The 144,179-nt window shown below is 42.3% G+C and overlaps 1 protein-coding gene and 1 long non-coding RNA gene across 3 annotated transcripts; one reads left to right on the top strand and one right to left on the bottom strand.

Moving 5' to 3' along the window:
- LOC106502601 lies at positions 13,059–14,223 on the top strand. The gene is made up of 3 exons (XR_001296252.2): positions 13,059–13,140; positions 13,244–13,405; positions 13,894–14,223. It is a non-coding gene; the product is annotated as an uncharacterized LOC106502601 (long non-coding RNA).
- Positions 90,890–142,561, bottom strand: NAB1 (NGFI-A binding protein 1). Of its 2 annotated transcripts, none has more exons than XM_013967703.2 (8): positions 142,252–142,561; positions 128,889–129,726; positions 113,914–114,047; positions 111,299–111,350; positions 101,528–101,617; positions 99,707–99,869; positions 97,182–97,298; positions 90,890–95,625 (listed from the first exon to the last, which is right to left on the bottom strand). In XM_013967703.2, exons 2-8 carry the CDS (start codon positions 129,705–129,707, stop codon positions 95,537–95,539), a joined length of 1,464 nt encoding a protein of 487 aa, XP_013823157.2. In that variant the 5' UTR covers positions 129,708–129,726; positions 142,252–142,561; the 3' UTR covers positions 90,890–95,536. The 2 variants fall into 2 exon arrangements, with proteins under 2 accessions (XP_013823157.2, XP_013823161.2); XM_013967707.2 differs by having other exon boundaries at positions 99,707–99,866; positions 142,252–142,530.

Raw genomic sequence — 144,179 nt, 5'->3', positions numbered from 1 at the left:
GCCCTTGACCAGTCAATTGCCAATAACAGTGATGGCGGCAAGCACAGCCAGGCACCACTTACTGCACGCCTCAAAGATCAGACCCAATTAGGATAAGTTCTGAGCAGCAACATGGTGAAGGAATCACTTGACTGTAACTTGGAGGATGACATGCGTATATATACATGTATTTAAAATGTGGTAGCAGGTATTACCTAAAATGTTACAGGTGATGCAGTACAATGTTTATTTTATTGCTTTTTCTATTTCTTTTCTGAATTCAATCAACTCTCATTTTATTTCTTCCTAGGTTTTTTTTTTTTTTTTTTCCGGTCCATTTTTCTACTTTTAAATTTGTTATTCAAAGTGTTGAAGATATAGAACTCAGTTTAGACAGTAGTGTTACTTAGTGGTGTTAGGGAGTTTTTTTCTACTTTGCCATTGTTGCGGGGAGAAATTTTATTAGTTGAATGGTTCTGGATTCTTTTCTGTTTTAGTAATTTTGCTCAGATGGAGACGGGGCTGGAGGGATAGGGGTTGCAGAATTCCTAGATCAAGAGCGCCCTCTTCCGTCAGTGTAGCCAAGTATGGCTTTGGAGGAAGAGAAGGTCTGGCAGATTTCAAAGTTCCCCCTAAGTTCCCCCTACCCCAGTCCCCGCCCCCGACTGATTTTCAGAAGAACCCTCTGGACCCCTTTCCTGTGGACATTTTTCACTCAGGAGCTTTATCTTTCCAAGACTGCCTCCTCACACCCTGCACACACAGGGCTCCACTTAGATGCAGACTTTCTCTTTCTGGTAGTTTTAAATCAACCCTAAGTTCGCCATCATGGTTTTCCCCAAACTTTGTTTACCTGAAAGGCTTCATCAACAATGTGGGAAGCAGCTTTCTGGGATTTAATATTTATTTTTCTATTTACAGTTAATTTGAAATTTGGAATTCTGTTTTCTAGTTCTGGTGAAGACATGGGTTTAATGTAGTTTTACTTGATTTCTTGCTCTGTGTGCGTTTTGCAGGGGAGGGCAGTATGTTGGGAGATTTAGATTGATGCTGCCACCATTATCTTGACTACCTAGAATTCCTCCGTAATGTTTACTGTAAGTCTCTCTAATTTGGCAATGAGATACATAGGAGTCCACTGACTCAAAGTATCTCATTCAGCTTTTTAAGCTCCTATATGAGTAAAGAATTAAATTGGGCTGCTAGTTAAGAGACCCAGAAAACAGTGGTTTAAACTGATCAGGGGTTTTTCTTGTGAAACAAGATGTAGGTGGTAGTGGGCTGTGGTTGGGCAGCATGGTGATCTCAGTGTGGATATCTCTGTGACATCTTAACCTTTCCCTCATGGTTGCCATAGTTACGAGGGCTGCTACACCTTCATCATTACATCTAGAATCCTGCTGGGGAAAGGCAGAATGAGAAGGGCAAAAGGAGTTTGTCAGCTATCAATTCCATTTTAAAGATCTTTCCTGAAAGCCCCATGCAAAAGCGTTTGCTTATGCCTGGTTGTCCAGAGCTGGGCTAATGACAACCTTTAGTTGCAAAGGAGAGTGAGAAATGCAGGGTGGTGGGGTATTCTTTTTCCTTCCTATTTTTTTTTTTGTTTTGTTTTCCCTAAGTACACTTGTGCCCACAACCAAATTGGGGGAGTTAGGAGAGTGAGGGGATACTGAGTAGGCAGTTAGCAAGTCTCTTATTCAGCCCGCCAAATTCCCGAGTCAGAGAGTTGCTGATCTCTCACCGTTGACTCAGAGATGATTCCTAGACTGATGGTTCCTGGCCATCTTTGGGAGGCCCTGGGAGAAGCCTAGATCAGGGGAAAGGAGAGAATGGCCCGGGGACTGACCAGCTGTGGGATGGAGCCCGCATGAGGCAGCACTGGGCCTCTGTCCCGGCCGGCCGACCCTACTGCAGGAGAGAGCAAAACATAAAAGCAGCGAGTGATTGTTCTTAAAGCACACTAAGGAATGTCTCAGCTTGTAAGCGAGGATACAATTCTTTTTTTCTCCACCCCTTCTCTTAATGGAAGTAATTCCATAATGAAACAAGTTCTTTAGGCAGTAAAGTCTAGTGAAGGGTCATCTGCTGTGAGTGAGGAAAGATCTGAAGGGCTAAATTTATTTCCATATTGACACTCAGCCATTTCATCTAACACAGACACACACACGCATCCCTAGAAACTTCTATTTATGATGCCCTCATAGATACATATCTCCAGATAATCCATTCTAATAACCTTATTTGCTGAAGTATAGACACTTTTGGGTTCATATTGGATACTTTTGTAAGTATACTAAACCTTTGTATAATCCTATGATTCATTCGAATCCTAAATGAACCCTAAGATTCATTTAACAGTATAAGAAATAAGATTCTGAAAAAATTCCCATACCCAAAGAAAAGCATCCAAGTTTATAGACACACTCACTTATTCCGGCAGGCAGAATCTTGGCATATAATGACTCCATTTTGATCCACAGAAAACTCTTAGGTGGTGTGAACTTCTGGTTCTGCTACTGGCTAAGAGCAGTTTGGAACAATCCACTTACCCAGGCTGAACATTCTCTTTGTTGTGGCTTAGTCACTAAGGCGACGCTCTTGCAACACCATGGACCTATCTGTCCACGGGACTTCCCAGGCAAGAATACTGGCTGCGATTTCCTTCTCCAGGGGATCTTCCTGACTCAGGGATCAAACCCGCGTCTCCTGTACTGGCAAGTGGATGCCTTGCCACTGAGCCACTAGGGAAGTCCTTGAACATCCTTACTCCATCCTTACAAGATAAGAACTGGTAGGAGCGTTTCCTCAAAGGTCTAAGATCTTATGATTTTAGAGATTCTCTTATTCAGTTAGCGTTTGTTCAATGTCTGCTACGTGCTAAGCACTGTTCTATACACCATGGACACATTATAGTCCAGTAATTACAATGGAGGGATTTCAAATCAATTAAAAGGAGAGGGTAAAAAAAAAAATACCTAGGAATAAATTTAACCGAAAAGATGAAAGACTTGTACACTGAAAGCTACAAAACATTGTTGAAAGAACTTAAAACCTGAATAAGTGAAAAGACATCCCATGTTCGTGAGGCGTAAAACTTACCAAAGTGAGGATGGTAATCATACCCAAAGCAATCTACAGATTCAACACAATCTCTAGCAAAACTCCAACATCCCTTGCTGGAGAACTGGAAAAGCCAATCTTAAATTTCATATAGAATTGCAAGAAGCCCTGAGTAGACAAAGCAATCTTAAAAAGAAAAACAGAGAACCCACATTTCCTGATTTCCAAACTTACTACAAGCCCATAGTAATCAAAACAGTGTGGTTCATGCAAATCAACAAAATAAGATTGATAGTTCACCAATGAACACTCTGATCAGTATTTGACAGGGTGTTACGCTGTGCTTTGTCGCTCAGTTGTGTCTGACTCTTTGGTATCCTGTGGACTGTAGCCTGCCAGGCTTCTCTGTCCATGGGATTCTCCAGGTAAGAATACTGGAGTGGTTTGCCTCCTCCAGGGGATCTTCCAAACCTAGGAATTGAACCTGCGTCTCTTTCGTCTCCAGCATTGGCAGGTGGGTACTTTACCACTAACCCAACCTGGGAAGCATTTGACAAGGGTCCCAAGTCCATTTAATGGGAAAAGAGAAGTCTCTTCTACAAATAGTTCTGGTAGAGGTGGGCCACTACCTCACACAATATACAACAATTAACTCAAAATGAGTCAGTAACCTAAATATAAGAGCTGAAATGACAAACATCTTGGGAGAAAACATAGTAGAAATCTTCATGACCTTAGATTTGGCAATAAATTCTTAGATATGACACCAAAAGCATGAGCAGCAGAAGGAAAAATAGATAAATTGGATTTCATCAAAAGTAGAAACTTTTGTGCCTCAGGATATTATCAGGAAAGTAAGAATATATTTGCAAATCATATATCTGATAAAGAATTGATGTCGGGCGTGTATAAAGAATTCCTCCAACGCAACAACGAGCAAACAACCCACTTAAAGACAGGGCGAGGACCTGAACAGACACTTCTCTAAAGATAGGTGGCGCTAGTGGTAAAGAACCCGCCTGACAGTGCAGGAGCCATGAGACGCAGGTTCGATCCCTGGGGTCGGGAAGATCCCCTGGAGGAGGGCATGGGGACCCACTCCAGTATTCTAGCCTGGAGAATCCCATGGACAAAGGAGCCTGGTGGGCTACGGTCCGCAAGGTCCCAAAGAGTTGGACATGACTGAAGTGACTTAGCAGTAGAAGCAACAGGCACATTAGAAGATGCTTAACATCACTAATCATTAGAGAAATGCAAGTCAAAATCACAGTTAGTTACCACTTCAAGCCCATTAGCAGGCTTATTATTTTTTTAAAAAGAAGAATACAACATGCCGGGAGCCAGTGTGAGGAATCCCACCGGTGACAAGGTCATGCGGCAGAGGTCTGATGGGCAACGTCGAGTCAGATCTCAGGTTTTCCCCCTGGTATTTCCTGAGCATGTACCCCCCAAAATACGAATATGCCTGCCTGGAAAAAGTCATCTCCAGGCTTTAGTCTTCTGCATTTGAAAGAGTGTTTCAATCTAAAAACCCCTCTGATGGCTTTCTAGCCTGCCTGCAGGACTCATACAGCTGCGCGTGTGATTGTTTGAGGCCTCCTGACCGCAGGAGGCACAGGAAACTTAAAACATCCTAGGAATTTAGGGGCTTCCGAGGAGTCAAAATCATTAGAATAGGACTGATTAAAGGTTTCATTTGTTGAGCCAATACTTGCTGCCAAATTTTCATATCTTTTACTTGTTGATATAGTTGGTATATAGAAAAAACAATTAGCAACATTAGCTCTCTGAGTTAAGTACCTTCTTTGTTATAACCTACTGCGCCTTTGTTCTATAGAGATGTAACTTTAGTGCTTTAAGGAGATGCAGATTAAAGAAAAACACTTCAGGGGAAACGAAATTAACATTCACTAAGGAAGAGAGCCAAAAAGTGTTAGTAAGCCTCTTGGCCAGAAGATAATATAAATCACCTGAGACCTTTTGTATACAAAAAGATATACAGAAAGAGTCTGGGCTGCTAACACTACATAATTTTGAGTTACCCATTGATCTCTATGTACAATCAAAAATGTATAACAGGCCTTTCTAGACAATAGAGGCGGGGCCAGTCATTGGAAGGACTGGTTTCCCCTGTGTCTCCTCTTTACTCCTTTTCAGGCTGATCCCTTGGAACGTGGAGGCTCACTATGTTTACTTACTTGTCCCGGCTTTTAAGATCCGTAAGAGAGAGAGCCCAAGGTGGGGCACTCTCCGATATTCAAACGGGCGCCGGCGGCCTAACGTAGATGGTGCAAATTCCTTGTCTGGAATTTTATTGGTTTTCCCCGTAAGCCAAGTTATTCAGCTTTTTTTTCTCCACTAAATTTTCCTACTACACTATTTCTTCCTAATCTAATCTTATATTAATAAATAAATAAGTCTTTCCTCGCCAACGCAGTCCCTGCTTCGAATTCCCTGGATCCACCGGGGCTGGACCCCGGCAACAGCAAATGCTGGCAAGGATGTAGAGAAATTGGAACCCTCATCCATTGCTGATGGTACTGTGAAGCCACTGTGGGAACAATCTGGAGGTTCCTCAAAGAGCTAGACATAAAATCACCATATGACTCAACAATTCATCTTGTAGGTATATACCCAAAAGGATTAAAAACAGGAACTTGAACAGGTACTCATATGCATATGCTAATTTCAGCATTATTCACAATTATTAAAAGGCAGAAACAATCCAAGTGTGTCCACAATGAATAACCAGAAATAAAATGTGGTGTATCCATGTAACAGAAGTTCTGATACATGCTCCAACAAGGATGAGCCTTGAAAACATTAGGCAAAATCACAGAGGTAGAAAGTAGATTAGAAGGTCCCAGGGGTTGAGAGCAGGGGAACTGGGAGTTACTGGTTACAGTTTCCTTTTGAGTGATGAAAAATCTGGGGACTAGACAGCGGTGACTGTGTGCCCAACACTGTGAATGTAGTTGATGCCACCGGATCTTATGCTCAGAATTGGTTAAAACGGTAAATTACTGGTTGCCTATGTTTGACCACAGTAAAAATAAAGTTAAGAAAAATCCAAGAGGATAGACTGCTAGATACGGAAATGTGGAAGCAAATGATCATACTTTCCAGGAAGCTACCGACTGGGCCTTAAGACACACATCCAGCTGTATACAGATGTGGGCTTACTCACACATAAACACGATACAGGCGCCTAAGCACAAATACCCAGAGAAACACAGGGGTTTATGCCTCTTGGAACGCACAAATCCAGACATACAACTTGCACTTGACATGCACTGATGGTTGATTGAAACCATCAGGATTTAACCATCGGCTGATGGCTGAGATGCACACACCTATGCATTATGTTATGCGACGGCACAGTCACAGAGGTTAACAGAGAACCTGTTCAACTAAGGAAAGTCATGTTCTAGAGGTAAAAGGAAGCAAAAGCCGACACATACAGAAAGACATTCCGCAGAGTTCCCTGGTGCATGTGTGCCAGTGAAAGGGTTCAAGGGCATGTAAATGGGCTCACTGCTCTGTAGGTGGGAGAAGCAGAGTAGTCAAGTGTCGGAGGCTAAGTGTTATATGGAAGGGAGGATGGCTGATACGTGTGAGTGGGAATTAGGAAAACATCACACAGCTTCTTTGTCAAACAGATTTAACACAATACGCTTGAGTTGCCAAATTTTACTTTTTATTTCTTACTATCTGATGCCCGGGTATCAGAGAACAAGCCATATACCTAGTTAGCTTTATAATTGCATGGGTTCCTCCCACTGGTCCCAACACTATTTCAGGATAGTTCTCAGGTGAAGCGAGTGAGCTGCTTTATATTCTTCCTGCCCAATACAGTGAACCCTCCTCACACATTGTCTGAGTTCAGCAGTGGAAAAGCGCCGTGACCACTTGGAGAGGGAGGAGGTCTGACTGAGCTCTTTTTAACGAGGCCCCGGCTGAGGAGGCCAGAGGCTGGGAATAATGCTCTCAGTCTCTCAGCCATGGCTGACTCCTTGCGACCCCGTGCACTGCAGCCCGCCAGGCTCCTCTGTCCATGGGATTCCCCAGCAAGAACACTGGAGTGGGTTGCCATTTCCTCCTCCAGGAGGGAATGGTGAGTCGGGAGCAAAGGATCGGCATTTACAGCTGGTGCTCAATGGGAGCAGCCAATAAGGGAAGACAGACCAGTTCTCCGGAGGAGCAGTAACACTGAGGTATGAGTGTAAGTCCTCCTTCCAGAACACACCTTTTATGCTGGTTCATGTCCTTTGTGGTAGCAAAAGCTGTACCTTAGCAAGAGAGTTATTTACGGCAATTCTTGCTGGATTCTTTCAGGAAATCATGGAAGAGGCACAGGGCCCTGCCAAAGTCTGTTTCCCTTGCTTTTCACCTCAGCACTGGCGCTTTATTTCCTTACCCCTCAAGCACTAATTCCCTTCTTGCTATTGTGCAGTTGCTAAGTCATGTTCAGCTTTTGTGACCTCATAGACTGTCCTCCATCATCTCCCGGAATTTGCTCAAACTCATGTCCATTGAGTCAATGATGCTATCCAACCTTCTCATCCTCTGTCATCCCCTTCTCCTCCTGCCCTCAATCTTTCCCAGCATCAAGGTCTTTTCTAATGAGTCGGCTCTTTGCATCAGGTGGCCCAAGTATTGGAGTTTCAGCTTCAGCATCAGTCTTTCCAATGAATATTCAGGGTTGATTTTTTTTTAGGATTGACTGGATTGATCTCCTTGCTGTTCAAGGGACTCTCGAGTCTTCTCCAGCCTATTAAAATCCTGAATGATTATGAAAATTAGCATCTTATCCTTCTCTGTTAGGAAAGAGAATCTTTAATTTATTGCTAATCAAAAAAGGATAGAAATGGTATAGACCTAACAGAAACAGAAGATATTAAGAAGAGGTGGCAAGAATATGCAGAAGAACTATACAAAAAAGAGCTTCATGACCCAGATAATCACGATGGTGTGATCACTCACCTAGAGCCAGACATCCTGGAATGTGAAGTCAAGCAGGCCTTAGGAAGCATCACTACCAACAAAGCTAGTGGGGGTGATGGAATTCCAGTTGAGCTCTTTCAAATCCTAAAAGATGATGCTGTGAAAGTGCTGCACTCAATATGCCAGCAAATTTGGAAAACTCAGCAGTGGCTACAGGACTAGAAAAGGTCAGTTTTCATTCCAATCCCAAAGAAAGGCAATGCCAAAGAATGCTCAAACTACCGCACAATTGCACTCATCTCACACGCTAGTAAAGTAATGCTCAAAATTCTCTAAGCCTGGCTTCAGAAGTGTGTAAACTGAGAACTTCTGTATGGTCAAGCTGGATTTAGAAAAGACAGAGGAAGCAGAGAACAAATTGCCAACATATGTCGGATCATGGAAAACGCAAGAGAGTTCCAGAAAAACACATCTATTTCTGCTTTATTGATTACACCAAAGTCATTGACTGTGTGAATCACAACAAACTGTGGAAAATTCTTCAAGAGATGGAAATATCAGACCACTTTACCTGCCTCCTGAGAAACCTGTATGCAGGTCAGGAAGCAACAGTTAGAACTGGACATGGAACAACAGACTGGTTCCAAGGAAAGGAGTACGTCAAGGCTGTATATTGTCACCCTGCTTATTTAACCTACATGCAGAATACATCATGAGAAATGCCAGGCTGGATGAAGCACAAGCTGGAATCAAGATTGCCGGGAGAAATATCAATAACCTCAGATATGCAGATGCCACCACCCTTATGGCAGAAATTGAAGAAGAACTAAAGAGCCTCTTGATGAAAGGGAAAGAGGAGAGTGAAAAAGCTGGCTTAAAACTCAACATTCAGAAAACTAAGATCATGGCATCCAGGCCCATCACTTCATGGCAAATAAATGGGGAAACAATGGAAACAGTGAGAGACTTTATTTTTGGGGGCTCCAAAAATCACTGCAGATGGTGTCTATAGCCATGAAATTAAAAGATGCTTGCTTCTTGGAAGAAAAGCTATGACTGACCTAGACAGCATGCTGAAAAGCAAAGACATTACTTTGCCAACAAAGTCCGTCTAATCAAAGCTATGCTTTTTCCAGTAGTCGTGTATGGATGTGGGAGCTGGACTATAAAGAAAGCTGAGCGCTGAAGAATTAATGCTTTAGAACTGTGGTGTTGGAGAAGACTCTTGAGAGTCCCTTGGACTGCAAGGAGATTTAACCAATCAGTCCTAAAGGAAATTAGCCCTGAATATTCATTGGAAGGACTGTTGAAGCTGAAACTCCAATATTTTTGCCATCTGATGTGAAGAACTGACTCATTGGAAAAGACCCTGATGCTGGGAAAGATTGAAGGCAGGAGGAGAAGGGGACGACAGAGGATGAGATGGTTGGATGGCATCACCGACTCAATGGACATGAGTTTGAGCAAGCTCCAGGAATTGAGAATGGACAGGGAAGCCTGGCATGCTGCAGTCCATGGGGTAGAAAAGATTTGTGCACGACTGAGCAACTGAACTGGACTGAATCAATAAAATTAGAATGCTGCTGCTGCTGCTAAGTCACTTCAGTCATGTCCAACTCTGTGTGACCCCATAGACAGAAGCCCACCAGGCTCCCCCATCCCTGGGATTCTCCAGGCAAGAACACTAGAGTGGGTTGCCATTTCCTTCTCCAATGCATGAAAGTGAAAAGTGAAAGTGAAGTCGCCAGTCTTGTCCGACTCATAGCGACCCCATGGACTGCAGCCCACCAGGCTCCTCCATCCACGGGATTTTCCAGGCAAGTGTACTGGAGTGGGGTGCCATTGCGTTCTCCAAAATCAGAATGAGTTACATATAATTATCAGTAGATCTTTTTTTTTTCAACCTGCTTCCAAATACCAAAACAATGGCCTAGGCTAATATAGGCTAATTATAAATCAGCAAACGAAGTGTTTGGTATTGTCTTTTATTTTTCATCAGTTTCATAATTTTCAGAAGAGAGTATACTGATTGAATAAAAGTGAGTCTTTAATAGAAAAGCAAGATTGGCTTTGACTTTTAAGTGCAGGTGTTATCTTTTTAAAAAGTACACCTCTTTGAATTAATTTTGAAATGAATATAGCTGCTATAATTTTAACAGATAGTAATAAAATTTGGGATGTGTGTTTACATGTATAAATAAGTGATTTATATGTATAAATAAGAGATGTATGATTTTGCTCAGTGAAGTCTACGGTTCATAAAGTCACTATCCTCAATACTGAAAGTAGTTAAAAATGTTTTCCTCTTTGGGCTGTTATAAATTCATATTATATTATTTGAACTGTAGAGGATGTTGATTCTTGGATAAAACCATTACGTTCTGGCTCTTCACTTTGAATTCAACTGTGGTAGAATTTCTTTGAAAATGATTTAATGTTTATAAGCATGCATGCATGGATAACTTCAAAATGGATAGTGAACTGGAAAAGCCAAACCTCTCCTGACAGTGGCTTGATTTATTCTGGAAGAAATTAAGAGAAATATCAGAAGTGTGTGCTCTCTTTTAGGTGTAACACAAACTCGAGGCAAATATTCTTGACTTGCGCCATCTGAGAAACGATTCTTAGTGTCTGTGCATGTGATTTACATATAACTCACATGCCTACACAAAATATCCCGAGCCAGCTGCCTCTGCAGGTTTCCTACTCAGAGGAAAGAAAGCAGACCATTGTCAGAGTGAGGGAGGCGAGGAATGAAGAGCAGCAGCTATGTATGGGCTCTGCAGTTAGCTCAAGCTGGGCACCAAGACAAGGGCCTACCAAGAACTTGGCTCCCCCCACCCACCCATCCGCACCGCGATGACTGGGGCTCCATCAAGGTGCGCAGGCAGGGGCTGTGTGGGAGACAGAGCCAGTGTGGGTGACCAGGTGGTATTTTGTTTATTCTTTGAGATGTCTATGGGTTAAAACTCTTGAGTTTTTGTTTTAAACATCAGGGGTTTTCTTTTTTTGCTTTAAAATAGGAAAATAAATTTCTTTTTTTAAGAAAAATATCACTTTAAGCAAAAATTATATATACACAAACTTTCTATGTCTAGAATATCCCCATTTTATTTGATATATATATATAGTGTGTATGTGTGTGTATATATATATATATATATGTGTGTGTGTGTGTGTGTGTTGTTGCTATAGTTTTAAGTAGCTAAGTTGTATCCAACTCTTTTCAACCCCATGAACTCTGGCCCATCAGACTCCTCTGTCCATGGGATTTCCCAGTAAGAATACTGTAGTGGGTTGCCATTTCCTTCTCTGGGGATCTTCCTGACCTGGGGACTGAACCTGCATCTTCTGCGTTGGCAGGCGGGTTCTTTACCACTGAGCCACCAGGGAAGCCAAAAATAAAAGTGAGAATGTTCTGCTGCTGCTGCTGCTGCTGCTGCTGCTGAGTCGCTTCCGTCGTGTCCGACTCTGTGCGACCCCATAGACGGCAGCCCACCAGGCTCCCCCGTCCCTGGGATTCTCCAGGCAAGAACACTGGAGTGGGTTGCCATTGCCTTCTCCAATGCAGGAAAGTGAAAAGTGAAAGTGAAGTCGCTCAGTCGTGTCCGACTCTTCGAGACCCCATGGACTGCAGCCCACCAGGCTCCTCCGCCCATGGGATTTTCCAGGCAAGAGTACTGGAGTGGGGTGCCACTGCCTTCTAGACGTAGAGATTTATAAACAGGTATTTTTACCTAAGGGCTTTCCTGGTGGCTCAGATGGTAAAGAATCTAGATTCAGTCCCTGGGTTGGGAAGATCCCTTGGAGGGGGAATGGCAATCTACTCCAGTATTCTTGCCTCGAGAATTCCATGGACAGAGGAGCCTGATGGGCTACGCTGCAGGGGTCACAAAGAGTTGGACGCAACAGATTAATTTTGCTTTCACTTTTCATTTTAACTTAATGTATAAGAGCATTGTTCATCATTACTGAAGACATCTATGGCATCATTCATGATATTTTATTAGAATTACCGTTATTAATTTACCATCAATTGCTGGAGGTATGAAGTGTCATGAAAGTGTTTCCCCTTATTAACAATGTGTGTGTTAGTCGAGTCGTGTCCAGCTCATTGTGATCCCATGGACTATAGAGCCCACCAGGCTCCTCTGTCCATGGATTTCTCCAGGCAAGAATACTGGAGTGGGTTGTCAATCCCTTCTCCAGAGAATCTTCCTGACCCAGGGATTGAACCCGGGTCTCCTGCATTGCAGGTGGATTCTTTACTGTCTGAGCTACCCGGAAAGCCCCATACTACAATAAATATACTTGTACATGCATTTGTTTATATTAGCTGTTTATTTTTCCAGGATAAAATTCTAGAAATAGAATCACTGTAAGGCCACTCATCAAACACCTACACAGAACTGTTACATATGCAATAATAAATTCCGTTGTCTTAACCAGGGAAATTATAGGAAAATTATAAAATTCAGATACACAAAAGAAAAAGTTTTCCGGAATTCCAAAGATCAGAGATAACTAATTATTGCAGAAATTAGTCCACCCTTACAAATCCAAGCTTGCTGCTGCTTTCGGTCAACCCAAATTGGAATTAGTGGCTAAAAATGAGGGTTTGGTGATGGTTTGCTCTTTCACAATCATCTTCTTCTTTCTTGAATACCTGTTATGGAAAATAAAATGCTATTATGTATTCAGTAATTATCTTATATATATAAACAGCTGTTTATGTGTACAATATATTCTTCTTTACCTTCTTCTCACTCTCAAATATTCATGTCAAAAAGAGTAGAAAATTGACAGAAGTAGATATCACTTACTTGATTTTGGATAATGTTAGCCTGTGTCAAAAATGCACACTCAGGTTTAAGTGTGAGACAGTTTAGGTGAGAGACAGTTTTAGCTAATCATTGCATCCGTTCTCCAAATTCCTCAGCTCCTTTGAAGTGTGGAAGACCATGTGATTAGCTATGGCCAATGAAATGTGAGCAGAAGCCAAAAGCAGTCCTTCTGGGCAGGCGCAGTGAAAAGCCCACTGAGAATCTATTCTCTCTCTTTCCCTGCTACAGGGACCAAGGAGCTGTTGCAGCCACAAGATGACAGAAACTCCATCATCCTGGTCTTTGAATAAGATGGCCTTCCCATCTGCAATGGGTATGTAACAAGAGCAAGAATTAAACCTTTCTTGGGTTAAGGCACTGGGATTTCAGATTAATTGCGTAACTGCAACATTAGCTTATCTTGTCCTGACTTACAGGAGGCTCACACATTCTGCGTATCTGTTTACTCTCTGCATTACAAGTTCCAAACCTCATGGAGACTCAAAGCCACCACTCATCATTCTCAGACTGCTTACATGGAATTTGACTTCCTAGCTCAGCTCTAAGAGTAAAGAATCAGGACTTTAGAGCAGAGACAGGTGAGTGCTCCCTTCTTGTGAATGCAGGAGTGATATTAATGTGAATAGGAGCCAGATATAGTTTTGGATGTTTCCAGGTCTGAAGTACCGAATGAAATAAATGTATATTATGCTTCCTGTATGTGAGAAACAATAATAGTATATAGACAGATTGCCCTGCTAGGCAAGTACGTTGTATCACTTGTACTCCATCAATTAATCATGAAAAGTGATGTGTGGCAAGGAGTGGAGAAGTAAGTTTACAAAGGAAGAGTATGAGATGAAGCGCAGACCCTTTATACTCCTTTGGTATCTAATGGCTTTAAATGAATTCTCCAAAACTCATTGAATGCTGCTTTTCTCTTCTATCTGAATTTTTTAATAATGATCATGCATTATTTTTGTAATTAGGAAAAGATTTTTGTTTTGAAGGAAAGTCACTGTTGATGAATGAATAATTAGTCATTGTTTCCTCCACTGACCTGGCACAAACATTGCCTATGAGCTAGTGCCTTGAAGGCAGATGCAGGTTGTCATTCTACAAGCAAGCACCGCAGGGAGGCGCGTCACAGAGGCTCTGATGTGGGAGCTGTGCGCTGAGTGGTCACCTATCCTGCGCCTGTTGAGCCGTCATCTCCGTCATTCTGGGACTATTTTCTTTAGTCTCCAGTGATATTCTTTGTAGCTTTTGTGAGTTCTGGACTTGCCCCATAGATTCACACTTGCCAGGGTCTAGAAATGTCATCACAGAATTGCCCAAAACAGTGAACATCTGAAATTTTTTTGTTAAATAAAGTCTCTGTGCATAGACGTCACTTCACCATTATCATTATTCTCCAGTAAAAGCAGGCAAGAAATTACATTGCCTATTCCCTGTCTTTCTACATCTTTGTATCGCCTATTTATTCCATGCAGATAAGTATATCAGAAACCATCTTGTTACAGCTGTAAATAAATAAAATCCTCCTTCTTGAGCTCCTATTTCTGTGGAAGTCATTTGCTATCATTTCTTGGTCTGTGAACAGCTGAAGGTCACTTTCTAGATGCAGCCCAATTATCTCAATTTTCCCATTTTTAAATGGTTGACTACTAGCAATGTAAGTTAGGGTTTCATTTGTGATAATTACCAAATTTCAAGTAAGCAGTAAATGAAAATTGTCTGGTATTGTGTAAGGAGGGAGTAATTTAAAGTCTTTGTGGGAAGCGACTGGTATTTTAAATAAGCCTGTCTGTAGACATCATGTGTCTAAAACTATTTTAAAGGGCTCTGTGCTTTTAAATTTATCTTACTATTATAGTCATTTTACTAGCTAGGGAACTGCAGCCATCTATCCCTGGCTGTCTCTTTCTGACACCCACAGATGTATCCACCCACATGCTCACCCACTCAAACCTACATTCTGACTCACATTCAAAACGATTGTCAAAAAATCCCCACTCCTTGTCTAACTAAAGTGTTCCTTTCAAACACATGCTGCTTGTTTGATCTATTTCCACGTATCTGTGAGTCAGCTGAGTCCTGTCTGATCTACCCAGTAGACGACTAGAACCTACATGTATGTTTGTTCATATGGATTTGGCAGACCTGATACGCATTCTGGCTCACTGAAGCCATAAAAGCACAGTGAACTGTTCTTTGCTAACAATACTTCTGACACCAAATCTGTGGGATGTTTTCCTCATGCTAACCAATTTTCCAACTCCCCAGATATCAACGAGGTGCCCCACAGTTTAGTTCTGACAGTAGCAACCGGTCAGTGCAGACCCCACAGGTTAGGGACTCATTCCTACAAGACTACCCCCTCTTCAGACAATGGTCTCAAGTCCCAGGGCACCTGTGCTTCTGACTGACAGGCTCTAAATCGAGTGTTCCCATTGCCTCCCCCGTCAGGTTTCATAATTTGTTTGAGCAGCTCACAGAAATGATAAATAATTTACTTGCTATGACCAGTTTATGACAAAGGAGACAACTCAGGAACAACCAACTGGAAGAAGTGTGCTAGATGAGGTCTAGGATTGTCGCAGGGGGCTGATGGCACAGAGCCTCTAGGAACACCACCCTCCCAGCACCTCGATGCGCTCGGTCACTAGGGGGCTCCCTGAACTTTATCATTTAGGGAATTTAATGGTGGTTCCATGCATGGTTATGATTGATTAAATCATGCCTACCAAGAGTCACCTTATTAACATATACAACACAGGCATGATTGAAAGGAGTTGTTATTGATTTCTTTTTTTTTTAATTTTTCATTTTTACTTTATTTTGCTTTACAATACTGTATTGGTTTTGCCATACATTGACATGAATCAGCCATGGGTGTACATGAGTTCCCAATCCTTGGATACAAGACAAAGTGGTTTTTTTTTTTTTCACTTTGATACTACATCTTTATTTATTTATTCCTTCTCTGATATACTTCCTTTTGTTATGTAGGCTGAGTTTTTGACCCGTAAACAAGACAAAATTCTAAAAAAGCGCTGCTGCTAACTTCAGTGGGCTTCCCTTGTGGCTCAGCTGGTAAAGAATCCGCCTGCAATGCAGGAGATCTGGGTGTGCTCCCTGGGTTGGGATGATCCCCTGGAGAAGGGAAAGGCTACCCACTCCAGTATTCAGGTCTAGTCCATGGGATCGCAAACAGCTGGACACGACTGAGGGACTTTCACTTCACTAAGTTCAGTGAGTTCAACTGTCACTGCCTGGCTGACTCAATGTCCCTTTTGAAATGTGCCAACAGACCTAGGAACCCTAGTAGGGGTCATAGGAAAAGGGCAGGTAGGTCGGCTTTGCAGGAGGACTGGCCTCTTGGCCTGATCACCTCTTCATTCCTTGGTTCCTTTTCAAATCAGGACCAGACAGAAAAGCACCACCCTTCCACCACTTCCATCGCCTTCGCTTCAGAGCATTTCTAACAGGAGCTGACTTCCCACGGACCCAGTTTGTCTGAGTCATGGGTTCTAGGGCCTAAATGTAACAGGAAACTGGTATGTACCAAAAATATCTATCAGAATAAAAGCAATTGTTTTTTATTTGCTTGAGAGGGTACAGATGGGCATTTAAGACAACAGTCAACATCATGGAGCAGAATTTAAATACATACTTATACAATTTGAGGTAAATATTTGCTCAACAAGAAATGTTTCCCTTTTTACCCACTCTCTTCTTGCGACCCCTGTGTAGATTGCAACCGAGACCTATCTATAGGAAACTGAACATTTTCACAAGTAGCATATGAATTTTTCAACGCATTCAAAATACAGATTGGGCTGGGGTTATCAAAATAGAATCATATTTCAAAATAAGAAGTACTGTGAGTCAGGACAGTCATACCAATTATAGTAACCTTGTTTCCGAAAGGCATAAGGCTTGGGCCAGCCTCCGTGGTAGCAAGCAGTGTTTTATCAAAATGGTGTAATTAGGAATGTGTTGCAATATTTTAACCCCTCCTCCCAAGGGTTCCACAGTGCTTTTTTAACATGTTTATAAATATTTGCTTTCATGCCATTTTAGGGGGAGCTTTCCATACGAACATTTGGCTTCCAGTGAGTCATCCCCAGTCTGGTTCACACCCAAAAGCTGCCTGCTTGGCTATCAATGAATATTGGGCTCAGTGACTCCTTTATCTTTAAAATTGATTTAAATGACGATGGAAAAGGTGATAGAAGGAGAAAGACATATTCAGATAGATATAAGAACACTCTTGTTTCCTTAACAAGAGTTTGACAGCTATGCACCATAATCTAATTACTATTTAAGCTTAGCTAAATGCCTGTATTATGATAGATTTGTGTCTGGCTTTTTAATAAAACATCTGAATAATTTTAGCTGGTGTTGTTACATTTTTCTAGTCATCATGTGTATTTTCTAGCCAAAAACATCTCAGAATTCAAACTGCTAACCTGAAATTTTACTTTTATTGTTGCGATTACAGTTATTGGATCCTCAAACCATCAACTAAAAAGCAACTGGAAGGATAAATCCCTTCCTACCTGCCCCCCATCTGAGCCACCAGGGAAGGTCTCTTAAGAAATCTGTATGCAGGTCAGAAAGCAACAGTTAGAACTGGACATGGAACAAGGAACTGGTTCCACATAGGAAAAGGAGTACGTCAAGGCTATATATTGTCACCCTGCTTATTTAACTTATACGTAGAGTACATCATGAGAAACGCTGGGCTGGAAGAAGCACAAGCTGAAATCAAGATTGCCGGGAGAAATATCAATAACCTCAGATATGCAGATAACACCACCCTTATGGCAGAAAGTGAAGAAAAACTAAAGAGCCACTTGATGAAGGTGAAAGAGGAGAGTGAAAAAGTTGGCTTAAAGCTCAACATTCAGAAAACTAAGATTATGGCATCCGGTCCCATCATTTCATGGGAAATAGATGGGGAAACAGTAGAAACAGTGGCTGACTTTATTTTTCTGGGTTCCAAAATCACTGCAGATGGTGATTGCAGCCATGAAATGAAAAGATGCTTACTCTTTGGAAGGAAAGTTATGACCAACCTAGACAGCATATTCAAAAGCAGGGACAAGACTTTGTCAACAAAGGTCCGGTTATTCAAGGCTAAGGTTTTTCCATTGGTTGTGTATGGATGTGAGAGTTGGACTATAAAGAAAGCTGAGCACTAAAGAATTGATGCTTTTGAACTGTGGTGTTGGAGAAGACTTGAGAGTCCCTTGGACTGCAAGGAGATCCAACCAGTCCATTCTAAAGGAGATTAGTCCTGGGTGTTTATTGGTAGGACTGATGTTGAAGCTGAAGCTCCCAATACTTTGGCCACCTGATGCAAAGAGCTGACTCATTTGAAAAGACCCTGATGCTGGGAAAGACTGAGGGCAGGAGGAGAAGGGGACGACAGAGGATGAGATGGCTGGATGGCATCACCGACTCAATGGACATGGGTTTGGGTGGACTCTGGGAGTTGGTGATGGACAGGGAGGCCTGGTGTGCTGTGGTTCATGGGGTCACAAAGAGTCGGACACGACTGAGTGACTGAACTGAACCCGCCCCCCTCCCCGACATTAGAATTGAAGAAAATAAAGGTCCTTAGGTGAGATTAACTCTCTTCTGAACTAGAACAGCAAAGCTTTTCTTCATGTAAATAAGGAAGCTACTCTTATTAAGCATGTGAACTAGCACTGATTCCGTCTGTAGTTCCATTTCCAAAGGGCAAAATTTGGGAGTTGGAGTGAGACAGTACAGATCTTGGGGGGTTGATATCAACATGGAAAGAAAAGAAATTAAAAATTGATGTGCATAATAATGGGAATTATAGGTTTTCTTTTAAAAACAATTAAATACCTTACAAATTAAGTAGACTATACTATTTATTCTTTCTTATTGGATTAAGAAGGAGCGCAGGCACTAGCCCCCTATAGCTTGAATTGCATGCTGTGTTCCCACCTATGTTTGCATGTTATGTAGTAAATGCTTAGGAATGATCTTTGTGCTCTCTTACGTTCTATAAACATTCTTCCATTTTTCTTGAAATGTATACTTCTCTGTGTCTACATTTCATTTTTCCCAGTTTTTATATGGACTTGGATATAAAACTATATCACTTTCTTCTTTAAGAAAAATGATCCTATTCATGTATTGATGAATGACAACAGTCATTTAGCCTTAGTATCAAAGAGACAAAAGGAGTGATGAGAACTGTGATAAAATACAAAAGTATATGCTCCATCTGAAGTGAGTCTCTAATTCTAAGCATCAGAAAAAACGGCAATAGCCAGATCTTCCAAGCTTTCAAAAGAAAGTCGGAAAGTATTTAAAATTTTACAACTAATTCAATTCTTTGAAAACAAGCAATTCCATTTTAAGAGACTCAAAACACCAATAATTACCACTGGAAAACATGGGACATTAAATATGTATACTTCGACCCACACTGGGGGAAGAGAGAGATAGAAGGTACTGAGAACCTTGGTGTCCTTCATGGCCTGTCTTCCACCTTTGATCACCAACACATACACTGTTCCACGGGACCATTGAGGGGCCAGTGGTCAGCCAGTGGTCATCTCTGATCCTCTTGTGGGAGCCTTTCCCTAATTTGCTCCAAAGTGAACACTTCACGTTTGAATTCATTCTTACTGGGAGAGATGGGAAAATCTTAGGAGCAATTATAAGAATAGCAAAAATAAACTCATATTGAGAGTCACTCTTCTTTCACCCAGCAAATATTTACAGACTGTCTGCTACGTGCTAGAACTATAAAGTTTCTGTGACATATTAGGCACGATGTAGACACTGGAAATAAATCAGTTTTAACAAAAGCAAAAGAGCCTTCCTTTGCAGAAATTATATCCATTGGGAAGATAGACAATAAATAAAAATGAGTAAGTGTGATATGTGCTAGGTGAGACGGTGGTAAATACCATGGAGAAAGCTAGGGCAGGAAGAGCTCATTTCTCTGGGTCCCCCATGTGTAATCGGAATGGACGTGCTTGGTAACTGGCAGAACCTCCAGTACAAGATCCCTTGTACTATGGGATTAAAGCTGTATTAGCTGGGAAGACCAAGTGAAATATCTAACATTTGCTCCCTCACTGAGATAGTAAATTGAAAACAGTATCACATCTTGGGGAAAGTGGCAAAGATTAGTGCTACCCTTTAATATCTGAAGAATATAGGATGATATTCCTCATTTATCCCCATTTAATTCACCAGTCTTGCCCTGACAAAATTGTCTGATCCTGGAGAACACTAAACTCAACTGAATAATTGCCCTAGTTACAGTTGCTATGCCAGATGTAATATCTCGGCTGGAACACATTAATATGGCCTCAGGTACCTCGTGTTGATTTGCAAATGCCTTCATTTCCACTCCTATCAAGAAAAGGGGGGCTTCCCTGGTAGCTCAGCTGGTAAAGGATCTGCCTGCAATACAGGACGCCCTGCTTCAATTCCTGGGTTGGGAAGACTCCCTGGAGAAGGGATAGACTACCCACTCCAGTATTCTTGGGCTTCCCTCATGGCTCAGATGGTAAAGAATCTGCTTGCAATGCGGGAGACCTGGGTCTGATCCCTGGATTGGCAAGATCCCCTGGAGGGGGGCATGGCAACCCGCTCCAGCATTCTTGCCTGGAGAATCCCCATGGACAGAGAAGCCTGGTGGGCTACAGTATACAGAGTCACAAAGAGTCAGACAGAACTGAGCAGGACTAAGGAGAGCACAGCACAGCACAAGAAAAGGTAACAGATGCCCATTAAAAATGCAGGCGTTTTCTTTTTCCTTCAGTCGTGAGAGAGCTCTAAGAAGCCTGGACCAGCTGGACATCCTGCATGTCATCACAGAGATCCACTATAGCAGAGATATCACACACGGTGGTTTGCAAGTATGCCCACAAATCCTTTGGTATCTCTTCCTTCAAGAGGTGAAGCTTAATTTTTCTTCCCTTGAATGTGGACTGGACTTAGTGACCACCAAATAGAGTGGTGCAGCGAGATGGTGTGTGACTTCTGAGACATTCAGCTCCATTCCTTGCTCTCTCTCTTGGGTCACCTGCTATGAGAGCAGTCAGGTTCCACATGATAAGGAGTCTGAAGTAGCCCTACAGAGAGATTCATATGCAAAGGAACTAAGTCCTGCTGCCAAAAGTGAGCCATCGTATTAAATAAAAGCATATCCTCTAGCCCAGTCAAGCCTTCAGATGACTCAGCATCTTGCCTGTAACCTCACAGGAGACCTTGAGCCAGAATCACTCAAGTACGCCACTCCTGAATTCCTGACCTACAAAAACTGTGAAATAATAAACATTTACTGTTTTAACCTGATGTGTAATTTCAAAGAGAGCAACAGATAACTACTCCATCAGGTTAATCAGAACAAGTGATTAAGCTGTGGCAAGAATGTTAGAGGCCTTGTCAAGAAGCATGTGCTCTAGAAGGTAAAAGAGACATCCAAGCAATTTCCAGCGGCTCTCCTTATCACTGTCCAGTGGACTGGGACACGCCAGACATCCCAGCACTGAGAAGACGCGTAGTACCCCGTGGGCTCTTGGGGTTCTGGAGTTGGTGTCTGCAACACTGGGAAATACTGCATTGAAACATTTCCCGAGTAGGGTCCAGGATAGGAAGAAGCTCTGAAGAAGTCTCAGGCTATGGTGCAAGGAGTCCTCCTCCTTGAATCATATAGCCTAGCAGAACTATGCTATTGGAGATATCTGTGATGGGGAAACAAATTCTGCTGCCCTAGTAAGAGAATCACCTGCAGTAGAGACCATTCAAAGAGTAGCCCCTAATGTGCTACTGTGCCTTGGTAGAGACAGAGAACTTGATCTTGGAATATCCAGTAACAATGACATCAGAAATGTTCATCGTAAGGTGTGTTCTATCAGACCCACTAAATCATAGCGTCATGTGGGCCCCAGCAGAATTCTAGCAGGACAGAAGTGACACGTGTAGGGTCGGTCCTGAGCAGGGCCAGAGGACAAGGAAGCTGCGTGAGCAGATGGCTCAGATTCCTGTGTCATCCGCCACTATGCCACCATTGCCCCTTCCTCAGTTTACACGTATGCTCGTTTCAGGGGTGGGAGGCAGGGAGATTCCCTGCCTTCCCTCATGACAAGCTCTTGGAAAAGAAAACACCTGTGCCTGGTATACACATGGGTCTGCCTGGTATGCATAAAGTCAGAAATGGACCACTACATTATAACCCCATTCAATCATGGCCATAGAAGACATTAGTGAGAGGCAACTTTGCCGATAGGAAGAGATCTGTGGTATAGCTGGTCATCTACCTTGTATGGAAAGAAAAACAGCTGAAATAAAAATATACATGGGACACATGTCAGTAATGAAGAGTGTGGCTGCTTGCTTTGGAGTTTGGAAAGAGAAAGATTAGAAAAATGAAAATAATTGATTCTAGGGATGAGGCATGTAGATGGACCTGGAGGAGTCCATTTCTTCAGCTTCTGGAAGTATTGAAGGATTCCCATCTAGAACATGTTTTTTAAAACATTCACATCTCAATTATAAGGAGAGAATCCAATTTTTAATGGATTTGAACATCCTATCGAAAAAAGAGACACGAATGACAAATTCGTGTAAAGATGCTCATCATCATTAGTCATTAGGGAATTGCAAATTAAAACCAGAATGAAACACTATTTCACAGTTATGAGGATAGCTGAAATTAAAAGACTCAGCACGCTGTATACATAAAACTAATACAATGTTATCTGTCAATTATATCTCAATTAAAAAAATTTTTTTAAAAGACTGAGCACATCAAGTGTTTGTGATGATATAGAGGAACTGGAACTCTCATACACTTCCGGTGAGAATGTAAAATACTTTGGAAAAGAATCTGGCCATTCCTTTAAAAGTTAAACCATCACCTACTATACATAATCCAGCCCTTTTCACCTCTCATTATTTACCCAAGAAAAAAGGAAGCATATGTCTACATCAAGACATACATATATAGTGATTTCATACAAGTTTTATTTGTAGCAGCCCCAAACTGGAAACAACCCAAATGTTAATCAATGGATAAATAAGTTACCAAATTTTGGGATACCAATACAATGGACTATCACTCAGCAGTGAAAATAAATGAATTCTATGGTTACACAATAGCATCCATGAATCTCAAATTAATTATGCTGAGTGAAAGTAGCCAGATTTTAAAAAAAGAAAACATACTGTGTGATTCTATTTATCTGAAATCCTAGAAAGTGTAACTGAACCTAGAGTGACAGAAACCAGATTAGTAGTTGCCTGGGGAAAAGGTGGTGCTTGAGAGGGACGAAAGGAGGCATTACTAAGGGACAGAAGGAATCTTTTGGGAATATGCTCATTAATTTACCAAATTTTACGCTTGAAACGTGTAGTTATTGTATGTCATTATACTTCAATTAAACTTTTAAAAGAAGAAAAGATTAAATCTCAAGTCAGTGATGTCCATCCAGTACCTCATCCTTGGTTTAATCAAAGACCATGACCTGGGAATACTATTCCCACTACAACTCACAGGGAAATGGCCTAAATCAAGTCAGGGAGTGTAAATTCCCTGGAGTCAGGTCAGCGTTGCAGGTTGCTGAGGGTTTTAAGTCAAAAGATAAACAAAAAGGGTTATTCACTCATTCATCTAAAAACGTTGTGTGTGTGTGTGTGTGTGTGTGTGTGTGTAAAATCTGTGTTGTGCCAGGTATTGTGCTAGGGTCTGGAGGCACACTGTTAAATCAGATATAAATCCTCTCCTTAAGGACGTCAAGGTGTTATGAACCAGGTAAGTAGAGCTGCTTGAGTCTGAGACCTTCCAGAAGTATGTGAGGGTCTGATAGGATGAGCTATGAGTGTGGAAGTGTCAGGCCCAGGTAAGGAAGAACCAGGATTGGGCACCAAAGTAGAGCTACTTTCACCCAGGAGGATCTCTAAGGATTTGGTTTCTGGCCTTCTGACATCCAATCTTGAGCCGCACAGCAAGGGTTCTGGGCAGGGGCACATTAGCTGACAAAGAGTAGGTAAAGTAACTGCCCCCAAATATGTCTGTACAATGAGCCAAAGAGTGAAAGGAAGCATGTTCAGTAATGGCCAAAGGGAAAGGCACCGAGGAAACTGGCTGGCCTATAGCAGGAAGTCCACAATAGAGGAAAAAGAAAAAGAATGCTCCAGGAAGCCCTCTAGGTATTGGAGGTTATTGCTGTTCATTCCCTCAGTCATGTTCGACTCTTTGTGACCCCATGGACTGCAGCACACCAGACTTCCCTGTCCTTCACCATCTCCCGGAGCTTGCTAAAATTCATGTCCACTGATTGCGTGATGCCATCCAACCATCTCATCATCCCCTTCTCCTTCTGCCTTCAATCTTTCCCAGCATCTGGGCCTTTTCCAATGAGTTGGCTCTTCTCCAGTGCTCTGGCCACGCATCAGGTGGCCAGAGTACGGGCGCTTCATCTTCAGCATCAGTCCTTCCAGCTAATATTCTGGGTGGAGGGTTAAAGGGGTTGGAGGAGTGGACTCAAACTGGAATCTGAGGGCTCTTAAAATCCAGTCTGAACAAGGGGAGCTCAGTGAGAATCAGACAAGAGGTAGCACAGATGGAGAGCAGAGAGGCGAAGTGTTCCTCAGTGTAGTTAGTGGTGTGGCCAGATCAGAGAGTGAGTGGGAAACCTCATTTACGGCTATGAACTCAGAAAGTACAGCTCAGCATTCACAGCCAGTCAGAGGAATACATTCAAGAGGCAGGACCACCATTTGACCAAATGCTGGGGGAGGAGCCAGTCCTTGCTTGCCAGCCAGGGCATGCATAGATGACCTTTGGGGAAGGAAGTCAAGGGGCATTTGACAGGAGAAGATGGTATTCAGATCAGGGCAGAAGTAGGGGCCTGTGGGTTACTGATGGGAGGTGCTCAGCTGTGTGTGGGAGCCAAACCAAGAGACCCAAAAGCCCCTGATTTCAGGAGATGAGGACAGTGGGACATGAGGAGAGGATGACAGGGGGGCAGGGCCAGTGTGACGCGAGGGCAAAGGTCCTCACATGACAAGGATCAGTGTGACACGTGAGAGGCCTCAGCGGGCCAGGTGAAGGGGCCTGTACCTCACAGAGGAGGGAGTTTATTTAAGTGCTGGTAAATGTCACACAGAGAGGAAGCGATCAGCCACGCCGAGTGAGTAAACCTAAGGGCAACAGGGGGCTGAAGTATCACTAGTGGATTAGGGCAGACAGGACTGGCCAGCGAGATTTCTCTTTCCCAATAAAGGAGAGCAAAGTTCTTGGCTTCCAGCACCTCCCCCTGGGGGTCAGGCTTCTCACCTTGGATAAATTGCCCATGCTGCAGGCGCTCTAGAGAGACAGGGACTGTCTTTCTTCCCTCTGATGCCATCCTCCCTTAGTTCAGAGTCACTTGCTCCCTTGAACCTCCCCACCCCTTTGTGTAATTTCTCCCCTTGCAAAGCTTCCTGAGCCTCAGGCTGGTTGGTAATTCACTCGCTTCCCAGGTCTTGCTGGAAGAGGGTGTGGAGCCAGCACCATGAGCGGCTTCCTTCTAGTCTTCACTATTCTGACCGTGGCTGGTGAGTGCAGATTCCTATTTCGGCTTAAAATTTTGAAAAGGTCATATTGAGAGAGTAGGAAATGGGTATAGATAACAGGGGTAGCTCAGCTGGGAAAGAATCCGCCTGCAACGCGGGAGACCTGAGTTCAATCCCTGGGTTGGGAAGATGCCCTGGAGAAGGGAAAGGCTACCCACTCCAGTATTCTGGCCTGGAGAATTCCATAGACTGTATAGTCCATGGGGTTGCAGAGAGTTGGACACGACTGAGCGACTTTCACAATGATGATCAGAAGGTTAAGAGCTCAGGACCTCAGCGATTGGTAGTTTTCTGGAACTCTCAGAGGTAACTAGAGTCCACTGATTTTCCTCCTGGCTCCATGAGCACAAGAGAAGATTCAGACTGAGATGAGACTTCATGCAATAGAGGGTGGATATTGGCACCCAAAAAAAAATGTGATTTTGCTATATAGCTTAGAAGGATGTTTGAGGAGAAGAAGGAAGAAAGGAAGGGAGAGGAAGTGTGAGAGGGAGGAAACAAACACAGAGGGGGGTCCAGGGGGAAATTAACAGAAGGGTTCAGAAATAGTTTAACAGTCCCTGAAACACCAAAACTAGACGGACCATTTCAAAGCACTTCCACACAAAACATTCCAGACTTCCATCCTCTGGGAAGTCTGCCCCTGCCTCTAAGATTCTGCCTTCCTCTCCCCATTTGACAGCAGTAACAACGACCGGAACACCAACAGCAAAACAGGCAGACTCGGTCAAGAAGTTCTATCAGGAAAATGTCCAAAATGAATCAACCTGTTTGGTTTTCCTGAACTCAGAAAAGGACACTTGTCTGGGGACCCTGATCCACAAACAGTGGGTTCTCACCGCAGCACACTGCTTCTTACCGTGAGTGATGGGGTCCTGGAGTGAGAAGCATGCCCCACTCTTGGTCACTGGGGTGGCTCAACCCTGAAGAGACCTGCATGGGGGAACTCTCAAACCTAAGAAGCGGTTGGAAGGAGGCAGGACATAGATCCTGGTGGTTATGCGTTAGATTCCCCAGTAGGATGATGCAAGATGAACAATAGAATAATATCTGTTTCCTCTGCTCACCCTTCATTGCCTGTTCCAGATTTCTTGAGATGGAGATTGCTATTTCAGATGAGCAGTTCCAAAAAAGGATGGAGAGCTTAAGACCCATGCTTATTATCCCACATCCAAGTTTCAAACAGGATTCTGCTGAGCATGACATAGCGCTCATCAAGCTGACACACCCCCTAAAGCTCAACGACCGGGTAAAACTGGCAGCTCTGCCCAGTCCCACGACCGACAGGATGGACAACTGCACTGTTTCTGGCTGGGGCTGGTCATGGCTGAATTCTGGTGAGTGACGCTCAAGACGGGCTCTTAGTGCTCCTTGACTGCCCTCTCTGTGAGGATTGTCATATCACTGAATTATTAGAGATGAAGAGAGCTGTTAGGGTCCTGAGAACTTATACTTCTTAACTTCTAATTTGATGAATGTGGAAATTGAGGCCAAATTGGTCATAGGATAGTCCTTATCTTATAAGGGGGAACATGGCCATGGATGGCTGGAGGTCTCTGGAATCCTGTACTCTTGACTCATTTATCATTCAGATGCAGGTGAAGGGGGGGTGGTGTACGGGTGAGGAAGGGGTTGGAGGGTCATCCTGCTGGGGATGCTGAATGTGGCTCATTCTTAGATGCTGACAGCATTCACGAGTAAAGCCACGCACACCTAGGTCCAAGGCACACGGTGCACAGCACGGGAACCAGATACTGGCTCTCTCATTTCATCTGTTTTCTTCTCTGGTTCCCTTTCAATGTATTTTTTCTTTCGTTGAATGACAGAGAGGTTAATTACAAGTAAGAGGGAGGGAAGGAGAGAAGAGAGGGAGATGAATGTGTGAAGGGTCAAAGAAAAACAAACCCTCTCTCTCTCTCCACCCCGCCCTCGCCCTGTGTGTGCGTGTGCTCAGAGAAAAAACCTGATGTCAAGATAAACCAGACTGTCTCTTGCTTCCCTAACGAACACTGTAAAGATTCTCCTATAGGAAAAATGCCTGTTAAAATCACAGAGAACATGTTCTGTGCTGGATTGTCTCTGGAGAGCAAACACACGTGTAAGGTAATTCTTTTCCCCTTGGGCCCTCCCAAGTTTGTTCTGGGACACTGTTCGGGGGTCCACGTATCTCCTTCAACACAATCCAGTTTCCTATTTACATCCAAGAAGAGATCAAGGTAAATGCGGTCCAGGAAGGACCAATCCTGAATGAGCATGAACGTGAATGTGGAGACACCTGAGTGTTTCCTTTCTCTATGGCTTCCTCTGACGTAGCCTAGGGTGAGTGATGGGCTGGGTCCCAGATGGCCACCAGACATCTCTCCCAGCCCTCATCACCTGAATCTTTCTGTCTGGGCTCCTCAGATGGGCACTGGGTACTAGGGTATCTTTGTTCTGGCTACTGTGCCTGACCCATCTCTCCTCTTTCTAACAGGAAGTACTTGCTCCCCCAATCCTGTGCCGAAATCAGCTCCAGGGGATCTTATCCTGGTCACAGGGGTGTGTTCTGAGAGGTGACGTTGGCTACTACACCAAGGTTTCTCGCTATACAGAGTGGATCCACAGAGTCATCAGTACCTACTGAACTCTTCCTGTACCCTCCCCCAGCAGCCTCAGAACTGGGTCTACCACCCTTGACCCCTCTTCCCTCCAGCCCCAGAAAAAGACGGGAATAGAGTCTTTGGTTGTAAGAAGTTTTCTCTTCCTTCTGTCCCTTCTTTTCTCTTGAATGCTCTTCTCTTTTCTCAGTCCCAACCTGAATGATCCTTGAAGGATTTGAGCTGGATAATGTGGCTCAGATGGTAAAGAGTCCACCTGCCATGTGGGAGACCTGGGTTTGATCCCTGGGTGGGGGAGATCCCCTGGAGGAGGGCATGGCACCCACTCCAGTGCTCTTGCCTGGAGAATCCCACGGACAGAGGGGCCTGGCGGGCTGCAGTCCCTGGGGTCGCAGAGTTGGACACGACCGCAGTGACTAACCACACCATGCTGCCATAAATGGGATGACTTCTCACCACTCCTTGTCTGTCTTCCAACTCTCTACTTACCTGCTGTGTCTCTTCAGACCTTCCTGGAGTCATGCTCCCCAGCCTTCCAAAGGACGTGTGACAGTGAGACCCAGCACCTCTAGGCTGCCTCCTCTGTCTGACATCACTTACTGCTGAGTCAGCCTTCGGTGTGTGCTCTCTCACTCTAGCATATCTTGAGATGGATGTTTAATAGGCTGCCAGCAGTATTACTATTAGAAATGGAGGCTAGAATTTTACGGGGACAAGAATTATAAAGACTTCAGGGACTTCCCTGGTGGTCCAGTGGTTAGAACTCCACTCCATGCTTTTACTGTGGAGGTCCTGGGTTTGATCTCCAGTCAGGGAACTAAGATCCCACAAGCTGCAAGGCACAGCCATTTTTTTTTTTTTAAATTATAGACTTTAAAAAGATTAGGAGATGAGGGAGAAGTTAAATGGGTCAGATCACCAACAGGAAAAGAGGAATGATCTCCTGAGAGATCTTTCCTAATGCTAAGCAAGAAAAGTCTTAGGTGGCTGGAAAGAGAATACTAGAAGCAATGGAGAAATACTGAAATATGAGCGGCTGTAAGTGTGTCCAGGTGAGAGAGAGTGTGTGTGTGTGTGTGTGTGTGTGTGTGCACATATGCACATCAGCCTGTGTTGATTGGAGGGGGTCTGCCCAGAATGATCTTACTGAACCAAAATCTTTCTTACACCAACTTCCATTTCAGCTGATTTTCTTTAACCTTGCTTTCCTACCTATAAAGGTAGGAGGCTACCTTTATAAATTATTAAATTGTTTAAAAACTAAAGTATGTCCTATATTGTCATTTATTTATTTTGGAAATGTTTAAGACAAGAAGTTGCAGAAAATATTGCAAAGAGTTTCTGGGTACCTAATATCGCCCCAGTGATAGTATCTCCTGTAACCATAGTAACATGTCAAGTCCAGAAAATTCACAGTGGTTCCATGCTGTTTACTCACATACAGACCTTATTTGGTTTTACCAGTCTTTCTTCACATACACTCTTTTTAGGGGGTACAATTTGAAGTGTTAACCACATTTGTGGATTTCTATAACCGTTCCCACAATCAGAATCCAGAACTGTCCCAATAACAAGGAAGACACTTCTTTGTGTTACACTTCAATAACCACCTCAGTAATCACACCCTCTTCCAGTCCTAAGGCTTTGAAACCGCTGATCAATCCTCCAATCACTGTAATTTTGTCACTTTGAGAGCGTTAGAGAAAATGCCATCCATGTGACCCCACTGCGCGTTTTCAGTCCATGTGACCCCCCTGCGCGTTTTCAGTCCATGTGACCCCCCTGCGCGTTTTCAGTCCATGTGACCCCCCTGCGCGTTTTCAGTCCATGTGACCCCCCTGCGCGTTTTCAGTTGGTGATGTTCCCGGGGTCCTCTCGCTGCCGTCTCCTTTCTGTCTGAAGTTCCTTTAGCCATTCTTGTGGAGCAGGTGTGCTGGTAACAAATTCTCTTACTGTTTCTTCACCTTCCTTCCTGAAGGATATGGTTTACTTGGTAAAGAATTCTGGGTGGACAGTGCTTTTCTTTCAGGACTTGAAAAAACTGCCTCTTCCTTTGACGGTCCTTCAAGTTTCCGAGGAGAAGCCTGCTGTCGTCCGAATCATTTCTCAGTAATCCGTTGTTTCTCTCTAGCTGTGGCAGGCTACAAAAGTTTTTCTTTGTCCTGCGTGTCCAGAAGTTTGATTATGATGTATCTGGGTGTGAATCCCTTAAAATGTATTCTATTTGGGGTTCACTCAGTTTTTTGAATCTGGAAGCTTATGTCTTTCACCAAATTTGAGCCATTGTTTTTTCAAATGTTTTTCTGCTCAGTATCCTGTTTCTTCTTTGGAAACTTGGATAATGTGAATGTCAGATCTTCTGTTACTGTCCCACAAGTCCTGGGGATCTATTCCTTTTTAAAAACTCTTTTCTTTCTGGTGTTCATATTTATCATTTCTGTTGCCCTGTCTTTAAGTTCACTGACTCTTCTGGCACCCCATTTTACTATTGAGCCATTGTTTTAATTATGTTTTTTACTTTTTGTACTTTACATTGCTTTCACATCTTGGGGCCCTTGCTGACCAGAGAGAGACTGGCCCTCCCAGAGCCAACTAATTCCTTCAGAGAGCAAATGACTCCCCTACACATGCTTGTTATATTGCAAACCAACCACCCCAGAGCCCATATCCCAACAACCTTTCTTACCTAACCCTCACACATCAAGCCAGTATTTCCCCAGGCCAAGTACTAGACAAGTAGAGACCACCACTTTACCCCAGTGGTTATCAAAACTCTCCAGTCCGTACAGCCACTATGGAGAACAGAGTGGAGATCCCTTAAAAAGCTGGGAATAGAACTGCCATACGACCCAGTGATCCCACTGCTGGGCATACACAGCGAGGAAGCCAGAACTGAAAGAGACACGTGTACCCCAGTGTTCCACTGTTTACAGTAGCCAGGACGTGGAGCAACATAGAGGTCCGCTGGCAGACGAATGGATAAGAAAGCTGGGGTACATATACACAGCGGGGTATTACTCAGCAATAAATAAATTTAGAAAGATGGTAATGAACACCCTATATGTGAGACAGCAAAATGGACACAGATGTAAATAAGAGTTTTGGACTCTGTGGGAGAGGGCGAGGGTGCGATGATTTGAGAGAATGGCATTGAAACATGTATATTACCATATGTGAAATAGATGACCTGTTTTACAATAAAATAAATTTTATTTATTGAAATAAATAAATTTTTTAAAAAAACACGACTATCCAGTCTCAAGATTGCTCAAACTTGCCTGCTCCTTCCTTCTTTTGGAAGCCAAAATGGCTTGTGTCCATGCTGGCACTTTTTCATCTAGCCCTGCGTGGCACAATATGCCCCTTAAAAAAACTCTTCTTTCAGTAGCATTGACCTCTCAGTATCCTCACTCAGTTACCTTGGTAAATTAAACCCTGGGTACTATCAAAACACCCACCAATGTGTTTTTATTTCAGATTTTCTATTTTTAAATTATAAAATTCCCAGTTGGCTCTTCTTTATATCTTCCATAAATATTTTCTAAGGTTTTCTGGGTTTTTTTTTTCCCCACTTGATTCAGGAGTATGTGCGATGGCTTATTAGAACATTTTAATAATAACTGCTTTAAAATCTCTGTCCAATAATTCCAACATCTGTGTCATCTTGGCATTGGTAACTCTTGATTGTCTTTTCTTACTTGAGTTGAAATTTTCCTAATATGATGAGTAAGTTTGGACTATATCCTGAGCACTTTTTATTAGGGTGGCCAAAAAATTCATTTGGAATTTTTGTAAGATGGTATTGAACAACCTGAAGGAATTTTTGGCCAACCCAGTATTATAAGACTCTGGTTCTTATTTACACTTCCTAGCTTAGTATTTAGTTAACCTGTTTATATTCCGAATGTATATCCTAGCCTATGTGAACTGTGGTTCAAATTCAGTTTATGTGGCTTCTACAGAACTATTCCTCATTCTAATCCTCAGACCCTATGAATATGCTCCCTTATTCTTATATGGAAAATATATTCTTATATTCTAATATATTCTTATTTTTATATGTTCCCATGGTAAAAGAGACTGCAAATGTGATTAAGTTAAGGATCTTGATTATATTGGATTTTCAGGTAGGCCCAATGTAACCACATGTGTCTTATAAGAGTAAGATAAAAGGGTCAAAAATAGGAGGGGAGATGTGATCACAGGGTTGGAGTGCTTTGCTTTAAAGATGGAGGAAAGGGCAATGAGCCAAACCATGTAGGAAACCTCTAAACACTGGGGTGGAAAAGCAAGGAAACAGACTCTGCATACAGAATGCAGCTCAGTGGACACCTTGGTTTTAGATGCATTCGGCTTTCTGATCTCCAAAACTGGAAGATAATACATTTGTGTTTTTTTAAGCCACCAAAATTGTCGTGATTTGTTATAGTAGCAACTTTGCCACCAGCTCCATCACGGCAGCGCCACTGGGGCATGGCTTTTTCATAGTGTTCTGTCTCAAGAACAGGCAAGATACCAATAACTTAGTGGTTTAAAACAGCATACATTTATTATTTCTCTGAATCAAGAGTCCTGTAGGTCAGAAGGCTAAAATCAAGATGTGGGCAAGTTAAATCTCCACTTAGAGGTTCAAGTACTGAAAGACCTGCTCCCAACTCCTTCCCATTGTTGATAGAATTCATTTCTTTGCAGTTCTAAGACTGTGACCCCCATCGTCTTGCAAGCCGTCACTGGGGAACAGGCTGAGCTCCTAGAGGCCATTCTCACGTCTTTGCCACGTCCTAGGACCCCCCTGTCGGAGCAAAAGAAATCCTCCCTCAAACCCCTCTGACTTTCTCTTCTACCACAGCCTAGAAAAAATTCTTGACTTTTAAAAGACGCATCAGGATCACCTGGATAATCTCCATGTCTTAAGATCAACCATAGCATAGAGCAGAGCCTAATCACAGAGGGAAAGTGATATTCCCAGTTCCAGGCCAGGGCATCACTGGTAGGAAATCTGGGGTGATATCTTGAATTCTGCCTACAGCGTACAGCTTAAAGATTTCTGTTTTATGGCTGCCCCTTTCCTGATCCTTTGGCTGAAAAGAGGATTTTCTTGGGGATTTTTTTTTTGTTCCTTCCCACTGGTATTTCCACGTTGCAAACTTCTCTCATACACAAACCTAGATATATACAGGGCAAGTAAAATCTCAGGAAAAGAAGAGAAGCTAAGGCAAAGGAGAAAAGCAAAGGCATACCCTTTGGAATGCAGAGTTCCAAAGAATAGCAAGGAGAGATAAGAAAGCCTTCCTAAGTGATCAATGCAAAGAAGCAGAGGAAAACAATAGACTGGGAAAGGCTAGAGATCTCTTCAAGAAAATTAGAGATACCAAGTGAAAATTTCATGCAAAGTTGGGCTCAATAAAGGACAGAAACAGTATGGACCTGATAACCAAAAGGTATTAAGAAGAGGTGGCAAGAATACACGGAAGAACTATACAAAAAAGATCTTCATGACCCAGATAACCGCAGTGGTGTGATCACTCACCTAGAGCCAGACATCTTGGAATGCAAAGTCAAGCGGGCCTTAGGAAGCATCACTACCAACAAAGCTAGTGGAGGTGATGGAATTCCAGCTGAGGTATTTCAAATACTAAAAGATGATGCTGTGAAAGTGCTGCACTCAATATGCCAGCAAATTTGGAAAACTCAGCAGTGGCCACAGGACTGGAAAAGGTCAGTTTTCATTCCAATCCCAAAGAAAGGCAATGCCAAAGAATGCTCAAACCACTGCACAATTGCACGCATCTCATACACTAGCGAAGTAATGCTCAAAATTCTCCAAGCCAGGCTTGAACAGTATGTGAACTGTGAATTTCCAGATGTTCAAGCTGGATTTAGAAAAAGCAGAGGAACCAGAGATCAAATTGCCAACATCCATTGGATCATAAGAAAGACAAGAGAGTTCCAGAAAAACATCTACTTCTGCTTTACTAACTACACCAAAGCCTTTGACTGTGTGGATCATGACAAACTGTGGAAAATTCTTCAAGAGCTTGAAATACTAGACCATTCTACCTGCCTCCTGAGAAGCCTGTATGCAGGTCAAGAAGCAACAGTTAAAACCGGACTTGGAACAATGAACAAACTGGTTCCAAATTGGGAAAGGAGTCCATCAAGGCTGTATATTGTCACCCTGCTTATTTAACTTCTATGCAGAGTACATCATGGGAAATGCCAGGCTGGATGAAGCACAAGCTGGAATCAGGATTGCCGGGAGAAATAACAATAACCTCAGATACGTAGATGACACCACCCTTATGTCAGAAAGTGAAGAACCAAAGAGCCTCTTGATGAAAGTGAAAGAGGAGAGTGAAAGAGTTGGCTTAAAGCTCAACATTCAGAAAACGAAGATCATGGCATCTGGTCCCATCACTTCATGGCAAAGAAATGGGGAAACAATGGAAACAGTGAGAAACTTTATTTTGGGAGCCTCCATAATCACTGCAGATGGTGACTGCAGCCAAGAAATTAAAAGATGCTTGCTCCTTGGAAGGAAGCTATGACCAACCTAGACGGCATATTAAAAAGCAGAGACATTACTTTGCCAACAAAGGTCTGTCTAGTCAAAGCTATGGCTTTTCCAGTAGTCCTGTATGGATGTGAGAACTGAACCATAAAGCTGACGCTTTTGAACTGTGGTGTTGGAGAAGATTCTTGAGAGTCCCTTGGACTGCAAGGAGATCCAACCAGTCAATCCCAAAGGAAATTAGTCCTGAATATTCATTGGAAGGACTGATGCTGAAGCTGAAGCTCCAATGCTTTGGCCACCTGATGCAAAGAACTGACTCATTAGAAAAGACCCTGATGCTGGGAAAAATTGAAGGCAGGAGGAGAAGGGGACGACAGAGGATTAGATGGTTGGATGGCATCACCGACTCGATGGACATGAGTTTGAGCAAGCTCCCGGAGCTGGTGATGGACAGGGAAGCCTGGCGTGCTGCAGTCCATGAGGTAACGAAGAGTCGGAAATGACTGAGTAACTGAACTTAACTGACTGAAAAAACGGAGGAAAGCTAATCCTCAGATCTCACATATTCTCACTAATTCATCTTTTTTTAAATTACTTTTCAGATCTTCCGGTAGGTGTTTTGTTAAGGGTTTGTTTATTATTTCTTTGGTTGTTAAGTGTATTCAATTTACAATATTGTGTTAGTTTCAGGTGTACAGCAAAGTGATTCAGTTATGAACACACACACCCAAATTCTTTTCCAGATTCTTTCCCATTGTAGGTTACTACAAAATATTAAGCATATTCCTTGTGCTACACAGTAGGTCCTGGTTGTTTACCTATTTGACATATAGTAATGTGTATATGTTAATCCTAAGCTCCTAACTTATCTCTCCCCCCTTATTCAGGGTTTTTTTGTTATTATTGTTGTAGTTATTAGTAGGAGGTAGGCCCTTTTCCCATCTTGTCTGGAACAAAAGCCTTCCTTTCACTTTAGTTCTGCTAGATATTAGAAAGATGAAAAGCACTAATTTCCTCTTAAATTAAGAGGAAACACCTCTGAACTGAAGTCAGGAAACTTGAGTTCTGGTCCAGATTCTCCTATTGACTGGTACAGTGGTTTAATGTGTGTGTATGAGCCCCAGGAGAATGTGAGAAGTGAACATTAGAAATTTTATTTACAATCATTTTAGTTTATCCATTAGATTATTATAGTCTGGTGTGTGTTTTGTGATCTGACATGCCAGTTCATATATATGTTGTTGTTGGTGGTGGTTTAGTTGCTAAGTCACGTCTGACTCTTGTGACCCCATGGATTGTAGCCTGCCAGGCTCCTCTGTCCGTGGGAATCTCCAGGCAAGAATACTGGAGTAGGCTGCCATTTCCTTCTCCAATATATGTATATTTATTTAACTATATACATGCACTTATATATGTTAGTATATACATATATAGATAAACACACATATATAGATGGTGCATGCTCTAATTGTCTTAAATATGCTTTGTTTGATTTAGGGTGAATTCCTTCAACATGGAACAGATTTTAGCTATATTCATGAATTAAGAGTCTCTTATGTATCTTGAGTTGAAAAGATAATTCTTAGCTCAAATAATGCTTCCTACATTCCTTAGAACCTTCATATGGAAAATGATCAAACGACTGTGAATTATTCCTAGAAAATAACTCGTTGAGAATAACACCCAAGTTCATAAGAAGGTAATGTAAGATCATCAAGATGATGCTTTAAGGGACTTCCTTGGGTCCAGTGGTTAAGAGTTCCACCTTCCAATTCAGATTCAATCCCTGATTGAGAACTAAGATCCTGCTTGCTGTGGGGGAACTAAGCCTGTGTGCTGTGACTACTGAGCCCAAGAGCCACAGCTAGAGAGAAACCTGAGCACCACAGCTAAAGGTCCCCCGTGGTGCAACACAGACCTGAAATTAATATCTGATGTTGCAGCTGCTGCTGCTGCTAAGTCGCTTCAGTCTTGTCCGACTCTGTGCGACCCCATAGACGGTAGCCCACCAGGCTTACCCATCCCTGGGATTCTCCAGGCAAGAACACTGGAGTGGGTTGCCATTTCCTTCTCCAATGCAGGAAAGTGAGAAGTGAAAGTGAAGTTGCTCAGTCGTGTCCAACTCTTAGCGACCCCATGGACTGCAGCCCACCAGGCTCCTCTGTCCATGGGATTTTCCAGGCAAGAGTACTGGAGTGGGGTGCCATTGCCTTCTCCAAAGACCTGATGCAGCCTAAATAAATTAACGTTCGAAAAGAGAGTATTGTTTAAAAAGTAAATTAAAGATGGTGGTTCAAGATGGTGATATAGAAATATCCTGAACTCACCTCCTCCCATGAACACATCAATCTAAAGCTATATTTGGAACAACTTCCTCCGGAAAAAAAAGAAACAAACCCTAAAAGCTAGCTGAGTGACTTCTCTCAGGCAAGTGAGAGAAGACCTACATCTCAGTGGGGGACACAATCTCACTTTAAGCCCCACCCTCAGCACAGCTATCCAGAGTATGGAGGGAACTCAAACCCAGAGCTTGAGAAGCAACTCTGAGAAGCAGAAAGTTTGTATCGCTCATCAGCACCCCAACTTTTAAGATCTGTGTCCAAGAGACAGCCCCCAAACTTCTAGCTTTGAAAACCAACAGGGCTTGCATTCACGAGACCCACGGGCTATAGTGATCTGAAGAATGGCTCTTAAAGGGCTCACTGGTTCCCATGACCCAGGGCAGCAGTCATCCACTTCGTGTGGAAGAAGCTCATTAGCTTGTCCGGGAAAATTGACCTGGGGCTTCCCAGTTGGTGCTAGTGGTAAAGAACCCCGTGCCAGTGCAGGAGACAAAAGAAGCGCAGGTTTGGTCCCTGGGTCGGGAAGATCCCCTGGAGGAGGGCAGGGCGACCCATTCCAATATTCTTGTGTGAAGAATGCCATGGCCAGAGGAGTCTGGTGGGCTACGGTCCGTAGGGTCACAGCGTTAGACATGACCAAAGTGACTTAGCACACATGCACAAACATTGACCTGAGGGGCAGGCATCTGATTTCACACAGGTCTGGGGCCTGCAGAGGTGCTCTCCAGGAAAGGAGCGTCATCTTTGCACTTCCTCTTGGGCTTTCTCCAATCGGTGGACGCCATCTTTGGTGTTGTTTTCTTTTTTAATTTAAGGTTTTTTCCCCTTTCCTTCAGCCAGTGGGTGCCATCTCTACCCTGCCTACCTCACTTGAGTGAGTGGGTGCCAACTTTGCAACCTCCCTTTGTTGGTATCTCCCAGAAGGGAGCTTTTATATACGTCTCGTGTCCTGGTTTTACATCAGTTTTTCCTTCTGCCTGGTGGCTCAGCTGGTGAAGAATCTGCCTGCAATGCCAAAGGCCTGGGTTCGACCCCTGTTTGGGAAAAGCCCCTGGAGAAGGGAAAGGCTACCCACTCCAGTCTGGCCTGGAGAATCCCATGGATTGTACAGTCTACCTGCTTGCAAAGAGGCGGACACAACCGAGCGACTTTCACCTCCACTTTACTTCTGCCACCAGGGGTTACCTCTACATAACTCGGCTCTGTTGGCCAGTGGGACTTACAATAATAGAAGGAGTTTTGCGTGTTTTTTAAGGTTTTTGGAAATCTTAATCCATTACATTTAGTGTGATCACTGGATTACTTGATTCTTTTCACTGACACATTCTTTCAATTTACTTTCATTCTTATTTTTAAAAATCTTTCATTTTTAATTGGAAGGTGAAAGTTGCTCAGTCTTGTCCAACTCTTTGCCACCCTATGGACTATATGGTCCATGGAATTCTCCAGGCCAGAATAGTTAAATAACTATAATAGATTACTGCCGGGGTCCAGCCCCAGTGGATCCAGGGTGATTCGAAGGTGGGGACGGAGTTGGCGTCTTTGGAAAAATACATATTTAATCACAGATATAGAGAGATTAGAAATGGATAGTGTAGTAGGAAGATTAGTGGAGAAAAAGAGGCTGAATAACTTGGATTACGTGGAATAGCATCCATGATCTAGATGGGAATTGAGCCAGAAAAACGGGAGCAAGAAAGAAGCGACATGGGGGAATCAGTCTTTCCGAAAACTGATCCGATTTCTTTAGTTTGGGGTTTGCTTATATACCTTTTGTTACACATAGGGATGAATACAGAGTCACGTGGGGGTCAGTAGTCCTGACCTTTATCAAAATCAGGTGCTTCACATAAATATATAAAAAAGGTCCATCATCTTCTGGCCATGAGTGAGACCTGCTGACATTTTATGATCCTTTCTTTCTGATAACCAAAAAACTTATTTCTTCCACGGGTGTTTTTTCTTAAACCAGGCACCACCCTCCAAATAAAGTTACATCCCTATAGGGTGAGGGTGTAGTGAGTTACAATCAAGAAAGGAATTTGTTTAACCCAAGGTTAACATGATTAGTCTTAAAGGTTAATACTTATTTCTCCTATATGCTTAAAGGTTAATACTTATTTCTTCCTATATGCTAGTTATATTCATTATAAGGGTAGGGAACATGGAGATTTAGCAGCAAACATCAGCCCAACAAATGAAAATCCTTTCACCAATGCTCCCCTTAAGATCTATTTAGTCTTAAGATAGTGATAAAGTTACATTTTTGCATAGCAAGGACACAGTGATTTATAACAAAGTACAGTGATCTATTACAAAAGAGAAAATCCATTAACTCAAACAGTCTAGTATTGCTAACATCAAAAACTACTGTGTTTCCTTTTCTATATTCCAAATACATTGATTAATATATTCCCAGGTGCTTAGGGATATGGAGGCCTGATGGCAATCATTGACTCATCAATGAAAAAAGCCCTATGCTAATACTCCAAACTCTCTGCGCTATTTATGGCTGAGAGGCTGTCACACAAGCTAGTCTGTCAGCAGAGAGGTTTGACCTGAGACACCCTTGTCACACCCAGGGCAGAGAATCAGCAGTAATTATCGGCAGGATAAATGAAAAAAATCCTTCACCAATATAATTCCTAATCATCCTACTAATACTATACTAGTGACCTTCTAACTTCTCAAAAGAGTCTGTTTTTAGAAAGGTTTAAGACATCCCGTGCCTCTCACAGTTGGGAGGCTGTAAACAATCACATGCGGCCGGACGAGCCTGATCAGGCAGGCCAGAGAACCTCCAGAGTTCGTAAGCTGAAACACTCTTATCACGCCCAGGAATTTTTATTAACTGGAGCTGCAAGTTAACTCCTTCTCTGAGAGAAATGGTTGTGGGGGAGAGGTCCCCGTAAAGCACTCTGATTTGGGGGTTCGATGCTCAGGAACAGGGGGTTTCCTGAGGCTTGATCATGCCTTTGCGTATGCCAAGCTTCCTCAGGCGGAGTTCCTCACGCTGGCCCCCGGCAGATTACTCCCATAAATGTGGGTTTGGTATTCCAGAATCCCATTTCCTCTCCATCTTTCAGAAAACAGCTCCTGCTTTTCATTTTGAGACTTACTTTTTCTCCCCCACTTTGGTCTATGCGCTTGACCAGGACTCCACCTTTGTCCTCACTCAGATGTAAAACAAACTTCTCAGGCCTCAGCCAGTTAGTACATTACATCCTCAGCCACGGCGACTGGCTCAGGTATGAGCACAAGACCCAAGTGAGCGACTGAGCTCCTGAGGAAGCTGACCTCCTCTTGCTTTTTGGTCTTGAACGTGAGAGGATGGTAGATCCAGAGCACACCTGTGTGGAGCATGACACCGAAGTCACACAGAGGCAAGCAACCAAGCACTTGCGAACCGTTTGGCTGGATCAGGCTATGCGCGAAGTGCGGAAGCTACAGTTGGATCTTTCAGTTATCAGTTCAGTTCAGTCGCTCAGTCGTGTCCGACTCTTTGCGACCCCATGAATCGCAGCACGCCAGGCCTCCCTGTCCATCACCAACTCCCGGAGTTCACTCAGATTCACATCCATCGAGTCAGTGATGCCATCCAGCCATCTCATCCTCTGTCGGCCCCTTCTCCCCAGTCCCTCCCAGCATCAGAGTCTTTTCCAATGAGTCAACTCTTTGCATGAGGTGGCCAAACTGCTGGAGTTTTAGCTTCAGCATCATTCCTTCAAATGAACACCCAGGGCTGATCTCCTTCAGAATGGACTAGTTGGGTCTCCTTGCAGTCCAAGGGACTCTCAAGAGTCTTCTCCAACACCACGGTTCAAAAGCATCAATTCTTTGGCGCTCAGCCTTCTTCACAGTCCAACTCTCACACCCATACATGACCACTGGAAAAACCATAGCCTTCACTAGACAGACCTTTGTTGGCAAAGTAATGTCTCTGCTTTTGAATATGCTATCTAAGTTGGTCATAACTTTCCTTCCAAGGAGTAAGTGTCTTTTAATTTCATGGCTGCAATCACCATCTGCAGTGATTTTGGAGCCTGAAAAAATAAAGTCTGACACTGTTCCCACTGTTTCCCCATCTATTTCCCATGAAGTGATGGGACCAGATGCCACGATCTTCGTTTTCTGAATGTTGAGTTTAAGCCAACTTTTTCACTCTCCTCTTTCACTTTCATCAAGAGGCTTTTTACTTCCTCTTCACTTTCTGCCATAAGTGAAGAAGTGAAGTGAAGTGAAGTGAATTCGCTCAGTCGTGTCTGACTCTTTGCAACCCCGTGGACTGTAGCTTACCAGATTCTTCCGTCTATGGGATTCTCCAGGCAAGAATACTGGAGTGGGTTGCCATTTCCTTCTCCAGGGGATCTTCCCAACCCAGGGACTGAACCCGGGTCTCCCGCATTGCGGGCAGACACTTTAACCTCTGAGCTACCAGGGAAGCCCAAAGAATACTGCAATGGGTTGCTATTCCCTCCTCCAACGGATCTTCCCGAGCCAGGAATAAAACCTGGTTCTCCTGCATTGCAGGCAGATTCTTTACCATCTGAGCCACCAGGGAGTGGGCTTCTGCCATAAGGGTGGTGTCATCTGCACATCTGAGGTTATCGATATTTCTCCCAGCAATCTTGATTCCAGCTTGTGCTTCTTCCAGGCCAGCGTTTCTCATGATGTACTCTGCATGGAAGTTAAATAAGCAGGGTGACAATATACAGCCTTGACGTACTCCTTTTCCTATTTGGAACCAGTCTGTTGTTCCATGTCCAGTTCTAACTGTTGCTTCCTGACCTGCATACAGGTTTCTCAAGAGGCAGGTCAGGTGGTCTGGTATTCCCATCTCTTGAAGAATTTTCCACAGTTTATTGTGATCCACACAGTCAAAGGCTTTGGCATAGTCAATAAAGCAGAAATAGATGTTTTTCTGGGACTCTCTTCCTTTTTCCATGATCCAGAGGATGTTGAAAGAGGAGTTATAGGAGACTTTAAGCTCCTTTCAGTTATAGGAGACAATAAACTTCCTTTTAAGCTAATCTGAGTCAGGTTTTCTGCCACCTGTAAGCCAAAGAAGTCCATTCATTCATAGAGTCTTAACATGCCCTGAAGGTGAGCTATTTTTACTCATTAGTGGAGGAAATGTGCACCTTTCTCTTCTGTTTTTCATAATTTTATTGATTTTCAGAACCTTTAAGATTCTTGATAAATAAAAATTTGACCTGTAACATTAAGGTGGTTTGTCTACAGTAGTAATGCATAGTCAATGGCCACCACTTTTAGAGAGACTTTATAACATTCTTCTTTGATAGTTTTGAATTTCCCACAGCTTGTGTATTTTTAGCAACAGCATTGTTGATTTTCCATATCTGTGTACTTTAAAATCTGGTGTTTGACCCAATTGTATCCTCCTAAACCTAAATGCAGTACAGAATCAGAGAAACTAAATGTTTCAAGGCAAAACCCCTAAAACATTAAATGTAGCCTTCCTCTACCAACTTAAAAAGATAAAACTATTTTCTTTAGAGATAACTGAACAGTGCTGTTTTAAACTCCTTTCTCAAGAAACTATCAATTTATTATATTTTTCAGATATATTGTTATAAAAGTGGATTAAACTGAATCACAATCTTCCCATCTGATCTCACAAATTTTGTCTGGAGGGGCTAGCTATATTTTCATTAATTCTACTGAAAATTAATTTTTCTGAAATAAATTAAAGTTTATTTCACCGCAAGCTATTTTCCAGAGGCTTTGTATAGTACACACACTTATTATGCATCTGTGCTCGAGACGTTCGTTTCTCCTTCAGCTATCTCCCATAGATGAGGAAGGTGGAACAAAAGTGTCAGAACCGTGTGTGAGGGGCGGATGAGAGCTGAGAGTGTAGGTGTGAACACGGGCGCATGTATTTCAGATTGCATCGGTTGGTGTGTGGGAGCAAAGGTCAAAGAGCAAGGATACGTGTTAAACTTCAGTGGCTCCTCAAACCTGTGCACACTGGTTTTATTTCTCACGTCAATTTTTAAATTAAAACTCCACTGTTCTGGTTTTGAGCGTGTGAGTGTATGTGTGCAGCTATAGACCTCGAATTAACATAGAGCACATTTCTAATAGAGTCCATGAAATTTTATGACAGGGCTACATGGACCTTGATGTAGAGCGTCATCTGTCACCCTGAAAATATAACTGACATTTTACAACTCTATATTACTCTTCTCTAATATGTTTATTTCCAAATTATTTATATCTTTTCCCCATATACTAGAACTAGAAAATATCCTGAACGCTATCATACACTCACCTCAAAAAACCTGTTCTTGTAGCAGTTTTTTTCTTAACCTGAATTTGGATGCTATAATTTTTGGAAAGACTGATTTTTACATACATAATGGAGTATATTTTTACTGTGATTTTTTTTTCACACACAAAAAGCAATACGTCAAGGGCATCTGTACAAAAATCAATGTTCTTGGATTCTACTTCTAGCACTGACACCAACATGGCACACAGTCCTGAGACGTCTCATCTAACCTGAGGTGGTTTAATTTCGTAACCTCCAGGGTCCTTTCAAGGTCCATGACTTCCTAAAAGAGATGTAACATAAATTACAGACATTACCTTGGTGATTTATAGGAAAGAATATGAAGTACTTTAGAAGACTCATCCAATTATTTGATCTTAATTCTAGATAATAGATTCACACATTTATTTGGGAATAAAAATGTTTGAAGTTATCTCTGAATCTTGCCCTTTTTGTCTTAATTTGAGACAGCCTTAGAGTAAAAAAGGATATTAAATAATTATGATGCATCGAGCTTTGCAAAGGAAAGGACTTTATTGTAGTCACTGCTAACTCCCCAGTTCCCAGAACAATGCCTGGCACATGGAAGGACGTAAAACTTGCTAAATGAATAAACAAAAAAGTGCCAAGATGGAGGGACTTACCTAAAACACAGTGGGAAAAAAGAGTGAAGGCTTTGCAGGAAGAATGATAATTGAGTTAAGTCTATAGGGGTGAAATGGGCTTCCCTGATGGCTCAGAAGGTAAAGAATCTGCCTACAATGGCAGGAGATGCTGGTTCAATCCCTGGGTTGGGAAAATCCCCTGGAGGAGGAAAATGGTAATCCAATCCAATCCAGAATTCTTGCCTAAAAAATCCTGTGGACAGAAGAGCCTGGCGGGCTGCAGTCTAAAGGGTCGAAAAGAGTCGGACACAACTGAGCGATTAAGCAGGCACGGGGTGAATTAGAGCTTGACAAGCAGAGAAGTTCAGTTCATTTCAGTTCAGTTCAGTCGCTCAATCATGTCCAACTCTCTGCGACCCCATGGACTGCGCACGCCAGGCTTCCCTATCTATTACCAGCTCCCAGAGCCTACCCAAACTCATGTCCATCATATCAGTGATGTCATCCAACCGTCTCATCCTCTGTCATCTAGGAAGAGCCAAATGTGTGGTGGCAGAAGGTGTGAATTGTCTTTACCATTCCTCCTCCTTCCTATCCCAGGAATAGAATTCCTATGCCTATGACCACTGGATTGAAGACAGTATTTCCCACCTCCCTGACTGGGTTTTAGCCCATGGGGTTAAAGCATCCCTTTGAGGCAGCATCCTTAAATGGAGGAGGATGAGCTTTTCTTCCTTTCCTTCCTCCTTCTTACTGGCTGGACTGCAGACATGATGGATTATCGTGACGTAAGATGTCTCAACTTAACCAGCTTGAACTACTTTCCACAGAATTCCCTTTCCCATATGTTTCCATCTAAGGCAGGCCACAGGGAAACTTATGTGGGAGATCTAGAGAGCTTCTGGCATTTTATAGCTCTCACACCTTGTTGCTAATCTGCTGACTTACCGCCTTGCTATAATGTAGCATTCCATCTTCCCCAGGATTCTCCTTCAGTGGCTAACTCTTGGGCCAGGTATAAGCATTTATCTCTGTGACAATGAGCCTTGGCATCTGCAGGATATTCACACCACCAGAGTTTGGAGGCAATAGTAATTGGCAGCAGTTTCAGTCTATCCTCATGAGGCTTAAACTTCATGCTTTTGGATTTGGCTAGCTCTTGATCTCAGTCATTCCTTCCAGACTGCCTGACTGTTGAATCAGGCTTAAGAGGCTTCTTAACTAGCTCACACAATTCAGGATGATCAAATTCCTGTGTGTGTGTGTGTGTGTGTGTATGTGTGTGTGTGTGTGTGTGTGTGCATGAGTATATCTATCCTTCCCTGGTAGGATATCAGACTTCCCTGGTGGCTCAGACGGTAAAACGTTGCCTACAATGCGGGAGACCCGGGTTCAGTCCCTGGGTCGGGAAGATCTCCTGGAGAAGGAAATGGCAACCCATTCCAGTATTCTTGCCTGGAAAATGCCATGGACGGAGGAGCCTGGCGGGCTACAGGCCATGCGGTCACAAAGAGTCAGACACGACTGAGCGACTTCACTCGCTCATATCTGTCCTAGTGATTCTTCTCTGACTGAACCCTGTACTGAGCGGCAGGCTACCGGTGTTGTTGTTTAGTCACTCATCTGTGTCTGACTCTTGGCGACCCCATGGGCTACAGCACACTAGGCTTCCCTGTCCTTCACTATCTCCCAGAGCTTGCTCAAACTCATGTCCATTGAGTCGGTGATGCCATCCAGCCATCTCATCCTCTGTCGTCCCCTTCTCCTCCTGCCTTCAATCTTTCCCAGCATCAGGGTCTTTTCTAATGAGTCGGCTCTTTGCTTCAGGTGGGTAAAGTATTGGAGTTTCAGCTTCAGTATCAGTCCTTCCAATAAATATTCAAGGTTGATATCCTGTAGGATTGATTGGTTTGATCTTCTTGCTGTCCAAAGGACTCTCAAGAGTCTTCTCCAGCACCATAGTTCAAAAGCATCAGTTCTTCAGCACTCAGCCTTCTTTACAGTCCAACTCTCACATCCATACAGGACTACTGGAAAAGCCATAGCTTTGACTAGACAGACCTTTGTTGGCAAAGTAATGTCTCTGCTCTTTAATATCCTGTCTAGGTGGGTCATAGCTTTTCTTTCAAGAAGCAAATGTCTTTCAATTTCATGGCTGCAGTCACCATCTGCAGTGATTTTGGAGCCCAAGAAAATAAAGTCTGTCACTGTTTCCATTTTTTCTCCATCTATTTGCCATGAAGTTATGGGACCAGCTGCCATGATCTTAGTTTTTTTTGAATGGGAATAGCTTTGAAACCAAGCAGTAGGTGGAAGCTAGAAGGATTTTGAGAAGCACATTAGAGAAAATCTAGATTGCTTTGCAGAGACTGTTGGTAGGAATCTGAACTTTGAGAATGCTGGTGGCAGGACTGAAAGGGAAATGAGGAACACTGGAGGAAGGGTGATCCTTGCAACACTGTGGCAGAAATCTTAGCAACGCCATCCTCTCCGATTATGTGGAGAGCAGAGATATGCCTAAAGAACTTGATGATCTAGCTAAGAAGCTTTCTAAGTGTTGAAAAGACAGCCTGCTTATAGTAAGATGTGAAAGGAAAGAGATAAGTCGAGGGAAGGACTGTTAAACTGATGATTTTAAAAAATCCTTAGCCTCTTCAGACAGCAGTAGTTGATAAAATCAAGAAATGGTTTTGTGTAATGTTCAGATCCAAGGCACTTCTAGGAGAAAAAGTCTAAAGATAAAGCCAGAAGTATGACTATAAAACCTTTCATTAAGATTTTCAAAGATTGGGGCTCCCCTAAGTGGTCCAGTGGCTAAGATTTCATGCTCCCAATGCAGGAGGCTCAGGTTCGATCCCTGCTCAGGGAACTAGATCCTGCATGCCACAAGCAGCAGGGCCAAATAAATGAAAATAAATATTAAAAAACTATATTTTCAAAGATCTAAAGTGGATCCTCAGAGTACAATTCAGTGAACCTTCAGAAAGATGAGGGGCGTGCCTCGGAGAACCTCGTAATCAAACACCACAGTCTCCAAGAAGTTTAAGAACTTGTTCCTCAGCAGACTCTGCAGGACAAAAGTTAGAGAAGGGATTTTGTAGGTGCGGTTTTTGTCTAACTGATGAGCTATAGTGAGATTCACAAGAGTCCCACAGAGTTTGTGAGATAATTTTATCTACTAAAACACTGCCAGCTTGGACTTAAAGGGACAAAAACAGCACAAAATGATGTTATCTTTATAGTACAATATTGGATGGTATGCTACCACAAGTATCGATAAGTAACGGTTATTTTCAAACTAGCTCATTAAAAAGGTCAAAACCTAACAAACAAAAGCCCACTTTAGTAACTTCCTAATTTACTTTTAAAAATTAGTTTAATAAATTAACTTATTCAACTTAATTATTTTAAAAGAGGAATTGACAGTGGTTGCTATGGTAATTAAGTAAAAGCACTAGTCCAATATAAAACATTTCTATGCAAATAAGAGTCACTCAAGTCCCAATCTCCTCTATCTGCCTCCTCTAGAATTCTCTAAAATGGTTCTTGGAAGCCTTGAACTGGGAGTCAGGAAACTTGGGTTCCAGGCCTAGAGACTTCATCTATCTGCCTTGTAACACTGGGCACATCGCTGTACCTTTCTCATCAAATGATAGTTTTGTTCAGAAATCCTCACCTACCTTGGCAATACAGCCTGAAATATAATTTCAGGATGAAAAATTATAAGGCTGCCTGTGGTGAGCTGCTTCATAAATATGTCCACACATTAACATTTTAGTGGCTAAGAAACAGTATTACTTCCTCACTGATGTTTTTCAATTCAGTGCGTTGGGTTATGTAAGTTCTAAGGTTTTACATTTCTCTATGAAACCTAAAGAAACCCCCAAAACTATTTTCAGCTTGGAAGAGGGAAAACTGAAACCTACAAACAGTCTTATAACGCCTTGATTCCAAGTAAAGTTTGCTCACCTCTGGCTTGGATGTTCTCTCTCAGTGATGTCTTTGAATTCTCGCATTACGTGGCTCTATTCCAATTTTGGCCCAAGACTGGGTCATCTTTCCTCACAGTCTCAGGCCTCAGAAAGTATTCTTGTCGCACCTAAACAGTCACCTTGTGCTTAAACAACTTTCTGCACCTCCTACGTTTCCCCTCCATGTCAGCATGTACCTGAGCAATCTGGCTAATGGCTAAGTCAGGTTATCACAGCTGGACTAACCTGTCAAACTTGATGACTCTAAGCTGGTAGTTAAGAAGTTCAAGGACGGATAGAAGCAATCCTTCTCCCCTCTTCTTACGTTTCATCACCCAGCACACATAAGCACCCGTACTGCATAAGATTCAAAAAACACCTTTAACTCATAAGCCTTCCATGCAAATTACCATTGGCCTTTGGGAATTTTCAACCCTTTTAAAGAAGCCTTTGATCATGTAGGTATACAATAGAAACCATTGGCTTTCTGATGTGGTGTCGGATAGATTAAGACAGATATGAATACAGAGTGGGTATGTGTATATTTAACTTATGTAACTTTAGGTACACATGAAAGAGAGAAAGAAATAAAGAACAGTTTACAGAGGAGAATAACTCTGTTCTCTGTTCTAAGCACATGCTTAGGACCAGAGTGATCATCATATAAGATATGGCTTTCATGCCGATCTTAAGACCCTCATCTTTGCCAGAGCTCTAGTCATCAAGTCTTCATACCTTCAACCAGGAACAGAGAGATAGGCAAAAAGAAAAATTCTGCCTACCAAGTGACTTTTCCCTCTCGCCGCTCCCAAATGCTCTCCTAGGTGTCCCTCCAGTCGCTCTACTTATATGGGAGACCAAGTGGGGGGGTTGCTGTTTTCTCCTACTTTTTCAAACGGGGACCATTGCTACTCCAGTAAAATCAGGATTCCTGGAGGGAAAATAATATGTCTATATATCGCAAGAGGCAATGAGTGAAAAGCAGTCTCTGCTGTGCACCGCCTTTGTTTATTCTCACAGAGAGCTGGCCACAGTTAGTCACTCCTACGTTTGCTTTTGACCCATGAGCAATAAGGGAAAAAAGAACTACACATCCTCTTTCTCACTTTCATAATATATTAAAAAAATGAATAGAATATAATAATAGAGTAGCTAAATAAACCATAGCCCATGTATACTATGAAATATGCAACCATAGAAATTTGGAGAAAAACCTTTATTGACCTGTAAAATACTCATTCTATACTAAGCTGAAATAAATTAGCTTCGAAAACAAAATGTGTAGTATAATCTTATTTTGAAGGAAAAGTGCTACAAATGTTTGCTTTGTGTGTTACAAAGGTGTTTTATACACACACATGTATACACAGACATTAGAAAAAAGTGACCGGAAATACACACCAAAATCTTGATAGTGATTATCTCTAGAATACGGTACAATAAAAAATTTTAAGAAAGCTGTGATACATATACACAATGGAGTATTACTCAGCCGTTAAAAAGAATACATTTGAATCAGTTCTGATGAGATGGATGAAACTGGAGCCGATTATACAGAGTGAAGTAAGCCAGAAAGAAAAACACCAAAACAGTATACTAACACATATATATAGAATTTAGAAAGATGGCAATGATGACCCTGTATGCAAGACAGCAAAAAAGACACAGATGTGTATAGCGGACTTTTGGACTCCGAGGGAGAGGGAGAGGGTGGGATGATTTGGGAGAATGGCATTGAAACATGTATACTATCATGTAAGAATCGAATCGCCAGTCTATGTCTGATGCAGGATACAGCATGCTTGGGGCTGGTGCACGGGGATGACCCAGAGGGATGTTGTGGGGAGGGAGGTGGGAGGGGGGTTCATGTTTGGAAACGCATGTATACCCTTGGTGGATTCATGTCAATGTATGGCAAAACCAATACAGTATTGTAAAGTAAAATAAAGTAAAAATAAAAATTAAAAGAAAAAAATTTTAATTTTCTTTTTTTGAACTCTTCCATATTTCTCAGTGTCTTAATAATACAGTTTTTACTTTTGTTTTGAGTAAGCAAATGCCTTAAACTATATTTTAAAATTATTAGCTCCTTTTCAATTTGAAAACATTCTGAGATAAAATCCAGCTATCTTTTTTGCAGCAAACCAATATGACATTTCTGTATATTTTTTAAGATTGTATTTGTTTGGTTATTCGTCACCAAATCTATAGCAAGGCATTTTAATTTATGAACTATCAAACACAATCCTAAGTCTTTGAAGGAAATAGAAGAATCATGAGATTCAGTAAGAGTTATTGCTGTCTTCTTTCTCTCAAAAATGCCAATTACCTCATTATTTGTGCAGTTAGTGAGCTCCTGGCATGCTGTGAAAGACCATGAAATGCTTTCTGAGTTCCTCCTGCCCATGAAGCATGACTGACAGTGTGCTCAGGCACGGTCACATTCAGCTCTTTGAAACGCCATGGACTGTATCCCACCAGGGTCCTCTGGCCATAGCACTCTTCAGGCAAGAATACTGGAGTGGGTTGCCATTTCCTACTCCAGGGTATCTTCCCGACCCAGGGACCTGGGTCTCCTGTATTGGCAGGTGGATTCTTTAATTAGTCATCTGTTGCTGAGGAACAAATTAGCTCAAAACTTAGCAATTTAAAGCAACAAATACATGGACCCCAATGTTCACAGAAGCACTACTCACAGTAGCCAGGACATGGAAGCAGCCTAGATATCCATCTACAGATGAATGGATAAGGAAGATGTGGGTCATATATACAGTGGAATATTCAGTTCAGTTCAGTTCAGTCGCTCAGTCGTGTCCAACTCTCCGCGACCCCATGAATCACAGTGGAGTATTACTCAGCCGTAAAAGGGACAAATTTGAGTCAGTTCCAGTGAGGCGGATGAACTTAGGACCTGTTATGCAGAGTGAAATAAGTCAGAAAGAGAAAAACAAATATCATATATTAATGCATATATATGGGATATAGAAAAATGGTATTGATGAGCCTCCTGGCAGGGAGGGAATGGAGACACAGATGTAGAGAATGGACTGCAGACACATTTGGGGAAGAAGAGAGTGGGACACACGGAGAAAGTAGCATCAACATATGTACGCTATCATGTGTAAAATCGATAGCTGGTGAGAAGCTACCATATAACAAGGGAGCCCAGCCTGGCCCTCTGGGACCCAGAGTGCTGGGATGGGGGCAGGGAGGGAGGCTCAAGAAGGGAATATATGTATAATTATGGCAGTTTCGTGTTGTTGTACAGCAATATCCAGCACAGAATTGTAAAACAATTTTCCTTCAATTAAAAAATAAAGCAGCAAATATTTCACTATTCCTCTTTTTAGGAATCTAGGTACAGCTTAGCTAATGTCCTTTGGCTCAGGGTTCCCCGCAATCAAGGTGTTGACTAGGGTTGCAGTATAATAAATGATAGTCATCTCAAGGTTCATCTGGGAAAGATCTGCTTCCAAACTCACACAAAACTGTTGGCAGGATTCAGTTCCTCCAGGCTGTGGGCTAAGGACCTCAGATCTTCTCTGGCTACTGGCTGGAGACTCTCCTCAGTTTCTCGTCATGTTCAGCTCAGTTTGGTTGCCAGTTGTGTCCAACTCTTTGTGACCCCATGGACTGCAGCACACCAGGCTTCCCTGTCCACCACCAACTCCCAGAGTTCACTCAAACTCATGTCCATCAAGTCGGCGATGCCATCCAACCATCTCATCCTCTGTCATCCCCTTCTCCCACCTTCAATCTTTCCCAGCATCAGGGTCTTTTCAAATGAGTCAGCTCTTCGCAGCAGGTGGCCAAAGTATTGGACTTTCAGCTTCAGCATCAGTCCTCCCAATGAATATTCAGGACTGATCTCCTTTAGGATGGACTGGTTGGATCTCCGTGCAGTCCAAGGGATTCTTCTCCAACACCACAGTTCAAAAGCATCAATTCTTTGGTGCTCAGCTTTCTTTATAGTCCAACTTTCACATCCATACATGACTACCGGGAAAACCATAGCTTTGACTAGACGGAACTTTGTTGGCAAAGTGATGTCTCTGCTTTTGAATATGCCGTCTAGGCTGTTCTAACTCCTCCTTATAAGGCAGTTCATAACACGGCAGCGGGCTTCAGATAGAGTGAGCGAGTGAGAGACCTGAGAAGGTAGGCAAGATGCAAGCCTTTGTTGCCTAATCTTGGTGGTGACATTTTATCACTGGAATGTGTATTCCATTCATTAGAAGCAAATTACTAAGGCCACCCCACCCTCCTGGGCATGAATACTAGGAGGAAAAGAGCCATCCCAGAGCTGTCAACCACACTAACCAAAACATGGTTTTCCAGCATTCTGATTTTTAAGTTGCATTCAAAGTTCTGCTACAAAGATATAGAAATCTGTTTGGCATCTTTGTCAACATATGTCTCTGTATATTGGGGATAGATGCAGGCTTTTACACATCAGGGAAACGAGTTCTGAGCAGAACTAAACTCAAGCTTTTGAAACCCACAGCATGAAGTTCTTCCTGGTCTTCAGGGCAGAGCTGCCCAGTTTGTGCGCCGCAAGCGGAGGCTACTGTGCTCTAGATCCTGATTCCCTAGTGGAGGCGGTTTGACAACGCACCCCAAGACTCCTGCAGAGGATGAGCAGAACAGTGCCCTTTACTTCCACTCTGTCAAAACGCAAGAACTGCAGTCAAGGAGGTGCTTTACCACCTCCTTTAGCCACGTTAGAGCACAACGACAGAGACTCAGCATGAGTGACAAGGCTATGGTCCTGCTGGGGGAGTGAGTGCTCTGGATCCTAAATTACAGAGAGTGCGTGATTGGGAAGCTCGGATGGGGCCTTCTGGCCTGTGTAGCTCCTGACCCGATGCTAGCCCTAAATCTCTATTTCAACATTTATTCAGTGTTCTATTTGCAGCCAACATGGTTTTTAAAGGGGCATCTAGGCTAGCTGCACGGTAACGGCAGCACAATGCATGATGAAAGTAACGCTCGAAGCAGACTTGAAAACTTTTTAATAGGCTTCAAAAAAATAGACTTCATCACAAGAAATGTCAACGTTACGTTTATCACTGAAAGGAAGAAAGAGCTACTAGTCTTTAAATATATTTTCAACCGCCGTGAATTTTTGAATTGCTTTTTTTAAAAGTTTTTACTTTTTCTCTCACCCATTTGTGAACGGTTTCTCATTAACAGTGACTATCAAGAATCAGAAGAGCTCTTCACTGAAGAGCACTGATAAGAAATACATGCAGCCTTTTCAAGCAAAAATCACAACATAAAGTCAAATTTTTCACTACAATTTCAAAATATTTTTTGGCAATTTCAGACAAATTCAAGGTCTGCTGTCTTCCCTGATACTTCGTATTATACTTCTTTACCGTAATTGCAGTATAAATAAAATGTGATTGGTGGTTTTATCAAGTCCGACATAGAGGTCCCCAGATCTCAAGTTTATTCCAGTTTCAATATATGCTATGACTTTAGTAAAAAGTTTGTTTCTCAGCTTTGTACTTAACCTTTTTAATCTGCTCTGTGTCGCTTCGATCTGGAGGTCTGTAAACCACATTTCTCAGGCTCTTCGCCAGTGGCTGCCTATTAGTATCTGCCAATGGCAGGCATTAGCAAAGATCAGAGGGTTGGAGGAAGGGAGAAATATCCTACTTCTAAATTCAGCAGCAGCAGCGACTATGGCAGCAGATGGGCAGCTCAGCTGCAGGCTCCAGCAGCCAGGCAGCAGCAGAGGCTCTCTGTTGATCACAGCCTTCGCCATGGAGGGCAGTCGTGAGAACTCCAGTCCCAGGAGCGGCAGCATTCAGAGCTGCCCAGTGGCTGGAATAAGCTCATGAGGGTCAAACGGGAAGAATCGGGAGCTTTCAGTTCTCCGTGTATCATCCCTCCCTCCTTTTGCTCCTTCAGCTTCTCTGATTCTGTTGCTGTTCCATCGCTGAGTCATGTCTGACTCTTTGTGACGCCACGGACTGCCTTCCCCATCCTTCACTATCTCCTAGAGTTTGCTCAGATTCACGTCCACGGAGTCAGTGATGCTATCTAACCATCTCATCCTCTGCTGCCTCCTTGTCCTTTTGCCTTCAATCTTTCCCAGCATCAGGGTCTTTTCAAATGAGTTGGCTCTTCTCATCATGTGGCCAAGAATTGGAGCTTCAGCGTCAGTCTTTCCAATGAATATTACGGTTGATTTCCTACAGGATTGACTGTTTGATCTCCTTGCTGTCCAAGGGACTCTCTAGAGTCTTCTCCCACACCACAGTTTGAAGGCATCAATTCTTTGGTGCTCAGCTTTCTTTAGGGTCCAACTCTCACATCAGTACTGACTACTGGATAAATGATAGCTTTGACTATATGGTCCTTTGTCAGCAAAGGGATGTCTCTGCCTTTTAGTATGTTGTCTAGGTTGGTCATAGCTTTTCTTCCAGGGATCAAGTGTCTTTTAATTTCATGGCTGCAGTCACCATTCACAGTGATTTTGGAGCCCAAGAAAAAGTCTGTCACTGTTTCCACTTTCTCCCCTCTTATTTGCCATAAGGTAATGGGTCCAAATGCCATGATCTTAGTTTTTTGAATGTTGAGTTTTAAGCCAGCATTTTCCCTCTCCTCTTTCAGCTGCATCAAGGGGCTCTTTAGTTCCTCTTCCCTTTCTGCCATTAAAGTGGTATCATCTATGTGTCTGAGGTTGTTGATATTTCTCCTGGCAATCTTGATTCCAGTTTGTGAGTCATCCAACCCAGCATTTTGCATGATGTACTCTGCATAGAATAAGCAGGGTGACAATATACAGTCTTGCTGTATTCCTTTCCAAATTTTGAACCAGTCGGTTGTTTCATGTCGAGTTCTAACTCTGGCTTCTTGACCAGCATCCAGGTTTCTCAGGAGACAGGTAAGGTGGTACGTTACTCCCATCTCTTGAAGAACTTTCGACAGTTTGTTGTGATCCACACAGTCAAAACCTTTAGTGTAGTCAATGAAGCAAAAGTAAGTGTTTTTCTGGAATTCCCTCACTTTCTCTATGATCCATTAAATTCCCCTTGTTTGAAATGCCTGCCATGGCTTCTGTTTTCCTGACTGAATTCAGAGTACTGTATTGTGTTTCATGTGAAGAGGAATTACTTTTCTATCGTGAAAGGCCCTGACAGCTCCTGGGAAAGGAGACAAGAATTTTGGGTCCATTCTAGGACCACGGGGAGTTTTTGAAGACATGTCACTGCAGGCTGTCCCCTTTTTCCTAAAGCATGCCTTCTCTCAAGGCACTGAGGATAGACAGTGGGCAAAGAAAGAAGGAAAAGACAAGAGCAGCAAATGACCTACAGAGCTAATGAACGGGCCCGTAAAAGCCACTGGCAAGTCCTGATCGCCTCAGTGAGGACTCCAAAATGAACCTTGGTGTAAAAAAAAAAATTCCTGTATTGTTGATCTCTCCTAGGTACAATCTCATCTCTTAGTTACAATCTATACTTCTCTTCGGTGTTTTCTTACTTGATATTATTAGCATCTTTGCATCCCATTAAAAAATTACTACCTCTAAAGAGCATGTTGAATCCATTTATCCAGACAGCCTGAATTACAAATACCAAATATTATTTTCCTAGAATCAGAGGAAAATTAGAACTTGAAGTGTCCCTTCTCTTGGCTAGCCAGCTATTGAATAAGTGAGGTGCTTTTGACATTCCTTATTTGATCTAAGATCAAGAGAATAAAAGTTCTTAAAATACACACTATCATTCTATAGAGAGATAAAAATCACTTCTGTTTTAGACTCATTCTGTATCAACTGATTAGTTGCATTCCAAGATATCTGTAGCATTTCCAGAAATGTCAACCTATTGGTTAAGATATCATGTAAATTATATCTTACTCTTAAATTCCTCAAATACTTGCAGAAAAGGCAAATATGCTTATATTAATTACCTGCACAACTTAATGTACATTGGCCTACATGCAAGCAAGATTTGCTGCACAATAGCACAATACAGCAGCCTGCTGGCTCTGCTTCTGCTTCACAACGCCCTGGAGTGGCTGTTGGAGAATATCACAGCTTTTCTCCACTTCCTCATTGCCTCGGCCTCCCCTGGAGCCATGTGAGAGTGCAACAGTGTTCAAGGCAAAGGCTCATTCCTGGAGAACCTGGGTAGACATAGAATATACCAGCATGGCTGAGAAGAAGAAAGCGATTAATTATATATCTTTTCTGCCCTATTTGTTTTGACTTTCACTGAAATGAAATTTCCACAGGGAAAAGTCCATTTTGCTTTAAACCCCAGACTGCCGATTCCTGGTAGTGGGCTGGTGATTGGATAGGAAACATTACACTCAGAGCTAGCTTGTGAACTGTAGCCCTTCTTTACCACTGTTGTGTGTGGTGTGTGGGATGTGTGTGAACTGGCAATGATGCTCAGCTTGCCTTTTGGAGTCATTGTGATATCTACATAGTTTTAATGACTTTTGATGTAGTGATTTCCAGTAAGGCTTGTTTGCAAAAGTAAAAAGAGAGTCCATTTTTAAATTCAAAGGTCTCAACTGATATTAATCTTAATGCAATCATATTAAATTTGTGCAGCTTAACTTTGCAGAATAGCAGCCCAAAGATTCCTTGTATAACAGCAGATCCCTGTCTTCCTGGGGTCTCTTTAACAATTCAAGTTCAAAGATCTTATTTAATCCAGAATTATATAAATGTCCTTTTGCAATATGTTTTCTTTCTGAGACTTACTCTGTATCAGATTCTTAAGTTTATGCTTGATGCTAATGTGCATTTGACCATATTTCCCGAAAATCTTCCTATAGTTATTTTTATACCACCACCCACCACCTTCCTTTATGTATCTCTTGTACTTCTGTTTTTCTGCTTGGATTGCTCAAGAGTCTGTTGTGACAGCAGAAGTGAGCTGAGAACTTCGCATACTCAAGGTCACTGCCACGAAAAGCTCTGCATTATCACACGGTATCTGTCATCACTAGGGGAAAAATATCATACTTCAACCTGCCTGCAGCCCAGCCCAACCCTGAAATGTCTTTCTAAACATGTAGGATGTCAGGTGTGGTTTGTCTGTATAACCATCAGATAATAACAACAAAAGTCCTCAGGGCTTATGCGAATATGCTGCCTCCTTTAATAAAAAATAAGACTGACTCTCTTTGGAGAGTCTGGCAAAAGAGGCAGCTAAACCACCAGGACCTTGCCCTGCTCACCAAATTCACCTTTCCCTTGAGAAAGATGACGTCTTTGCATTCGGATCACAAAGAAGTTAGTATTTCCTAGTGCAACTGAAACAAAGTCTTTTGATTCAAGGCGGGCAGGTCACAAAGGGGAAACGAAGCACATAGTCCCGGGAACAGGAAGCAGGGTTCCCCAGAGAGGTGCTCACACAGCTCAGAATAAGGGGACTCACTGGGGCATAGGATGAAAATACTAGGATGCTCTCCATCTGGTTTTCACGTCATCCTTTGAAACTTGATGTGTATGTTCTGTGATGTACAGAGAACGTGAGTGTAATGTACATGGGCTCCCCAAGGGTCTCCGTGGTAAGTAATTTGCCTGCCAGTGTAGGAGATACCGGAGACATGGGCTGGATCCCCGGGTAGGGAAGATTCCCCTGGAGAAGGAAGTGGCAGCTCATTCCTGTATTCTTGCCTGGGAAATCCCATGGACAGAGAAGCCTGGTGGGCGCCATCCATAGGGTGGCAGAAGAGTTGGACATGACTCAGTGACTAAGCAACCACAGGGTATGTGTGTGTAACATGTACACTGGTACACATAGAGTTGAAAATACATGTTCAAGTTTGTCTTGGGGTACGCAATCCAGAACATTTGGTAACCACTGGTTCAAGCGTTATATATATGTATACAGCTTATAAACGATGGATGGTTTTCTGTCTCATAAAAAATAAAAATTCTTGTTTAACAATTTGCTCTTGCTTAGTCAAATATTAAGGTCAAAGGAACAGGAGAGGAAGACTTGTTATTATTTTTAGAGACACACATCAAGGGAGGTGGAAGACACAGTAATCTATTTTTGCTGTAGAAGCTCAGAGGACAAAATGTCAATTCTGCCTTGAGACAGATTGGGAAGGGTTTATGAAAACGGATCTCAAAAGAAATTTGGCATAAAAAATGGTAATAGAATCTCGACAAGAAAAGGTGGGTAAGGGACCTTCTGAGAGGGAATTGACAGCATAGACAAAGGAAAAAAAAGGCAAAAATATCAGGCTTCTTCAGCAAGTAGTGTGAGGTTCTATATGGCTAAAAGTACAGGACAAAAAGTGAGAGAGAATCAGACATGGTGGCTGAGGCCAGTTCATGGAGGCCTTGAATGCCTTGCTAAGCAGTTTAATACTATTCTGAAATCAATGAGAAAAAAACTGAAGTTGTCTTGATTTTAAAGCTAGACACTCATTTGTTCCACAGTTTACATTAGGAAGATGAGCTTGGCAGCACTGGGTATCGCTGTGATTGGGGAAAGAACAATTAGAGGAGCAGTTGTCAAGAGGAGAGCATGGTGGCCTAAATTACAGATATGACGGTGGTGAGAATGCAGAGCACATTCAGGAGGCATCATAGAGACACATTTGGAAGGACTATCCGGCAGCTGGATGGGAGTGTTGTGATTCCAAAGTGATCAGATTCTGGAACTGAAAGCAGGGTGGTGCCATTGCCTGAAATCGAGCTTCAAGGAAGAGTAGGTCTTGGGTTAACAGTGAGGGGAGGGTGACTTCGGTCAGCTTTACTAAGATGATGGAAATTTGTATGCAGGAATTTGGGGGAGTTTGATAATTTGCTAGGAGGAATCCTAAGGGTTAGTATATGGTTGTACTCACAGATATAATTAATCACGGTAAAAGGATATAAAGAAAAATTAGCAAAAGACAAAAGGTACCTGGGACAAAGCCAGGAGGACATCGGGCACAGGCTTCCAAGCGTCTTCTTCCAGTGGACGACTTGTGAGGCAACACACATGCAGGGCGCCTACCAAGAGACTCAGTAGAGACTTAGCGCCCGGGGCTTTATTGGAGGCTGCTCACACAGGTACTCTTGACTCAGCACACGCCAGAATTCCAGACTCCCCGCAGGAAAATGGGTGTCTCGCACAGACCACATTGCCTCCACAACCAGTTTGGGCACGGTGAGCTGCTCCTGCCAGTTCTGGGAATGGAATAAACCCAAGTTCCCAGATACCAGCCAAGGGCCATACTTCCAAACTGGTGCTTGGGGGATAGCGCCTCAGACCACTGTGCCAGCTCTTTTCTGCACAGGGAGAAAAGCACCTGTGTAGAAGAAAGGGAAGCAGAACTGGGAAGAGAGAAGAGGTAAGCCGTGAAGCAGTCGCATGAAAGGCCTCAATCAACCCCGCAGAAAGCGCTGAAGCTGGATGGCCCTTCAGATCTATCTGCAATCCAGCCTTGGGGCCAGACTTTCCTGCGCTAACCATTGGGAGCTCCCTTCAGCTGAGAGAAGGAGCTCCTCAGGGAAGGGATGAAGGAAGGCAGGGACTAACGGAGGGGGGAGGAAGGAGAACAGTCAAGCCCTCTGTAGGCAGCCCTCCAGAAAGCTGCATCAGGAAATGTCTGTCCCATGGGCAGCACACCCCAGCAGCCACCTCAGAGGGCACAATGAGCTGAGTGCTGTTGCCGGGACCATTCCTTTTTTGCTAATAAGATCCAACCACTTTGAAGATGTCAGAATTCTAAAGAAGAAATTTCAGTTCCAGGGGTCTAAATCCAAGCAATATAATGGTGCATAGATACACAAGACAAGCCACAGGGGTGTGTACAACAGAAGGTTTCTAAAGCATCTTGGCACCTGAGGGCCCTCAGAACAGCCTTGACTTTTCTCCAGAGCACTGTCTGAGCAGCTTTACCCATTGGGTACTGGCATATGCCTAAATCCCACCACCCCACCACCCGCATTCCCAGCGTTAGCCATTTAGAGGAATTCTACATTGAAATGCTTTGCCCAGGACGAAGGAATCTGCGGCGCCGGCACACAGAAGCAGCGTTCTATCCTTTAATTCACAAAGAAAACCCAGTCTCCAAGTAATTATGCTCACAATGATAATCAGACATCGTTTTACTTGATGTCTTGTTTCACGTCTCTTTTACAGATATTGGGCCTTCTCATCTTGTGTGAACTTTAGCAGGCAGTGCTACAGTTCTCACCACTGAGGAAACTGAGACCTAGGGGTTATGGGATGAGCTCACCTTTCCACCACCAGTACGTAACAAATGCAGGCCTGAGATCTGATGAATCTGATCGCCAGCATTCTTTCCACTACCCCACACATCTCTGCCTTAGCATCAGATCTCCCTCCTAGAAGACAGAACCAGGGTACTGGATGTGCTTGTAAAGAAACAGGAAAATTATTTTATTTAAAAAAAATTAACATTAAAAATTCTACTTTGTTTTATTTGGACCCAAATTGCCAGAATTACTAGCAAATGAGAAACTAACAGACATAAACTTAATGAACAAAGAGGTTGGAGAGGTCTGCAAAGAGCAATTCCTGCTTTGGGAATTCAAATATTCTGCTATATGGGAGAGATTCTGTTCATTTTGGAAAGACCATGAATCATTTCCTGAAAGAAAATAATGGAAGCTTTTCATTCCAAGTTTCCAAGAAATGTTGTCTAAAAGCAGAAGAGACTTGGGAACACCAAGTCATGTGTAGAGAGGCCTTACCTGTGTCCTGGTCAGGAGTGGACCCTTCCTCTTAAACCCTGGGCAAACAGTTGAGAAGCACCTAGTTACTGGCAGGGTCTTCTTCCTCCCATGTGATCATACGGTTAAGGGAGAAGATTCATTTCTTTCTGTTCTCACAGGTTACGTTGGTGGGGAATACATTACTTGGATAGTCGGTGGCTGGTATCAGAGTCTGGAGATCCAATTTTCAAAATGTTGGTAAGGGTCTTTTTACCAGGGAATTTCCAGTGAAGTCAGCGTGTCTGCTGTCTTCCTCATAACCCTACAAGAGACCCAGAAGTGCAAGATCTGTGTTTGCATCTGTGAGATTTAAGTGGAGTAGATGCTTGTCAGCATCAATAAATCAGAACACAGTCAGCGTTTCCATTATAAGCCTCTCGTGTTCCCCTGTCTTTAGACATTTGTAAGTCTACCGTAAAAATTCACCGCATGCTGGAACTTGCGAACTTTCTTTTTAGGCTGGTAATGTTTTTTTCTCAAATGTTAGAGTGGAGATGGCTCTGACGTTTCCCAGTGAGCTCCGGGGAAGGAGAGTGGCTGGGAGAGGTACAGCGCAATAAAGAGTTCTTTCTCCAAGACTGCACCTGGGTATGAATTGTGTCCTACAGGAATCATCTTTTTGAGTTTCACGCAGCAGATAGGGAAAATGATGGGGATTCTGTAGGTTCCAGAACAATCTTTTCCCCAGAAGCTCTGGAGCCGTGTTGACGAAGACAGTCTCTGATTTAGTCGTGGAGGACAGTCTCCAATTTCTGTCACACTGCCTTTGCTGATGATCAAAATTAGCTTTCTCAGGTTGACTCAAATGATCTATTTGTATTTCTGTGCTATCTTCTTACTGAGGAGAAGCAAAAACTCAAGCTATATTGATTACATTTGGCAAGTTAACTGAGTTTCTTAGACATTGTTGAAATCTTTGTTGCTTTTTTGAACAAAAGAATAGCGAGATGGAATAGCTGATCACGTGACCATAGGGTCAGCTCAAACGTAAAAGCATAGAGGAAAGCATTCAGATGTGCTCTATGTAACCAGGTTCAGCTCTGTCTTTTTATACTGAAAGCTGTCTCCTGCACCTCACAAAGCCGGAAGGTGTCTAAGGAGAGGATGGGCGGGATTCGGGGAAGCTTCTCATGATTTCTATACCAAATATGCCATTAGCAGCTGGTGAGGCTTTAAGAACCTTCTGGCTAACCTGCTTGCCTGTATCCTCAAAGCTAGGTAGACCGTTTGTTTCTTAAGGTGACACATATATACCAGCTCGATCAGTGACCTGCAAACCAATGAAGAGGACCTGTATGTTTTCATTGCACCAGGTTTGGGGCCATTAGAGTCAAAATAAACATTCTGTCCATGCATCACAAAACTGAAATGGTTAATTGAGCACGATTACAAAAATCACAGCCTTTGATCGTAACACTCTGGCCGTGTATTTGTGAAAGTTGAGTAAAATAGCAACTTATAACCAGGCAGCCAGCTTTTGTATAATGACACTAAATTCATTCATTTCAAGAAAAGTTTGGTACTTAATAAATGATCTATTCTTAGAGTTGTAAGGAATCTCTTTAGCTTAAACATGTTGGAGTGTTCTTCAAACCCTAATGACTTGCACCACCTGTTCATTCCTGCCAGCGTAATCAGGGTGACCTCCTTAGGCATCGTCCCATCACCTGGAAGTGCTCCAGCTCAGAAATGGAGTCCAAATCGCCCCGAAAACAGCCTTCAAACATTTCCGTTGGCCCACAGCTGCTTTCTCTGTGTGTGTGTGTGTTTTACCCATGTGTCTTGGCTCATGGCCTTCTGTGTTTTCTGCTGCCTTACTAGCACTCTCTGCCTTGCTCTTTACGTTCCATGCTGACGTGCTGTTCCCACCTTTCTGTCCTCCCAAAGCAACGCTGCGTCTTGACTAGGTGACTGCTCACATGGTCATTCAGCTACTCAACAGGTATTTGTTGAACTACCTTTCTGTGAGAATCGCTTTGTTGACCGCTCTGTCTAGAATGTCAGCCTCCTCTCCCACATGGTGCTTCTTCTCTGTAATCCTTACACATCACATAAGAAACAGTCTTGGAGGCACACCCTGTAAGAAGCCTCTTCTGACTGTCCCTTCCATTCCATTCTTCTCCTTCCATTACGCTAAGTCATGTGCCCCGTAACAATTTGTGCATATCTGCATTGATGAATCAGTCTGGAATTGTTTGTTTCCACATCCCCCACTAGACCAGCATACTCACTTTTGGGGGTGAGTACAAGGCAGTGGTTAGAGTCAGACAACCTAATGTCACACACTATCTGTACTGCTTATTAGCTGTTAAGATCTTAAGCAATTTCTAAACCTCAGTTTCCCCATCGATAAACTTCCCAGGTGGAAGTTTCCACTGTGGGCTTCCCAGGTGGCGCCAGTGGTAAAGAATCCACCTGGCAATACAAGAGACACAAGGGATGTGGGTTTGATCCCCGGGTTGGGAAGATCCCCTGAGGTAGAAAATGACGCCCCACTCTAGTATTTCCACCTGGGAAATTCCATGGGCAGAAGAGCCTGGTGTGTTACAGTCCGTGGGGCTTCGAAGACTTGGACATGACTGAGTGAGCGCAATGGAGACTGTCTGTAGAGCGTTTAGCACAACGCTTGTATGCAGTAATGGGGATAAAGGCATACTGAATGAATAAACATCACGGGAGCACCCTGAGAAGACTCCCTAAAAGGAGAACATTTATCCTTTAAGCAAAGGACATTATAGTGACAAGGAGCTTGTTCCACTGCTGGGCAACTCTAATTACAGTGTAACTCAAACTATATGGCTTGACTCACGCTAGTGTTATTGACATGGATTAGCCCCTCCCCCCTACAGTCCCCTGCTATGCCTAAGAATTTTGAGACTCTCTGAGGGTCTCCCCTGTCATGTGTTTCCGCAAACAGTCCCTTTAGTCCTCCCATTCTGGCCACTGTCTCTGATATAACCGGCTATAGTGAGACGATCTTTCCTGGGTAAAGTCCTTAGCTGGTGCCCAAGGCTGGCCACTAGGGCCACGGCCCCAGAACAGGAGTCTCCCCGCTCCTTCGTACCACTTTGCTCCAAGTGTAGTTGTGGACTTTTCTCCATAATTCTTCCCAGGACATCAGAAGTCAAAATAAATGAGGTGCTTATGAAATCTTAGGAAGTTCAAGGACAATGAATGGAAATGGGGAACGCAGAGTCGATCCTGGGGTATAGGCTCCATCACCCCCCGGAGGAAGCATGTTATTCCTGGTGGCCCACGTGCTCCGGGGAGCACCTCAGGGGCTCAGGAGGTGCCCTTCCTGGGAGACGTCCTCAGGCTGACTCCAGATCCCAGACTTCTAATTTCCTGCCCCACTGCTGACCTCTTCTGAGGACAGCTGACTGTGAGCAGTTCCAGTCCCTTCGGGGGAAACCCCACCCGCATACGCACACGGTGACTCATCACCAGTGCATTTCCCCAAAGCTGCACCGTTCAGTCTTGCCTCTTGCCACTGTGCTGGTAACGAAAATAGTAGCTACCGCATCTGGCGTATCAAGCAATCCTCGTTCACAGGGGAGTCAAATATGAAATGATTTTATTTCTCTACAGCCACTGCCTTCAGCTCTGCAACATTCATAGACGCCTTGCTGTGCCATCCCCACCAGATCTTAGGGTTCCCGTCACTTTCAGAAAGAAAAAGCCCAGTCCCAGTCTAATGGGATTGAAAACTTCAATCTTGCAGTCTTACAATGACCGTATCCTTTTCCCCAGCCCTAGACAGTACCCCCACCAGAGAAACTTAGCACACAGAGGTGTTTACCAGCTCCTGGGCCCTCCTCCTCTCTGTGAGGAGACAAGGAAGAGGGGCAGGAGAGACAAGTGTTTCTTGCTGCTGGCCACCCTCTCTGTGGCAGACATCCAGATCTGACTCCCTTGTTGCTGCTTACATGAGTTTTCCAGAGGCCTCACAGAAGGCCTCCCACTTCACCATCTTCACCATCTGCTCCTGCCCTTGGTGATTCACCCAGTGTTTCTTGTTACTGGGTCCACTTTCCTGGCAGCCAGTTCTCTTCGGTGGTACACTGGTGAGACAGCCTCAAACCTGGCTGCCTTCCACAGCATCCCTTCGGTCCACAATAAAATCCCATATTCATCACCAAATGCTAAGTGCTGGGCATGGAAGCTACTACCCTTTACCCTTTCTTGCTGCTCCACTTTCTCCCTCCAGTTCTCTATTCCACTTACTAAACTGGGCAGAGGTAAGCCAGCCCATCTGTGGTATGAGCAGACAGCCGATTGGTGAATGAGCAGGGAGCAGGAAAAGCATCCCATCACACCCCCCTACCCCCCACCCCTGCCACAAGGATGCAGACACATCCTCCCGGAAGTCTCTCCTCCTGATTCCTGTCTGCTTACGTGGACTGGAAGCAGGTGGCAGTCTTCACTGGGAAAGCAAAGTTCACTACTTCTTGATAAGCCCTGAAAAGGATGTCTGATCCCTAGTCACTTATTATTCAGTTTTTGGTCCTTGATACTTTGCTCTCAGTTTTGAATTTCAGTTGTTAATTCTGGAGCAACAGGAAGCCTTTCCATGAACATCCTAGACATTGTATTAAGGCCTTTGTATGTACATATGATCTCATATGAGCCTCAAAACTCTACATTGTTAACTATATTTTATCAGTGAGGAAATAGTAATTTAGAGTTTAAGTACATTTTTCAAGCTCACACAGCTACTGGGGTAGATCCTGAACTTAGACCCAGTGGATCTGATTCTAAAGCCCTGGTTCTTCTTCCTTTAGGCCAGTGACCCACAATCTTCTGGGAAGATTTCAAACTGAAACACCTGGGCTCACTCCCAGTGTATACTGATTTAATTTGTCTCTGTCCTCAGGCAGAGACGGGGTTGTATAAAGCTCCCCAGGAGAATCTAAGATGCACCCAGGGGGGAACCACTGCTGTGGTGAAGTTCAACTTCTTAGACTCGTCCTGCCCTTATCTGCTTTTGTAAATCACTACAGTGGATCTCAGGCATTCTCTGTTTCAGCCCCCTCTTGAACTGCCCACTATTTTCCAGTTGGAGAGAGATCCTTGTTCTCCATTAAGTTTTAGGGCGTTTGTGATTGGTTTACTCTGAGTGCATGGAATAATCAAGTTCTTCCTGACTTAGGCCACCAGCTTTGTTTACTCTCTCAGACTCGCTCTGGTGATCCTTTCAGGCAACTTTCCCTCACTGCCGCTGCTTCTCTGGAAGAATCTCTCTCAGCGTCCTCATTAGTAATGAAACTAACATGCCTCAAGCCCAGAAGAGGCCAGTTGGCAGTATTCACACCTCCAGGCTTCCTTTCCACAATCATTCTAGACAGTGCTAATCAATCAGGCGATGGATTTCCCTAAGCACCTGCTCTGACATTCTCCTCACTGAAGCGCCCCTCAATGCAGTTCAGTTCAGCCAGTTCAGTCGCTCAGTCGTGCCCAACTCTTTGTGACCCCATGAACCGCAGCACACCAGGCCTCCCTGTCCATCACCAACTCCTGGAGTTTACCCAGACCCATGTGCATTGAGTCAGTGATGCCATCCAACCATCTTATCCTCTGTCATCCCCTTCTCCTCCTGCCTTCAATCTTTCCCAGCATCAGGGTCTTTTCTAATGAGTCAGCTCTTCACATCAGGTGGCCAAAATATTGGAGTTTAAGCTTCAGCATCAGTCCTTCCAATGAACACCCAGGACTGATCTCCTTTAGGATGGACTGGTTGGATCTCCTTGCAGTCCAAGGGACTCTCAAGCATCAATTCTTCGGCACTCAGCTTTCTTTATAGTCCAACTCTCTCATCCATACATTCAGTGCAGTTAGCCACTACTAAACAGTTGGAACTGCCATTGAAAACAAAGCTGACCAGCCTTAAACTCAGTGAAAATGGCTCTAATAATATTCAGTGAGGGAAGATGAAGGGCATCATCCTGAAAGTTCAGAGCCTCTTTATTTTTATACCTTCTCTGTAAGGGTGCTCTCAGAACAGAGACGTAACATGTCTTGTGGCAACTCAGGTTTAGATGTGATGCAAGCAGTGATAGTCTCCCATCACCCAGGTCATTCGCTAACCTCAATAACACTGATCCTCATAGGACTTGACTGAGGTTTTGGAATTTTGCTTATAGCATAATAGCGGGCTTTTGCTCAGTGTTAAAACTATGGTTTGCCTGTTGTTTTTGACTAAATGTTATGTCCCCCACCAAATTCATATGTTGAACCCCTAACATCCAAGCAATGGAATTTGGAAATGGGGTCTTTGAGAGGTCATTGGGTTTAGATGAGGCCATGAGGGTGAGGCATCCATGATGGGGTTCAGCTCAGTTCAGTTCAGTCACTCACTTGGGTCCAGTTCTTTGCGACCCCATGGACTGCAGCATGCCAGGCCTCCCTGTCCATCACCAACTCCTGGAGTTCACTCAGACTCACGTCCATCGAGTCAGTGATGCCATCCAGCCATCTCATCCTCTGTCGTCCCCTGCTCCTCCCGCCTTCACTCTTTCAGTGCCCTTAAAGGAAGAGAAGGATGGAGCTTGCCCTCTCTGCACATGCGAAAGGCCTTGTGAGCACACAGGGAGACAGTTGGAGGTTTGCAACCCAGGAAGTGGGCTTTCACTGGACACAGAATCTGCTGCCAGCATGATCTTGGGCTGCTAGCCTCCAGAACTGTGAGAAATAAACGTCCGCCCTTTAAGCCCCTCAGTCTGTGGTACTTTGTTATAGCTGCCCAAGCTAACTAAGATGTTTATGCCCAGTTACACAATACTTGAGCATGGGATAAGACCCAAAAGTAAAATTTAACAAATTAAAGGTTGAAGAAAGCTTTTATCCATCCTTTTTCTTCTTTCCATTTCTCCCCATTTTTTCTAGTTTTATTTTCTTCAGCAAAAGAATCAAGATTAAATTATCAATTCTCACTATATTAAGGTTAAGAGGTAAAAAGGGATAGTCTCTATTGAAAGTGAAAGTGAAGTCGCTCAGTCGTGTCTGACTCTTTGCAACCCTGAGAACTGTAACCTACCAGGCTCCTCTGTCCATGGGATTCTCCAGGCAAGAATACTGGAGTGGGTTGCCATTTCCTTCTCCAGGGGATCTTCCCAACCCAGGGATTGTACCCGGGTCTCCCGCCTTGCAGGAAAACGCTTTAACCTCTGAGCCACCAGGGAAGCCCCAGTCTCTATTAATGATATATTAAGCTTTAAAATTACGTGTAAGGAAAAAACTATGAAATTCAAAAGTCATGCCAACATGCAAGCAGTTTCCTTGTAGGCTGGTGAGGTTAGAATTGATTTCTTTCTTCTTTAGTTCCTACTTTTAAAAAATATAATATGGATCTATTATTTAACAATGAAAAAAAATTGATTCCTGTTTTGAAATATCAGAAGTTTAAATTGACAAAATTAGTTATCTTTTAAAAAGAACAAAAAGTGTATTTTTTTAATATGTTCTCTCTTTGTAGGGTTTAATACAAAATATGGCACCCCACTCCAGTACTCTTGCCTGGAAAATCCCATGGGTGGAGGAGCCTGGTGGGCTGCAGTCCATGGGGTCGCAAAGAGTCAGACACGACTGAGCGACCTCACTTTCACTTTTCACTTTCCTGCATTGGAGAAGGAAATGGCAACCCACTCCAGTGTTCTTGCCTGGAGAATCCCGGGGACGGGGGAGCCTGGTGGGCTGCCGTCTATGGGGTTGCACAGAGTTGGGCACGACTGAAGCGACTCAGCAGCAGCAGCAGCAGCAGCAGCAGCAGCAGCAGCAGCAGCAGCAGCAGCAGCAGCAGGAATCTCTGTGTGATAGTCAAGCAACAGGAATATTGAATTTCAGTTTACAAGCGATGCTCAGATTAGTTTACCAGGGTTTCATTTGAGGATACTGAAGACACCTCCAAAGAGCTTAAAAAAATAAGTAAATAAAAAGATTTCCTTTTGAAATAACATGAGTATGAAAGCTGAAGAAGCAACTGTTTCTCCCACAATTTTTTTCTTGACATTACATTAGCTCTGATCTGGGTTAAATCTTTGCTTGGCCAGTAGCTGCTATACTTTACCATAGGAAGGTTATACCTACTCTGGACTTCTATGTCTTCATGGATAAAATCATCTTTATCTTGCAAAACTGTTGCACAGCGGGAAAATTATATATTTAAAATCTCATATAAAAACATGCCTGAATATAATTCATTACAGTTGAGATTCTGAGATCAAAATCTAAATTTCTTCCAATTTTCTAGCACTGTTCAGTTCGCTGATGAAAAATCCTTTTTTACAAAATTAATTTATTTATTTTAATTGGAGGATAATTATTTTACAATACTGTGGTAGGTTTTGCCATACATCTACACGAATCAGCCATGGGTGCATATGTGTCCCCCCCTCCTGAAATCCCCTCCCTACTCCCTCCCCACCCCATCCCTCTGGGTCATGAAAAATCCTTTTAGCATGTATTATGCTTGTCTGCTGTATTTCTTCATCATATTTTTAAGTCATCAGAACTATACTGACACATGTCTCAAAGGAATGTACAAAATTTAGGTTGCAAAAAACACATCGTTGAAGGAAATGACATTTCCACATGAAGTTGGTGAACATATTTTTTCTAGGAAAAAATAGCTCTAGTATGATTAAATCTTTGGTGTAGTAAAGATTGCCTTCTCTCTAGCACTGGATGAAACAAACAAGGAAGCTCATCCCCATTCTGACTCCACCTCTGAAATGCCCTGGAGAAGCTCCTTGCCCAATTCTTACCCAATATTGGCAGTTCCTGCCCAAGCTCTCAGTGGCCCTCAGCATCCCCTTTACTCATGACTTACTATACTTCATACATTGGTTTCTCTTGGGCTGTTATTATTATTCTAAAGGTACCTAGGAGGACAGCTGAAGCCAGAAGATGTCTGGGTGGCTGAGACTTCTTGAGGAAAGTGTGGTTGATTGGATAGCTGGAGAGATGGGTGGGTCTCATCTAAGCTGGGTTATAAGTCCTTGGGTATGTGTTTTCCTACATACACTTCTTGTCATTTTCTGTATTTGAAAGGAATAGTATTAAATTTAAAAAGCAAAGAAATGTAAACGAAAATGTCTCTTCTGCCATACTGCAAAAATTATATCCCTATGGAAAGCTTGTGCTATCAAAAATGTTGTTATAAACTTAATTTCCATGTGAGATGGGGTTAGGATCTAGAGAATCTTATACACAATTCTTATCGCTTTCATTGTTGTTACAAACAAGACAAAATTGGTGTAAGAGATTAACAAAGAAAGTAGTTAAATGAGCAGCCAGCTACACAAAGCAGGCATGTATTTCTAGTTGTGTGAGCCACAGAATTTTCACTTTTCTTCTTTTGGTGCCAGTTCTTGATTGCAATTGTTATAATCAAAGGAAATCTGTGTTACAGAAAACATGTTCCCTAATCAGTCCATTGTCTCTTAAGTAATTAGTGTTAAACAAAACTTGCTCTGAGGAAGAAGTATCTGTACTTAATATCCATGAATGGAAGTATTGTCTGTCCACCTCATTCCAATCTTTTAAAACAGCCAAGCCCATTCACTGAAGCCCTTCAGAATTCCTGTTTTTGACTCTTTGTCCTATTTTGGTTTCATGCCTTCATCCTAGCTTCCCTTCAGGCCCCAAGACTGGTATCCCAATTTTGGACTTAGCATGTCAGAAGCCTCTTCAGGACAGCATTCCCAGGTACCACCACCTGGTCGCAATCATCCTGACCACGGATAAGAAGAGACGCTCTGCTCCTGAGCATGTGAGATCTGCCAGGTTTTATCCAGTTCTTACCTCCTATGGGGATGGATGCTGTATAGGGGTGATCAATAAGTAAGGTTCTTGAGAGTCCCCTGGAGAGCAAGGAGATCAATCCAGTCAATCCTAAAAGAAATCACCCTGAATATTCACTGGAAGGACTGATGCTGAAGCTCCAATACTTTGGCCACCTGATGCAAAGAGTCAACTCATTGAAAAAGACCCTGATGCTGGGGAAATTGAGAGCAGGGGGAGAGAGGGGGGCAACAGAGGATGAGATGGTTGGATGGCATCACTGACTCAGTGGATGTGAGTTTGAGCAAACTTCAAGAGATGGTGAAGGACAGGGAAGCCTGGAGTGCTGCAGTTAATGGGGTCACAAAGAGTCAGACACAAATTAGCGACTGAACAGCAGCAAGTGAGGAAAACACAAGCCTCCTCAATTCTTTTCCAGTCTGTTCTGTGGATACTCCCTGATACGGATGAGCAGAGCAGGACAGGTTCTTATACCTCTGGCGGGTTTGATATAATCTAGTGTAGAAGAAAAGGTTTGCACTAGATTAGAATTTCTTCCCATCTGGTGATTCCATAACCTATTCTTATCAGTGCTTGCAACTACAGAACAGAGTTATTTTGAGCAAGGATTTGTAGTTTACAGCTCAATTCCTTCAGTGTGAACAAGCAGTGCTATTTATAGGGAACTCATTTTATTGCTTTAATTTATGTATCTGAAAGAATCTGCTCTAATTATGGGCAATTTTCAGTAGGGAATGTGCTCTCATGCACCTCAGGAGATTTGTTTGTGGCCTATGGTTTTAAATAGCCCATTTATTCCCCAGTGGGTAGAAAATAGATTTTATGGATCTTCAAACATACATAATAACCATCATGAATAATACAGTTACATATTAAAGTAGCATTAGCACATTATACATTTGCTTTAATGGATTTTCTTTTTTAAATCTACAAACAAGTTGCCTGTGTTTCTACTATGTATGTACTTCCAAGGGTACATACGGACAATTCATTTCCGAGTGTTAGACAAGAGCCCAGTTTTGGGCCCTGGAAGGGGTCCCCTTTCCTGCAACAAATGGCGACTCTGGTGGGGACTTTTCTTCGCTGAGACTAACATCCTGACCACTCGGGGTACTCAAGGGCCAGCTTTCCTGCCAATGGACCAGACCCAGTGGCCGCAACTGGGACCCTTTTGTCCCTGGTCTCCTCCTGATGTGGACAACTGGCCAGAGTGCCCCGCCCGGTAAGGAATAAGAGACTTTATTGACCTCTCTCCCCTTCCCTCTCTTTCCTCTCCTTAATCCTTCCTATCCTTCCCTGTTTTTCTAGTTCCCCCGTCCTGGACGCAGGAATCTGGTCGAAGGGCCCTCAGCCTGAGCTGAGGATTAGAGACTGATCATCTCCTCTTGGCAGAGAACTCGAATTCTGGTTCTGATTTCTGGTAGGGCCAAGTTCCAGTCCTCCCTTCTCTGGAGGCCCAGGGAAAAGTCCCGTAGCGCCTGGGTATCTGTAGGTGGCAGGAGACCTAGGTCTGTAAGGCCACCCCTTTTGCCCCCCTCTCCCGCCTCCTCCCCCTTCTTTTTCAACCTGGCTTCCTTTCCTCCCTTGAAATCTTTGATGTTAGTACTTGGATCTGAAGTTCTTTGTCTCTATAGGAGGTTTTCTGAGAGACTGTATTCTTGTATTTAAGGGCTTCCCTGGTGGTGCAGAGGTTACAGCGTCTGCCTGCAGTGTGGGAGACCTGGGTTCGATCCCTGGGTCGGGAAGATCCCCTGGAGAAGGAAATGGCAACCCACTCCAGTATTCCTGCCTGGAGAATCCCATGGATGGAGGAGCTTGGTGGGCTACAGTCCATGGGTGGCAAAGAGTCGGACACGACTTCACTTTCACGTTCACTTTCCAAGGGTATTTCTCATGTAACACGATACAAGAAAGAGCTTTGACTCACTCTATGGACTGCTACTGGCTTCCCTGGTGGTTCAGACGGTAAAGCGTCTGCCTACAATGCGGGAGACCCGGGTTCGATCCCTGGGTTGGGAAGATCCTCTGGAGAAGGAAATGGCAACCCACTCCAGCACTCTTGCCTGGAAAATCCCGTGGACGGAGGAGACACAGGCCGCGAGCAACAGACAAGACCCTCTAAGGCATAAAAATGGCAGGAGTGAATTTCCTCTGACTGCAGATGACCTTAAGGAAACACGATATGTCTAAGTCAAGCTGGCCCTCCCTATCAAGTATTTGATATGTACCTTTCCAACCCAGCTTTCTCACTGACACAGAGTTATAAAAGTTGAATGAGAATAATCATCTCCTCAAAAACTGGACGTGCATTTTTGTTGCTAAGTTTGAGTCCCTAGCTGGCTTCTTTACCCGTTTGCTCCCCCAGCAATACCATATTCACTAACATTTTAGGCCTTGCTTATGTAATTTCCTCTGACTCTAAAGCCTTGTCCACCTGTCAAAACCCTGCTTCACATTGAAGGATATTAAATAACACCACCCCCAGGAAACTTTTTCTGATCAAAATCAACCCTCCTCAATTAAAATCAATACCCCTCCAACCTGTCAAAGCAGTTATTTCATGCTGTATATCATGACTAGTTGTTGACATATCACCTGTTAATTTCTACACTCCTGGACTTCAGACTGTCCCATTTATCTGTGCATGTCCCACAAATTCCACATGAATCCCCTACACAGAAGTTGTGAAGAAGTTGTGGGATTGCTATGTGAGCACAATACTGAGTGGTGGGATAAATACCAAGTGGTGGGGATAAATAGAATATCCCCATCATTATCCCAGTCCTATCAAGGGGAAACTTGGAATCCAAAGAATCTGATCAAAGCTGAGACACCCCTCTTAGACAGATGGTATGTTGGCTCATGTCTTCAGGCCAACTGTTTCCCAGCACAAAAAAACAGCAGGTTCCATTTTTTTTATTTTAAAAGGATAAGAAAATCATAGTAACAAGAGAATTATCCTTTCTTCAGTGTGAGTTTAGTCTATATTGTCTCAGACAAAAGCAATGCTTGCATTGGCGAGGTGTGATTACTTTCTGGCTGACCAGTGGGAAAGGTCAGCTTTTTATTTACTATAGTTTATTGTAGTTCTCATGGTCAGGAGACTGACCTGGGATTAGAACAGCTACTTCCACCCTCATTTAGGGGTAGGCCTGTCCCTTCCCTCCAAAGCTGACTGAATCAACATTAGTACCACAAAAGAAAAAGCCTGATGGGGTCAGATTTTCAAGATTCAAAAAGGTTTTTCTGGACAGAGCTTCTCTTCCTCACTGGAAAGAATTTCCCCAGAGAAAGGATGAGGCTGGGGCCTTTAACGGTGGAGGGGAGGATGAAGGGAAGGAAACACAGAAGGATGGACAGAAGACAGTTTCCCTTTGAAGTCCATGCTGGGGAGAGTCTTTGCTCGCATAGGACAGAGGAATGCCTTGGATTCAGCCACGGCCGGTGCGTCTTTCACACTGCCCCCCACCCTGAGATCTGACGCACCATGGACAGCAGCAGCCACACGCTTCTCATGCTTGGACTGAGGCTCTCTCTGTTTGATCAGGCAGGCCAAGGGGTCAGGCGAAGACAGGGCTGGAAGGAATTTTGTCCCCAGGTGGATTGCTGAGAGTGGTCATACTTGAATAGCGGCAGTGATAAGGAGACCCGCTGTCTCCAGAAACAGAGAACGTGAGACACAGAGATGGTCACACCGGACTTTTAGGTGACTGTATTGATATATCGGCAGTTCAGTTCACTTGCTCGGTCATGTCCGACTCTTTGCGAGCCCATGGACTGCAAAGCACGCCAGGCCTCCCTGTCCATCCCCAACTCCTGGAGTTCACTCAAACTCATGTGCATCGAGTCAGTGATGCCATCCAACCATCCCATCCTCTGTCGTCCTCTTCTCCTCTTGCCTTCAATCTTTCCCAGCATCAGGGTCTTTTCCAATAAGTCGGCTCTTTGCATCAGGTGGCCAAAGCATCGGAGGTTAAGGGCATCCTACAAGCCAGCAGGTGATGAGTAATAGGGATTCTGATGAGGAAAGATTTCTCTTGGTTGGGGGCTTAGGATGGATGAATGGAGATTTAGGGAGCCCTTGGTGAACTCTGCTGAAATAAATCATTTGCATAGAGAGAGAAGGCAAAAACATCTATGTGGAGGCCAACCTTAAGAAAGCATTAAAGGCTATCTGACCTCCCTTTCCCAGCTGGTGAATGCCAGGGTTTTCCTATCCAGCTGAGTTGGATTTGTCAGAGGACCTCATTGGCTGCACCGTATGGAGCTAGATATGAGAGGTACCTTTTGGGAAAAAAGTTCAATCCAAAGCCAAGCAGGTGTCCAAATTCACTATCAATCAGATCGAGCCGGGCAAAGAGAAATCTGATGATGGGACATAGGACAGGTGTGAAGTGCCAGGTAGGAGGGTCCTCTGAGCCACAGAACAGATTTGGCTTTTTTCTAGTGACCCAGGGGCACTGATATCTGGATAGCAAGGAAACTCCTAATAGTACTCACTGGCCCCTCCACCCCTGCAAACGCTTGCCTAGGGAATTTGGACTTTATGCTATTAGCAATAGAAAACCATGGGAATTGTTTGTAGTGCTGTGTCTTGCTTTTCTTTAGAAGGGCAATGAACGAAGAAAGTACTGTTAAGGGGAATTGTTCTGGAAACAATATACAGAATGAGATGGAAGACAGAAGAAAAGTAGAGGTTGAAATGGCATGAAATGATAAGGGACTAAACTATGGGATGACAATAAGACTAGAAAGAAATGAATGTATGTGTGAGAAGATACAAATGAAAAATCAACAGGACTTGGTGTTTGGCCAAATATGAAGAACAGAGAAAGGTATGTTTCAGCGATGACAAGTTTTGAATCTAAGTGAAGATGAAAGTGTTGGCACCAATCAGGAGCAAGAATAATTAGCCTTTCCATTGTCTCCCCTTCAAGTTCTCCCTGAGCGTATTTTGGTGGAAATAACTCATTTTAGGGAAGCCGATAAGCTAAAAATAATTGTATCAGGTAATTTGAGCAGAGAAAGAGAAAGAATGAAACTCTTTCCTGATTACAAAATTCTTCCAGCTAGATAGGAAGGTAACATAAGCAGAGTCCAGTGAAAATATCATGCTGCTGCTAAGCTGCTTCAGTCGTGTCTGACTCTGTGCAGCCCCATGCACTGCAGCCCACCAGGCTCCTCCGTCCATGGGATTTTCCAGGCAAGAGTACTGGAGTGGATTGCTATTGCCTTCTCTGAAGATAGCATAAACTCAAGCTAATATTCTTTAAATATTGTTCTATAGGTGTTTAGTAGGAATGGGAACAAACTTATTTATTAGCAAAAGCTGTGGGTTTTTTTATGTTAAAAAGAATTGATTACATGACCTGAACGTAACATTTTCACATTTTATAGTTTTAAAATCATTCCTGCCAAATAACATCATTCAAATTTTATTTTGCTGAACCCATTGGAATTTGCTTTATTTATAAAAGCACAGTGTTCCAGTTTCAATCAGCTTTCAGTTATAGAATCTTCAGTCGTTATCTGACACAGGAGACATCCAACACTGTTTTATTTGATTTTTCCACATCATACTCAGAAAATGAAATGTATTCTGTACAAAAAAAACGTTTACATAAACAAGACAAAGAAACACTCATTTAGGGATTTACTCCTGTAGCCAAAAAACCAAGCCTGAAACGTTTTGGCCAAAAGAGTCCACATTTCTGTAGCTGTTTGTTTGTTTTGGGTCTCTCTCCCTTCAGTTTTCTTCTGCAGTATTTTGAAATAGCACATTTCTTGGGAGTCCTGTGAAGGTTTCAAAATTTAGACAATAAAGCAAACCACTTGTTCTCATAATAGCACCGTGCCTTGCAGTGTTAGGCGTCACAGTTTTAGCTGACTGAGACTTCAGGAGATCGTCAGCTGATCTCATGGTTGATATCCAATTTATAATTGCATGGTGCAACATGCATTTATGTGTTGCAAGAGTCTCACCAGAGATTGCTGTTTGGTATTTCTACCCAAGAACACCAAAGGAGCAAGACAAGTTATATTTAACCTATTATTCAAGGAGCTACTTAATTAACCACCATGATATTCCCAATTAGGTCCAGTGTGTCCATGTGAATCCCTATTGACTGGAGTCCCAAGATGGTCAACAAGCTGCTGCTGCTGCTGCTAAGTCGCTTCAGTCGTGTCCGACTCTGTGCGACCCCACAGACGGCAGCCCACCAGGCTCCCCCGTCCCTGGGATTCTCCAGGCAAGAACACTGGAGTGGGTTGCCATTTCCTTCCCCAGTGCATGAAAGTGAAAAGGGAAAGTGAAGTCGCTCAGTCGTGTCCGACTCTTAGCGACCCCATGGACTGCAGCCCACCAGGCTCCTCTGTCCATGGGACTTTCCAGGCAAGGTCAACAAGCTAGCTACCTTTTAAACCAGCTCTGAGTTTCAAATAGTTTCTGTTGTGGGAAATTACATAGGAGTCAATCATTAAATAGTCAACTGGTTTGTTTCAGAGAACTCTGTTACAAAATCACTTTAAAATGTAGCCATTTTGCTACCTACAAGGCCATCGGTCAATGAAGCTGTAGCTTTCTTTTTATTCTATAGCAATGTGCTTAGCTTTACATGGATAATACTAATGTCTTCTCCCCATTTCTAAAAAGCCAGAGTTATCATTCCATGAATCTTTCAATCTGTGATATTAGAAAATCCATAGAATTCAGAGACTAAGAAATTTCCTTTGGAAACCAAGGTTCTGGTATGTTAGTTTTCTGGTAACAAAGAACCGCAGACTCAGTGACTTAAAACAGAAATGTACTCACTCACAGTTTTAGAGGCTATTCGTCCCCCAGGAGAGTATCAGCAACGTTGGTTTCCTCTGAGGCTCGTGAGGGGAGTCTGGTGCAGGCCTCTCTCCTTGCCTTGTAGATGGGCATCCGCTCCCGCATCTTCACAGTTTCCTCTCTGCACTGTGTCTGGGTCTAAACTTCCTTTTCTTAGAAGGACAGCAGTCGTAGGAAGGCCCACCTATAAGACCTCATGTTAATTCAATTACCTCTTTCAAGACCCTGCTTTCCTGGTGGCTCAGATGGTAAAGAATCTGCCTGCAATGCAGGTGACCTGGGTTCGATCCCTGAGTTGGGAAGATCACTGGAGAAGGAAACGGCCACCCACTGCAGTATTCTGGCCTGGAGAATCCCATGGACGGAGGAGACTTGGCAGGTTACAGTCCGTGGGGTCGCAAACGGACCCCGACTGAGGGACTAACACTCACACTTTCAAGACCCCATCTCCAAATATGGTTACACTTGGAAGCACCAGGGTTGGGGGAGTGGTCAAGACTCCAACGTGTGACACTTCTAGGGAAGCACAATTCTAACACCTGGAGACAAGGTTTTACGGATCTTAACGACTGACAGCCCCTGTCTGAGTCAGTGTAGACACTGGCTCTCAGGCAGTGAGCCCCAAACGCGTCCCCAGATCGCACCGGTACTGCCTGACATGGGTCCCGGGCTTGCTTTCTCCTACTTTCTCATCTCCTCACAGGGCTTCTGAGAGCGTTCTTCCTGTGGCCAGCCTGGGAGAGCTCCCGAGGCCTTGTGCAGGGTGCAGGCTCTGCTCCCACAGCGGCCGGAGCTGCCACAGCCGTGCTCCCCACCACCGTGGTCGTCTGGGCTCCCGAAGCAGCTGGCCTGGACCCGAAGCCTCAGAGTCTTCTTGACTAACACATTCAGCTCTAGCCTCCAGCCGCTCACCACACAGAGGACCCGAGGGGTGCGGAAGAGACTCCGTTCCGCCCTCCGCAGCCTCCCGCTGCACCTCAGCCCATCAGTCCTACAAAGTGTCCTCTTAGTCTCAGAGCAGGGACTCTGAGGAAGGGACGCAAGCAACCTCTGGCACAAGAATATATCTGGGGGGTGAGGGCGGGCAGTGCGGGTGGGTGGGTGGGGCATTGCTGTGCAGGCGGGGAGAAGGTGTGTGGTGTGCTTGTATGTATGGACAGTATTGATTATTTTAGCGCAGATGTTGATTTTTCAGTCCCAGCTCTCTGATCACCTGTCTACCAACATTTACAGATGTGTTAATGTTTACGTCTGTAAGGTTTCTTAAAATTCACCATTTAATATTCCATGATTCTCTTCATCTTAACACATTTGTAAATGTCGGTAGACAGGCCAGTCATTCGGAGAACTAAAACTGAAAAATCAACTTCTGTGCTAAAATAATCAATACCGTCTATACACACAAAAACAAACACACTTTGGGCTTCCCAGGGGGCAGCGTGGTAAAGAATCTGCCAGCAGTGCAGGAGACACAGGAGACCAGGGTTTGATCCCTGGGTCAGGAGGACACCCTGGAGTAGGAAATGGCAACTTACTCTGGTATTCTTGCCTGGAAAATTCCAAGTTCAGAGGAGCCTGTCGGGCTTACAGTCCAGCGGGTCCCAAAGAGTTGGACATGACTAAGTGACTGAGCATGGGTGCACACACACACACATACGCACGCAGACACGCACACACATACGCACGCAGACACACACACATTATCTTTAGAGTTTATGTGAAAAAACTGGGAGGGAAAAAGAAATATTGTGTCCAAGCTTACATAATAGTTCACAACAGATTATATTTTATAAGTCTGAGTGCTGACATATTGTCTAATGGTCTCATACTATGAGTTATAACTGTGTAAAGAGTTTCATATGGAAACACTTTGGAGTATTTGCCTGGTATATGACATCCCGCTATAATATCCACCCCCCCCCCCCACCTAAAGTGGACGAATCTCTACCCTCCTTTCCACAGTGAGTTGGACTGGAGTGGACAGCTGACCCAGGCTATGCCAGTCAGAACTCCTTCCCTGGGAATCTGGAACTGAACTTGGCGACAGAAAGCAGCAGTCTGTGTGATCCTAGGCAGCGGTCGCGCTCTCCACGGCCAGCACTGTCCAATCCCGTTCCTCCCCACCTCCGGGGTCAGGCCCACCCTCTGTGGGGAAAGCCTTAGACATGCCCGGCTCCGCTGAAATGGCTGGTCCACATGGGCGGATCAGATAGATATCCTTAAATTCTTGAGTCCAGGAGGCCCCTTCTGCGCCAAGGGGATGTGATGTACTAGCTGCGGTCAGCAGAAGGACCTCTACAGGCGGGAAAGCAGCAGAGGCCAGACCTTTGTGGTCCCTGAAACAAGGACAAGCGTGGGCTCACTCCAGCGGTTACCCACGATCTGCGGGCCTGGCTGGGATCTCCCACCTGGTTCCCAGCCCTGCTGACTAAGGTACTCAGAGCTTCTCTAGGCCAGCTCTGCCTTCATCTATGCGGATCCTGGAAGGTCCTGGTCCCTCATCCCGGGCTTCACTGACCTGCCTGCCTTCTTCTGGGGGTAAGGGACAGTTACACTCAGGGTCTTATTCCTGCTTCTTTCTACTGTATTATTTTCAGGATATAAGCTCTATACCCTGCTTCCTTCAAGGTCTTTTCTTTCATTTCTCACAATCCCTTTTTCTTTCAACAAAACCGATCGCATTCAAATTAAAACTTGGGCTTCTGTGCATGTCTTCGTGAAGACTCTGGCTTCTTTGCAAGACTTCTGTGAAATACTCAAGGGCAATCGTCTACTGTGGGCAGGTATTCGAGAAATTACCCCTGCAGGTGAGGCACTTTGGCGCCTGGCTGTGCTGACTCTTACGGGGGCCCCGCCGCCCCTCTGGGAGCCTGCGGCTGCCACCACGGATGCCCTCACCCCGTGCTGCTGTGCCAGGCCCGCTCGGTCCAGATCTCCACGCTGCCCACGGCGCCAAGGCCAAGCTCCCTCTGCCCTCTAGGCTCCTGTGGCGCCAGAATGCACCGTGCTTCACCGTCAAGAGGCTCAATGCACCCTTCCGTATTTTCTTTCCCATTATCACAGTATGTTGAATACAGGATATCAGTTCCCTGTGCAGTAGGACCCTGCTGCTCATCCATTCTATATACGTGCTAGTCGCTCAGTCGTGTCCGACTCTCTGCGACCCTGTGGACTATAACCCACCAGGCTCCTCTGTCCACGGGATTCTCCAGGCAAGACTACCGGAGTGGGTTGCCATTTCCCTCTCCACTATTCTATATATGAAGGTGAAAGTGAAAGCGAAGTTGCTCAGTCGTGTCTGACTCTTTGCGACCCTGTGGACTGTAGCCCACCAGGCTCCTCCGTCCATGGGATTCTTCAGGTCCATGGCAAGAGTACTGGAGTGGGTTGCCATTTCCTCCTCCAGGGGATCTTCCCGACCCAGGGATCGAACCCAGGTCTCCCGCATTGCGGGCAGATGCTTTACCCTCTGAGCCACCAGGGAAGCCCATTCTATATATTAAGAGCTTGCTAATACCAAACTCCCAATCCACCTTCCTCCTATTCCCTCGCCCCCTTGGCAGCCACGAGCCTGTTCTCTTGTCAGTCAATACCCTCATTTGGTTGCAAAGCCTCCCCACCCAAACCTGCCTGAAGAAAAACTCCTTGGGGAAGGGGGAGAAAGACAGGATGTACAGGAAACTGCTGCATCTTCCTCTCCATTTTCCTAAGAATCTTAAACTACCCTAAAATGTGAAGTCTTACCAAAAAGAGTTTCAGCTTCCAGAGCTACTGTTTCTGACCAAAACAAGCTTACTTTGTGGGGCGGGAGGGAGGAAAGCAAGCAAGCATGGACTGTCTTTGCATACTGTCTGGAACTTTCTTAATTCTCTTTGAGGCAGTGTGGATGGCTCTGGAGGAGCAGAAGTACAAAACAGAAACACAAATTCATATTTCAGTCACCTCCGAAGTGGTTAAACTCACTATTCTTGGAGGTCATATTCCACTTTGTGAATGAGGCAACAGGAAAAAGCCCATTGGCAGGGATGGTAAGAAAGCGTACTTACAAAGAGAAGCAGAGAGGAGTATGTGGGCTCCTGATATTCATCAGTTTCCCAGTTCCTGCCCAGTTAGAACTACCCTTTCACCCTCATATTCTTAAATATCACTGTATTTCTAAAATAAATTTCTAATTTTCCTTAAGCTAGCTCACATGAGCTTACATATTTAGCAACCAGAACAGTGATAACAAATACAGTTGTATAGTTTCCAAGTTAATCTACATTTTTCTGTCTTAAAACTTTTTTAAACACTAATAGGTAGTTAAATGGTCCTACAGTTTTTGTTAGGAGAGTCTGTATTATTTCTGCAACTCTAACATTTTCTTGATGAAGATTTCAGAATGTGGTTGTAACATAAAACCTCAAGTGTTGGTAGCCATCTGAAAACACATACAGACATACCAGACTAGCTCCCCGATGTTAACGGGTAGCTGTGGGCTCTGGGTGTCTTCTCCACATAAAGGCTCCCTCTGAGCGTGAGGGAGACTGGACCTTGGGAGCAAGTGACAGTGGTCCATCCACAGTTGCTATCAAATGCTCCTGGTGTTGACCCCTTCGCCTTGATCTGAGGTCTGCCATAGGCTAGGCAGGTTTCCCCGATGGCTCAGGGGTAAAGAATGGCCTGCAGTGCAGGAGACAGGGATTCAACTCCGGGGTCAGGAAGATCCCCTGGAGGAGGAAGTGGCAACCCGCTCCAGGATTCTTGTCTGGGAAACTCCATGGACAGAGGAACCTGGTGGGTTACAGTCCATGGGGTTTCGAAAGAGTTGGACACAACTTAGCAACTAAACAGGAACACCAAATATGCTAGGTATAAAAGTCAATTCCTTTACCTACCATTTTCACTCTTCCTAACACCTTCTTTTTAGGGAAGCTTAAGGGAAATTTTGCTCTCATGACTCTCCTCCCTTAAGCTGCTAAGTCACTTCAGTTGTGTTCAACTCTGTGCCACCCCACAGACGGCTGCCCACCAGGCTCCCCCGTCCCTGGGATTCTCCAGGCAAGAACACTGGAGTGGGTTGCCATTTCCTTCTCCAATGCATGAAAGTGAAAAGCGAAAGTGAAGTTGATCAGTCGTGTCCGAGTCTTAGCGACGCCATGGACTGCAGCCCACCAGGCTTCTCTGTCCAAGGGATTTTCTAGGCAAGAGTGCTGGAGTGGGGTGCCATTGCCTTCTCTGCCTCCCTTCAGCTGGAGCAATCAAATCTCCTTGGGGGGAATTTGAGCATTCAAGACTCCATCAGTCTTGATTGGGGTCTGGGTGGAAAGTCTTTGGTGCGGTTAGCTGGCCGTGAGTATTCTGAAGCAGACACTGCTAGTGGGACAGAGAAAGTAGATGTGCAGAGGGAAGGGGAAACGAGGAAACATTTAGCTTCTCTGAGAGGCTGGAAACAAACAAATTCACTTCTGAACCCTCAGCTTCCTGGGCACTGGTCCCTCCTGAGCTGGCGCTGATATCCTGTCCAGGATTCCTTGGGATATACTTGTATTCTTCAAAAAGCTTCCCTAAGTGCTTACACTGATTTGAACGGGCTGTTCTGCAGTCAACCAAGAGCTTACTGTAGTCGTTACGTAACTGATAGAGAAGGTGGTCTGTCGCCCATTTACCTGATTCTCAGAACAGGTAATATATAAAAAAGAACACAATCCAAGTTTGTTTATTGCCTTTGCATGTATCTTTTCAAGCAAAGAGGAGTTCTTCAATTTCTTCAATTTCTTTTTAATATGAACAGATTTAAGAACTTGTTATATAAAGTGCCATTGTATTTTAGTTGCTGGCCTAGATGTGTGAGCCAAAAATGATCTTTGCTTAAGATATGGGATGACAGATTCAGGAGTTCCCATTTTAAATAATATTGAGGACTTCAGATCCTTTTCTTCACAAATTTCAACTACTTATGGAGTGGCGTTGTGCCAGAAATCTCCTACCATCTGTAGGATCCAGGCTGAACTCTAATGAATAAAAAAGCTAACTGAAAATGGAATGCTATCTTTGCCCAAAATAGACATTGACATCTTGGTCAGAGCTTTCCTAGACAATTAAATCTAGAAGAGACCAACGAGGTTAGGGATTCCTAACCTGGAGTCCGTTCTGTATTAGGTTAGACCATGTTGTTGTTCAGTCGCTCAGTCGTGTCCGACTCTTTGCCACCACATAGACTGCAGCACGCCAGGCCTCCCTGTCCATCACCAAACTCCCAGAGCTTGCTCAAACTCACGTCCATCGAGTCGGTGATGCTATCCAGACATCTCATCCTCTGTCGTCCCCTTCTCCTCCTGCCCCCAATCCCTCCCAGCATCAGGGTCTTTCCAATGAGTCAACTCTTCGCATCAGGTTGGCAAAGTATTGGAGCTTCAGCTTCAGCATCAGTCCTTCCAAAGAACACCCAGGACTGATCTCTAGGATAGACTGGTTGGATCTCCTTGCAGTCCTAGGGACACTCAAGAGTCTTCTCCAACACCACAGTTCAAAAGCATCAATTCTTCAGTGCTCAGCTTTCTTTCATGGTCCAACTTTCACATCCATACATGACCACTGGAAAAACCATAGCTTTGACTAGATGGATCTTTGTTAGCAAAGTAACGTCTCTGCTTTTAAATATGCTGTCTAGGTTTGTCTAAGCTTTGAGTCTACTGAAATTTATGCTAAAGTTAAGGCCTGGGTGCATTATGAGAAGAGAATCAATACACTTAATCAGATTATCAGAAGGATATGTGGCACAAAGAATTAACAACCCATGGAAGCCCAACTCTCTTTTCACAGAAGAGGAAATCAGGGTACAGCAAAGGTATTATCTGACAAGTCACACAGTAAGACATTAGCCGAGTCCAGGATTGGAGTCCAGCATCCCTAACCTTACTCAGTGTTCCCTTGTTTCGTGACAGACCCTCCCAGGAGTTAGAATAAAGGCCTTTTTAGTCGGCTTGCAACAAATAAGCAAAGAAGTATATTCTGTAATGGAAAGAAAGTTTGTAGACCCTAATAATTTTTTCCTCAGTAAATATTAGCAATAACTTAAAAACATCATCAGGATAGCCTCCTGGATTCTTGAGGACACTCATGGAATCACAGAAGGCAATGTCTATACTGTATAAAAGTCTGTGACTATTTTAGCGCTCTTCTGTGTCCTCTATATGCAATAATTCCACCGCAGCCCTAGGGTCTGGAGAGCATCTCATGATCCGCTTCTTACAAGTGAGAAACTAAAGGTCAAACGGCTTTAATGACTTGTTTGAATGTTTCGCTGCCTGAAGGTAAAACCATTTATAACAGAGACTGTCTGACCCTCAGTCCTTATCTGTAGCGCTCGGCTTTGAAGTACCAAACTGTACTTCTCTGGGTGATGGAAATGCAGCTATAGATGTGGAGATATGAGTGACTTGGTGGCAAATAAATGCTAGATGAGTCAGAACTCAAATTCATGTTTCCTGAATTTTCTCTGGCCAGTAACAGTTCTCTGTTTTGTTTGGGGAAGTACTAAAAATCTCGCCTAGCGGAGAGGCAGGGTGTTGCAGGAGAGCATCGGACTAGGGAGACGGGCCCGGAGGCTCGCCGGGGCAGGTGGCTCCGTCACCTGTTGCTCGTGAGTCCTTTGACAAGCCACCAACTGCTGGGCCCAGGTTCATCTGGGGGATAGAGCTGGAGATCTTAACATTCTACCCTTCTTCGTCACGGGTCCAGTCATTAGTAGTTTACAGTTAAAAGCTTGCTTTACTGAGATGCATAAAAAACCAAAAAAACCTAAAGGTTTTCTTTTACACCAAACTCTTCTGCTGTGAAGTTTGGTGTTCCTGATCAGGTGTTGTGGGACTCTACCTCAACCTTTCTTCTTTTTAATTTAAAAAAAGAAGCATTTAGCTGCATCGGGTCTCAGCTGTGGCGTGTGGGATCTTCGCTGTTTCCTCACTGTGGTGCAGGGACTCTCTCTAGTTGAGGTGCAGAGCTCAGTTGCTCCACAGCACGTGGTATCATAGTTCCCACACCAGAGATCAGATCCACGTCCCCCAAAGTGCAAGGCCGATTCTTAATCACCGAACTACGAACCACCGGGGAAGTCCCTCTACTTCAGCCTTTTGAGATGCAGGCTGTGACGGGGTTGGGCTGAGCGTAAGTGATCTAGATACACTGATTTTTGCTTGCACAGTGAGTGCGATTTCAAACAGCCCCAAATAAAGCCGTCTAGCCTGTGATGAGGCAGGAATGTGGTGTCTATTCAAACCTTATGTTTGAATGAAAGATGCCATAAATCAAGGTCACTACTAATCTTCATACTCGATTACCTTTATCAGTCTGTTGTTTCACTTTGGTGAATCGCACTGAACAGTTGCATCAGTTCTCCCCTCCCCCACCCCCGCCCCCCCCCCAGTTACCCTGTTGGGTACCACTGTCTTAAAAGGTTAACAAAGCCCTATTTAACAATCAAATCCAACAGCCTGTTCTCGTCCCTCTTGACTCTCACCTACTTTGACATGACTGCTGACCTCCTTGGTAGCTTCCTGGATGAATTAATTCTCCCTCCACTTCTCTAACTGCCCTTTCTTCCATGTCTGGCAGCTCTTCTCCGTGTTTCTTCCCACCTGCTCCGTGTGAGTATTTCCCAGGACTCTAACTCTCTCCTATTTCCGTGCTCTCTCCCTCTGATAGCTTCAACCACCATTTATGAGACACCAGTTTAACGCCCAGATCCATGAACCCTGTCTTGATTGGAGCTTCAGACTTTCCTGATCCCGAGACTTTGTTACCACTCAAAATAGCTCCACTAAGAAAAACGACCGAATGATTTCTGTTCGTCTCCAAGGCAAACCATTCAATATCACAGTAATCCAAGTCTAGGCCCCAACCAGTAACGCTGAAGAAACTGAAGCTGAACGGTTCTATGAAGACCTGCAAGACCTTTTAGTACTAACACCCAAAAAAGAGGTCCTTTTCATTATAGGGGACTGGAATGCAAAAGTAGGAAGTCAAGAAATACCTGGAGTAACAGGCAAATTTGGCCTTGGAACACGGAATGAAGCAGGGCAAAGACTAATAGAGTTTTGCCAAGAAAATGCACTGGTCATAGCAAACACCCTCTTCCAACAACACAAGAGAAGACTCTACACATGGATATCACCAGATGGTCAACACTGAAATGAGATTGATTATATTCTCTGCAGCAAAAGATGGAGAAGCTCTATACAGTCAGCAAAAACAAGACCAGGAGCTGACTGTGGCTCAGATCATGAACTCATTATTACCAAATTCAGACTCAAATTGAAGAAAGTAGGGAAAACCGCTAGACCATTCAGGTATGACCTAAATCAAATCCCTTATGATTATACAGTGGAAGTGAGAAATAGATTTAAGGGACTGGATCTGATAGATAGAGTGCCTGATGAACTATGGAATGAGGTTCGTGACACTGTACAGGAGACAGGGATCAAGACCATCCCCATGGAAAAGAAATGCAAAAAAGCAAAATGGCTGTCTGGGGAGGCCTTACAAATAGCTGTGAAAAGAAGAGAAGCGAAAAGCAAAGGAGAAGAGGAAAGATATAAGCATCTGAATGCAGAGTTCCAAAGAATAGCAAGGAGAGATAAGTAAGCCTTCTTCAGCAATCAGTGCAAGGAAATAGAGGAAAAGAACAGAATGGGAAAGACTAGAGATCTCTTCAAGAAAATTAGAGATACCAAGGGAACATTTCATGCAAATATGGGGTCGATAAAGGACAGAAATTGTATGGACCTAACAGAAGCAGAAGATATTAAGAAGAGGTGGCAAGAATACACAGAAGAACTGTACAAAATGGATCTGCATGACCCGGATAATCACGATGGCGTGATCCCTCACCTAGAGCCAGACATCCTGGAATGTGAAGTCAAGTGGGCCTTAGAAAGCATCACTATGAACAAAGCTAGTGGAAGTGATGGAATTCTGGTAGAGCTATTTCAAATCCTGGAAGATGCTGCACTCAATATGTCAGCAAATTTGGAAAACTCAGCAGCGGCCACAGGACTGGAAAAGGTCAGTTTTCATTCCAATCCCAAAGGAAGGCAATGCCAAAGAATGCTCAAACTACCACACAGTTGCACCCATCTCACATGCTAGTAAAGTAATGCTCAAAATTCTCCAAGCCAGGCTTCAGTAATACGTGAACCGTGAACTTCCTGATGTTCAAGCTGGTTTTAGAAAAGGCAGAGGAACCAGAGATCAAATTGCCAACATCCGCTGGATCATGGAAAAAGCAAGAGTGTTCCAGAAAGACATCTATTTCTGCTTTATTGACTATGCCAAAGCCTTTGACTGTGTGGATCACAGTAAACTGTGGAAAATTCTGAACGAGATGGGAATACCAGACCACCTGACCTGCCTCTTGAGAAATCTGTATGCAGGTCAGGAAGCAACAGTTAGAACTGGACATGGAACAACAGACTGGTTCCAAATAGGAAAAGGAGTACGTCAAGGCTGTATATTGTCACCCTGCTTATTTAACTTATATGCAGAGTACATCATGAGAAACGCCGGACTGGAAGAAACACAAGCTGGAATCAAGATTGCCGGGAGAAATATCAATAACCTCAGATATGCAGATGACACCACCCTTATGGCAGAAAGTGAAGAGGAGCTAAAAAGCCTCTTGATGAAAGTGAAAGAGGAGAGTGAAAAAGTTGGCTTAAAGCTCAACATTCAGAAAACGAAGATCATGGCATCCGGTCCCATCACTCCATGGGAAATAGATGGAGAAACAGTGGAAACAGTCAGACTTTATTTTTCTGGGCTCCAAAATCACTGCAGATGGTGATTGCAGCCATGAAATGAAAAGACACTTCCTCCTTGGAAGAAAAGTTATGACCAACCTAGATAGCATATTTAAAAGCAGAGATATTATTTTGCCGACTAAGGTCCGTCTAGTCAGGGCTATGGTTTTTCCTGTGGTCATGTATGGATGTGAGAGTTGGACTGTGAAGGCTGAGCGCTGAAGAATTGATGCTTTTGAACTGTGGTGTTGGAGGACTCTTGAGAGTCCCTTGGACTGCAAGGCGATCCAGCCAGTCCGTTCTGAAGATCAGCCCTGGGATTTCTTTGGAAGGAATGATGTTAAAGCTGAAACTCCAGCACTTTGGCCACCTCATGCGAAGAGCTGACTCATTGGAAAAGACTCTGATGCTGGAAGGGATTGGGGGCAGGAGGAGAAGGGGACGACAGAGGATGAGATGGCTGGATGGCATCACTGACTCGATGGACATGTGTCTGAGTGAACTGTGGGAGTTGGTGATGGACAGGGAGGCCTGGCATGCTGTGATTCATGGGGTCGCAGACTCAGACACGACTGAGCGACTGAACTGAACTGAAGACAAAACAGGGCCTGTCAAACTCAGTGTGTCCGGCAGAGCTCATGGCCTGCCTCCCCAGCCCGCCCCCGCCAGCAGCCTCCAAGATGACTGGCACCCATACCCATTCCTGGTACGGAAGCCCTGGAGTGAAGGCAGAGGATGGGTCTGGATGTGAGCTGTTTGTAATTCTTATTCTTTGAGTTTGTTCTGAACAATGTCTTCTGTTTAGTATTATAAATGTTTCAAGTTCAGGAGCCATACCTTAATTTGTTCTTATTCTCAGACGCATGACTAAAAAATGTTCATGATCATTTTTGCCTTATTTAGAAAACCCTGGAATTTTAAGAAAATACTTAACAAAACAACACATGATTTCTCTGAAGACTGTCCATTTAAGAAACAAAGTATGGAGAAGGAGATGGCAACCCACTCCAGTATTCTTGCCTGGAGAATCCCATGGACAGAGGAGCCTGGTGGGCTAGTCTATGGGGTCGCAAAGTGTCAGACATGACTGAGCGCCTAAACAACAAGAGTAAACCTGGGTGCTGTCTGCGTTCTTTTAACTTGTGTGTGTTTTAGAATTTTCCATAATAAAACTTTAAAAAGAAAAACAACAACAAAAAAGAAACAATCTTTATATTTGAGGGTGTCGGTTTATTTGAGGGTGTCGGTTCCTTGCTGCTTCTTTTCTCAACCTTCTTTAATTGTCTCACCGGAGCCCTCACATTGGTCCACATAAAGGAGCTGGAGGCAACTTTGGGGTTTTAAATGCACAGAGCTTTTCTTTCATTAAGGACAGAAACCAAGGTAGAAACAATTGTCACCTGCAAATTAATTCCTTCTCAAGGTATCAATGAGCTTCCAAACCTCTCAACCTAGTTTTTCTTTCATAAAAAGAGGAAATCAGTGCAACTGTGCTGGTTTGTGGAAAGGGATTAATTAGGTCACAACTGTGATGATAAAGATGGTGTGCAAGCTTTCAATAAAGGTGTTACTTCCAGAATTTTTCCACTCAGTCCAGGAAAGGAGAATAAAATAGATTTCACTATATATATATATATATATATATATATAAAACAAGTGAATGGTTTTTAAAAACTCTTAGGAATTGGAATCAAGTATCTGGTTTTATCTGTGATAGGTCTATCTCACCAGTCAAGCTGTCTTCTCACTGGTAACAATCAGAAAGATGTGCTCCAACTTGAGAATTAGCTGATGCGTGCAGAAGTTCCGTCAATCATTGTACCAGCATGTTCTTATAGAATGGCTGGCTGAATTCAGAAAGGAAGACGACCTTGTCCATTCTAACTGCTGATGGAAAACATCCTCACATTATGCTGTCAGAGACTTAAGGGTAGAAAGCATGCTGTACCTCTTCTTTAGAATTTTAACTAAAATGATGAGACGTTGGAGGGCTTACAGTATAAGAACATGCCACCAAAAAAACATCACTTTGTCTTCTGGGAAGGCTACTAAATAACAGGGTATGGGGCTAGACCACAGATGTCTGGTTTAACAGTTCACAGTTGAGGATGGTATGGAGTCTCAGAAAACTATAAAATCCTCAGCTGAGCCAGTTACCGGTAAGATTCCACCTACGTGCGCACTACTTAAATATCTTCCTACATACTTGAGCCTAAATGACCTGTCAGCAGAGGGTATCTGTGACGGTTGCAAGAGAATGGCCTTACTTGCTTAGGATTGTGTGTGGGTGTTGAACATGGCACTTTTAAGCATAAATTTATGAGGTGCAAACTTCTAATGCAAAGATGACTCATAAAGTTTCAGAATGTGTAAATATGAAGCACAATCTAACTTATACCGTCACTGGTGCTCACCCACAGTAAAACTAGCCTTGGTAGATTACCAAATTGTTTGGACTACCAGGAAATTGACAAAAACCTGTCACTCTTAATAGGCGGATGAGAAAAATTCTTGGGTTGATTGTTAACACTTGTGTGGTGGTATCATCTTGAACCAGTGTTACATGTACTTCATCTGCATTTTACAATATTATGTTTGATGGCAGCATTCAATTAACTCTATTTCTGATACTGTGAAGAAATCAATTCTTTTGAGAACCTACACTGGAAAACTTAAATAGACAGCAATTATATAGTAGAGTAGAAAAATTCGAGGTAACTTCTCACTTAAGTGTCTGGAATCAGGCAGTAAGAATAAAACAGAAAAAGGATAACTAAACATTTGATCTGAATGTTGCGGTGAAACTAAGATCAGTATTTTTTTGCAATTCATTTGTGATGTTCCTTGAGAGTTGTATACAGTTGCTACAAAAATGCCATAAAAATTTCCCCTAATTAAGATGAACTGGTAAAAACTAGACCTTTAACCTTACTGGGAGTAATACTTGGAAGCAGATTATTTAGCTGTAGAAAAATAACCCTGGAAACTGGGATCAAACAGACACAACCAGGAGACTTAGAATTCAACAGGATATTGTTTTAATGATTCAAAATTGTGGCCCTCAGAAGACAGGAGGAGTATGAAAGGATAAAATATAAGGGATTTTTAAACCAATTTTGTAAATGGAACCAACGGATTATTCATAGTTCCCTAAAAATTGTTAAACTTACAGACAGAAAAAATTTATAAGATAAACTTAAAAACTTAAAACACAGTAAGTTTTCAGATTCTAACTTTAATAAGTTGATAATGAATTTACAAAATAAATTTCTGATTAGCTTTTTCTGCACAAAAAATTTGTAACACCATAGAGGTGGTTTTTTCTTCTTAAAATTTTTTTCATAGGTCAGTAGAAACAGATGCCAGAGAAGAGATTTTAAAGCTGTAACTGGTGCATACTCAAATAATTTAGCTCAAAATTTAGCTTTTGATCGCGTCAATGTAAAGTAAGAATCATCTTGTAGAGCCACTACGAAAATAATCAACAGTAAGGTTTTCTGAAATTAAACATATTTACAATAAAAAACGAATTTCTTGACACTGGATCATTCTTTTATTAAGTCTGGAGGCCCACTTAAGATTATCTCATTTATGAGAACACCCACAGATAGTAACAAATAAATAAGTCTGATTCCCTGAAACACCACCCATGCACACAGCTGGACCATAAGGTGGTTTTTAGTTAAACAGCAGCTACCATATTTGGTCTTATGCTTCAAGCTGTTACAAACACAAAAATGTTTGCTCAACTCTAACTTCAGCGATTTACTGATGAATTCACTTCCTATAAGAGATAGACCTCCTGAGAGTTTCACTAGGTTACTACCTCTGTTGATTTTCTTTTGAAGAGTCAGTGCAGTATTAGGTGAAGTCACAAGCACAATGGGTATTGTGTCAGTAATACTTAAACATCTGAGAAGCCAAGTGAGCAGACCATGTTAGGAAATTCTTTACATGCTTATTTAGGCTTCAGCTCTTAAACTGTAAAGGTTCACTAGGTGCTCATAATCGCCAAATCCTAGAACTTTTCCCCAGGCGGTTTTACTAATTAAGGACAGGAAAAAGCATAAGCCTTAATACTGAGACCTAGTTACATTAACACTTTGCAAATATTAATAAGTTTGCAAAGTCTTAGATCCTGATGTTCCCCCTTTTTATTGATTTAGTTGGTTAGATACGGTGGGTAGTTTTAAAAATGTCTTTGTAACCTCATTAAGTGAGAACAATATAAACCAAAGTCTCTTTCTGACAGAAGAGTCAACTGAGTATGTGTCTGCCAAAAACTTCATAGAAATGCAGGCAGCTGACAGTAATATTTAGTCCTAACACATTAAGCCCCTGCCTTTTCACAAGTTCAGTGGGACTGTCAAAAGAATGATTATCCATGGCAAGCATTATTTTGAAGCTTTTAAAAAAGTGACCTCCAAGTGAAATGCACGCCCACTACAGCTTTATAGGCATGCCCCACATCTTTCCAGTCCTGGCTCGTCGCCAGACTCACTCACTCAATGCGCTTTCTTTCACCTGTAAAGCATGTACTCCCATAACGCCTACTGAACACAGAATTCACTTAAATGTCAGTTCCTTATTTATCCCTCTGTAACACAGTGGAATCTGGATTTTATCTGAGTGACAAATAATTCCCATTCAACTAGGTATTGGGTTCCCAAAGGGCAAAGTTCACGTCTTCTATTTTTTTTCTGTGGCCTCCACTCTCACCCGAGCCACTGGCTCTGCGTTGAAGCTATTAATCTACCAAACTCACCCATTACAATTTCACAGCAAGGCTTTTGCTAATTCTCTACCACAGGTTAGTTCAATTTCATATACAGCCCTTAATACTGAGGCCAAGTCACATTAACACTTTGCAAATATTAGTATGTTTGCAAAGTCTTAAGTCCTAATGATTCAGTTGGTTAGACACAGTGGGTAGTTTTCAAAATGTCTTTGTAACTTTCTTGTGAGAACAATATAAACGAAAGTCTCTGACAGCCGGTGTAAACCGAGTGGCTGCCTGCCAATAACCTTACAGAGAGGAAGGCGGCCGACAATAACAGGCTTAAGGCAGAAGCCCCTGGCCCTGGCACTCAGTTCAGTTCAGTCGCTCAGTCGTGTCCGACTCTTTGCAAGCCCAGACCAGACGAGCAGGGAGACAGGCAGGCTAGTACTGCTGCGAGGAATGCTATGCAGAAAACTACAAACATAGAAGTGTGAGGCACAGAAAGTCTTTATTGCCACAGGAAGCAAGTGCACTCATCCCACCTCACCAACAGCTTTTAGAGTCACGGAAACGAGGACTTCACATAGTAAAATACAACACAAGACTTGGAGAGAAATGGTCCCTTGGACTATATTGGCTGTAATACTGAGGTAACCAATTGACCTTGTTCAGTGAAAATACCTCTAACACAATGAAAAAATCGACTAGTTATAACACCCAATTCATATATACAATTCAAATAAAAATATATATTATTTGCTTCAATGTATAGCAAGTTTAATACATTAGTGTTTACAAAATAAAAACTGTATTCTACTGAAATTTTTCTTGTGCTTCCCCCTTATCCCTAAGCACGAACAAAACCAGAAAAGTATGATGCTTAAGGAAACTTATTCATGGATTTAAAGATGCAGTGTGTGTGGTTGTGAAAGACAGATAAATATCAGTTGGAAGATCACCACATCTTTAAAAATTGTTGCTTATTAAAATCTACAAACTTGAACTATAAGACACAATTAAAAAAAAAACCCACAAAATTTCTCAAAATAGATTAGAATACAGGAAACGTTTCATGAAACTACTGAGATACTAACCAGTTCTATGGCTAATATTAAAAACTGAACAATCTATGTAAATCATATTCATACTATTTCTACAGACAGGGAACAATACAACCACAATTATCAACCTCAAGCTAGCAACAAAGTTGCAAGGTCCATAAGAAGCTTCTTCAGTGGGCAAAACACTATGGTACAATTAAAACATTGAAGAAGGGAAAAAAGCCTTTTAATCGTATAAAAGTTGTTTACTGGTGTTTCTACTGTAAAGCTATTCTACAAATCAACACGAAAAAGGGATTATATATGTGACAGTGATCAGAGACTACAGTGCAGACGTTTCATCTAACATCTGGCTGACGAATTTTAACATAACAGACTGTAACTTAATATTTTTATTCAGTTATGACTCAGAGCAGAACTGAAAACAAACACATACATACTCCAGGTCAATACACTCTCCTGGGCAATCTCTGGGTTTAAATCTGGAGGAAGGAGGTAAAGCTGTCAAACATCTTCTCCTCTTAAACCAACAGAAAAATATACCTTGGCAGAAATAGTATTTGTTTTCCACTATGGATTCCAATGGGAAATTTTGATAAGTATGCAAGTACGTTATTAACATTTAAGCACACTCTCATATATATGTATATACCCCACTAACTAAACAGGGAGAATCAAAACAGATTTTCAAGTTAAAGTGAGTTTTAAGAAAAAACTGCATTCATAAATCCGAAAAGTATACAAAAATGAAACTGTAAAATAAATAATGAATATAGGTGTCAACTAAACCTCCACAGAAATATGCCTGCAAGTGTGGATGCACCGGTTGCCCACAACTGTGAACAGTTTGGATGGGAATATGTCCCCAGGGAGAACCATCTAGCTTCTCTGACTCTGGTACGTAGAAAAGGATTTTCTACGAACAGGAATTTCTGGATATAAAACAGTGCTTACTCTACTATGTATATAGCCTTTGTTAACAGTCATCATTCTTCTCACATTTAGGGTTAACTTACTAAGTCTTAATCTATATAACACATTCTGAAATAACAATGTTTAAGTCACGGCTTTTATGCATCAGTCCCATCTGTTCCAGGTTCTCTGTCCAAGGAGCAGCTTCCTATTTTTGTTATATTTTAAGTAGCTATCAGAGTATGCAACCTGGATCAACCAGGTAGCAGAGATTTTTCTACTCTGTTGCTCATCCTTTTAACTCTACTCCAGTATTTATTAACTACTGCCTAATTAAGCCAGTAAAAATGACATCTGACTGCTAAGAAATGAGACATTTCCTATTTAAACAAAATCAGTTTTATGAGATATTAAAACTACAACATTTTCCTTGGCTTAAACTGAGTATCTGCTTTCCATTTTTCCAAAGTCATTACAACCTTGCCAACAACTACACCACTTAAACTTTCTTTTTTATGACTGCAAAGATTCTAAACTCTGACGTACAATAATATTTACGTAAAACACTTAAAGCAGACAAAGAAATTTCAAGTAAAATAAACTTTATCCACATCTATTGGTCCAAACAGGTCTCAACATCTACATTTTACTTCTATAAATTACACAAATACATTGTACATTCTTAAATAATGAATGCTTACAGTATTAATTTGTAAGCCTTTCCACATAAAATGACTTCCACAGGAATGTGGATCAGTATTTCTGTTACAGCTTGCAACATTCTCTCAGTTTACTCCTTTGTGGCTGCAGTTTTGTCTTCCTGGTTTCCACAGACTACTGTATCAGTCCTTATGCTTTGGCTATGAAATCTGTTTGTGCTGAATGAGGCAACATTGGTTATTAAGGCTTATTTCTATGATGGAGCATTATCCTTAACTCTGATGCCATTTCCAGAGAACAGTGGAAGAACCACGGCTATCTTGAATCTTCAGGCTCTGTTTTGATGACCTTCTTTTCCAAAGTAAAAGCTGAGTGAGGATAGTCTTTTAAAATCCCAAGGCTCTCTGTTCAAAAATGGAAACAAAATATATTAATACTTTAAATCAAAGGTCACCAAAAAACAAAAAGGAAACCCCAAAATCAAACCCCAAAGCAAGCAGTATCAACTATTTGTAACTGCCATTCCGTACAAAATTTTTATGCTTATAATATTGTGGCTAAGATTTTGGATTCTGGATTTATACTCCATTTTTACCAATTACTAGCTGTATACATCTCTAGGCAAGTTACACATCTCTCTAAGCCTTAGTGTCTTCATCTATAAAATGTGGACTGGATCTATACACGGTAGTATGAGACCCAAATTACAAAACGCATGTAAAGCACACAGCATATAGGACCTACTGATTTTTATTCAATGCTTGGTCCAAAGTGATAAATAAAATATCTAAAATAAAACTGGTTGCTCACATACAACAGAGTTACTGGCCAAAATATTTACTACCAATGAAGGCAGAGGCAGAAAGTCATTTTTCATGTTTAAACATGGGACTACTTTTAAGTTTCTCTAGCCACGAAACCTTAATGCGGGAGAAACAGGGATAAAAGAATGAAGATTCTGTTTTTCATAAGGACTCATTCCTTAAGAGTTACATGAATAATTATTTGAACCTCAAATACGTACTACAGAATGACAATAAAATGTAATATTTATTTATGTGAGGTATTAATACTGGGGGATACACACATACACACATACACTTTAAGAAGGATTCTAGAAAAGCAACAACATTAATGGCTTATCTGAGATTAGGAAGTTGACTTTATGAATTTCCCTCTCTGTACAGAAATTTAGCATACAAATAGTAATAGTAGCTACCATTTACTGAATTCTTATCAGCCAGGCAATTCATATAGATTATCCTGTTTAATCCTCCTAACTACTCAATGAGGCAGAAATTATGTTTTACAGACGAGACAGCTGACTTCAAGTGGCTCCTAAAGTTACTTTAACTCAAAGCCTGAACAATACTGGATTCTTTCAAATGGTGCTGGTCTCTAATGCCTTTAACTCTCACTCACTTTGCTTGGATAAAAACATGAAAACACCAGGCTATACGAGGGACAGCTTGCCCTTTTATGGAGTTCAGTTTACTTCTGAAATACAAGTATCACCCCCAAATGCAGCTGCATGAAAAGTTTAGATTTTAGAAAAACACAAGTGGTTTTCTTAACATGATAGCAAACATATAATCAATCAATTTCATATTATGAAAGGCTGGAACAGGGAATATAGTATCTAAAGCCAGTCATTTATTACCTGGTTTACAACCCTGCATAAAGCCACCAGTCATGTCATAGGTAATCAAAATAATCCCAGCCTTCAAGCGCTTTTCCTTCTCTATTTTTGGGAATATCATGTTTTCAGAAAACAATACAAAACTGGCTACTAATATGGCAATCTGTTATTTCCAAGGCGAGAAAACTGACTAGTAACAGTGTTAGCAATGACCCCTTTTTAAGGAGGGATAAACAGAAGTTAGGAGATTAAAATCAAAATACGTTTTATTTAAGTATTACTCCCTCTAATCACATCCTGATGAGTGAGACGCATTTTCACCTGATGAGTGGGACTTTGCCTCACTGGAGTAATGTCTACTCAGCTCCCCATCCACCACAAAATGATGGGGCTGTCTGTTCTGTAAATTAGGCATTCGGAGATTCAAAGGTCTTTCTCCTAATGAAAAGAAAAAAAGCAATATGAATAGTTAAAAAGGCGTCACGGCTTTCTTAAAAATAAGTTTCCATGAATCGCCTGAACACTCCTTAAGAAACCAGTACGGAAAGTCAACAGGCACTGAAGAAGGTAAATGCTAGCTGGAGAAACAGTCAGGATAATGATTTAGGAAGAAAACGGCAATTCACGCTAGTCTCACAATTTCCTGTTCTGTCAGGACATTTCGACAAGCTAATCACAAATGAAACAAAAGACTGAGATTTCCAGGCACTTTCTTATTAGCGCAACCATTTTAGCAAGGTAGGTCATTAACCACATAATAACAAATACTATAGACACAGAAATCTCTTCTGTGGCTCAGATGGTAAAGAATCTGCCTTCAATGCAGGAGACCTGGGTTCAGTCTCTGGGTCGGGAAGATCCCCTGGAGAAGGGAATGGCAACCCACTCCAGTATTCCTGCCTGGAGAAGCCCATGGACAGAGGAGCCTGGTGGGCCACAGTCCATGGGATTACAAAGAGTTGGACACTCTTTGCAACTAACACTTTCCCACACAGACACAGAGATGGCTTCAAGTCAGTTGCCAATTACTAGAACAACAGCAAAACCTATGGCAAAGCCAGGAAAAGATGTAATTAGCACAGATATGGTAAAAAAAGGTCTCATACACCAAATCATATTCCCTATCATAAACCTAAATCCATCACACTTAGCAAACTGCTGCCCTGCATTGGAATATTCTGGTGTCACAAATGAGAGTAACAAAGCTTTCATTAATGTCTTTGATTCTTAACTCTCGGGATTCCCTGGTGGCTCAGATGGTAAGGAATCAGCCTGCAGGGCAGAAGACCTGGTCTCGTCAGGAAGATCCCTCAAGGGAATGGCTACCCACTCCAGTATTCCTGCCTGGAGAATTCTATGGACAGAGGAGCCAGGTGGAGTACAGTCCATGGAGTTGAGAAGAGTTGGACACAACTGAGTGACTAACATTTCTTAACTCTAATCTTAACTGTCAAGGATGACTGGAGAAGTTAAAAAAGACCTCCACTAAAGTTTCTGTAATATTTTAAAGGAAGAATGTCCTTCACCACTACTCTGATCTACTAACATGTAATGTTTTACTCTATAGTTGAAGAAGGCTGGTTAGGATGGTATTGCTATTTAGAAATTTTTTTTTTTTGACTATAGTAACCACTCTCTAAAAAAGTGTAACAGTAATACATAAAAAGGGTCCTACGAAGTTGCTTTTCTTTCAACACTATCACTATTTGAAACGAGAGGATCTACTCTGATACTTCGATGCTATCCATCTTTCTCCATTCAAGCATAAGCTGCAGGGAAGCAGGGTCTGTCCGACTTACCGCTACATTTTCAGTATCTAGAAGTGTGGCACACAGGAGATGTAAACAAATATTTGCTGAATGAGTGAATGACAGTCACTTGGAATTTTCTTCATGTGTGGATACAAATGAAGTAATTTTAAAAATGGCGAAAATACTCAAGAAGCAAAGCCTTTTACATCTAAAGAGTTTAAGAGAACAATTTCTAAAGTATATGCCACACAAAATATCTTCCGAGTCTATGGAACAACGTGAAGCCTGAGAGAAGATAGCATTTCTACAAGTCTCTCCCTTCTTATACTCTCTCCAAATCTCTATTTCTCATAGTATTTTAGACACAGTTACCACCTTCTCTGAGGGACCAAATGTTATAAATTTCAGACAAATCTGCTTATGTAGTCTTAAAAAAATACAGTTCTAGTCTTTTAAAAAACGATCAACATCTCCCATGGAATTCACTTCTTGAGGAAAAATGATCTATGCTATTCACATCTCCCATTCCTATCCACCCTCTATGAAATACATGTCGGTTACATGGGGCAGCTCTTGTTTAGGGCTGTGGTGCTAGGGAAGCCTACTGAGAGTCCCTTGGACTGCAAGCAGATCACAACAGGCCATCCTAAAGGAAATCAACCCTGAATATTCACTGGAAGGACGAATGCTGAAGCTGATGCCCCAACTCTTTGACCACCTGATGCAAAGAGCCGACTCACTGGAGAAGACCCTGATGCTGGGAAAGACTGAGGGCAGGGGGAGAAGGGGACGACAGAGGATGAGATGGTTGGATGGCATCACAGACTCGATGGACATGAGTTTGAGCAAGCTCCGGGAGATAGTGAAGGACAGGGAAGCCTGGCGCGCTGTAGTCCATGTGGGTCTCAACAGTCAGACACAACTTAGCAACTAAACAACAAGGTTAAAAAAAACTACAAATCAAATTTGCAGGCAGAATTCTTTCCTCTTTAGAAAAGGGGCCAGTTTAAAAATTTTGATAGAGAGCTATAATCGCATTTTGGGAAGTGCGCCGAGCAGCTGGCACTAGAGGTGTGGGCCCCTCTCAGGGTGTACCTTGTCCCTCAGCACTGTCTGGCGCCAAGCCGTTGGGGCTGTGCTCGTCTGAGCTCTGCCTGTACAGTCCTGCAGACAGTCTTCTTTCAGCATGCTGCAGTCTGTCATAGCCAGCTTGGGTGCAGAGGAACTCCATCTGCTTTGCCATCACCTTTTCAGGCTGCTAGTAAGTAAAGCGAAAATAAAATAACTAAAACATCCTAGATTTTTTAATGGTTTAAAGATGCCAATTTCAGACTCCAGCAAATATATTTAGTATTCATTAAAATTAGTTCACACTTCATGTGGTATACACGTTCCATAAATATGCACTGATGTCTATATCATCATGTTAAAACACAGAATGTTTGATTTTGTACAAAAAGAAAAAAAAGCTTTCTGCTCAATCCTACAAAGAGAATTCCATTCTAGCTCAAAAGCAGAATAACCTTAGCTTTGTTTTCCAAGGTACCAAGTCCTTTTAAAGATTTTTCTTTTAAAAAGAACCTCAGAGCAATAGCACCATCTGCTATAAACTGCTTCTAACACAGGGTGAAATCTTGGCATTTTAATTTTGGGACTTGGCACTACACAAACTCCGATATGATGACAGTATGTTTGGGGGAGAAAAGGTGTAAAACGGCTGTCTAGAAGAACAAGACAAACACACCTCCCACTAAAATTAAACAATGTGAATTATGCAGAAAAACCTCAGTGCCAAGGAGGATCTTCACCTTCACCATGGAATAAAACTGCAGTATTTTCCAACCACTCATCAAATGACATGTTTTAAAATACACAATTAGTTGGCTGACATATAAATTTATCTCTGCATGTGTTTTGTAAGTCCGTTCTCTATGCACTGTTCTAAATTACCTGTGTGAGATATTCAGAGCACCATATTTGTGATATTTTGCCAAGGAGGTAATAGTCCAAAGGCACAGATATGAATCACGGCCATGCTACACAGAAGATTCATACATAGGGGGCTCATACAAGGAATATGCTATATAAAATTAGTTACAATAATCCTGATTCACAATAGCAAAAATCAATAGGTGAAATATGCTAACACATAAAATTACTCATAAAATAGAATAAAAGCTTAGAGTATTTTTCTGAATCAAATAAACCAGATTAAAAGGAATCGTAACTTCTAATTCATTTATTACTAATTAATAAAATTTCAATAAGATTTCTGGAGGAGGAAAATTTATTTTTCACGCTCTTCACATGAAAACACAAAACTTGGCACCACTAAATCTGATCACAAGCAGATTCGTCATTAGAAGTGAGAAGATCAAGTAAGAATAAAACTTACAGTACCTACTAAAAGGCAGAAATGACTTTTAAAAATGTTAATTTCTGTGTACACAATAAAATTACTTAGTAGCAAAAGCACCTGAAAATACCTATTAAGTTTTTCACGATACATGAATTGAAATGATTCAACAGTGGCAACAATTTACTATTACTATTTTACTGAGAACTAGAATTGTTTTATTTCACAGCTGAAATACACACAGAGTCACCATGGCTGTTTTCCTGGTATCAAGTTGCTTCTTCTGAGTTTTCTTAAGTAGAGAATCTGTCTTACTTCCTACAAAACTAAAAAGAATAAACAAGTAGCAGATACTGGGTTCTGCTCACAAAGCAGACCAAACCTAGCTGATACTGCTATCTTGCTGACACAACTGTGGATCAGATGACACTGTAAAAACAACCAGGAATAAATTTAGTCTTTGGATGACACTGAATTTAAAACTGAAGCTAGCTGAAGGGGCCATTGAGTTTTTCACCCACCGAAGCTGTTATGAAGTGTTAACTCCTGGCTGACGTTACCTGTGAGCTAAGAGCAGTGAGCTCCTCACTCTTAGCTTTAGCCTGCTGGAAGAGTGTCTGCACAGAGTCCTGGAAATCTGGAAACCCATCCTGTGAGTCAAAGAATATGTACTTTTTACTTCAAAATAACCATATTATCAAAAACTCAGAAGATGAAGCAAAGAAATCCATCTTTTAAATCCTGATACCTGAATAATCAAGATTAAGATTTTAACATACAATACTTCATTTCAGTCTTTCATGGTGCACAGCTGCAACCTCAATAAAACATAGATGTTAAAAGATAAAAAAGTTTATACATTCACAGCGGTTTACACTGAAACACAGATTTTATGATCACTGCTAATAATAATTATATAACATTTCATCTGGTGGTTTGACTGTTTATTCATCATCTTCATATTGGACATTTAGATTATTTGCCTTATTTTTGGTTTTATGAAAAATACTGCAAAAATACTTTCATGGAAATAACATTTTCTATAGTTCAGATTATCTAATACGACAGATTACCAGAAGGAGAACTGGTACAAAAGGATGAACACTTTTATGTCCATCACAGATGTTCCTCAAGGGCCTTTACTGCTCCATTGTACCGTAAGCAAAGTATGACAGCTTTCCTCGCCAGTACTGGGTGTTGCTTTCTTAATTTTTGCCAATTTATATTTTTGTTTTGATAAGCCAAAACAATTTAACTTTACATATGGTAGCTATACTGAATATACACTTAGATTCTACTTTGTGACTTCTATTACTATACAATTCAAAAGACATTCTCTTTCGGAGATCTGAGAGGTATTCAACTCTACCCTCTAGTTTTCTAAAGCTTTATTCTATTGGTTCTTTCGTTTTTAAAATGTTAACTCTCTAACCTATCTGGAATTTATTTTGTTACACGTAATGTGGTAAAGATCCAAAGTAAACTTCCAACCCAGATTTCTGCGGAATTCTTCCAAGCTGACTTAACGTTTCTTTTACCATTTTACATGATGCACAATGAGGGGGGGAATCAGAAGGACCTCTACCTGTGTTCTGCCTCCACCACCACTTACTAGCTACACGCCACTGGATGAGTAACTTAGCCCTTCTGAACTTCAGTGTCTTCATATGGAGAATCAGGGTAAGAGAACCTATCTACCAGGGCTGTTGTGAGAGAAAGCAAATGAGATATTGCTTTAGCATACAATAACTACTGAATAAATGTATCAGTTGGTATTCTTATATATACTTGTTTATATCTATCTTATATTAAGTAGAGTGTACTTGGGCCACTCTACTCTTAGATAACATTTCAACTTATTTCCATTTTATACCATACATATATACATATTATATATATGCAAATCCATTTACTAATTTTATCAAATTTCTTTGCCTGTTTAGTGCTCCATATAAAATTTATAACTACAAACATCATGATAACATGGTTTTACTAACTCTACTATAAGAGATCCTCAAAGATATTGTCATTAACATCCAAAACATTTTTCTCCTTGTTTGATAAAGCTTTATGTTTGTAGCAAAGGGTGAATAATGAAAAACTATAATTGTTATATAATAACAGAGCAGAAAAAGATGTAATAATAAGATTATTTATACTATTTCAAGTATGAAATACTGATTCATACTTTCCCCATCAGGGTCTTTTCAAAAAATTATTTCTCTACTGTAAATCTCATGCTTTCAAATATTACATCTACTAAAATTCATTTCCTAATAATTATTATTAATTGCCCATTAAAAAATATTCAGAGACATGAAATAAAGTAATTTAGAGTCAAGAGAAAATAAATTTAACATCTTGAAATAGGCTTATGTAGCTCCATGGTGGGTTGATATACAATCAGTCTTTTCAAATTAAGAATAGCCACCTTTCTAGGCCTGAACAAGACCAAGGACTTCTAGGCTTGTACTGCCCAAGGACTTGGGCTTAAAGGAATGCATAGAATACAATCACTAACTGAACTAGAATGAATTTTATACAAGTGTATATAGTTTAAATGAAAAGTACACTTTTCTTAGTCGTTCCACTTTTCACCTGAGAATTTATTTAGACCTAAAACCCAGCTTTATCTTTGACAAATCCTCCTTTAAATTCGCAAGTTCAATGAGGTAAGCCAGCAGAAAATAACATCCGTAAGAGCAGCTATCATTTTTCAGGTGCCTACAATCAACCAGCTTCCTAACTATGTCCTGTGTTTTACTTGTATTGTCTCATTTTATCCCACAAACAGCCCTAGAGTTCCCTCATTTTATAGCTACAGACACTGGCTTCAAAGCCTATGTCAGAACCATAAAATCCTTGAGTTAAAACCTTTGTGAAACTAACAACAGTTACCAGAGGCATTTATTTCCTTTATTTTAGAAGACAGATACAAAAAAATTATATATTACTATGATTTATGTCAAAGAATGTCCTGCCTATGTTTTCCTCTTGGAGTTTTATAGCAGCTGGTCTTACATTGAGGTCTTTAATCCATTTTGAGCTCACTGTTGCCTATAATGTTAGAGAATATTCTAATTTCATTCTTTTACATGTAGGTATCCAGTTTTCCCAGCATGACTTATTAAAAAGACTGTCTTTTCTCCACCTTATAGTCTTGCCTCCTTCTTGCAGAATTGGCCATAGGTGTGCGGGTTTATTTCTGGGCTCCCTATCCTATTCCATTAATCTTTTTGTCTATTTTTGTGTGCTAATACCATACTGTTTTGATTACCGTAGCTTTGTAGTATGGAACTACCACATGACCCAGCAATTCCACTCCTGTGTATACATCCAAAAGAAACAACAACCCTCATTTGAAAAGATACATGCATCCCAATGTTCACAGCAACATTATTTACAACGGCCAAGACACAAGGAGCGACCTAAATGTCCATCAGCAGACGAATGCAAAGTTCACCTCACTGCTTCCAGGTTTCCCAGTTTTTAAATGAAGATTAAAAAACAGCTTAACTGCTCAACGGAAATTTGTGGGGATTAAATAAAATAATGCAAATGGTAGAGGTTTGGAAAATGCACATTGGCGGCGGTGAGGAGACACCCCTCGTCCAAGGTAAGGAGCAGCGGCTGCGCTTTGCTGGAGCAGCTGTGAAGAGATACCCCACGCCCAGGGCATGAGAAAACCCAATTAAGATGGTAGGTGTTGCAAGAGGGCATCAGAGGGCAGACACAATGAAACCATATTCACAGAAAACTAGTCAATCCAATCACAGCCTTGTCTAACTCAATGAAACTAAGCCATGCCCGCAGGGCAACCGAGAGCGGGTGGGTCATGGTGGAGAGGTCTGACAGAATGTGGTCCACTGGAGAAGGGAATGGCAAACCACTTCAGTATTCTTGTCTTGAGAACCCCATGAACAGTATGAAAAGGCAAAATGATAGGATGCTGAAAGAGGAACTCCCCAGGTCAGTAGGTGCCCAACATGCTGCTGGAGGTCAGTGGAGAAAGAATGAAGGGATGGAGACAAAGCCAGTGCTTTGCCCACCTCATGCGAAGAGCTGACTCATTGGGAAAGACCCTGATGCTGGGAGGGATGGGGGCAGGAGCAGAAGGGGACGACAGAGGATGAGATGGCTGGATGGCATCACAGACTCGATGGACGTGAGTCTGAGTGAACTCCGGGAGTTGGTGATGGACAGGGAGGCCTGGCGTGCTGCGATTCACGGGGTCGCAAAGAGTCGGACACGACTGAGCGACTGAACTGAACTGATAGAAACATATGGCTGCACCACTGTCCGGATTATTAACCCTGAGGATTCTGAAAAGCTGGGAGAACCTCAAACTCGACACGGGAAAAGTTTTTACAAAATGGACACTGCTCCATCATTAATAAAGAGAAAGGAAAGCATGCGATAAGCAGTAGATAACACAGGTCAGTGGTCTCTCTCAGCTGGGTTCCTGACTCACTCCAATTTTGTCCCAGTCTTTTGACAGTTCATCATGGATGAGAAAACCACTGGGCTGAGTGGCTTTCACTTCATGACATCTAAAGTAAGTTCAAGGTGCCCCAAAACATACAACTGAGAAATAAGAGTGAGAATGTGCCCAAGAAAACGGCCTCTTCGAATCGTGTTTGGTACAGGACTGTTCTTAGTGTGTTCTGAAGCTCTTCCCCAGGAACCAGCTGTGCCATGCTATGAGCAATTTGTCTTCCTGCCATGTTCGGCTGCCATCATTAATCACCGTGTTCCCTTACTGGAGAGACTCCGAGCCTGAGCACTGAGAAATTAAAAGATACAGGGTGGGGTGCTGCTCCTGGCCTAACTACTCTCATCTCATTGCTCTCCACCCCGATTCCTCTTCATCCTTTCCCACCAGATTCTAGCAACTCGCTTTAAAACCGCTGCTTAGCTATCTTTAAAAAGACTTGCTCCAACAGATGTTCTTGGTCTCACACGTGCATTTTCCCTTTTTCTACTCACACTTTCTGTATGAATAGCACATTGTAATGCTTCTGTTTTTCTGATCCAGAGGGGAAGAGTCTACATCATATTAGATCAGCTTTCCTTTCAACCAGCTTAGTAACAGCGGAGGTGGATACTCTGACCCTCCTCCCCCTCCTTCCTCACTCTCCCACCCCCACCCCACTGGGACTGCAAGCAGATGTTTCCTCTAAGTCCTTCTTTTTCAAGCCCCAATTCTCTGACTTTCTGGTCTCTATTAACACAGTTCATTTCTTTCATCCAGTTATCTCTGATTGCCTTGCACTTCCAGCCCACAGAGGATCGAGAAGCCTGTCACCTCTCGTCTCTTTGCCTAGTCTCCAGCAATTTCAGGGCGCAAAGAAAGCTGGCAGGCGAGACTGGACAGCAGCAGTCCATCCAGTCAGCTGCCATCACCGGGCTGAGACTGGCGCTTTCACGCATCCTCTCTCTCTTCTACGACAGTACTTATTACACGGGAGGAAATGACAGGGTTTGCTCATAGGATATGCTCCTGATTAAAAAAAACAGGTATCAACTGAATCCACTCATAACTGATGTTGTAACTGAGAGGAAGGCAAGACAGGGACTGTGGCTCTTGATTTTTCATCTCCTTTAACTTGCAATCAAGCCTTCTTAAATACGTTCTGTCACACAGTATAAAAAACTCAAACTAATTTTTCTTGATTTATTCTGCTAATCTTCCCAATGCACTGTTTTTCCTTCATTCTAAAACACGAGTATGTCAAATGGTGCTATCTTAAAAACACTTCGTAACTTACATTGTTAAATTTTCTACTGAAAATGCATGCCTTCCTTGAATTAGCGAATAACTGTCACTCTTCCCTCCTCTGCTGAGACTGCCGGTCGGTCATGCGCACGCTCTGCCATTCTTACCGTGCTAGCAGGAGGAAAGCATTTTTCTCACCTTGGGTGCTTTGTGAATGATCATGAGCACCCAGGAGAGTGGCGCTGCTTTGAAGTTTACAAGTCAGACTTAGATACGAAGGCCAGGCTCTGGCTACTAGACAGCAATGTGAAAAGGCAGGTAAGTTTCTGAGCCTTTCTGGGTTTCTCCTCGGCTGTGAGTGGAACTCATAAAGCCTTCTTACAGAGTAGACAAGGTTTGTGATGATCAATTTCAAATGCCTAGCAGGGACAGGCATGTAACAGATTCAATAAAATCTGTTATTTCCACAAATGACCCAGAGCTAGCTTCGAGGTCTCTGATGAAAAATAATAAATGTAATAATCCATCAGCATTTTAGCTGAAAGTGGATTCACAGAGGACGGTGATCTAGCCTCAACAGGAGAAATATTCCCAAACCTCACCAACTAACATATAGGACCAAAGAGGTTTTCCCCAGAGGCTGTATAATAAGTGACAGGCTACCCTAACAAGGCCTCCGGAAGTCAGCAGGCTTTTTTCTCCGTGACTATCTCATATATTCTAGGACTTATAAAGTTCCAAACGTCCACGTTTTTTAATGTCTTACATCCCCATAGGAAGGAACACTATTCAAGAATAAGAGATTATCCTGAGCACTTCACAACATGTATACTGGCACTCTACACCGACAATCGATAAACAGTTAACTGTTAGGGGGAACAACCATACAGATGTATATGAATGTATATTTTTATATAAAATATACTCTATATAATAGGAGAAAAATCAGACAAGGATTTTAACATTTTGTTCCATTCAACCCTTCACCAACAGATCAGAAGATATGCCAGCAACTACTGAGCCTGAATAAAGCACGAGTTTTTTTAGTGTATTCTTGTCCATTGAAAATGGCGCAAAAGAAAATGTTTCTCTCTTTCCTTTACATGTCTATTTTGAGTTACTTCTATTTCATCTATCAGATATTACGTTTCTTTTTGTTCTCTGATGTTACAGATCTTAAAAATGATCTTTTTAAGACTGAAAAAACTTAGCAACTTGGCATATATGCTCATTGGTTGCTGACAAAAATTTTAGAAAAATAAAGATGAAGAGAATCATTAATTTGAGCCTAGTAATTAGGAATCTTATACTACAATAAGCAAAGCTTATTTTTATAGAACTTTTTCTTAATAGAGAATTAATGAGCTAAGAATCACAAAACAATACTCTAATGAAATAAGTATACTCAAGTATACTCAGTATACTCAAAGAATTCTAAAATCTTTCTCATTTACTTATGATGTCCTTTGTGTCAGCCACATATTCTGGAAAAGCTGGTCTGACTGTTCTCTAAACACACAGAGTATTTTCTTACCTCTGTGTCTTTGCCCACGCTAGTCTTTCTTTGCAATGCCCCTCCACTTTCCACCTCACATCCCTATCTTCTGAAATCCTACCCTTCTTTTAAAATCCAGCTCAGACGGTATCTCCTCATTAAGCCTCCCCTCATCTCTTCTCATGCCAGAAATTCTCCCCCCACCCCAGAAGCCACAGAGAAGGTAGGCATAAAGAAAGCACTAACGCTTGGTGAAGCCTTCTTAGGGGAGTAGTGACCCTATACTGCCAATACTAACTACCTCAGTATCAGCTTCCGAAACCAAATGGACAGCTCCAGGACCTCAAATCTGACTTAGAGTACACAAGAGAATTTCAAATGCCTGGCAGGGACAGGAATATAACGCCATTTATGTCAGTACTGTATATTTTACAAAGCATCACACATTACACTATATACACGTGTAGGTATACATAGGCATAACACACATTTTGCATAAATCAGTGCTCTGCAATACGCAAGTTAAAAAAACTGAGCAGAAACAAGACAAAAAAATAAACCAACAAAAGTAAACAGCTGTCCTAAATTAAAAGCCAAAGTCCCTATTCATTTCTAAAGTCAAGAGTTTATTGCCTATAAGAACACTTGGGGTTTATTAGTCACTTGTCTGTTTAGGAAGGGTTAGAACAGTTATTCATAGAAAAAGGAAACAATGACTATATCTTAATTCTAAATCCACGACTGTGCAAATGGCTTTGGGAAGTCTAGTAAAGTAATTAACTAATCATATAGAACTGTAATTCAATCGGGGCTTCCCAGACGGCGCTAGTGGTAAAGAACCTGCCTGACAGCGCGTGTTCAATCCCTGGGTCGGGAGATCCCCTGGAGAAGGGCACGGCAACCCATTCCAGTATTTCTGCCTGGAGAATCCATAGACAGAGGAGCCTGGTGGGCTACAGTCCACAGGGCCGCAAAGAGTCAGACACAACTGAAGAGACTTAAAACGCACGCATAACTCAAATATCTCTAGTGAATATAAAGGACTGGAAGGGTTGCATCTAACTTCAACCTAACACCGTGAACTCCTAAAAAGAAATCCAAAACCCTGTAACTGGATATAGAAATAATGAGCTTACATTTCACATCAGGGCTATCGAGAGGGTCAGAAAGACTTATCAGTACAGCCTAACAAGAAAACACTATAGCTCCAACAGTCCATGAGATTCATGATCTCAGACTTCAGTCTTCACCAGTGACCTCTGAAGCCAGACAAAAGGAAACCGCGGCTTGAAAATGCGAGAACAGCCTGAGTCACAATGGTGTGGAGGGTCAATGGTGAGAAAGAGAGGCAGACATATTCTCTAATAACCCAGCAGCTGACTGATTACCTTTCCCGGCCACAGGGTGGGTTTTGTACCTTCCTGCCTCTAAATCCTCCAATGGCACGTGACCTTTAGTAGTTTTATCCGGTTTCCCTCCTAGAGGCAGAGTCACTAAGAGATAAATCCACAGGGATCCTCTCGCATTCATTATTTTGAGATGCCACAGGAGAAAATATTTCACCAGTTAGCTCTTTCAATGGCCTTAGGGTCATTTCAGTGAGTTTTTTGAGTACTAGACATGAGGTTTAACCCATCTTAAACGTTACTTCAGAGTTAACACTGAAGTAGATTACAAACATAAGCAAAATTTTTTAAAAGGTGCTCATTTTGGACAACACTTCTCTTCTGTGAGAACCACTATGTACGGCTAAAGCTTCTAGAACGCAAAGATATTTACTCACGGCCATTCCTGACTTCATTGGACAGACTTTAAGTCCTACTAAGCACAAGGCACTATCCTAAACTAAGGAAAAGTAGTGGGCAGGCAGATTAAGAGCTCTATTTGCACCTAGTGGGGCAGACCAGTAACAGATTAGAAACACGTGCGTAACAGTTTCAGAAACGGGTAAGTGCTGTGAGCACAAGCCACGCCAGGACAAAGAGCCCAGATGTGATGATGGGGCAACAGTGCCTCTTTAGAGAGGGAAGCAGGGAACTCCCAGGAAGCTCTCGGCTACAAGCTGAAGCCACGTGAAGATTGAGAGAGACCCAGGGAGAGGCGACAGCCAGCCAGCGCTGAGGCATGAATGAGTCTGGCGTGTTCCAGGAACAGGAGGTCGGTCAGTGGGGCTGGGGCACAGTAAGGATGGGGGAGTGTGGAAGCAGATGAGGTTAGAGAGCCGGGTCAGAGTCAGCTCGTGCAGGGTCTTCGGTGCCTCAGGAAAAAGTGCAGATTTTATTCTAGGCACAGCAGACAGCCACTAGAAAGACTTAAGCAAGAAAAGGGATGCATGTTTTTAAAAGATTAACTCTGGCTTTGGTATAAATGAAAGATTATTGCAGGCAATCAGATGGTTAGCAAGAACAATCTGATTATAGAAATTTAGGGTAAACACAGCTTGTTTTCCTTAACAAGAAATTAAATAATGAATGACCAAGAGTAATGACCTCTCTCCCTTGTCCAGGAGAAAAAGGACCTGCCTGCTCTGCTTCAGATGGGCCTTTAGAAAAGTATCAATCCAAATTAAGGAGTAGTCATTCTGAAACTAGTTCTGAGAGCTCTAAGAAAAACATATTTTTCTTACTCAACTCACCTTACTATTCACAGGTCTAAAATCAGAAAGACAGCCTCAGCAGTGATACCCTAAAAGAGGCTTTTAATTACAGTGAAGTTTTCATAACTTACAGCTACTAAAGTATCACTTCTCTCAGATACTTAATATAAAGAAATTAAACTTTAGCTTCTTTGAGTCTACTTGATGACTAATGATATAAATAAAATTATAAAAGGAACTGTTTCACCAGTAAAGACTTTTAAATGTGTAAGAAACACCTATTTACAAATCAACCTTTGATAAACTGACTGGGCACCAAGCTCATCACTGTTGTTGCCTTCTAGGAATTTTCTGAGTATCCTAGTTCAAATTACTAAGGATATTTCAAAGTGACCAAATTCTGTATCATTTTTCAGATTACACAATTCACATTTTCTCACTAGCTGGAGGGACCATTCTTTCTTTTTCAGTTGACCTAGTAAGCAAACACTATTAGCGTAAGAAAAGATAACACATAATCATACCTCTACTTTAATTCTCTTCGGGGATAATTCATCTCTCTCTCCACATTTTGACCTGAGGGGAATGAGGGAGAGAGAAAAATTTGAGAAGGTGATAAATTTTTTCTAAAGGCATCTAAATCTATAAACTTCCACCAAAACAAATAACTCTGGAACCCTGCCACCAGAAATAAGACATTCATAATGAACATTAAGTAATGAAAAAGGGACTTTTCATCATTTCTAAGTTAACAATGGGGAAACAGACAAACACAAGCACATGATACACTTTAAAAGGCCACTACCTAAGAATGCCTAACACAGAAAACACCCAGTATTAATGAGGACCACAAAATGAAAGAGGGAAAAAATCGAGGACCGTGCTCTATGCGATCCTTCATGGGCCAGTACAGCTTAGAATAAAATGACAGCGATGACCACTTAAGATGAATGCTTAAGGCTACATGAGCGTAAAGCCCATTCCGTCTACCTATCAAAACTATACCTGCATCTTCCGTTGATCTTCAGGTATCCCTCTGCTGGGAAGCTATCCCACAGAAGCACATACACAGACATCAGATATAACTGCCAATTCAACTATGGCAAGTCACACATTTTTAAGTTATACCTCAACACAAAAGATGTTAAAATGTGGAAAAACACATCTCAGCATCAACAAAATATGTATGAGGTTACTGTGGTATTACTTATAATGACAAAGGACTAGACAACTCATGTGTCCATCAAGGGACTAGTTAAATGAATCACGGTAGAGCCACATACTGCAGTTTCCTGCAGCTGTTAAAAAACAGACCAACAAAAAAAGTGACAAAGATGTACCTGTACTAATACAGCAAGGTCTCTAACACATGGTAAACTGAGAATGAAACACAACATAATGTAGACACATGCTACTTCTTGTTTTTTCCAAAATAAAAAGAAAAGGTGTAAGTGAGAAATACATGCACACAGACAAACACTAGACGGATGAAAAGGACTAATAAAAACTACTAACAGTGAGAAGAGGAACAGAGTAACAAGACAGAAACGAGAGCGCAACTTTTGGCATTAGCTTTTCACTTAGTTTCAGCTTACAATGTCAAAGTCTTATGCATTTTAAAATGATTTAACTTAAAATACACAAATGTAAATAAATACTATAAAAAATAAAAACTGTTGAAACCAGTGGCTTCTGGGTTTTAGTATTCAGAAGGAAGGGGGAGCAGGGTAATTGCTTGGTAATAAGCCTTGTGTACTATAAGACTTCATATATCACGTACATGTACTACTTTGATTAAAGAAATTTATGTAAATGTCAGAAAAAAATTTTTGTATAATACAGTGAAGAAAACGTCACAAAAATCAGCTCTTGAACATTCAACTCAAAAGAAAAAAATCTTGTAAATAATTCTCCAGTGTTGCTGTATATTCTTATCCTGATCGTTTATTCTGCACTACTTTACTTGTTGCTGATTTCTTAAGTATGTGGGCTCTTGACAGAACAGACGACAAAGCCACTATGAGTTAGGGAAAATAATGGTGATGAAAGCAAGTGCCTGTCTGGGTGGCTTTCAAGTTTGAACACGCACAAGAATCATAGCAGCTACTTGTGAAAGTTTGGACTCTAAGGTTCCATCCCCAGAGGATGTGATTTATTAGAGCTGGGAACGGCGCTCAAGATATGGTCTTTTCAACATACACTCAGTCATGCCAATTCATCTCCTCACAGAAGCAGTGGCAAGCACAGCTGATAGTGCACTGGAAATCAGGGTCCATATAAAGCCAAGTGAACAAAATCAAAATGTTCCTCTATCTATAGACAATGCTTAGGTTTTAAGTGAGAATAAGATGAAGAATATATTATGTGTATGTTTACGTTAAATTTTAAAATCACCACTGCTTTTCAACATGAGGTTTTTTATTTCAAACACATATTCCATACTTCACTTACTAGTCACCTAGTATTTTCCAATTTTCCTTTGCTTACTGGGTAATGAAGTCTTTCTCTCTTTAGCTAATCTCATCAGATGGCAAAGTGAAGTTGCTCAGTGGTGTCCAACTCTTTGTGACCACATGGAACTGTAGCCTGCCAGGCTCCTCTGTCCATGGGATTTTCCAGGCAAGAATACTGGAGTGGGTTGGCCACTTCCTTCTCCAGGGGAATCTTCCCAACTCAGCGATCCAACCCAGGTCCCCCGCATTGCAGGCAGACTCTTTACCGTCTGAGCCACCAAGGAAGCCCCTCAGACTGGCAAACACTTTGCGAAAGAAAACACATTCCTTTAAAAAGAGTTCAAAAAGTGCATGTAGTTTGTATAGTATACAAATAAGTCTATAAACGCTGCTTAACTAAACCCTTTCATCACACTCAAAAGCAAAGGATCTAGGTGAGAGAAGAATGTTGAGAACCACTACCAGACCAAGGCTACAGTGCTAGGGAACCATCTTTCAAAAGACAATAAAAGAGGATTATACAAATTAGCAAAAACCACTCCAGCAACAATGTTTTGAAAATTCACTTCACTGTTGATAGAATTATTTAATTACACTTCTACTTTTCTTAAATATATTCTATCAATGGATTGTGTTTCAAGCTCTACTTTATCAAACTGCAAAAATACTGTCAGGTAAACACTTACTTGGTGGTTCTGTAAGTATATTTATAGGTGACTTCTCGAGAAATCTGCCTGGCCAGGGCGAAAAGTTCATCTCTTCTTGTCAGCAGGGCATTATCCTTTACACAGAGCTGAGCAGCTGCTTCATTAACGGTGAGCTGCATTTCAAGAGTTTCAAAAGTTATAAGCATTTTTATTTCGTCAATATAGAAAATGTTTCACTTAAGTATATAAACATGTCACATCATTATGTAGTTAAATCATAATTTATGAAAATCAGAATAGCCTTTACTCCTAATTACTCTTATTGCCTAATTTCAGAAGAAAATCAAGTCACCTACACCTCTCAGAACTCAAACTAATCAACAGTCATCTTGGTTTTATTTATTTATATGCTTTATTTTTAAGTATAAGAATTCATGGAAAATAAGCAAAATAAAAAGCTTAAAAATGTTCTGCATCTTTTTTTGTTTATGAGAAACCAAGGGATCTGATTATATGATGATAATATTTCCTTAACTAAAACAAAATATATCTCAAAAATACATAAGCAGTTCATGCAGCTGAACACCAGAAAAATAAACAACCCAATCAAAAAGTGAGCCAAAGAACTAAACAGACATTTCTCCAAAGAAGACATACAGATGGCTAACAAACACATGAAAAGATGCTCAACATCACTCATTATCAGAGAAATGCAAATCAAAACCACAGTGAGGTACCATCTCACACCAGTCAGAATGGCTGCTATCAAACAGTCTACAAACAAACGCTAGAGAGGGTGCAGAGAAAAGGGAACCCTCTTATACTGTCCGCGGAAATGCAAACTAGTACAGCCAACATGGAGAACAGGGAGATTCCTAAAAAACTGGAAATGGAACTGCCTTATGACCCAGCAATCCCACTGCTGGGCATACACACCGAGGAAACCAGAATTGAAAGAGACACATGTACCCCAATGTTCATCGCAGCACTGTTTATAATAGCCAGGACATGGATGCAACCTAGATGTCCATCAGCAGATGAATGGAAAAGAAAGCTGCGGTACATATACACAATGGAGTTATTACTCAGCTATTAAAAAGAATGCATTCGAATCAGTTCTAATGAGGTGGATGAAACTGGAGCCTATTATACAGAGTGAAGTAAGTCAGAAATAAAGACACCAATACAGTATATTAATGTACATATATGGAATTTAGACAGCAAAAGAGACACCGATACAAAGAACAGACTTTTGGACTCTGAGGGAGAAGGCGAGGGTGGGATGATTTGAGAGAACAGCACTGAAACATAGATATTACCATTTGCGAAACAGATTGCCAGTCCAGGTTCGATGCATGAAACAGGGCACTCAAAGCCGGTGCACTGCGATGACCCAGAGGGAAGGGATGGGCAGGGAGGTGGGAGGGGGGTTTGGGACGGCGGGACATATGTACACCTGCGGCTGATTCATGTCAATGTATGGCAAAAACCTCCACAATATTGTAAAGTAATTAGCCTCCCATTAAATTAATTTACAAAATTAAATATACATCGTCTGATAGATATTTTTAAATGTGAACTGACATGAAAATTCGTAGGAAGGAATAAAAGTTAAATGATATTCATTAAATATGTATAAAATCACTTAGTAAAAGATAATAGTGTTATCACACATGAGGGCTAAAAAGGAAAAACAAGGTCTCTAAGATTCACATTGCTGTTGTTCAGTTACTAAGCTGTGTCTGACTCTGCAACCCCATGACGTGCAGCACACCACGCTCCCTTGTCTTTCACTATCTCCTCGAGCTGGTTCAAAGTCATGTCCACTGAGGTCAGTGATGCCATCCAACCATCTCATCCGCTGTCACCCCCTTCTCCGCTTGCCCTCAATCTTTCCCAGTATACGGGTCTTTTCCAACGAGTCGACTCTCTGCATAAGGTGGCCAAAGTGTTAGAGGTTCAGCATCAGTTCTTTCAGTGAATATACAGGGTTGAGTTCCTTTAGGATTGACTGGTTTGATCTCTTTGCTGTCTAAGGGACTCTGAAGAGTCTTCTCTAGCACCACAGTTCGAAAGCATCAATTCTTCTTTACGGTCCAGCTCTTACATCCGTACATGACTACTGGAAAAACCATAGCTTTAACTATATGGACCATTGTTGGCAAAGTGATGTCTCTGTTTTTTAATACACTGTATAGGTTTGTCATAGCTTTTCTTCCAAGGAGCAAATGTGTTTTAATTTCATGTAATTCCACTCTTTTATCTAAGTGTTAAATATTGCCACTATAGAGTTGCTCATTGACCAAACACCAGTTCTAAAAATTTAAATATCAAATGTTATCCTAAACTCCAAGTCTATAATTTGCTTAATAGACTAGAAAATGTTTTTCATATAATTTTGTCAATTTAAATAGATGTAAGAAACTGCCAAGGGGTATATCAGACTTTTTTTAAAAAAAGCAAGAAACCCATTCCAGGCATGATTGACGGCAAATTGACGGGATTTGAAGGCAGAGAGGCGTAGGAGTCGTCTGCTTTATCACTTACCAGCTGTGTAATTTTGGACATGTGAAAACGTCTCAGAGCCTCAGTTTTCTCTGAGGCAAAACAGGATAATATCACTACCTCCAAGGACTCTAACAAGAAGTGAGAAGACACACTTGCCACAAAGTTGTTTTAATATCAATTCTCATTTTCCTCTGATAAGGAATCAGGCACTCTTCCTCCCTACCCAGACATCCCACTTTATTCACAATAGTTTTTTTTAAGTTTTGAAAATACAGAGAAGCAAAAGAAAACAAATGTAACATGCATTCCATCCAGGATGACTATTAATATTTTTATGCATATTATCCCAGTATTCCTCTGTGTACATACATGTGAATATAGGTGTGTAACCTTCTTCCCTTCACTTAACATACACTGTTTTTCTTTTATATGTTAAGGCAGAGACTTGGCTTGTAAGTCTCTGGCATGGGTTGTGAGCTTAATAAATACTGACTGACTAATGAATGTATTTAAGTATTCTTCACATTTTAATTTTTACTACCTAGACACACAAATCACTGAAGTTGGTGACTGCAGCCATGAAATTAAAAGAGGCTTACTCCTTGGAAGGAAAGTTATAACCAACCTAGACAGCACATTAAAAAGCAGAGATATTACTTTGCCAACAAAGGTTTGTATAGTTAAAGCTACGGTTTTTCCAGCAGTCGTGTATGGATGTGAGAGTTGGGCCATAAAGAAAGCTGAGCACCGAGGAATTGATGCTTTTGAACTGTGGTGTTGGAGAAGACTCCTGAGAGTCCCCTGGACTGCAAGGAGATCCAACCAGTTCATCCTTGAGGAAATCAGCCCAGAATATTCATTGGAAGGACTGATGCTGAAGCTGAAATTCCAATACTTTGGCCACCGGATGTGAAGAACTGACTCATTTGAAAAGACCCTGATGCTGGGAAAGACTGAAGGCAGGAGGAGAAGGGGATGACACAGGATGAGATGGTTGGATGGTATCACCAACTCAATGGACATGAGTTTGAGTAAGCTCCTGGAGTTGACGACGGACAGGGAAGCCTGGTGTGCTGCAATCCATGGGGTCACAAGGAGTCAGACATGACTGAGTGACTGAACCGAACTGAATGCTTCTAATATGGCTACTAGCAATTAAGGCCAGGTTTCTTATTTTAAACCCATGCTGAATATAAAAGTATAATAGGAAGAAATTATTTTCAGCCTTCTCCCTCCCCTCCTAAAGAATCATCAGTAGATCAATTTCTTCCCGAAGTGTTTTTGATAAGCACAATGTTACAGGAGCAAAAAGTAAAATATACTTCAAAGAATAATTTCCTAAAAAAATTAACTTCAATTGCAGCTTAGTGGTAGCTACAATGACTTTTAAATATCCTTTCAGAGTTGCTTATTACGTAGCTGGTTCTTTTCTGTGCTCATAAACCTAAGTAAGTATGGAGAAATTCTGATTGTCGGTAAGATATTTTAATTGACAACATCTCAGAGGTACCAGCTCATGCACAACCATAGATAATAACTTTTCAACATAAATTTAAAACAGTGCTCTAGTATTCCTTCCATCATCCTACCAGAAACCAAGAAAAGCAAACAGAATGCAATCTGTGTAACTGAATTCAGGCTCTAACAGACCGGAAAACCTTACTGAACTCCCCAGGCCCTCAGAGAGCCTTCTGGCAGAAAAACTGAGGCTAGAGAAATAACCATAATATGAAGCCAATTCATCAGGCTTTCCCCTCAAAAATGTATTTTCTGTAAGTATCTTCTAGATTTCATAATCCTAAGTCGCTAATAATTAAATCAGTAAGTTATGATGTATTTTAAAAAGAAAAACTCTCCGAAACCAGTAGTTAGTCACCGCAGCACCAAGCTCGGTTTTTAAAAGTTCTGAGTTTCTACTTTTGTTAAAAGTATAAAATAAGATAGTCTCCTTCACTGGTTTCCTTACTTCCTCCACTTCCTCCTTTCACAGCTAAAAATACCAAAACTCCATTCACATCTCTGTGAAAAGATTTCTTAAAGTTAGCCTTCTATTACTTATAACTAGATTTTAAAACTGTCTTTGCTGGGAGTATTTAAAATGATAATCTTTGACAATCAAATGAGTGTGACTTTCAATTAAGCTTCACGTAAGTGTTAGCACAGAACTACAACATAAAGGCTATGTAACAGGGAGGCTCAGAGGACAATCAAGGCTTCCACTTCAAGCACAGGGAGGGCTATGTACGGTGCCTGGCCCTTCTCACACTTCTCACAGGAAAAATGTTGACTAAAATAGAAAGAAAAAATATCTTTACATTAATAAGCCAGCAAGACAGTAAGAACTCCTGAAGCCAAAATGAATGAAGACAGTATCTCAACAGACTCACTTGAGGACAGATGCTAAACCAGATGAACTTAAGCTTCAATCTTCACAGCCTTGTTAGGCTGGTGAGTATGTGGAGAGAGTGAGAGAAAAACGCCAGAATCCATCAAAGGAGAGGCTGAAGAGTCAAAGACCTTTCCTCCATAAAGGTGAAAATAATACGAAAGTACTACAGCGAAATGTAAGACAGAACAAGAAAGATATCTGTTCACGGTCCCCTCCTGCCCACCGGGAAATGCCAGGAGAATTACCTGTCTTGAACCTTATTGCTAACTGGGAGAGAATTTCATAAACCCAAATCAGCTCTTCACATGGATTTTCAGCCCTAATTCACACTATCAGCCTGAGAATTTACTTTCATGGGGCTCCAGAGTTGTAGTGTGTGAAGTACAGATGCCTGGTAGAAGCAAAAACAAAAAACCTCTAGGCGAGTCCATTTTCCTAGCTCTCAAAACATTCCCACAGTTTCAAGAAATGTGAGCTCATAGATAGAAATCATTAAACAGTCAAAGAAGGAGTCAAAAGTAAAAACCAGCAGAAACAGACCCTCAAGGACTTCATTTAAAGAGATAAAAGGAGTTGAAAATATGACTAAAAGAGTAATATAGTAAAAATGACCAAGAAAAACTGAGAAGTCAGAAGGAGAGAAGAATTAAGGAGGAAGAAGAATTGGGGCATAGGAAAAAAAAGACTTCTAAAGCAGACAACAGTCACCTAACCACTGGCTTCTAAACACAATGAAAGCCAAAAGGCCAGGGAAATGATACTTTTGATTACGAACAGAAAGTAAATGACAATATAGAATTTGATACCCAAAATAAGTAGCAATTAAGAATGAAGGCAAAGCTAGTGGTGGAGGTGATGCAATTCCAAATCCTAGAAGATGATGCTGTTAAAGAGCTGCATTCAATATGCCAGCAAATTTGGAAAACTCAGCAGTGGCCACAGGACTGGTTAGTTTTCATTCCAATCCCAAAGAAAGGCAATGCCAAAGAAGTCAAACTACTGTACAACTGTGCTCATCTCACACGCTAGTAAGGTAATGCTCAAAATCCCTCAAGCCAGGCTTTAGCAGTATGTGAAACGAAAACTTCCAGATGTACAAAACTTCCAGATTTAGAAAAGGCAGCAGAACCACAGATCAAATTGGCAGCATCTGCTGGATCACAGAAAAAGCAAGGGAATTACAGAAAAACATCTTCTGCTTCACTGACTATGCTTAAAGCCTTTGACTGTGTGGATCACAACAAACTGTGGAATATTCTTAAAGAGATGCAAATACCAGACCACTTTATCTGTCTCCTGAGAAATCTGTATGCAGGTCAAGAAGCAACAGTTAGAATTAGACATGGAACAACAGACTGATTCAAAATTGGCAAAGGAGTGCATTGAGGCTGTATATTGTCACCCTGCTTATTTAACTTATGTGCAGAGTACATCATGAGAAATGCCTGGCGAGATGAAGCACAAGCTGGAATCAAGATTGCCGGGAGAAGTATCAATAACCTCAGATATGCAGGTGACAACACCCTTATGGCAGAAAGTGAAGAACTAAAGAGCCTCTTGATGAAAGAAGAGTGTGAAAAAGCTGATATAAAACTCAACATTCAGAAAACTAAGATCATGGTATCCAGTCCCATCACTTCATGGCAAATAGATGGGGAAACAGTGGAAACAGTGACAGACTTTATTTCTTGGGCTCCAAAATCACTGCAGATGGTGACTCCAGCCATGAAATTAAAAGACACTTCCTCCTTGGAAGGAAAGCTATGACTATCCTAGACAGCATATTAAAAAGCAGGGATATTACTTTGCCAACAAAGGTCTGTTTAGTCAAAGTTATGGTTTTTCCAGCGGTCATGTACAGATGTGAGAGTTGGACTATAAAGAAAGCTGAGCACAGAAGAATTGATGCTTTTGAACTGTGGTGTTGGAGAACTCTTGAGAGTCCTGCAAGGAGATCAAACCAGTCCACCCTAAAGGAAATCAGTCCGGAATATTCATTGGAAGGACTGATGCTGAAGCTGAAACTCCCAATATTTTGGCCACCTGCTGCGAAGAACTGACTCACTGGAAAAGACCCTGATGCTGGGAGAGACTGAAGGCAGGAGGAGAAGGGGATGACACAGAATGAGGTAGTTGGAGGGCATCACTGACTCTATGGACATGAGTTTGAGTAAGCTCCAGAAGTTGGTGATGGACAGGGAAGCCTGGCGTGCTGCAATGAATGAGGTAGCAAAGAGATGGATGTGACTGAGAGATTGAACTGAACTGAACTCAGAAAAGCTTTTGTATACATATATAAAAATATGTACAACAAATATATTTTAGAAAACTTACGCATTTTTTTCCTAACTAAAAAATTACAACATTTTGGTTCTACCTGTTTGACTCAGCATGAACAGAACGCTAGATTTCTAATTAAAAAATAGATTTGCAACAAAGGTCTACTGTATAGCTTAGGGAACTACAGTCAGTATCTTGTAATAACTTACCATGGAAAAAATTTCAAAAATAATGTATCTGTATTTGTATAACCAAATCACCTTGCACTGTACCCGAATCACTGTAAGTCAACTATACTTTAATAAAAAGTATATATATTTAAAAAATCAAGATGCACAGTCTGGAAATGAGGCGGATAATTTGTAATAAGAAAATACTCTTGAAAATATGCTGCCTCAGATGTATACCCATCAATATCTCAGTACTAATATAACCAATATCCTCCTCTTCTACCCAAACTTACTGCCACATTTCAAGCGAGATTTATCTGTTGTCAACCCAAGAAAATAAACTGCTTTACAATTTAAAAAAAAAAAAACCGCTTTCTCCTTGGAAGGAAAGCTATGACAAACCTAGATGGTGCATTAAAAAGCCAAGAAATCACTTTGCTAACAAAGGTCTGTGTAGTTAAAGCTATAGCTTTTCCAGTACAGATATGAGAATCGGACCGTAAAGAAGGCTGAGCACCGAACAACTGATGTGTTCAAACTGTGGTGCTGGAGAAGACTCTTGAGAGTCTCTTGGACAGCAAGGAGATCAAACCAGTCAATCCTAATGGAAATCAACCCTGAATATTCATTGGAAGGATTGACACTAAAGCTGAAGCTCCAATAGTCTGGCCACCTGATGCAAAGAGCTGACTCACTGGAAAAGATTCCGATGCTGGGAAAGAATGAGGGAAGGAGGAGAAGGGGCAACAGGGGATGAAGTGGCTGGAGGGAATCACTGACTCGGCGGATATGAGTTTGAGCGAATTCCAGGAGATAGTAATAGAAAGGGAAGCCTGGCATGCTGCATTGCACGGGGTCGCAAAGAGCTGAACACAACTTAGCAGCAGAGCAACAGTAACGACAACGAGGGCAGAATGAAGCTATTTCCCAGTAGGGTGGGGAAGGAGACAGTTTGCCTACGGTAGGCCTTCATTAAGAAAATTCTAGATAATGCACTTCAAGTTGAAGGACACTAGTTCCAGATGGTAAATGTGAGATATGAAAAAGGGGAAGGGAAGAAATACAAAATAAAGGAAATAAATGCAAAACATCAGTCACTGTAGTAAATTTAAATGGACCAAATGTTTGCATTAAAAGACAAAGAATGGAAGACAGGATTTCTAAAAAACCCAACTATCAGTATTTACAAGAGATATATCGAAAACATAGATTCAGAAAAACCAAAAGGATGGAAAAAAGAAGTAACAAGCAATTAGTAACAGAAAGCACATGTATTAACATCAACACAAAAAATTTTTTAAAATGCATTATTAAAAAAATCAGTAAGGCCACTACATAATTCAAAAAGAAATAGGCAAATTCACAATCAAAGTAGGTGATTTTAACACACGACTTAGTTACTAATAGAGCAAGCTGACAAAATAATAAAAAATTCAGTCCACAGAAGGTCTGAATAAGAGACCTAAAAAGCTTGTTAAAACAAACACACACAGAACACTCTAACAACTGCAGAAGCACATTTAAAACACTGACCACATACTGGGCCATAACTAACATCTCTACATATTTTAAAGGGCGGCTGCTGCCGCTGCCAAGTCGCTTCAGTCGTGTCCGACTCTGTGCGACCCCACAGACAGCAGCCCGCCAGGGTCCCCCGTCCCTGGGATTCTCCAGGCAAGAACACTGGAGTGGGTTGCCATTTCCTTCTCCAATGCATGAAAGTGAAAAGTAAAAGTGAAGTTGCTCAGTCATGTCCGACTTTTTGCGAACCCATGGACTGCAGCCTAGCAGGCTCCTCTGTCCATGGGATATTCCAGGCAAGAGTACTGGAGTGGGGTGCCATATCATGCAAATCATGTTCTCTGATCACAATGTAATTCAGTTAGAAATCATTAGGAAAAAGAACTAAGGGAAAACCTCTCATATTAGGAAATGAAAAAAAAAAAAACCTTCTTAACAATTTGTGAACAGAAAGCATAAATAAAAAAGAAATAATCAGAATTGAAACCTTTGGGAATAATGCTAATTCAACACACAGTGAGAATTCATGGCTTTAATTGCTTACATTATAAAAGAACAGCTGAATATTAATGAACTCAGGATAAAATATAAGTTAGAACAATAAACTATACGAAAGCAGATGTAAACAAACACAACGTAACTACAAAGATCAATTAAGCCAAAAGTGCTTCCTAATAAAGAAGTGGGAAAGCTTTTCTGTAAAAGGTCAGACAGTAATATTTTAGGCTTTACAGACCAGTCTGTGTTACAACAACCCAACCCTACACTGTAGCTCAAAAGCAGCCACAGATAATGCATAAACAGAAAGGCATGTCTGTATTCCAAAGAAAGTTTATCTTCAAAATTAGGAAGTGGGCAAAATTTTGCCCACAGGCTTCGGTCTGCAGATCCCTGAAAAGATTAATATAACTGACAAACCTCTGGCAAGACTGATGAGGGGGAAAGAGACAAAGGTACAAACAATATTAGGTTTTAAAAACTATAAACTATCCCAGTAAGTTTGAACACTTAGTCGAAATGGACAAATTCTCAGAAAAAATGTGATTTATCTAAAGTGACTTAAGAAGTAACACTAACCTAAGAGCCCTATAATCTACTTTTTAAAATGATCAAAAGGAAATATCCAGCATTTCTTTCAAGTATGAGATGTTGAAATTGCTCCACTCAAGCTGAGAGTTCGGAACAAAGCATTATAACTACTAGTAGTATGTTCAGGCGGAGAAGGCAATGGGCACCCCACTCCAGTACTCCTGCCTGGAAAATCCCATGGACGGAGGAGCCTGGCGGGCTGCAGTCCATGGGGTCGCTAAGAGTCAGACACGACTGCGCAACTTCACTTTTTCTTTTCACTTTCATGCATTGGAGAAGGAAATGGCAACCCACTCCAGGGTTCTTGCCTGGAGAATCCCAGGGACAGGGGAGCCTGGTGGGCTGCCGTCTATCCACGACTGAAGCAGCTTAGTAGCAGCAGTATGTTCAGGTCTACCAGGTTCCCTGATCTGACGATCCCCCTCTCTCAAAACTAAAACTGCTGGGCTTCTCTGACACCCCCAGCCTTGCTTCTCAACATTACGGTGGTAGCTGACCTAAACCGGGCACCCCCATGTACTCCATGGGCCTAGCTCCTTGTTTCTGCAATCTGCTTAGCACTCCAGTTTCCATTACACCTACAACCTGCCCACTGACTCCACCTTCTCTTTTCCTCCGTCCTGTCTGCGTCCCAGAGCTCTTTGGCTAGAAGTCGCTATGGGCTGACAGACATTCTCTGTAATGCCTACTTGTCCGTGTGCTCCTCTCTCTGAATATTACAAGCCCTTCCATTCTCCATGGCCTTGCTATTCTCAACTTTGGTTTCTCTCTCTCTATCCATTTACTGCTTTGAAAGATTTGATGCACTCTGCTGACCTGGTTTACCACACACTCTACCAACACACCTGCGCAGAGGGAACTCTGCCTGCCTGGACCTCTTGGTAATCCTGCTCCTGGGTTTGTCCCTTAGCATCTGCCCCCACCAGTCACTAGTGTGGTTCTAGGCCTCAGCTTCTTGCATATTACGTTCATTGTCTGACTCCTCTCACCAGGCCACACCTAGCCATGTCCTAAGACCATCACTGATTCTCTAGCTTTAAAAAAAGTGACTGTAACAATGATTCATTCTAAAATTTTCTATAATAAAATGTAATGAATTATAAATTTTACAAGTATACTGGGAAACAAGTATAAAATGCATATAAAAATGAGAATTTTATGTACTTGTGAGTTGAAAATTATTTTTCTGGTATAGATAACTTTCTGGTGTTCATCTACTTGTGACCTACTTATATGTCTTCAAAGATTAAAAGCATAGTGTCCACAGAGTTTGTAATACTATACACAGGGTCAGAAATACTACCAAAAGTGGATTAAGAATAAGTCATATTTTTCCTTATTTAGAAATTGAGGACAAACTAGTAACCTTCTTTAGTCTTAGGAATTTAGAAAAACTCAAGTCTCTCTCTCATTTTAAACAGTCAAAAAAAAAAAAAAAAGTGAAATTATCACAATACCTAAATGGTACACTTGATGGTAGCTTCTTTAATTCCCTCAGAATTTCATAATTTCTACCAAACTCTTGGATGGTTACTAGTTTGAAGAAAGCGCTCTGATGCACAAACTTCTATCCTAAAATATATTATCGGACCAGATTCACACACTTGACTTACAAATAATAAGTGGTCTAAGTTTCGTTTCAAAAATACAGGCCACATTTTCCAAAGCTACACCCCCACATCTCCGCCTACTAGCATTCATTTTGATTGTTTCCTTCTTTTGGGAAACCCACAATGGTCTCATTACTTAAATACCACCTGCGCCTATTTATTCAAAGAAGCAAAGTACCCCTTAGGAAAAGTGAAGTGTGAAATAATTCATTTTTGATTTTTTAAAAGCAGGTTAGGAATTTTTTGAGTGAGACTGATAGGGTTTATTAAAGCCATCTCTTTAACATACTTTTGCTTTAATAAAAATACAAGTCCTTGACTGTGTCTCATCTGCCATATTTAAAAACTATATGAAAGCTAGACTGAAGCATGAGCCTGAGACTGCCTACATGTCTCACCCTTTGTTCCCTATCATAGTAGCCTTCAGCAGATTCCTCTACATGGGGTCACAGGCAATGAGAGTGTCAAAGTGTAGCTGAATTATAACGCTGCTTGTATTTTCTCGATCTGTCCACAAGTTCTTGCGAATTCATTATTGTATGCCAACAATACACAATTACACAAGGACGTGCCCAAAGGAGATCAAATCAGAGTCCCTGAGACTAATTTTGCTAACCAATTCTCTCATATTAAGCATCAGCAGACATTCACATCTACAATAATTTAAAAATATGAGATGGTGAAACTGCTGAAAAGAAGATTAATATATAAAAATTGGCCAGTGATAGTAATTTAAAAAGGAAACAATTTCATTTACAAATATATCCCCTTCATAGCTTACATATTCATGTATCCATACAAGCAAAATAAATGTAAGTGTTTATAATACAAACATTTAATATACACACATATAATACACAGTATTTGACCCAACAAGAAATGTTCAAAACTCTGAATAAAGAACTAAAAAATTACATTAGAATATAGAAGAGCTAAGTAAATGCACATACTACGTTACTCTATGGGAGTTTTCATTATTGTAAATGTATCATTTTCCCCCCAATTAATCTATACCTTTAGGGCATTTCTAACCAAACACCAACAGAAATTTTGGGCAAATTTGACAAGTACACTAAAAATTTCATTTGAGAAGGAGAAATGTGTAAGATTACCTAAAAAAAAGAAGCTACAAAAGAATACTATTGAAGGGGCACTTGCCTTTCCATATATAAAATATACAGTAACTGAAGTAACTTTATACCAGTGAAGGAACAGAGAATTAGATAAATGAAATGACACAGGACAAGATCAATGACTATCACTATACAGAAGTAAATTTCCACATGGCAACCAGTCTGAAAGGTCAAAGGACAAATGATAATCTGGAAAAATATTTACAGTCTAAGACAAAAAGTTAATATACTTACAATATAAAAAGTTTTTACCAGTATTTTAAAGGTAAGACAACTCCAACATTAAAACAAAGGATATGACTATAAAATTGGATGTCTATTTACCATAAGAAAAGATGCTCTTCCTCAACAATGGAAGTTACTTTGAGCAATGAAAGTTTTTCTCAGACTGACGAAAATTAAAAATGACAAAAGCAGTATTAGCAACAGTGTGGAAAAATGGACACTTGCATATAATGATGAAGAAAATATAAACTGTTCTAGCTTTTTTAGAAGGCAATTAAGCACTATCTATTAAAATATTAAACTTACATATTCTTTGGGCCCATAATTTTACACGTTGGAATCTATTCTATAGGAAAACATGTACAAATCTGTAAAGGTGTATGTGTAGCATATTCATGTCTCACCACATATAAAATTTTTTAAAAATGAAAACACATTAAGTGACATCAAAAAGTGAATGGTTAAGATAACAGCACATTCACACTGTGAAATATAATTAACCCATAAACGAATACAGCAGCTCTATAGGTAACTGCCTAAAAATATATCTAATGGTATACTGTACTTTGAGTATATTATTAAGTTTTTTAAAAAAGAATTTGAGTAAGTGTGTGCAAAATATGACCCCACATTTGTATATGTAAAGAAAAGTAGCTGGATGTTTACAGATTCAATTATTTCACATCTTTCTGTAGTAACTGAATACTTTTTCAGTGAGTATATACTATTTTTTGTGTTTAAGTGCAAGTCTGTGGGGAATGATCTTATGTTTCTAACATGAAATACTGCATTCAACTGAACATTTTTTTCCAAGGAGAATTTATCTCTTTCGTCTAATGGATAAATGGCTATAAATTTTAGCTATCAAACAGCTTTTGTTTAAAAAAGGTAATTTTTTTTTTTTGCTATACACGAATTTATTTTATTTTTTTATGTTTTTTTAATTTTTATTTTTACTTTATTTTACTTTACAATACTGTAAAAAAGGTAATTTTGAAATGCACTTATTTTTCAAGCATTTATTGAGTACATTAGATTCTGAAGATATAAAAATTAATGAGATATAATTTCTGCCTTGAAGAATCCCAAAGTATACTATGAGGGACAGACCAATATATTAAAAAGTACAATAAAGTGTTGAAGTTACTGTGAGAGAAGCATGTACAGGGATAAAAATGGAAAGGAAAGGTCATTCTCCTTAGGGGAAAACACACTATAAAAGACAAGCCCATGCTTGAGTCTTAGATGATGTGCTGGCCAGACAGACAAGAAAAAGGGAGCAAATGTAAAAGAAATATACATACATGTATTCTTGTACTTAAGCAAAATATTTCTAGATAGAACGCTACAAAAATAAAATGAAGATTTTTAATATCAAACATCACACCAAAACAATATTCAAGGCTACAATAATTCTTCTAACATTCATCTAATAGCATTTTGTTTTCTATGCTAGCTGAAAATCACTTTAAGTTCTGGTTATTTTTTACAACTTTTTTTCCTAAAAAGTCTACAACAATGATTTTTAAGTTAGATTTTAAATTTCATTTTTAATTCTTAATTAAAAGACAAACTGCCTTCTAAATGCAGACTTTATGCTTTCCCTGGGGCTTCTCTGGTGGCTCAGAGGGTAAAGCGTCTGCCTGCAATGCAGGAGACCTGGGTTCAATCCCTGGGTTGGGAAGATCCCCTGGAGAAGGAAATGGCAACCCACTCCAGTACTCTTGCCTGGAGAATCCCACGGACGGAGGAGCCTGGTGGGCTACAGTCCACGGGGTCGCAAAGAGTCGGACACGACCGAGCGACTTAAACTGATAATACGCTGATATTATTATGCTTTCACTACTTAAACTGATATTATTCTAAGAGTCACTCTACACTACAGTTTTCAAGTTAAACATGTTTGAATTCAACACAGAAATACCTTAACACAATCAGTATGGTCCATTTTCACCAAAGAGTTATATTTTGCTGAGCCTAAACATCTTTACTCCAGGGAGTGTATTATCTCTGCTGCAAGCTACTGCCAAGCTAATTTCTTTAAGAGACATGCGCACCGCATACACAGAAAGAAGCGTGGGCTCTGTACCTCGTGGAGCGTGAGGTGCTTCCCGTCCTTCCTCTTCGAGTCAAATCTGCCGTATATTGCACTGTATTTTCGGATTTCCTCTTCTTTGTGTGGATCGTCATCACTCATCTCAAAGATGTGGCCAATCATCTTGGCCAACTTCTTGTTGGTTTTCAGCAGCTCTTTCACTTCGTTCGAGTCACTTTTTGGCAGCGTGGGGGCCATCCGCTCCACACACTCGGCTACAGAGAGTGCAGCGGCAGCATCCAGCACCTCGCTGCTCTCTTTAGGGGAAGCCGGGGAGCCCAGGTCCGCTGGGGAGAGGCTGTGCTCGCTCTCGGTGCTGTGGTGGCCCTGCCAGAGCCGGGAGTCGCCGATAGCCTGCAGCGCTAAGCTCCCTGCCACGTCTGACTTCCCCGGCCCCAAGCTCTGCACACACGTGGTGGCAGCACACTTGGGGATTTTCAAATGAGGTTCTCGGGAACCGCTGTTCCTTTCATAGCTGCTGCAGGATATTCCCAGCCATGTTGGTGAGCCCTCTGGTAACTTATAGATAGGTATGCTACTGACAGGCAGAGACGTCAGTGGCTGATTGAAAAGGCCAGGGTTCGTAACCCAGTCTCTCAACGCCTTCTGCAGCCTTCTGACATGCAGGGGCTTGCTAGCCATGCCCACGAGCGCCATGATCTCCAAGAACTCCTCTTCGCCAGCTTCACAGAGTTGCTGGACATCATCACCACCTTGCTGGATAAAGGCATCAAAATAAGAAAGCAGGTTGGCTTTTTGCAATATTCTATACAGCTGCAACTCCCCCAGGGTCCTGGGTAAGGCTGCGGCCATCACTGTGGATGGGCTTAACCTGCAAAAAGAAGAGAGGAAACGCTCACCATACTTGCTAAAAAACTTCTTAAGCGTCTTGGTCGGACACTACAGGGTTTAAGATTGCATTATGGGAAGAACAAAAAACAAGGAGCATTTGCACAGCAACTGACTGTTAAGGAGGCGCTCTCTCTATGCTGTGTGTGTGTGTGCGTGCGCGCGCGCGTGTGCATGCACTCAGGCCTGTCTGACTCTTGGCGACCCATGGACTGTAGCTGCCAGGCTCCTCTGCCCATGGGGGGGGTGTGTGTGTGTGTGCACGTGTGTGTGCGCGCGCGTGTGTGTGCCTGTGTGTGTGTGTGTGTGCGCGCGCCTGCATGCACTCAGGCCTGTCTGACTCTTGGCGACCCACGGACTGTAGCTGCCAGGCTCCTCTGTCCATGGGATTTTCCAGGCAAGAATACTGGAGTGGTTTGCCATTTCCTACTCCAGGGGATCTTTCTGACCCAGGGATCGAACCTGAGTCTCTTGTGTCTCCTGCATTGGCAGCTGGATTCTTTACCACCGATACCATCTGGGAAGCCTCTCTCTATCTGTAAGTTACCTTACTCTCCTAACAATCATAATGATCAACAGTCAGTAACAGTTTCCATTTTAAAGGAAAAAAATATAAAGGCTCAAAGATCAGTAACCTGCCTGAGATCTCACAGGCAGCTAAGCAGGTCTAGGGACTTAAGCCAAACATGGCTCACAGGGCTCTGTATGCTGTATTTTTGAGCATTCGCTTTGCTGCTTCCATGCAGTGCACACAGAGAAGCGAAAGGTAAAAAACTTCTGAAGGAGGTAAGTACACTCTGCTACCACGCACGCACTGAATACTTGTCAGACAGTATGATAAACAGGCACTTAACATTATGTCTCCTCCTCACAACAGCCCTGTGAGATAGGTATAGTTAGTTCCTATCTTATAAAGAAAAAGCAGTAAGATCAGTCTGGCAGGCAGATGAGTGATTTCAGTATGAACTAGAATAAGTAAGATACAAAGTGGTATATTTAGGAGCAGAGAAAAAAGAGGCAGGAAAAATTCAGACAAATAAATGGCAAGACTTGGTGATCACTTAGGTCTAAGTGATGAAAGAGAGGAAACGGTTACCATTTTTCAGAAACACTTCCGGCGGTTCTAGAAAGAGCCTAATAGGTGACTATGGGATTACCTATGCGAGAGTCTAGAACTGCAACAGGCATCAGGGATACAGAAAATTAGGGATGCTGGGATTCTCTGTCAAACACACGGCACTTGAGAATGTGGGACAAGGCATAATGCTGAAGCAGAGCGGTCCTGCTTGCAAAATAGCAGCATGGAACCCAAGTGTGTCTCAGGGTTCAAGACGGAGGACGAAGCCAGTGGGTGTGGAAGAGCCCAAGACAGAGCCAAGGACGTTACACTTCTAGAGCCCAAGGAAGGCAGAGAAGTCTCCCGTTCAAGAGACAGAAAAAGACCCAGCAAAGCACTTCTTGACCTCTTAGCAGTTTTACTTAAAAAGTCATTCACAGTTGCCTGGAGACCTCCCACATACATAGAGGAGCTGGCCAAGTACTTCCCTTTAAGAGAAACAAACTTGTAATCAATGCACCTTTAGGATTAAAAGGCTCCTCCAGCCCTCTATAGCAAAAATTATAGAAAGCCAAAAGAATACATACATTGGAAGAAGATGCAAATACACTCTCAACTCAGGAAAGTCAGGAGCAATTGTTAACTGGGAGATTCGGCAAGCTGCGGAACACCGGGAACAGCCCTGAAGGCCAGATCAACAAATCTGGGGCTTCTGCTTTACATCATGGGCCAGGCTGCTACACAAAACTCTAGTCTCAGTCATCCCATCCAAGGAGAATGCACTTCCCTACCACCTTAAGGACTGACTCCTGGGAAACCCCAACTCCTGGAACCCCTGTGTCATCCACAATCTGCTCTCATCAACTTCTGACCTCCGCAAATTTTATGGCTCTTTGTAAGTCATGACCTGATGACTTCCCAAGGTATATATTTAAAAAAAAAAAAATTCAATTTGGGCCCACTAAACGTCTGCTGACAGCCAGGAAGTCACTTGGGGGAGCTTCTGAAAAATATAATTCCCTAGGGTTGCATCTCAGAAGACTCTTGTGATTTGGCAAACCTGGCAAACTACACTGGAAGATCCCCAGGTAGTGTACCCCTTGGGCACCACAGACTCTTACAGCTTTTGAGACCACCTTTGGGTTCATGTCATGTTAGTTCTCTGGATAAAAACATTTCTGCACCTTCTGAATCATTCGTAAGAGGATTTGTTTTCTCCTCCCACATAAAAGGGAGACTTCTGAGGGAGAGAATTTATCATCCAGCTGGACACTAACCCATAAAAACAAGCTCTGGGGAGTTACAGACGCAAGTTCAAGTCTATATTGAACAACATTATACCAAATAGAAGGGTTTCTAGAAAGCCTATGACACAGAAGGAGGGGTCTCGCTCAGTCGTGTCCGACTCTGCAACCGCATGGGCTGTAGCGTACATGGACAGGCTCCTCTGTCCATGGGATTTTCCAGGCAATAGTCCTGGAGTGGATTGCCATTTCCTTCTCCAGGGGATCTTCCCAACCCAGGGATCGAACCTGGTCTCCCGCACTGTAGACAGATGCTTTACCGTCTGAGCCACCAGGGAAGTCATGAGATAGAGGGAAGGAAACCCATTTTCCCTTCATACACTTAATGCAGTAATTCCACAAGCTTTCAACTCCAGAGTATACACACACAAAAATATTTATCAGTTCAGTCGCTCGGTCGTGTCTGACTCCTTGCAACCTCATGAAGTGCAGCACACCAGGCCTCCCTGTCCATCACCAACTCCCAGAGTTCACCCAAACCCATGTCCATCGAGTCAGTGATGCCATCCAGCCATCTCATCCTCTGTTGTCCCCTTCTCCTCCTGCCCCCAATCCCTCCCAGCATCAGAGTCTTTTCCAATGAGTCAACTCTTCACATGAGGTGGCCAAAGTACTGGAGTTTCAGCTTTAGCATCTGTCCTTCCAATGAACACCCAGGGCTGATCTCCTTCAGAATGGACTGGCTGGATCTCCCTGCAGTCCAAGGGACTCTCAAGAGTCTTCTCCAACACCACAATTCAAAAGCATCAATTCTTCGGCGCTCAGCCTTCTTCACAGTCCACCTCTCACATCCATACATGACTACTGGAAAACCATAGCCTTGACTAGACGGACCTTTGTTGGCAAAGTAATGTCTCTGCTTTTGAATATGCTATCTAGGTTGGTCATAACTTTCCTTCCAAGGAGTAAGTGTCTTAATTTCATGGCTGCAGTCACCATCTGCAGTGATTTTGGAGCCCCAAAAAATAAAGTCTGGCACTGTTTCCACTGTTTCCCCATCTATTTCTCATGAAGTGATGGGACCAGATGCCATGATCTTATTCCCTGGTGGCTCAGAAGGTAAAGCGTCTGCCTGCAATGCAGGAGACCTGGGTTTGATTCCTGAGTCGGGAAGACCCCCTGGAAAAGGAAATGGCAATCCACTCCAGCACTCTTGCCTGGAGACTCCCACGGACGGAGGAGCCTGATAGGCTACAGTCCATGGGGTCACAAAGAGTCGGACACGACTGAGCAACTTCACTTTCACTTTAAGTCATACACATACATAATTATGTATGCACATACACATGTGAAAGCTTTTTTATAAGAGGGCTGTAACCTTGCAAGATTCATGGTGTCATCAATGACCTCACCATCTATATTCCCCCAAATTATGGAGTGAACTAAAAATTACCTGAGAAAATCTAGAATAGCGTTCTTGAATCTTTTCAAGAGCAATAAAAAGAATATATCATGGACAAATATAAAAGAGAAATTTAAGAAAAAGAGAGCTCAAAATACAAACTTAGGCTTTATTCTGAGATAGGCAATGGTTTTAGAAAATATTTTCAATTTTTATCCTTTCTCATCTTTACCCAGAAAAAAAAAGGAACCCCCACCCCCTAGTTTCCTAAGAGAAAGCTCTTATGTTCCAGTAAGAAAGTAGTTACCATTATAACATCTCCACAAGGACCGACAAGACCAAGTGTACATTTCCAAAGTCAAGACACCAGATGAAAGATAAATAAGCGAACTATTTAGAGTCCCAGGAGACTTGCTAAAGGCCCACACTTACTGCTGGGAAAGGAGTTTTCTCCCCAAGCTTTTTGCTTTAAGAGCACGTTTCAGTTTCTCATAAAGCCTGTTGTGATCATTTAAACACCCACCACTTCATACATTAACTTAATCTGATTTAAAAGAAAATTTTTATAAGACAAGATTTTCTGTTTTTACAAATTCTGTGTCTATTCACGCTTCAACATGAAGGTCAAATAAATCAAATGCAAGCTGCATCTCTCCAGTCAGAAGTGAATACAGAGGGATTCTAATACAATGGAACCTAACATAGGCAGCTAACAGCACAGCAAGTCTACTCAGCTGAAAACTCCAGTTACCTGGCCTTTGCGAGAGATGCTGGAACAACCATGCTGGGTCTGACCTTTTTATGAATTCCACAATTAAGAGAAATCTGTTATCCATTTTTACTGCATTCAAAAGCTAAACCAAAGGCCTGCTGCCTATATACAGCAAACCTCCACTTGCACCAGCTTAAATGTTCTTCAGTCCAGTTAGTCCCAAAGGAAGAGGAATAAAACAGTGGATTCATTTAAGGCCATTTGTTGTTGTTTGCTATTCAGTGATCTATTTTAAATGGTAATAATTTGTTCCAGAACCTTTTAACGACAAGCTCACTTTGGCTCCTGGGATAAGATCAGTCATCTGCCAAGATTTAAACTATGCTAAGTGAAGTAAGGAGCTGGTTTGGCTCCAAAAACTTTACTGGTCAACTCCTGCTTTGTCCTTGAACCATAACACAGAACTTAGTATAAATATGGGAAACAAAATTTCTCTCTCTCCAAGCTGGGATGTGGGGATTTAGGGTAAGACAGAGGTCTTTAATGGTCACAAGGAAAAAAGAGAAACCATTCCTTCAAACCTGCCTCAATCTAGTCCAAGAAGCTTCAGCCTGCCTTCTGTCCCAGCTCCTCCATCAAAGCTCCCAAGTAACTACCAGCTTTTCTCTTTAACCTCTCTGCAGTTTGACATCACTCTTTGAAACGCTCTTCACCTGACTTTGTACTATGTTATGCTGCCTTCCCTTACTCTAACTGCAGGAATTCTCCAAATTTTTGTGTTAGATCCCATTTCTACTCTCTTTCCATATTCTCTGCTGATGATCTCCGTCCACTCCTAGGCTTCAATGTTACCTATAGCAGACTGACCTCCAAACCTGTATCTGTAGCTTGGACCAGTGGTTCACGGAGTCACTGCCAATTGCTCTCAAATCCAAACGCACACCAAACACTGACTTACACATATACATCTACTGTGCAAAGTAAAAAAAAAAAAAAAAAAAACTTTGTGATTTAATAAAATCTCACTCTCTTTTAATAGTGTGATCAAATTCAAGTTGTCATTGTAAGTATTCTCTATTGATAAAACACTAAAAGCAAAATTAATGAGTACTTGCTATTTTTTTTTTTTTAATTTAGAAAGTGGTCTTCAAACCTGAAAACTGTGAGAACCCAAACTGTCTTTCTGATGATTCAGCATTTCACATGGAGGCTGTCAAACTTCTCAAATCTGGTAAGCTCCAAAGCAAGTATGCGCTATCATTTCCCTCCCTTCGTCCAGATTCCCAAATCCTCTCTTCCCAACTCTCACTACTCTTTCAGTTTTCTGGATTAATAAAAGGATTTGATTTTTTTTTAAATTTTATTGTGATACAGTTAATGTAAATATTATACAAAAGATTCAGGTGTACAATGTAAGATTCACAATTTTTTTAAAATGATTCACAATTTTTAAAGGTCATATTTCTTTTCTGGGCTTCCCTTGGGGCTCAGCTGATAAAGCATCTGCCCGCAATGCAGGAAGACCCCCTGGAGAAAGGATAGGCTACCCGCTCCAGTATTCATGGGCTTCCCCTGTGGCTCAGACAGTAAAGAATCTGCCGGCAATGTGGGAGACATGGGTTTGATCCCTTCCAGGGTTGGGAAGACCCCTGGAGGAGGGGATGGCAACCCACTCCAGTATTCTTGCCTGGAGAATCCCATGGACAGAGGAGCTTGGCGGGCTACAGTCCATGGGGTGGCAAAGAGCTGGACACAACTAAGCATAGCACGGCATTTCTTCTATAGTCATCATAAAACACCGGCTCTACCTCCCGTGCTGCACAATACATCCTTGCAGCTTCTTTATTCTATACACAGTAGTCTGCACCTCTTGATCCCTTACTATCTTGCCCGTCCGTTTTTCCCTTTCCCAGGTGGTAATCACTAGTTTGTTCTATATTTGTGAGTCTCTTTCTTTTCTGTTATATTCACTAGTTTTATTTTTTAAACTCCACCTGTAAGTGATATTATATAGTATTTGTCATTCTCTGCCTGAATACCATCCAGTTCTATCCATGTTGTTGCAAATGGCAGGATTTCTTTTTTATGGCTGAATAATATTCCAGTGTGTGTGTATGGTCTTTACCCCCTCATGCTTTTGTTTTCCTCTTCCTTCTTCAAATCGACATGTCCTTAGGCCCCATCATCCACCTTTTTCTCTGCCTCAAAAGCACCTAATTCTGATTTTCCCCTTGCTTCCTCACCCCAACTTTGAAAACAGCCTCCTCACCTTCAAAATATGCCATAATGAAATGTTGACTTCATCATCCTAAAGTACAGATGTGGCTCTTTACTCACTTATGCAAATTTCCCCACTGGATGGAGGAAAAAATCCAAACAACTCATACAGGTATCCTAGACCTATCCATCTGCCTCTGTAGCCCTTAACCTTCCCTGATGCTTGTGCCAAACACTGGACTTTGCTCCAGCAGTTCTTCACAGACAGTTAAGAACCAGGAGACAGAGAAGTAAGCACACACTCAAACACTATGCTAAATATTAAACATAGGGAGCCACGGAACAGAGAAGCGCACTTACATGGCTCTGTAGAACAGATTCCCTCAGGCTTTACACTCCCTGATGGCAGGAGAAGCTCATGGTTTAGCAGTAAGAATCCACCTGCCAATCAACGCAGGAGAGGCGGGTTTGGTCCTTGGGTCAGGAAGATCCCCTGCAGGAGGGCATGACAACCCGCTCCAGTATTCTTGCCTTGGACAGAGGAGCCTGGAGGGCTAGTCCATAGGGTTGCAAAGTCTGACACGAATGAAGTAACTCAGCATGCAAGATGTAGGGACTAGAGTCTCATTCAGCTTTTATCCCTCTCTAATCTAAGTATTCAAAGAGGAATAACATCTCTGTTAAAAGCTTCTGTTGAATGAAACCCAATATTTGAGTCAGACTCTTGATTGCAGCCTCCTTTTACGTATCAGGGCTTCCCCAGTAGCTCACCTGGTAAAGAATCTGCCTGCAATGCAGGAGACCCCGGTTTGATTCCCGGGTCTGGAAGATCCGCCGGAGGACGGATAGGCTACCCACTCCAGTATTCCTGGGCCTCTCTTGTGGCTCAGCTGGTAAAGAATCCGCCTATAATGCGGGAGACCTGGATTCGACCCTGGGTTGGGAATACACCCTGGAGAAGGTAAAGGCTACCCACTCCAGTATTCTGGCCTGGACAATTCCATGGACTGTATAGTCCATGGGGTCGCAAAGAGTCAGACACGACTGAGGGACTTTCACTTTGTATTCCAAAAGGGATCCCGTCTGTGTTAACTGGTGTCCAATCTAGTAAGAGCCCATCCTGCTACTTTACCTACCATCTTTCTCATTCCCTCATCCTCAGTACTTCCCCTTTCTTTAATTACATGCTGGATCCCCATAAGATGGCCAGATGAGCTCCCTTTGCCAGAATACATCATTATTAGCCTAGCCCCAACAGTAGCATTTTAAGAAATCAGTTTCAATTATGAGAGATCCTAGGTCTTTTCCCTCTTGATTTCTATGAATTAAAATGTCACCTCCAGATAACAAATATCAATCTTATTAATGATCATTAGATTCAAATGGATTCACAAACACCCTCTTCATGATGCAGGAAATATACAAATGTATATACACACTTCTGTGAAGTCTAAGGCATTCCAAAGAAGAGACTCTTCCAGTAGTGGGTAGAAACCAAGGGCAAAATTCTAGTAAAATCTGATTTATGCAGAGAACTATCAATTCCTGCCTTCCAACACAGCCTGAAAGTTTTACTGTGAAATTATCTAAGTTGACACCAATCTCTTCCAGACTTCTAAAAAACAAAAAAAGCGAAAATATTTGGGAAGAGTTAGCTCATGAGTCATTTACAGATTAAGGTGAATTAGTTCCACGAGATTGTTTTCCTCTCACACCCAGATGAGATCGGGTACACACTAAGGGAATGAAAGGTAGAGACAGGAAATGGCAAGGAAGGAAACAGGAAATCTGAAGTGCGCGGCTATATTTAAAACCTCTCAGGTATAGCCAGCTTTGGGAGAATGTAGCCTGAAGGTACGGCTTCTCTGGTTGCTCGGATGCTAAAGAATCTGCCTGCAATGCAGGAGCCGAAGGTTTAATTTCTGGAAGACCCTCTGGAGAAGCGAATGGCTACCCACTCCAGTATTCTTGCCTGAAGAATTCCATGGATGGAGGAGTCTCGTGGGCTATAGTCCACAGGGTCGCAAAGAGTTGGACATGACTGAGTGACTAACCACACACAGCCTGATGGTATAGGAGTCTGGGGAGAGGGTGCAATGGGTACTTTACAGGTTGAGATTGAAAAGACAAGCCAGAATCTGGACGACCCTTAAGCCTAGGAGTGAATTATTCAAATTCTATTTTCCTAATCCCAGAACTCAACCTAAAATAACTAAGTGTGGCTTAGTTACATCATGGGTTATTTAAGATTGCAGGGTGGTCCAGGTACTAACTCCTATGTATGCGTTTCAAGTATCAAAGGATTTAACCAGTCATATTTATTATTAAGCATTCAGGAATATATCTTAAGGCAAGATATTTTTGAGAAACCAACATAATACTGTAAAGCAATTATCCTCCAGTTAAAAATAAATATTTTTTTAAAAAGCCAAAAAGATATTTTTGGATCTTATTACTGTAATATCTATGAATTAAACATATATCTTCTAATACATTAACAATAATTTAGCAAACTTAAAATTTTCTCGCCTGATTTTTTTTTCTGAACTCTGAATGAAGCTGGAAAATATTTTGTATAAATCTCTTAAAATTTTAATTATTCAAGGTGTAAGCTTAAATTTATCAGTATTATGAAAATCAGATTTATTTTTTGCAATTAAATAATAAGTATGCCTTAACTGTGAGAACAACAGGTAAACACTAGTACTCCATATAATATGACTGGAAATTCTTCAATCAACTAACAGTCAAGTTAGTCACCAAACATTAAGTGCCATCTGAGTATGCGGTGTGCACACAGTACATATAAAATTTTATTTATTTCAGAAATTCCTCTTTAAAAATTATTAAACTAACATACAGTACAACTTAAGATGCAACTCTCTAAATACAATGTATTGATAAATGACAAACTATTTGAAAGCTTAATGGTATATTTTAGGTGTGAGAATTCACACCTAAATTCGACAAGGATTACTATTTTTTCCCCAACATCAACTTTTCTAACATCAACTTCCCACTTGTTTCATTGTTAAGTTTAAGAGAGTATATTCTACTATTGTACTAGTTATTGAAAATATCAGATCAAAAGGCAAATTTGCATTTAATATAATAACTGTACTATTCTTCATTCTACTAAAAGGAATGAATGAAACAGTTAAAACTAAATCCAAAGCAAAGGGGCTAGGAACCTTATATTAAGCTTAAGTGGGCATCATTTATTCCTTATTGTTTTTAATAAATTTTACAAAATATGCATACAAAGACGATTATACGAAGGAAGATCTTAACCTGTTCAAAAAGTATTATAAAATGGTCATTTCCGTGGAAGTAACATAAAATATATCATACTTCTGTGGTATCCAGAATACAGCTTCACATTTAAGGGTAAATTTTACAAAGCTTTTATTCCCAATAATGTACATGCATAGCATCAACAAAAACAATTAGACTTATAATGGACCAGACGAAGCCGAAGTATTAGGACAGAGTCTAGGTTAACAGACACAAAAACCTGACATACTTCTGTTGCCATGCAACCATTTTTTACTTTAAATATTTAAAGTTCATGCGATAAATTCTTCAAAGGTCTCTGCCACTTTGTCATACACTGTAATTTTTTTCTTTCAAAACAGCCATGGTACAAATCCCCAAAATCCTTCATAGTAAGCCAATATGCTCTAAAAATGTGATTAAAAGAAAATACCTAATGCTTTAACTGATTCTCCAAATAACAAGGAGAATGGAAATATATTAATTTTCTACAGGGAAATGGATGTTACTAGTCAACAAAAAAGGAAAAATTTTCATTAATTTAACCGAGATTATTTAATTTTGTTAATTCTCAAACAAGGAAAGATATATTCACTGGATATAGCAAATTACTTATTAGCTATATAAGCTCACTAAATTTCCTTGTATCGGCTACAGTATTCCTAAGGATTTCCGTCACGTTCGCTACATCCATAATTAGCAGGAAGAATGAAATCAAAATCTACAATGCCTCAATGTTTTTATTATTATCACTGATTTACTCACACATAATAGGAAATCACCAGAGGCAAGGAAAACAAAATTTTCCTAATACCAGGCTGACATTTTAACTTTTGTGCAAGCTGCTAAAAATAATAAAATTAAAACGAGAAACCTTCCACTGGTTCTTTGGTATTTTCTTTCATGACCTGATTTCCCAATAACTTTAATACCCAAACAGAAATAAAGTAGGCTGACCTTGCAGATATATATAAACTCTCAAGAGAATCCTGCTGCTCACTCAGTTGTGCCCAACCCTTTGTGACCCCATGGACTGTAGCCACCAGGCTCCTCTGTCCGTGGGATTCTCGAGGCAAGAATACTGGAGTGGGTTGCCATTTTCTTCTCCAAAGAGAATCCTAACATGCACAATAATACCTACAAGGAGAACATAATTCTTAAAACTTAACGAAAAGATAGTATTAAATGTTTCAAGTACTGGAAAATGGAGGAAAAGGATAGCCCTGAATCTAAGAGACACTTTTACTGGCCCTTAGGCTGGACTAGAAGCAGCTTTTTAAGGTCTTCTGGAAAACATCAGCTCCCATCCAAAACACAGAAAGCAAATCCTATGCATCTTTTCTCCCACTATTCCTTCTTAAAACCCACACATAAATTCCGACATGTCATAATCTGGTATGGTTTACAGGGAAATTTTTCAAAAAAGTGAAAATCAAAGAAGGTATTTCATTATGTGCACACTTCTCCAACAAAACAGCCTAGCATTTCCTACGTGACTAATCTTTTTAAAATTCTGTTTCACTGTTCCTATGCAATCTAATATTATCTATTAAAACTGCCAAAATATTTTTAAACAAGATCTGAGGATTTCCCTCTCAGCTCTGATCTTTGCACTCCTTAAGTTTGCAGACATGTCACTGGCAAACCAATTGGTAGTGACAGGTTACTCCAAACCAACTCTTTCTGAAGGAAATTTTAAATTGACAGCTACCCCCAAATTTTCCCCGCCTCCCGAATCTCTCTGAGTGAGTGAGGAATTAAGTATATGCAAGTCAAGGATTTCTCCTAATCACCTGCTGCAAAACTTGGTCTGCAGAACCTATAAATGCATATTCCAATTCAATTATCCTTTCGCCCAAGATCTTACAAAATTTAGGCTCACTCGAAGTGTCTTTTCACATCTTGAGCCTTGTGAATCGCGAAGTTGCAGTCCCAAAGCATTTGACTGCACTCGCAACGTTTCTCCATAAATAAGGTCACAGACTTCTGCATCCAAGGCTTGTATGTCCCACATGTGTTGGCAAATTCCATACTCGGCCTTAGCGAGCACAAATGAGTCTCTCGCTTCCATCTCACCTCGGTGCCAAGTTTCTGTAAGCCACTTTCAAGCAAAACTCTCCTTCCGCCTTTAAAAAGAAAACGACTACATTCCGAAAGAGAGGATACTCAGGACGAAAATTAAGACTCTAAAGTAAACAAACCAACAAAAAGACTCTGCCTCTGCGGAAAGAGGCTGCAAAACTCCGGGGCCGGCGCGCGCTCCCACCGCGCACAACCCACGAGCGCTGCGCTCCTCGCCGCGCGCAACGGCCAAAGCCGGGTCGGAAAAGTGGACGCCGCACCCCGGCTTTCTGGGAGCGGAACGCACAGGTCGGCCCCGCGGCCCGGCTCGCCCTCTTCTTGCTGCCCCCGCGCACCGATTCTCTCCGGGAATCGTCCACAAGAGCCCGAGGCCGCCCTCTCCTTCCGGCGGCGGCCGCGCCGGGCCCGCGGCCCTGGACGCCCGCCCCCCCAGTGCCGGCGCAGCCCGGAGACCCCGCCGCCCCAAGTTCGCCCGAGCACCGAGGCATCTGGCACTTGGCGGACAGCGAGTCGGTACGTACTCGGCCAGCTGCTGCAGCGGTCTTGGCGCGCTCTCCCCGGAGGACGCCTCAGCCCCAACTCCGAAGTGGCGGCCCCCGGCGCGGTCTCCTCGGTCGGCTGCGGCGGCCGGGACGCCCCCGCTCCCATCGAGGGGGGGAAGGGAAGGTGGTGGGCGCGCTCTCCCTACTCCCCCCCTCCAGCTCGGGCCCGCGGCTCCTTCCCGCCCGCCAGCCCCGACGGCACTCGCTCGGCCGCGGTAGCGGCGGCGGCGGCGGCGGCGGCGGCGGCGGCTCCTCCCGACTCGGGCGCGCGGGAGGCTGAGGCGGCGGCACCTCCCCCGCCGCGCCCTCCCCGCCCCGCCCCGCCCCTCGCGCGCGGCACCCCCTCCCCCGCCCGCCTCCGCCGCCTCCACCCCCCGCGCGCTGTCACGCCGGGAGATTCCGCTCTTGCTACATGCGCCGCTCCGGCTCCCGCCCACGCGCGGCCGAGTGACGCAGATACCGGCGTGGGCCGCCGCGGGGCGGGGGCGGGGGCGGCGGCCGCCGGGGCCCGGGCTCGGCCTCTTCCCGCCGCCCCCGCCCCGCGGCACCCGGAGGGCGGCCCATTCACGCGGCAGCTGGGAGGAACCAAAAGGGCGCCTGGGAGGGGGCGGCTCCCGCGAGCCCGGCGGGGGGAAGGGGCGGGAAGGAAGAAGACGGGGGCGGCGGGCAGGAGAGAGGGGAGGCTTGCCAGCTGCCGGCGCACTGGGAAGGTTTGCAATTAAAAAAAAATTGTTTAATGTGTGAGGTTCCCAATATAGTATTTCAAAGAGCACGCCCCGCCAAATCCAACATCCCCCGGGAGGCTGACTTGAGAAAAAATAGCACTCTTGCCCACTGATCTGGGCGCCTGGCTCGCCCCGCCCCCGCCGGCCCGAGGCCGGGGGCCAGGTGCCGCCTCCCCCCACCCCCGGGTCGGCCGGCCCCCGGGTCCTGCGGGAAGTTGGCTGCGGCCGCGAAGCCGGGGGCGACGGGGGAGGGCTGGCAGGTGCGCGGGGCTGGAAGAGAAACTGGCAGTCCTTGTGAATCTCTGCTTCGCCCATCTTGCCCCCTCCCCACCACCGACCTGGCATAGGAAAGTGGGAAGGAATGGGAACCCACGAACCCGAAGTGCGGCTTTGACAACTGTCTGGCTTGCTGGGTAGCTTCATTCCAACCTTGTCAACTCTCCTGAAAACCTACCTGTTATTTCAGTGGTTAATATTTTCTATTTCCATGGTGTAAAAATCTGACGGCGCTAGAACAGCCCTGGGATGTGTTAAAATTGAGCTCCCAGGGCACGCTGTAGAATTTTTTAATTTGGTTTGCGTGAACTTTTTCTAACCAAAGAAAAGTATTAAAACACCTCCAAAAATGTACTTAAACTGTTGCCAAAAAATTCGGAAATTTGTTTTAGAATCTATTTTTCCTTTCTTTGCAAAAATGGGACAAGGGAAGAATTCCTCGAATTTTAAGATTGTGTTATTGAAGGCTAGAGAGCGTTTAGTAAATATAAAACTACTGCAAATACAGGTAAAATTACGTTTTAATGTTCATATACAAACTCGGTTTTATAGGAGGCCATTCCCACATCCTGGCTGGCCTCCCAGAGTGTGCCTACTTTGCTGACAGCTATACAAGGCATTCTTTGAGATGGGAAATTCTTCATACCACATCTTTATGTTGCAGCAATGGATGGGCTGATAACATTGAAAGAAAAAGACCTTATTAAAGTACTGAACCTTTTTCTTTTTGCAAAAGCATGTTATAGGCAGGAGTAATGTCACAATGGAATATGTATAATTAAATCTCCTGTATTAGTGGAAGGTTCTGTGAGGAATAGTTGTGTTACTGTATCATATGAATAAGCATGCTTCCTTGAATTTTTCTTCAATTGAAGAATCACTACTGGAAGTGTGTCTTAGCCTCAT

This window comes from Capra hircus, chromosome 2 (genome assembly GCF_001704415.2).
Source record: "Capra hircus breed San Clemente chromosome 2, ASM170441v1, whole genome shotgun sequence".
In the NCBI taxonomy this organism is placed as follows: Eukaryota; Metazoa; Chordata; class Mammalia; order Artiodactyla; family Bovidae; genus Capra; species Capra hircus.
This window is presented reverse-complemented; position numbering and strand designations above follow the sequence as displayed.

Excerpts from the sequence above, each read along its gene's own strand:
- NAB1 (XM_013967703.2), bottom strand. The coding sequence starts at position 129,707 with ATGGCCGCAGCCTTACCCAGGACCCTGGGGGAGTTGCAGCTGTATAGA. Across the intron at positions 97,299-99,706 it reads AGACAGTGCTGAGGGACAAG|GAGAAAGACCTTTGAATCTC; the intron begins GTACACCCTGAG and ends TCTTTTCATTAG. Across the intron at positions 95,626-97,181 it reads GGCAAAGTCCCACTCATCAG|AGAGCCTTGGGATTTTAAAA; the intron begins GTGAAAATGCGT and ends ATTTTTGAACAG.